This window comes from Maylandia zebra, linkage group LG5 (assembly GCF_041146795.1).
Source record: "Maylandia zebra isolate NMK-2024a linkage group LG5, Mzebra_GT3a, whole genome shotgun sequence".
Classification (NCBI taxonomy): domain Eukaryota; kingdom Metazoa; phylum Chordata; class Actinopteri; order Cichliformes; family Cichlidae; genus Maylandia; species Maylandia zebra.
Window position 1 is genome coordinate 12567741 of NC_135171.1, and position 144179 is coordinate 12711919.

The 144179-nt window shown below is 41.8% G+C and overlaps 5 protein-coding genes and 1 pseudogene across 19 annotated transcripts; 3 read left to right on the forward strand and 3 right to left on the reverse strand.

Annotated features, from left to right (window-relative positions):
- Positions 1–1615: 1615 nt before the first annotated feature.
- ncoa3 (nuclear receptor coactivator 3) lies at positions 1616–37128 on the reverse strand. The gene is made up of 23 exons (XM_004571872.5): positions 37000–37128; positions 16004–16071; positions 13981–14085; positions 13553–13713; positions 12198–12298; positions 11788–11962; positions 11446–11637; positions 10945–11031; positions 9313–9456; positions 8753–8900; positions 8107–8660; positions 6528–7495; positions 6289–6406; positions 5942–6178; positions 5518–5730; positions 5261–5378; positions 4957–5122; positions 4478–4834; positions 4229–4324; positions 3903–4125; positions 3621–3813; positions 3301–3496; positions 1616–3209 (listed from the first exon to the last, which is right to left on the reverse strand). The coding sequence occupies exons 3-23, from the start codon at positions 14064–14066 to the stop codon at positions 3198–3200; spliced, it is 4545 nt and encodes a 1514-aa protein (XP_004571929.2). The 5' UTR covers positions 14067–14085; positions 16004–16071; positions 37000–37128; the 3' UTR covers positions 1616–3197.
- Positions 37026–58885, forward strand: zmynd8 (zinc finger, MYND-type containing 8). 12 transcript variants are annotated; one of them, XM_076883784.1, is made up of 22 exons: positions 42519–42620; positions 43423–43543; positions 46668–46744; positions 47039–47190; positions 51951–52172; positions 52362–52475; positions 52868–52933; positions 53177–53269; positions 53364–53451; positions 53700–53755; positions 53857–53934; positions 54046–54161; positions 54257–54756; positions 55017–55151; positions 55309–55464; positions 55646–56179; positions 56312–56809; positions 57018–57214; positions 57427–57507; positions 57605–57683; positions 57787–58026; positions 58182–58885. In XM_076883784.1, exons 3-22 carry the CDS (start codon positions 46720–46722, stop codon positions 58358–58360), a joined length of 3609 nt encoding a protein of 1202 aa, XP_076739899.1. In that variant the 5' UTR covers positions 42519–42620; positions 43423–43543; positions 46668–46719; the 3' UTR covers positions 58361–58885. The 12 variants fall into 12 exon arrangements, with proteins under 12 accessions (XP_012780352.2, XP_012780353.2, XP_012780348.2 ...); XM_076883783.1 differs by having other exon boundaries at positions 42530–42620; positions 42713–43543; XM_012924898.4 differs by lacking the exons at positions 42519–42620; positions 43423–43543 and adding an exon at positions 37026–37145.
- A 521-nt stretch (positions 58886–59406) lies between these two features.
- On the forward strand, positions 59407–79128 carry dido1 (death inducer-obliterator 1). Of its 4 annotated transcripts, none has more exons than XM_004571867.5 (17): positions 59407–59563; positions 61018–61110; positions 61984–62098; positions 62349–63438; positions 63597–64023; positions 64927–65298; positions 67724–67943; positions 70622–71198; positions 71325–71484; positions 71621–71737; positions 71886–72047; positions 72303–72465; positions 72566–73067; positions 73316–73463; positions 73771–73860; positions 73951–74146; positions 75057–79128. In XM_004571867.5, exons 3-17 carry the CDS (start codon positions 62017–62019, stop codon positions 78488–78490), a joined length of 7740 nt encoding a protein of 2579 aa, XP_004571924.3. In that variant the 5' UTR covers positions 59407–59563; positions 61018–61110; positions 61984–62016; the 3' UTR covers positions 78491–79128. The 4 variants fall into 4 exon arrangements, with proteins under 4 accessions (XP_004571924.3, XP_004571928.3, XP_004571927.3 ...); XM_004571871.5 differs by having other exon boundaries at positions 71886–71999; XM_004571870.5 differs by having other exon boundaries at positions 64930–65298.
- Positions 79129–79764: 636 nt separating this feature from the next.
- On the reverse strand, positions 79765–83538 carry LOC106676238 (uncharacterized). Its single transcript, XM_023154733.3, has 9 exons — positions 82785–83538; positions 82387–82605; positions 81771–81833; positions 81646–81684; positions 81510–81564; positions 81111–81189; positions 80971–81037; positions 80740–80888; positions 79765–80643 (listed from the first exon to the last, which is right to left on the reverse strand). Exons 1-9 carry the CDS (start codon positions 83301–83303, stop codon positions 80193–80195), a joined length of 1641 nt encoding a protein of 546 aa, XP_023010501.3. The 5' UTR covers positions 83304–83538; the 3' UTR covers positions 79765–80192.
- Positions 83539–85827: 2289 nt separating this feature from the next.
- LOC101469061 (uncharacterized) lies at positions 85828–89191 on the reverse strand. The gene is made up of 9 exons (XM_014412459.4): positions 88801–89191; positions 88402–88626; positions 87787–87849; positions 87660–87698; positions 87524–87578; positions 87103–87181; positions 86963–87029; positions 86732–86880; positions 85828–86635 (listed from the first exon to the last, which is right to left on the reverse strand). The coding sequence occupies exons 1-9, from the start codon at positions 89155–89157 to the stop codon at positions 86185–86187; spliced, it is 1485 nt and encodes a 494-aa protein (XP_014267945.4). The 5' UTR covers positions 89158–89191; the 3' UTR covers positions 85828–86184.
- Positions 89192–93236: 4045 nt separating this feature from the next.
- On the forward strand, positions 93237–96416 carry LOC101474388 (potassium channel subfamily K member 3-like; annotated as a pseudogene).
- Positions 96417–144179: the final 47763 nt, after the last annotated feature.

Sequence of the window (144179 nt, forward strand, 5' to 3'; positions counted from 1 at the left end):
GAGTGGCCTAGCCAGTCTCCAGACCTCAACCCCATAGAAAATCTGTGGCGGGAGTTGAAAGTCCATGTTGCTCGGCGACAGCCCCAAAACATCACTGCTCTCGAGAAGATCTGCATGGAGGAATGGGCCAAAATACCAGCTACTGTGTGTGCAAACCTGGTAAAGACCTATAGTAAACGTTTGACCTCTGTTATTGCCAACAAAGGTTATGTTACAAAGTACTGAGTTGTATTTTTGTTATTGACCAAATACTTATTTTCCACCCTGATTTACGAATAAATTCTTTACAAATCCTACCATGTGGATTCATGGATTTTTTTTTTTCACATTCTGTCTCTCACAGTTGAAGTGTACCTCTGGTGCAAATTACTGACCTCTGTCATCATTTTAGGTGGGGGAACTTGCACAATCGGTGGCTGACTAAATACTTTTTTGCCCCAGTGTATGTATGTATGTGTGTATATATATATATATATATATATATATATATATATATATATATATAAAAATAAAGGCATGTGCACACTTTACAAACTCCGTATGCACTTCTGCAGCAGAGCTTTGTTGTTTCTTCTTGTCAGACTGATCAGTGTCAATCATTTGTGTACTTATTTTACTTTCTTTGTTTGGATTTTGATTTCAGATTAGTTTTGACCCCATTAACTCCTTTCTTTGGTCACATTTCTCTTTGTTTTGTCGAGTTACACATGATTGTACTTATTTACACCCTTTGATAAACAAAATTTAATTTAACTTGCTGTAACAAAGGAACTTTGGGATGCATTATTTTAAACAGCAGAATTCAGCGAGCAAAGCAGGGAGTGCGATTTCATATGTAAATATCACTCTGTTTCCACACTTCCTGTCCGGTCAGAAGTACTTGACAAAGTTGTGATGACCTACTCGACCATCCAGAGATCGATCAGCTCCTTCAACCAAAACCATTCTCTTTTACACCAAAGCATTTCACAGAAACTACAAACCGATACTTTGTTATAAACATTAAGTATTTTTGCTTTATGCAGATTGCACATTAATAACTGAATGTTGATAAATTTGCAAAGAGTCAGTCTATACGAGTCACGAGTTTAACATTTTGCGTTAGAACTATGTTAAACTGCATCGTTCTTTTAAAAAGATTGATTTTCTTTACAGAAGCCCTCTCAGTGTAAAATATTTTGCTGTGCAATGCAATACTTATTCAGGAATCCATTTACTTTCATTGTCTCATTTCTAAAATATGGTATTGTTTTGTAATTGGAAGTTTTCTTTTATCATTATTGTTCTTCTTTATGTCACATAGCTTAAGTATTTAAGAAAGAAAATAAGCCCACAAACTTTATTTCTTTATGCCCTGAAAGTGGAAACCGTTTCCAGGTTGACTAGAGTGTGATACTGAAAATACAAGAAAAGCCTAACAGAACACCAAAACCTTCACGTCTTATTTTCAGTAACTTGACAGCAGAAGCGCCCCTCCTCCTCGCATCCATTTTGTACGATCAAACTAATCATTCTGACAACGCAGCGCACCCGCTGATATTTACTGACGTGTAGAGAACTGCACACAGGCATCACAGCTTATGAACAGTAAATAATTGGAGAGCCAGAGCCAGGAGTGTTTAAATAGAAATTTGTATTTTATATCAATATCAACATCAGAGAAAAAAAAAAAAAAAATCTGTAATATACATCCTGTAAAATAACAGCTTATCTTACCTCCAAAGAAAGAAAAACAAACCAAATGATCTCCTGCCTCTTTTTTGCACTTCATTCAAACTTCAAGATATTTTTTTATTTTTTTATTTCTTTTTCTCCTGAAGTAACAAAGTCTGGACATAAGATGAAGTTGTTTCCTGAAAAATAGATGAGATATTGATATGTCTTAAAGTGGATGTTTTTTTTTGTTTTGTTTTTTTCTACATCACAACAAAACATGCGTGTTTTTTTTTTCCAGTCCTCTCCCCACTGCACCTCACTTTCCCACTGTGGAACAATCCATCTCATGTCCATAACCACCCAAAGCTTTTACAGATCCAATGATATGTACCCATTTACCATCAGAATAATATAACACAATGTAAAAAATGTACACCAGAAACCTCAGAAACTATACATGTGGAAAAACATCTTTGGATTGCGCATGTTGAAAAGGTAGATTCAGCAAGCTGATAACAGTCGAAACAGAACATCGTGTGAATAATAATAATAATAATAAAAAAAAAAAAAAAAAAGCTGGACTGACAGAGCTGCTGCTGCTCCTGGGAGGGGGGAACACTGCTGATGACGTCAAAGCTCAAACCTTCAACGCATCAGATACTCGTCGCAAGTTAAAAAGTGCCTAAAAAACGTAATACATAACCTTATTGTTTTGTTTCCAAAATTAAAAAGCATTCTGTAAATGAAAAAAAAAACAAAAAAACAAAAAAAAGGAAATCAGATCAGCATTGACCTATGGGACACAAAAATACAACCAGGTCTCATACTTTGTGCAAGAACGGGCCTTTAAAAAGCATGTTTGATAATATATTGTAGAATATTTACAATTCATATTCACAGAGAACATTTGAGACATCTAATACTGCAGTACCATTTGTTTGCTTATAACAGGGATTATGATGCTCAGGTACAGTCTAAAGCATAAAGGCAAGAGTTATTGCTCCAATCTGCATAACATAGTAAACTGTGTGCTTATAGCTTCCAATGACTTTAGAATGAGGCGCATCCAAAGGATAAGGAAGAAAAAAAAAACAAAACATTGTTGTGAAGGCATTGAATCTCTAGTAAGGCTGTAATGAAGAAATATTGCATCAATCTCTCACCCCCCGAAACAGAAGCCTTGTGGTAAAGTGCAGCCACAGCCAGTTGTACCGTAGTCCTGTTCTGCAGTCTGGCTGTGACGCTGAATACTGCCTGACAGCTTCAGGTCACACACAAACGCACGTGCAAACACACAGCCGTATCGGATTTCTGTATACATGTGTGCGGATGAAACCTAGCACAAATCATTTGTCCTTTCAGCCCACACCCTCTAGGGCGAGCAGCATGTTGTGCTGAGTTCTTTGTGTCAAAATTTATGCTGGGGGAACTCTACTGTGTGTGTGGTGAATATGTGTGTGCGTCTGCGTCCAGTTCCTCTCCTTGTTCAGCTAAATCTGCCACAGCTGAAAGGTCCAGATTCTGTCATGAGCCACAGGTCCTCAGCAATACTTCTGCAAAAAACACACAAAGCAGACAGACAGTTACAAACGGAAATCCTCCGAGCAGCAGCTGAAACACATGTAAGACCCTAAAATTATCCACCTGGTCAGGTCCCATTGGCATTCGGCCCATCCCCATGGAGTTCATTCCCATTTGACCCTGCATCTGTCCTGGCATTTGAGCCATCTGTCCTGCACCAGCCCCGCTGACCGGCCCGGGTCCCCCCATAGAGTTGTTCATCATCATGGGTCCAAACTGGCCCTGATTGCCCTGCTGGGGGAACTGTTGAGGATAGGACCTAGACAAGGAGAAAAATGAAAAGTAAATTACCTCTGTAACTTGATTTTGAGAAGTGCTTAGGAACGTTTCTGTTAAGTAACACTTAAACAACTGATGACTAAAGGAAGCATGATGCAGCATACATGTTACGTGGCATTCCACCCTGCGGCCATCCTTTCAAGTCTCCAGATGGGTACGAGTGCCCTCCCTGTGGATTTCCCTGCATTCCTGGCATCATTGCATTCTGTGGTGGGCCTCCCATTCTTCCTGGCATTATATTTCCTGGTGGGCTGCAACCTGGAGTCATGAAGGCTGGGTCCCCCTGCTGGTTCATCCCTGCAAATAGTGCAACAGTTGTTGAGTGTGAAACTTCAGGAGGATATGACAAAGGATACTGACAGCTGGCTCCATCTCAGCCAACTCACCGTAGTTGCCTCCATAGTTGAAAGCCTGCTGTCCAGGCTGGTTCATGGGGGGGGGGCCCATTGGATTATCCATGCCTGTTGGTGCTGTGACATTAGGAGGAGGGCTGAAGGTACCTGCTGCCCCCTGACCTTGCTGCTGCTGCTGCATCATCATCATCATCCGCTGCCTTCTTAACTGCAACTCTCTGCGCTGAGCTAACACCTGGGCACTCAGGAAACCCGGCTGCAGAGAACAACCATGCTCAGTGTTAAATAGGTAAGTTGGAGCTTTGCTGCCGTGTCGAGTGAACGCACGCTACATTACAGATGAAGTACTGTCTACATACCTGTCCACCCATGCCAGGTTGCATGCCTGTGCGTATGACAGGGTTTCCTCCAGGGGTACTTTCCATCTTTACAGCTTGTCGTGCCTGGTTCATAAACTGCCGGGTGAGATGAGATAAATACACCTTGTTATTCCTTTATACTATTTTTTCACATCCATATTTAACAAACATACAAGAAGACAGATTTCAAAGAAACAAGTTGGAAGCCTGGAAGACTACCTTTAAAAAAGTGTGTCATAGAGAGATTACCTGTTGTCCTTGTAGTCTCTGCTGTAGTTGAAGTCTCAGAGGCTTGTTGGCAGTCATCATGCGAGGTCTTGGCATGTTTGCGCGGGGGTTGCCTATACCCCCCATGCCAGGAAAACCCCCTGGCTGCCCCATCTGATTCATCATGGGACTGAAGGTTCCAGGAGACTGGCCTTGCATTGCATTGCCACCATATCCAGGCTGCATGCCCATCGAGGGGGGGCCTGGGTAGCCTTGGCCATACATGGGTTTTTGGTCCATGCCTAAGGAGGTATCAGGCCCTGGGAATGGCCCCGATGGTGGTGGGCATGGACCCTGGCTTTGATCTTGGCTGTGCTGAAGGCCATCAGGTCCCTGGGCCTGGCGTACAGAGATGTTGGTTTGTTAGTGGACTAAACTTTACTAGAATTCCTGTGCATGTTAAGCCAAAAGTGGTTCTAACAATGGCACTAGTGAAGTTATGACTTAAGTGTGTCTCCTACCTGGCCTACGATTTCAGGGATGCCTAGAGCTCGGTCTATCTCCTGAAGAGTACTGACATCAGCAGCCTTGAGCAGAGAGTCCAACTGGTCTACAAGTTCATCACTTGGCCCTTCACTATTGGGCAGAGGCCCCAACAGTTCTTCCAGGGGGTGTGCAAATGGGTCCCTAAACACCAAACCAAAAAAACCATAACGAACAAGTTTTCAAAATGTCACCTTCAGAGTCTAATAATGTTAGCTGCTGAGTTCAGCTCGACATCTAATACAAGAGAAGATAAATGTGGGATTGGTGCTGAAGGTTCACCTGTTTATGTTATTCTGTGGTCTCTCCATTCCCATGGCAGAGTCAGGCCAGGAGGGCGACTGAGGTGGGGGACCGTGTCCAGAAAAAGGTCTCATGCCTACATTAGCATCACTGTTACCTAGAGACATGATAGAAATGCATGTATGGTTCACAATGCACTTAACAGAAAGCTTTTAAATAGTCATGTTAGTATGTTGCACACAAATTAAGGGCATTTTTTTTTTAGGTTCAGTCTACAACAGAGACATGTGACATACCCATATCCATGAGCTGCTGCTGCAGCATAGATCTGGTGTTTCCCGGTGCACTGATGGAGCGGTTTATTAAGGGTCCTCCCAGTGGACCAGAGCGACCCATGCCAGGGTGTCCTGGTCCAGCTACAGGGCTGCCGCTGGATCTCTGCATCCCCCATTCCCCTGGCCCTGCCATGGGAGGGCGCTGAGGAATACCCATGCCTCTGCCCATGCCTCCTGAATAACAGGAAAATATACAGAGTGTTTCATTACTGGGTGTTGTCAGTCAAGGGAGTAGCTTCTGTGTGCTAAAGGTGGTGGCTGTAACTAAAAATGTTAAAGTAAGTAGAACTCAAAAAAAATTTCTCATGCAGTTTATTCTGTTGAACAGGTATAAAGAGAAAACTTGGAGATATTAGATATTTTAGGAAGTAAGTGCTTAAGTTACTTGTAGGATTGCCTCTTGGTGGACACACACTCATGCCTGCAGGATAGCCATTAGGCACAGCTCCTCGGATTGGAACGTCCATGTTCTCTTGTTTGACCACTGTGGAAGAGGAAATATTTCTTCTTGTAGCCAGACTGCCTCCCATCCCTCCCTCTCCACTCATGGGTTTGGAATCCAAGGACAAGGCTCTTTGATAGGCAACACGCGGACTTGGAAGAATGGGGGCTCTCTCTCCATCTGAAACAAATACAAAACCAGGTTTAAGGTCCCTTCACACTCTTCTGTGTATTACTGCTCAGCACTTGAGTCAAATCACATGATGCACTTGATTATACTGACTGACGTACCATGTAAACTGTCTGGAATATTTCCCTGTTTGTTTCCAGTTTCCTTCCCAGCTCTGGGATCTGAGTCAGGGAAGAAGCCGGGGTTGTTCCTGGGAACACCTAGAATGGTCTCCAGGGTCTGAACCATGAAAAAAAACAAAAAAACAAAACAAAACAAAACAAAACAGGAAGGATCAGAAACGATGTCTGAGAAGATGATGTATTTGAGAACATGCATGCAAGAGAGATTTTGAGCCTACCTCATCAGCTGGCTCTAACTTGACCTTGCTTTCTATGCTATGGTGATCAGAGCTGGTGACCCCTGGCCCCTGAGCACCTTTCCCATCCAGATCCTTTGGTTTTATCTCCCCCACTTCTTTAGAGTCATCCTTATTGAGGAGGTAGTGAAGGAGGGCATTGGGCTTCTCCTTCTTAGGGCTCTGCTGCTCCTGCTTTGATTCTGACCCCCTAACCACTCCACTGGTGGCAGGCCCTGGCTCTGGTGCCCCAGAATCCAAGCTGCTTTTTCCTGTGGCCTCAGCTGTGATGCGAGCCACTTCATCAGGAGTATTCCCATTCTGCAGGAGCTTGTGGAGAATCTTGTGTTTTTCCTGCAGTGACTGGTTATTTACATTTCCTGTGCTACCAGAGGAGGAAACAGCAGCATGATTGCCGCTTGTAGAGGATGACACTCCCGTAGAGGAGGAGGGACTGGTGACACCAGCTGTTGCATCTTTACTCTCAGGTGTGGAGCTGGGCCCGGAGCTTGCTGTGTGGAGCTCATCTGTAGGAGAGGTGAGGAGCTGCAAAAGCTTCTGGTGGCACTTTGTGTCGGGAACCCGTCTGTTGGTTTCTCCCACACCCAGACTTGCCTCTCTGCTGGCCTGACTGTCTGGCTTGTCAGGAGGGCCCTCACTGGTGGGGGTGTGTGGGTGCTGCTGAGATTGCTGCTCTCCACCAGTCCCCAGTGAGCTTCCTGGGCTCCTGGAGTCAGAGTAGGCTGGGAGGGAAGTTTTACAGGGTCCCCCTGCTGCTTGATTGGTAGAGTTGATGCTTGGGGAGCTGTCGGGCTTGTGAGGAGGAGGAGAAGTGAGTGGGGAAGGCATTGGATTGCCCACTCCCTCACTAATGGCTTGAAGGGCATTCAATGAGTTGCTGGAGAAGGTGGTAGCTCCTCCTCCACCTCCTGAGTTACCGGCATGAGTGGAGCTCATGGGAGAGTTCATACCTACAAAGGACACAACCAGAGTAAATCTACTGAACACACACCAAATAAAAAAGAAAGTTTTAACTATTTATAACTAAAGTACAGTTAACAAGCTGATTTCTTCTTTCCTGGCCCTATATGAAAAACGAAGTAAACCTAAAAACCGAAGCAAGTGAGGCCTACAGTTCATGGTGTGTTGCTTTTTGCAATCTTTTAGCCTGTTTCACTTTGTTAGGCACATTCTATATAAGCAACTTCTTGACTCAACAGGTCTGGCAGTAATCAGGCCTGGGTGTGGCTGGTGAAACTGAACACAGCTTTCCAAAAAATGTGGTTTATCGCCGTTAATTCATGATTTATGGAGAATATTACTTTTCACATGGGGCTAGGAAGGGTTGGGTCAATTTTACTGAATTTTAATGAATGAAATCATTATTTAAAAACTGCATTTTGTATTTAGTGTTGTTATCCTTGTCTGATTTTTCAATTTTACTTTTAAATAATTAATTTAAAACATGCAAGTGTGAGAAATATACAAAAAACAAAACAACAACAACAACAAAAATATTTTTTCATACCACTATATTCAATTTTGTTTTAAATTCGGCCGTTTCAGAATAGTTGGCTCATACCTCCGGGAGAGAAGGGGCTACCTCGGACTCTGGGGGAACCCACGACGTTGTGCGGAGGACAATTTATCCCTGGACTGGCTTGGGGAGGGCTTGTCATTCCCATCCCATACCCTGCACCTGCAGGTCCACCTCCAGGTCCATGGAACGGGGCCATCTGCTGATGCTGGTGCTGCTGTTGTTGCTGCTGATGCATACCATGATGGCCCATCTGATTCATGGACCCCATTTGGTTCATTGAGTTCATGGGGGAATTTATTGGATGTATGGAGTTCATCTGATTCATATGACCCATGTTGTTCATCTGATGCATGGAATTGATTTGATGCATAGAATGATGCATGGGACTCATTTGATTCATCGGATTCATCCGGTTGCCCCCAGCGTACGGCGGCACTCCTCTTTGTGGCACGTTGCCCTGCTCAGTCATACCGTAGCCCCTGTTCATGGCCATCCCACCTCCTGGACCCATGTTCATCTGTTGGTTGGGGTTGTTCATACCCATGGTCTGAGGCCTCATGCCACCACCACGGTTCCCCCGATAACCATTATGCTCCCTACAAAAATACAAATGAAAACAGAACAACGATTAAGCTGTAGAAAGGAATGAAACATGATGAAATCATATTGTTCATTAGACAATTTGCACCTTTGCAGCAGGTGTGTGGAGAGGAAAGAGTGTGGTTCATTTGTGCTGGGATTCCTGCAGAGGTCACTTCTTGTTTGAGCTGTGACAGGGGTTCCATCTGAGAGTGAGAACCGGTAAAGAGGTGTCTCCGCATGGCCATTATGGAAAGCTGGAGCAAGAAAAAAGAAGAGAGAAAATAATGTCACTCCTCCAAAATAGCTGACAAAAAAAACTAAACATACTACGAATATTAAAACATCCATAGGTAATAAACCAGCTGCCATACAGTCCCCTCTTCAGCAAGACCTTTAATATTATAAAGTCAGCATAGAGATCATTCACTGTTTACTATAACCAAGGCACCCTGCATGGTCAATAACTATACACCCCAGAAAGTTTAGCTACATAGCTCATGTCTTTTGCTAGAGTAAGATTGTTATTAGTGTTGTTACCCTCTTATGTATGTACAAGGAGCCTTAACCTACAAAACAAAGATTGTAATAAGATGACATGCCTAAGAGCAACCAAACAAAAGATGTTACTGCACACATATATAGTAATGGAGAATCAGAAATGCATACCATCTTGGTAGTGGCGTTTGAAGGACCACGGCTGTCCCTCACTTCGATGGATGAACATCTGCAAGCAGCGTCTAACCAGGTCTTCCCACCCTGGGCGCATGGTCGTGTGAAGAGAGTTCTGCTGTTCAATTTCAATCAGTTTACCTACAACAGAAAATCCCAAGTGAGCTGGTGGTGTTGAGGAGAAAGAAGCTTTCGGTTTAGTCCATGTGTATATAATACAGACATTTCTAAATAACACTGCCTAACTGTTCATATTTGTGACATGGGTGGATTTATTCTGTAGCACCACCTACATAATTTATAATATTCATTAAATTTAAAATAATTGTGTTATGCACAGCTGCTGTGCTTAACAAAACACGGACACTGTATTGTACAGCTAAACAGCCAGTCACAATGAACTCATTGCATTGTCCATGTAAACTCGTTAGACATTTGGATATGGTCAAAACAACTTGCTGAAGTTCAAACCAAGCATCAGAATGGAGAAGAAAGGTCGATTGAGTGACTCTGAATGCAACATGGTTGTGGGTGCTAGATGGCCTGGTCTGAGTAATTTAGAAACTGATGTTTTACTGGGATTTTCCCACACAACTATCTCTAGAGTTTACAGAGAATGGCCTGAAATAGTCTATCCTTTTATGACCACAGCGTACCCGTATTCTGATGGCTGCTTCCAGCATGTGCCATGTCACAAAGTTCAAATCATCCTAAAGTGGTTTCTTGAACATGACAAGAAGGTCACTGTACTCATATGACCTTCACAGTCCCCAGATCTCAGCCCAACGGAGCATCTTTGGGATGTGGTGAAACAGGAGAGTCACAACATTGATGTGCAGCTGACACATCTGCAGCAACTGTTTGTTGCTATCAAATCCAAGGAAATCCAAATCCATGGATGTTTCTAGCACCGTAAAGCTTGAACTGACCAATTCTTCACGTGCCTTATATTGCCAGAAATCATGAAAGAATAGTGCATGACACACACACACAAAAACTTTTGTAATTCCTGTTTGCTGTAGAGCTTCAATATACTTCTATTTTAAAAAAATGAAACAACACAAAAGCAACAAAAAAAACAGAACCCAAACCAAAAAACATTAAATAAGATGTCATCAGATCACAATCACTTTGATGTCAACTAACTGAAGCAGTAGAGTGTGTGTCTGTTTTACGGCTGTGACAGTCTCCTGTTGACTAAATCTGTCCACAGACAGGCATATTCAGAGATTGTGGTAATTCCTGCTGCAGTCTGGGTCTCCGAAGCCAAATTTAGCCAAAATTACACTCGCACAGAGACAGACTCACTATGTGAAAAACAATAACAACTATGCTTTATTTTTAGCTACACACAAGCTTTGCGAGTATACCGTGCGTGACTGCAATGCTATTGCACAAACAAGAGCTGCAAAAGTGTCCGAGCGGGCTTTGTGTTACGTCTTGCTCCAGTATGTGTTCCACCATGACACACAGACAAACACAGAGAAACTCACAGTATGAAAAATAATATAAGCCTTGTCGCTGTAGCTGGTTAAAATGCATTTTTCCCCCAAATGTACTTAATTTTTATTATTATTATTTTTTAAATTCTCAGGTGTCTCCATTACATGTCATACAGCAAACACTTACCAGACAGTTCATGACGAGTGCTAAACCTCTCTGTCCGCTCTACTGCAGTGATGCGTCGTGCCACACATATCATACATGACTGCAAATCTGAGGAAAGAGACAGCGCCATGTTAAATCCTCATGTAACTACAGTGGAGGCAGAACGGGACAGTTACTATTTTGTTTATAACCCACACAAACTTGACATGTCTGGCAGTAGACAGATGGAAAGATACCGATGGTTACACCCTTGTGCAATAAGACACAATAAGAGAGCTGATCAAATAGTTTCACTAACTCATCTACACAATGCAATTTGTAGAGAGTATAGGAGCTGTGGCAATTGTTTGGCTTGAAATAACAACTGTACTCTTCAAATTTCGACTTTTTACCAAAATGATAATTCGAGTATAAGCTCGAAATTTTGACTTTAGTCTAAAAATGGACACTAATTATTATTTATTTTCTTAATGTGGCTCTAACACTAAAAAAAACAAAACAAGCTTATAAACAATGACTTGCCATCTCCCTCCTCCATCATGGCCCGGGGCTGGGTGAGAGCAAAACACTGCATAGTCTCATAGCGTTGGCCTCCCGCTCTTTCTTCTGGCAGTCCATGAGTCTGACTGTGAACATAGCTGACCAGCATGCGACAGTTGAACGTGTGGCTCTTCTGACGAGGTGCCTCTCCACCCCACGATGCTCCATTGGGTGCTGTGATGCAAAAAAAAAAAAAGAAAAAAAGAAAAAAAGATGCAGACTCTTTAACCACGTGTGCAAGTGATCCACCATTTATGTGTGTGTTGTTATGTTTTATGCATCTTAAATGTGTTTGCACAAACATAATAAACACTCGTGTCTCACCATTAGACTTGGGGAGATTCTTGTGAAACTCCTCTCGGTCCTCGTCATGGATGATATTGTACACGCTGGTGTTGATCAGCTCCTCCTGCTTGTACTGCAGGTACTGGGTCACATTGTCCGATACAAATACAATGCTGCCCTCCCGGTTAACCACAAAGAGAAAGCCGTCCAAGGCCTAAAAGAGCAAGGGCAGAAGAAAGGAGAGCCAAATGGAGTGAAGGCCCGTCAATGCAAATAGCATTAGTTTTTTTTTTTAAAATTATTACTGCTTTGTCCGTCTAAAAAGAAACCAGCTGAGACATTTTTATCAGCTACATGTCAGCAATGTCACCAAAACACAGATCCAACATATGGAGGGGGAGCTAATTGGTGTTACTCTTTTGCCCCCGAGTGATTGTCCCCAAACTGACCTGTAGGAGCAGTGGCCCCAGATGGTCCTTGTCAATGACCCCTTGACCAGTGGAGGAAACATCCGCCTTCTGAACATCGTCATCACTGCAAGAACTCTTTCCTGAAAACAAATGAGGCACACTGCACTGTTGGTAACGATAATAATGATAATAATGTTACAGTTCTGTTGAAAATAACTTCCACTGTGTAAATCAACAAGATTAGTTTGAATTCTTGGGACAACTTGGTGCATGACCTGTATATTTTCCCCAACTTTTACTTTGTTTTTGTACATAATACTGAGGCATAATCTAAAATTACAAAAGACAAAACAACAACAACAACAAAACAAACCCCAACTTAAAACATATCAGTCTGTATAATTACCCACAGTATAATAAATATGTTTTCTGGCCACCAGATGGCAGCACAAGTCATGACTGCATGGTTGGCATGCCTTTCTATTTTTAAAATCAGCATGTGTCTGAGGCTTTGTTAGATACCACTCTATATAGCTGGGTCACTTGGAACACAAGCAAGATGTGAAACTGTATGCCACTGGATTTAATGCTATTTCAAACTTTCAGTAGCTGTACAAGAAGAGATGAGACAGCAGTTGCTGACCTAAATGAAAAAGAAAACATAACAAAACAAGGAAACTGACCCTAAAGACGAAGACATGTAAACAAGGGTTGGGGTGGGGAAAGGTGTGTTAAATAAACAACAGTCAGAAAAGAGAAGAAAAACGGAGAGGCCCCTCCATCATTCTTATCCTGTATCTATGGTAACCTGGCTGCACAACGCCAGGACCCACAGTAGCCAGCTGTGACCCTCTGGGTACATTCCAATATGATTGCTCGCTTTCTTCTTTACCCACTTATCCTAACAGATGTAATCGCAACCAGGCTAAAAACATTTGGAGGAAGTTATTCACTTCTGTGTATTTAATTGTGTAAAATCTGCAAAAATGGTTAAAAAAAAAAAAAAAAAAAAAAAAAAGCTTTGAGATAGGAGTGGCTCTCTATAAGGTCTGATTTCTGAGTCTCCAGTAGCATTAGTCTCCCAGAGAGAAACAGGGTTTGGCACTAACAGATACACACTGTCACTTACAGCCTTGAGCCATGACCACCAAGGATTGGTCTCAATTACTGGTGCTCATTTACCCCCAGCGATACAAACAGCCAAACTGGCTGTCAGTCTGAAGTGGCCTGGCCATGAACCAAACACACTACTTTATCACTGGCATCATCTGTCCTGCAGCAGCGTACTTGACAATCCTTACTTTCTCCACGGTTTACTTTCCATACACAAATTCAAAAATAAAATGATCCTTTGTTTTAATCACAAAGATGTAATCTGAACATGGAGGTGGTACCTTGCTCCTTGATTTGTCTGATCTGCCTCACTGTCTCCTTCAGGATGGCACATTTGTCAGGCTTGACGTTGAAGCTGTCAATGTTGGAGAGGTTGGCAGAGATGAGCTCAGCCAGCTCCTCGATGTACTTGCTCTCCTGTTCCCTCCGACGCTTGTCACACCTGCTGAGGCACCAAAGGGATTAGATATGTTGCCATGACAACCTCACCTCCCCATGCCCCAGCCGTATGCAGGCCATACGGCCATACAGGGCTCAGATGCTTCAGATATTCAGTTAGCAGCAACATATGCTTGAACCAGGGATGTGGTCAGGAGGAAGACAGCGACATCACACACACTCATGCATCATGCTGGCATTTAAATAAAAACAGCGACGGACAAAGTGGACTGATGCATTAAATATACTCAGCACAAGTTAGAGCACTTACCCTAAGCTTGGAGTGTCACAGGTGGACAGTTTACGCTTACGGTCGGAGCACAGGGGATCCAACGAGTTGTCTCCGACGCCACTCATCTTCAGCACACATCAGCACCTGAAAGCGCAAATCGGTGCATTGCATATATACATAACGTGGTATGATCAGACAGAATGACCTGAGAGTGGTATGTGTTGCAATCTAAAAGACCATTAAAATGTTTTTTTGTGTTTTTTTGCAAAGTCCACTCAGAAGTGAGTGCAGATGAAGAGACTTCTGGGGGAACAGAAGAATTTAGATCAGTATAGATTTATAAGGGCAGACTATCCAGTTATCTGAGCAGCCTTGGTTTCTGCACTGTGTTTGATGGGAGTGAAATCTCATCTGTTCCACTGCAAGGAGCAACTGATGATGATGTAGTGATTTGGAGCCTCAGGGGAGATGGGTCATCCCGCGTTCAGCCAGCCTGCCCGCTAGAATGATACCCTTCTGCTAGCAGCGGCAACACAAGTATACTATACAAACCATTTCCAGTGCACTTGCATGCTCAGGCATGTCGGGGCACAGTGTTTAAGAGTGCTAGAAGCTACTGTCCCAGAAAGGCGCATATTCACCAGCTCGTCTATTTGTTTAACTGCCTGGGGCTGCACAAGCCAAAAAAAGAAAAAAGAAAAATATTGCACACTGTTCAGGCTTGTGGAGCCTTGAAACAATCCAGGCGAGGCTCTGCAACTTTTAGTCATTTGAATACGCTGTATTCTCTTTACTGTGCACGGTTAATGCTAAGCTATATCCGTTCTTTCTTCCAATAGATTTTACGTTCAGTCCCCCCTGTATCATCCTAAGACAACACCTCCCTTGTATTTTTCCCTTTCGGTAGTTGTGCCGAGCAAGGGATCGTGTCCTTGTTTTCTTGCTCTGGCACTAGCCTCTGTCTGACCTCTCAGAGTTCATGAGAGGAAACCCCTGTAGCCAACATCTAAGGTCACTGCTCCTTCCTATTCCCACCCAAAAACTTCTGAGCTGCACTACCAGACTGTTCGACTACAACCCTATCCTGGACTTTGTGTCTGCTTCTGTGCGCACGCACACGCACACACACAAACTCATTCCAAAGAAGAAAAGTGTAAAACGGATGGGAGTCATTATGCAACTCCTGCTCTGCAACTGCAGGCTAGGACATGCAGCCCAGTCACCCACCAACACTATTACTACTAGAAGAGCACCAGGTCTCAGACACACACTTTGTGCAGTAAATCTGCATCGCATGCTTCTTGTCTGTCTACCTTTCAGCACCCCTCTCTAAATCTGCCTGTCGTGCTCCGGCTGTGACTCTTGCTCCCCTCCCTCCTCTCTTTCTTCCTTCCTTTCTGATTTCTGTCCTAAGGCTCACCTCTGCAGCAGCATAGAAAGATGACATCAGCCCTCAGTCAGCCTCACATCCTGACCGGACAAACAGCAGAGCTGTAGGCTGCTGGAAGTCTTTTGGAGGACAGGGTATGAATACCAGGACTGTACTACAGGGAAACCTTACTGAAAACCAGAGTAAACGTAAACACGTTCCAACATGGTAATGCAAAAAAAAGAAAAGAAAGAAGAAAAAAAAAAAAAAAGAAAGGTAATATGATCTTACACAAAACAAGAATGCTCTCATTTGATTTTGACAACTGTAACTCAAATTTACTGTTGTTTTTAAGTTTGTGTGTTTTTGACATTTAAACCAGCTAAACGTTTAACATGACTGAAAACAGACACAAGTTGAGTAGATGGCAGCAGAGCAGTAAAAGAGAAACTTTTAGCAGCAGCCCACCAAAACCACAGATGTCTCTCAACAGGCCTGGCAGTGTGCCACTGACCTGAATCAGCTTCATCTAACAGTGTGAAAGTTGCTCAGGAACAAGATGAGATGTTGCACCTACCATCAGGTACATGGGCACAGTAAATAATAAAAACATTTTATATTTCAAAGTAAAATGGTCCTAATTGTTATTTGATGGAGTGAATGCATTTCTGTGTTTTGTTACTGCATGCTCACCTTAGCCAGTACAAGCCCCAGTCAAAATCCATTCAGGGTCTAGTGTCACTTTAATGTCTCAACATCTCCTGAAAACAGAAAGAGAAAGGTCATGAACTACAGCGCTCTATAAATGTCTGGAAGTCTCAACATGACTAGTACTTTTGTGCACGCTAAAACATGTGCTTTATATATGTTTTTCGTTCATAGAATTTCATGGGAAAGACTCAATTCTAAAAATGCACAGGAAGTCACAGCAGTTTGCATCCTGTTTGCCCCCTCCCCCTCGGCCTGTTCCACTGCGTCATCACTTCCCTTTCCAGGAAACGTGGCCACTTATCCACCATATTTACATATTCTGTTCGTCAGTTCCCTGTCGTCCTGGTTTTTACTCACATTTTGTCTGATTGTTGTCTGGCATCCGAGGGTTTCCAAAACTAATCTAATTGAGCATTAGGAGAAAACACAGCATGGAAATCCTTCTTCTATATCTGACAAAAGGTCAGAAAATTCCAGCTGCATTTACTAAAATGCTTAAAGACCTTTACCATCTATGGCAGCCAGTAAAGTTATCTCAGTCAGTGTGGTGTTTTTTTGGTTTTCTTATTAAGGAAACTCTGCAGAAATGAATCTCGTGATCTTTCTAGTCACTAACTTAATAGTTTTTCCCATAGAGCAATTACAATATCAGATTCAGATATGTTATCTTTTTATTTTCTTTTTTTGCTAATCAAGTATCCTTCTGGTCACAAGGGATCTGTCAGATTCCCAATCCTAATATTTAGAGTGCCTTGTGTTCAGCAAGTGTACAAGCTCCTGCCTAAATCACTGCATCATCCTCTGTCAAAGAAAAGCCTGTGAGATAGTGTTTTTCCCATGCTGAAATCTAAGAATAGCCACACAGAGTAAACAAATTCTTCCTGTGATAAAGTTTGATATAAAAAAAAATCTAAGGTCAAAATAAAAATAAATCCATTTTATTAGTTACCATGTTCAACTGCTCATTTATACAAAGTTATACTGAGCCAATCACTTGTAAGTGTGTGCATGCATGGGCAAGAAGACCTGCTGTAGCTCAAACTCAGCATGATGGCAAACAAAGGCGATTTAACAGATTTTGAACGTGGTGTTGTTGCTGCCAGATGGGTTGGTCTGAATATTTCAGAAACTCCTAATATACTGGGATATTTTTTTCCTTTCACAACCATCTCTAAAGCTTACAGAGAAAATCTGAAACAAACACTATGAGTGAGTGGCAGAGAAAATGCCTTGTTGACACCAGAGGTAAGAGGGGAATAGTCAGACAGCTTCAAATGGACAAGAAGGCACGGTAACAAAGGTAACCAATTCTTGTAATCAAGGTAATCAGAAGAGCATCTCCGAACAAACAAAACACTGAACCTGGAAGCAGATGGACTACAGCAGAAGAAGAGCACATCGGGTGACACTCTTAGCAGCTAAGGACAAGAAACTGGTTCAACAGCTCAGGTTGGTAGTAGGGCTGCTCGATTATGGCAAAAATGATAATCACGATTATTTTCACTGAAATTGAGATCGCGATTATTTGACGATATTTATTTAACCCTTTAAGACCTACCATAGAACCAAGTCCGCCAGAGCTTATATTATTTTTTTACATGTTGTAGTGCCATTTGTGGGAGCATTTCAAGTTGCTAAATAACTGTTATAGCCCATATTTTAATAATATGTATGCATTAAGTCCATAGTAACTACATTAATTGCAAAAAAGTACAATAAACTACAAAAAAATTGAAAATCGCTTTTGTTTTGTTACATATATTTCTACTTGGAGAAATTTAAGAGGTTTATCCCTCAAAACTTTAAATACAAAAAAAGTTGCAAAAAATAGTTTACAACAACAGGAAATTTATTTTGAGTGTCTCCATAGTTTTATTTTGGAGATACAGCAATTTTTATATACTGCAGGAAAAAAAAAAAAAAAAAAAACCCACAATCCTATGATGCAAATTTGCAAAGAAAACAGCATGTGCATCAAAATAAACTATTTCCAGCAGTGCAAGCATCCCAGAAACTATTCAGAAAAGTCAAACATGACCAGTAGAGGTTTTTAAGGCCTACAAGTAAAAAAAAACTACATTTCCGCAAAAATGACGTCACTTCCGGTTTCGGCCTGGAAATGGCGGACATGCGAATGTTCGCGCTGACGTCTGTTTCACTGTGGGAAGTGTTATGAACAGCTGATCGGATCGGCAAAGCGTGTTTCTGGAATATTATGTTTTTGTTCCTGCAAGGCTTTATGTGGAAGGAAACCGTGACCGAGGACAAGCTGATGGCATAAGATGTAAGTACAACTCCTCTGGTTTCATATGCAAAACAAATTATTGCGCTAGCTTACGCGGTTCAGATTCTACAGGGATTTAAAAATAGTTACACAAAACGGAGCGTGCCGCTCTGACCGGATCTAAAGGGTTAACAATGACTTTAAAAAATAATATAAAATAGTGTGCAACACCACTGAAGTTTTTTTTACCTCTCTTTTCAACCAACGGCAGTCACTCTCCTCTCCAAATAACTTCTGCTTAGCTTTCAGAGCTTCCCTCGGGTCCTCTTAATCAGCGGTCTCCAACCTTTTTTGCGCCACGGACCGGTTTATGCCCGACAATATTTTCACGGACCGGCCTTTAAGGTGTCGCGGATAAATGAGGGAGGGGCCAATAATCGGCTCAGTCATTTTTAATGATCGTTGAAAGCCCAGATCGTAATCGTGATTAAAATTCGATTAATTGAGCAGCCCTAGTTGGTAGTGATGTAATGTAAACGTATTATTGTTTAAAAGCAACAGCCTAAATTAGTATTGTTCCCAACCATGAGGATTGGTCCATAAACACAGACGAGCACCATGTTAAAAAGTGAAAAATTAATTCAGTTAAAAAGTCAAAAGGTTTGTGTAACAGCAAGGTGCACCTAACGAAATGGCAGGTGAGAGTATATTAAAAACACACATAAAACATTAAACATGCTAATAAAAATATATCATTACACAGTTGTCCAACTCATAATCATCACTGCCACACACAGGAAGTGTGTGAACTATGACTCTGAGTCCAGAGTGTGTGCCTATGAGATACTCCAACACAGGACACTGATTACATTAGTCCCAAAAACAGAGCTGCAACTCATCTAATGCTGCAGCTCAATAATTTAAACACAGACAAAGAGATAAAACCAGCCCTCTTTTCTCTGTCTGTCAACTGTCCAAATACAGGTTAATTATTATGAGGAACCTGTTTACACACACAACCAACAGAACAACAATGTAGAGACATAATGAACCCGTTTAGTTTTAACACTACACACTTCATCACACACAAGTCTTTGCTAAGCATTAATCCCTTTGTTTTTGCTCTAGTTCATTGACGGTACAATTGTAGACCTGATCCTTAGGGAGGACGAGTAACAAAAGGTAACAGAAAAAAGTTTATTTAAAAAAAAAAAAAAAAAAAAAAAAAAAAAAAAAAAAAAAAAAAAGCACTGAAAAGTAGGGCTGGGCCATATTATACCATTCACGGTAATGCCGGTATAATGTTAGGCAACGATAGGAAAATGAAATATCGCGATAGAATATGAGTAAAACGCGCATGCGCAGTGCCTTTGTTTTCATACGCACATGGCCGATTGTTGAGTGAAACAGATAAACCAGAATTGGTTTGTAAAAATGGTGCAACTTCAGTGATGTGGAACTGGTTTGGTGTTGGTCCGTCAGATACACGACAAAGCACATTTTTTTGCAGAACATGCAAGCGGCCGTCGTTATTGTCGTATTTGTCGAACTAAGATGCTCTTAAATCTGGGAGTAATCTGGGTCCTAAACTCCATAATCTTCAGGTCAAACGAACACTGCAGCATCACGGAGAGTTAAAAAACTGTCTCAATTCTTTCATCTTTAATAAAACGATCAGCATTGCTGCTTTACCAGGTGTAACTATGAAGTTTAACTTCCAGGCATCCATGAAAACAAAATTTATTACATTTAATGGAGTTAGAAGTTAGCAGGAAGCTAGCGGAAGTTAGCTCGCTAGTTACCTAAGCATGATATTGCATGTTCTGACTGAGATTTCTGAAAAGATTCAAAACGTACAGCTCTGCTATCACGTCCAACATAAATGAAGACGGGAAACTAAACAGCAGTGACGTTTGTAGGGTTACTGAAGTTGGGCTAGCTGGTATATAATGATGTGCTACCTGATCGCTAGCGACACAGCTATGTTAGCATAACATAAACAGTGAAGCTGGAGGACGAACACTAACACTTTTCCATTTATAAAAGTTAACGTTAAAGTTCCTGATAGTTAGAGACAAATGCAATCGCATGGCAGGATGCTGTAAACGGACCAAACTTCAGTCAGGAGAACAACTGAGAAAATCCATCCACAATACAAGGTTAGTCATTAATATACTGCAACAACATGGGAATAGAGCAGCTGCCAGAGAATTCAACACTAATGAATCAATGGTACAGAAGTGGAGGAAGCAAGAAGAATGAGTTTAATAAAGTTTGATTTATCTGACTGCTTTGTTTCGCTTAATGTGCCTTATAATCCCGTGCACCTTATGGTCCGAAAAATGCGTACTGCACACTGCAGTTTAATGTTGCAAAGCACCTCTTTTTAACTTCAGTGGATATTATACATGGTTATGCTCAGGATATGTCAGCCCATTTCTACTGGAAATGCCTTTTGGTTAAACTTTCAGCAAGGAATTTGCATTTGCACTGTTACATTTTTATAAAGCTTTAATGTACATAAAAACCAGCTTCTTGTTTACGTGAAAATAAATGGAAGGTTGTCTTTTTGCGCTAGTAATGTTGTGGAGTTGTATTTTGTCTCGCATCAATTATATCGTTATCGCAAATTTTCAAATATATATCGTGATAAATATTTTTGGCCATATCGCCCTGCTCTACTGAGAAGTCTTAAGTTAATGCCAAAATTACACCGAAGTGGTACAAAACAGCAAGTTACGCAAGTCTCATACTGGAACCAGTATGTAAGGAAGGCTGCAGATAGCCATTTTCTACCAGGGTGTTTTTGGAGAAGCAACCAGAGAGAGTTGCGAGATGACTGGTGCAAGACTGAATCAACAAGTGGGATGCAAGAGTTTGGGCCCAACAAATTCTACTTTCTAAACTAAAACTAGCAGAATGACTCAACTACTAAACCTAACTATACCATTTCTACTTGAGGAACATCCAACTTTTTCTGTTGAGACTTGCATGTAGATGACTCCACCACAAATAGATTAGGTAAACATGATACAGATGACAGTTGAATGTCCAAATCAATAACAGGTACCAGCTCCATGAGCAGAATTTTGCATCCTCACATCTTCTAAACTACACAGCACCATTGCAAACACTCCCTGTTATGTGCTATAAAACAATTATTCAAACATCCTCTGTGTCATATTTTACCTGGCTAAAACTCTGGTACTGAGGTAAATACACATGATGAGAAGTCAGAATTGCTCCTGACCTTTGTGTGCTGGTCTTACAAACAAGTATCAGTTAAGTAACTTTAGCAACCTCAGTTACTAGAGTTATTGAAAAGTTACACAACTGTGCAGTCTAGCTAATGTTAAGAGGTGAGTTTATCAGGAACTTTATTGTTTTGTTGAAAGTGAATGGATTTTCTCACTTAGTTGTCTTTCATAAATCTGAAAGGGTATTGTGGTCCTAGAATGTTCATGTTTCTCTTCAGATTTAATGTTTAAATGAACTTTCTATGCAAATACTGCTTCACTAGCTGGTGGATATGTACAAGAGAGCCAAGAAAACTTCTATAAGAACATGTTTATCATTTTACAGGCTTAATGCCAATGACATTGTTTAGGTACACTTGGTGAATAACTTTACATTTTCAGGATTCTGCACATCACTTCAGTTACATCCATGATTTTGATTTACTGACATTTGGCTCAAGGCCAGAGCTGCAGCAGCGTCAGTCAGTCAGAACCAGAATAGTGAGAAGGACATTCCTGCTCAGCCTAAAATAAAGCCTGAAATCTGAGCTCCCCTAGACAAAGAGCGGCAGGCCCAACAATAACCACAGACCCACCCTAAACAAAGATGACACATACTGGGGTACACATGCACAAAATTAAAGACCCCTGAAAAATGGATCTAAGTGTTTTAAGTGTAGCAGGAAGTATTTGTTTTAAACCAAAAACAAAACAAAACACTGTAGTCAGTACATTTTAAAGCATGATAGATCTGGGCTACAAGAACCGTTTAGCCTCATTACTTCATCTCACACACACACACACACACACACACACAGTAAGGTAATAAAGTAACAAAAGGTGTCCACTAGAGTCTGGGGAATCAAGTGCAAAAAGGAAACAAAAGGACACAATGACTTCCTGTTTTTACTTCAAGGAATTTCTCCACCTCCTGCTGGCCATAAAAGCACCTATATACTGGGTTAAGTGCAACTGGACCTTGCACCAACACAAGCTCCCACACAGTTTCATTAATCCTGAAGCCTTATGTTGAATTTTAATATAAACCAAAACAAATTATATTCCAACTCGTAAAATTACACAGAAACAATCTTAGAAGTAGCCTGAATGTTTAAAGATATATTTTTATTTAATAGTCCTTGTGAGTTAGATAGATTGTTGTAAGGAGTGCAGAAGGTAAGCTCTCTGATGAAAACAAAAGTCATGGTTATGTTTCACATGCTCGTCCCCACCCACACGAAGTGCATTGTTGAAACAGCCCTGGGACTAATTTATACTGATACTTGCAAGGTGCTCAGTTTCCTGTGGTGTACTCCTAAAAATAAATTAACGAATAAGAAAAATTTTATAAAAGGAAAAAAAATAGAGTTAAGATTGAAAAAGAAGACATTAAAACAGCAAACTAAGAGCTACCTCATCAGGCCAGGACTCTGCAGTCTATTTACACCTACAGGCCAGTGGACACTCTTTCAATGATGAGGATGTACACATCCTGGACAGGGAGGAACGCTGGTTTGAGCGCAGAGTCAAGGAGGCCATTTACGTGAAAAGAGAAAGACCATCTATGAATCGATGAGGGGGCCTAAGGGTACATCTTTCACCATCTTACAGTGCTGTGATTGCAGCCATTCCAACTCTCTGTGAATGGTACTCATGGCCATTGATTAGTGGGTTTTGGTCAGTGGTGGTTGATCAATGGTCATGAGAATTTGCATAATTACGATTAAGGAACTGACCTCCCAGCCCATTGTTCCTTAAGTGGGCTGGTTTCAGTCATTATGCAAATGTACTGTTTATAAGATTGGGGAAACCTGCAGTCAGCTGAGACTGAAGAAGTCACTTGGATGAGTGACGAAACGTTTTTCCCACAAAACGCTACATCCAGATGAACAGAATCAACTTTTGGAGATTTACTTTCCTGGATGATTGAGAATGCATCAAGACGAAGCAAACTAAGTAATTTTTTTTTCCTTTTTGAACTGTTGCTGCAATCTCCCTCTGTACAGTCAGGAATGTCTATGCCCCTGAGTTGATATATCATAGCAAAGGATGCAGAAAGCAATCCAGTCACTCAGCGGGGTCACTAGTCTGCAGGTGCAGGACACAAGAGGGGTAATATCATTTCTTGACACTTCCTACCAATTGTAAGGACAACAACATATAACATTGTGCATATAAAATAAACTCTGGCATCCACCAAAGAGGTTTAGACTTCTCACCAAAGACAAATTACCATGACCTTTTGTCCCGTTTTTTTTTTTTTTTTAAACAACAAAAGAGGTCAATTAAATGAGGCCAATCATAAGATACATTTTGCCTAGAAAATGTTAGGCCACCTTTGTGTGCTGGTCTTGCAAATATGATCAGATATCAATAAGAGGAAAATGTACAGTCTTCTGTTAAGATCACTGCCTGCGTGAACTTTATGTAGACCAATCATGGTTACGTGTGTATTCATAACTAAAAGCCTGTTCTGAGTCAACAAAAACATTGCCAAGAGCAAGGACAAATGGCCTGTGAAGGGGGAGCTACCTTCAGTGTCGTTTGGTGTGTAAATTGATGAGGAATTATCTTCTTAATCACCTCATAGTAACATTTGTAACTGAATAAATCGAAATAATTCACCATCTTATTATGATGGTTTAATTATTCCATATTATAATAAATTACAGTTAAGAGAAACATAAAGTAGTGCATTCTTTTGCTTTGAAAACAGAACTGTAGGCTATGAGGTGCCACAACCCAACTCTAATGAAATGACAACGGAATCAAATAATTCCTAGATATTCATTGTTACCTACAGTATTAGCAGCTTGGTGTACAGCTGACAAAAGTTGCTGTCAAACATATAATTTAACCCTAACTGTAACCCTATGGAGGTACATGTGGGAAGAAAAATGTCAAATGCAGTCAGAGCAGACGTCAAATGGATTTTAATCTGCCAAGCACACAGTATAAAGTTCATGTGAAATCCAGTTTAATCAACATGAGAATAGTGCAGGCAACAGACTGATAAATTTGCAGCTGGCAAGTGGCCACCCTGTTTCCTTCTACCTGCATGAACTACCCAAGAGTATAATGGAACCAATGGAACCAGACAGCAAATGCCTTATGGGTTTAAAAGAAACAGAAGGGGGGGGAAAAAACCCAAAACAACCAACTATTAACAGAGCAGTTTTACACTGCAATGGAAGAAAAATAAGACAAGGACAACAGATTACATGTTTGGGCTACACATTCTGAAGTTTCAATGTTAGCATGTCACCGTCACCATGTTGTTTTTTTGGATCACACGCTACCTTATAGGAATGAAAGGTTGAAGTGCAGATTTATCAGCAAAGACTAACAAGCTTTGTTAACTTGTTGCTTTCATAAACTGTACGGGTTTAACAACTGTTAAAAACTGAAGCAAACATTTCGACAGTCTGCACCAAACAGAAAGGCATAATATTAAACAGCTGGGGAAAAATAAATAAAATCACATCAGGTCTAGCAGACCCCAATATGCTCCAGTTTCCATTATTGAGACACTTGCTTAGCCTTCTTGACCCCTAGCTCAATTATACAGATTGATGAGTTGTTAAAAATAAATAAATAAAAATGAATCCCACACAGAATAGTTATAAAGGAGGGAAATGACCCCAGAACCAAAAGCCTTTTGTTGCATTAGGCTGTAAATATTCTTTTTAATGGTGCAAATTTAGGCATTTCAACATGGGAATCTAAATCCCTCTTGGATTCACAGACAGTATAATATATGCCCCTTGATCAGGAAAGAAAGTCAAACCTATGTCTGTGTTGTCTGTGATGCTTTTTACACGACTAAATTTCACTTTGTTTAGTAGCCATCTCTCATGTTGACATTTTAGGAATTTCCCTCTTAATTGTATTGGAAAATGACATCCAGAAATATTTGTCAGAGTTGAATGCACTTGTGAATTTTCCTTATTAGCCATTTCCCTGCCAACATTTTCATTCCACTATTACACATGATTTCAATGAAACCTGAGCTAATGGGGCTTAACTGGAGCCAAAGGTTTTGATGGCAAAAGAGGAGAGTGTTGCCATGCAATGAGATTTGAGAAAGGGGACGAGAAAGACATATGTGAAGCATATGTGAAGTGAGGATTTATTAAAAAACAAAGCTGTAAATTGCTAAGAGAAAAAGGGGAAAAAAAGGAAAAAAAGAAACGCAGATGAAAACAACGCAAAAAAAAGACTGGTTGGCTGGGGAGTGTCTAGAGGTGTGATTCAACACTGCCAATAATTTAACAAAACACATTTCTGCTTTACTAAATTAAAAAAAAAAAAGAAGAAAAAAAAGAAGAAAGAAGCCTTTGTCTTTAAGGTAAAAACAATGTCACAAATGCCAAATTCGATTTTATTGACAAGCGAAGAAATAAAATGTGTGAAAAAGTCAAGTGTCAAACACATTTTGCACATATGACGGATATTGTAAAACCCATTCTAACCATCTGCACTCTTTTCAATAAAGAAATACAAGATGTCCATAGATGAATGTGGTGAGTAAGACTGTAGCTCATAGCAGAGGGAAAACTGTGTTCATAGGATTGCCTATTTCTCTAGAAGAAAAAAAGAAAAAGAAAACATCCCCCACCCTTTTCCAATGCACACAACACACATGAGAGCTTGGACAGGCTGTGTGTGCATCTCCCCATTTTTTCCCACACAAACTGCAACGTGGAGAAAAACCAGGGAAAATAAATGAAGGTGAAAACAAAGACATGGCAGATTCCACTGTGTGTGTGCGTCACACTTGCATCTCCTGCAACTATCCATCATCAACAGGAACAAAGAATAGAAAGGAAGAGGATAGGACATACGCCGGCATAGATTCAAGCAACTAACTTGTCACATTGCACAACTGTTAATTCTACGTCCCCAATAACCCCTTCATTTTCAATAGGCTTCATGTGCTGGTGCAAAAACTGAGGTGATAAGCGCAGCATCGTCCAGAGGAGACCACAGACCAAACAGAATGCAGTCAGCTGTGATCACACAAGGCTAATATTATGGAAATGAGTTCATTAATCAATAGCTAAACAGCCTTTTATCTGGGGAGCCAGAACACCAGTGCCTGATCAACCTCGATGCTGCCCAGCCTGATAACACATATCCACTTGCAACTGATGCAATGAGCGGGCAAATCTCCTGTAGAAGTTAAATCAGTGAGACGATATCTTAACCACTGTAATTATTGTTTGTGATATTTGTAAATTTGGCGATGTCAACAGAAAACACTGAGTTTGATTTGGCAGTTTTGATTTTCGCTTTGCTGTTGAGACAGAGGGTCTTTCTGTTTTTAACGTTTCAACTGTGTCTCTCTCTCAGCTTTCGCTTTTTCCTTTCTCCCTCGTTCTTGCTCGTGTCTTTCCCTCCTCCCTATCTGCTCCCTCCCTGCCCCCTCCTCTTTCCTCCTCTTCTCCCCACCGTCACTGTTGGATTGGTGGAGTAAACACAGGAAGAGAGCGGGCTCTGTTCCACTACGCCAGAGCTGAGCCTGGGCGTTCCTGCAGCGCTCCTGCGCCGGGGTCAAAAGTTTACTGTGGTTTTCATTTCACCTTTCCACAGCCAATCAGAGCACCACACTGCAGTCTCTGAACTCTGACCCCTGCAAAGAATTCCAGTCAAAAGACGGTCTGACGCCAGTTTCCCAACTTTGAACCCTCCTCTATCCTAGTATTCCTCTTACTACTTCTTTCTTTTAAATGGTCAGCTTCATGTGGTGACGGAGCCTAGGTATAAGAAAGAAAAAAAAAAAAAAAAAAAAAAAAAAAAAAAGGATTTTACTAACAGGAGTAACAGCAGAAGGAACTATCAATACGTGCCTTGTTTGATCTCCCAGGGTGATGCTGACCTTGGTTAAGAATACATGAGGATTTTACAGCCCGTCAGTAAAGTTTCTTTTAGTTTGCTTTTCACCCAGTGCAAAAAAAAAAAAAAAAAAAAAAAAAAAAAATTAAAACAGAAGAGATAACAGACTTTATCATCTCAAGCTATATAACATGCCCTGTTTTATAGTTTTTAATTCATTGTGTTATTTCATGCTTTAGACAAAATAACTGATAAGGACAGCAACGACCAATTGTTTAACGGGAGAGACAAAAAGAAACATGGCTCTCTGCTGGGATTCAGCACAACACCTGGGAGTGTGTTTAGGAGTCAAGTCAAAGCTGCTCAGTCCAAGAGGACAGAGACACACAGCCAGCCATAATCCAACTGTGGGTTTGTTTTTGCCTTGGTGACACTGCACTCTGTCCCATCTGCTGAGTGATTAAGCCTGCACTGCTAATCAAGTCTTTCGCTCTTCAAGGGGGCAAGCAAAGGACAACACAGGCTGACTGAGCGGACACACACCACTATGCATATTTACAGTCTGGTTTATGTTTATTTGAAGTATAAAGCAACAAAAGTTGCATTTGCTGTTTCTGCTGGTAGAAAAATGAAATATTGTTGATTTTTCCTCAAGGCAAAAAAAAAATGCTTATGAAGTATGAGTACAATGCATCATTTCAGGGTTTTTGTTTTGTTTGTTTTACTTGAAGCAAAGTGTGAAAATAAAGCTGTCTCTTAAAGAAGTCTCCTTTTCCCACAAATTACAAGTCCTCTTAAAGCCCAAATAATTCATTCTGTACCAATACTAGGACTGTACCTCATAGTCAATAACTATAATGTTGGGTTTTTAAGACTATTGATATTTGTTTTATTTTTGTTTGTTTTTCTTAGAATATAGTAATGTACGCTACCTCAGCTCCTCCATCTCACTCACAGGTTTGATATCACCACCGTTCAGATCATTCAGATTAACACTTTGCATAGCCCTTTGGTAACTTTTAAAATAAAGAACACAGACATAATATCTACAGACAGTACTGCTTCACGGAGAAGGAGAAAAAAAAAAAAAAAAAAAAAAGGTCTTTCTTCTCCTGCTGCAAGCACACCTCTCACTCTCTCCCCTCCTACTCAGTTACGTGAGTGAGAGAGCAACGCAGCTTCACTGAATGACAAAGAAGAGCAGTACAACAAGTGAAAGGAGGAAAAAACGAAGACATGATGCCGCTTCCAATTTCCTCCCTCAGTGTTTATTTTACTTGAACAGTGTGATTGCGTTAGGCCTGAAACACTGAAACAAACCTAGAGATCAGTCAGTGACCTCCTTGCAACCTTCGGCCACTTGGGAAAAACCTGCATTCCCTAAGTATTTGGAGACTGACTGCTGGTTGTTGGTAGGTGAAATCTATCCCAAAGTGGGTGCTGCACCCAAAACCTCCTTGTGATTGCTTTGGTCACTAGCAGATTACTGCAGTTGCCTCTAGTCTGAAAAAAAAAGGTCGACATGTCTGCAAACTAGTCTTGCTAACTAACCACCAAGTGGCAGTGAAACTAGGTGTGACGCAAACCAGAATCAGAAACTTTTAAAACTCTTACTTCAAAGTGAAGGCCTTACTCATTTCTACTGCACATCCTACAGTTATCTGTTGATGTCTTTAGGCCTTGTCTTTAGGGCTGTGTAAATGGGGGCTCAGATTATGTCATTATTAAAATCTAAAACCACTCCCATTTGGATATTAAAAATGAATTTCTTGATTATAGATGAAGCTTGTGCCCACACTAAGTTTGGTTTTGACCTTCACATTGCCTTAAAACCAAAGTCATTAAGTGCTTTAAATAATATTGGAATTCTATTTCAAGGGTGGCCACCATGTCCAGAGGATTTGACTAGGACACATTGGTGGAGCTAATTGAACAGGGACCTTTATTTCCATTTTTAATCATACCATAGTCACACATAACCAATTCTCCCAATATGGCAAGAGCAATATATATCTATCTATATAAAACAGGGCAAATAGAAACATAGTAATTACTTGCAAAAGTAAAGCCACTTCTATATAAAATAAAGAATCAAATTTCAGCTCAACTTTTTCGAAGCGTTGCTTGATATTTAAACCAAGACTTCACTGCACAGCTTGATGTGATGTGGCAACATCAGGAGGCAAGTGTTAGCTCTGCTATTCTAGGGACAGCAGTAAGCTTCAGAGCAACCTTTTGATTAGAGTGTTGCCTTAACGACAAGCCACGTAAACAGGACTGACGTCAGTAGGCAGAAAAGAACAGTAATAGTGAAAAGAACACTTTTCTCTTCCCGTGAGGAGAAGAGGAGGAAAAAGAAGAAAAAAAAAAAAAAAGGGAAAGAGCACATATAAGAAACAAGTGTAGTAAATTATCTGACACATGCCTTGCCAGTGTTGACATGCTGTAGTAAGTCTGGAGCCTTTAACGATGGCGTGGAAGTAAGTCATTCATGACTTTTCTTTGAACTCAGGGCTATAATAAAATAACATTTATTACAGGCCAATGGAAAAATGAAAAAAAAAAATGTTAAGCTCAGTGCTGTGTGCAAAAAAATGCACACACTCATTGCAATCTGTGCTAATTTACTAAATGAAAGAAGATTTTGAATTTCAGATGAACTACAGAGACAGTACCCGTACAGTCCCTGCTTGCATGGTCAGATATCCTCTTACAACTTGGGACTGCAGTGCCATGCATGCCAACAGCTGGTTCCCAGTTCAGACAGACCTAGAAACTAGGGCTGGGCAATATGAACCAAAAACCATCTCTCGGTGTTTTTAGACTCTGTGGTAATAGAAAATCTCTCTCACACATTGTTTTTTTATTAATACAATCAAAGCAAACTGAATGTTAAATTGGTGTAAGCTGAAAACACATTTTTATTAAAACACACTGAAAAAAGTAAAGTGCAAAAGGAGTGATTGTCAATTTACAGTAAATGTTTAATTTTGATGCTAAAAAAAATGCCAGTTTCACTGGGTAAACTGATTTTACTCAGTTTAGAGATCATTTGGCTTCTTTGAAGTGGGTTTGTCTGAGGTACTTATTCATTGCCAGTGTGTTTTAAGTCAGTGGCCAATGGTATACCACCAAGTAGACAGGGGAATTGACACTGAAGGTGAGCAATGTACAAACAGAAACAAAATGTCTTTTAGCCACCTAAAAAAAATGCTAACCTTAAAATAAAACACATTAAAAAATAGCAAGGAACTCAATTTAATTAGTCAGGATATTGTGGGGGCACCACAATCAGTTGTTTTGCATTAAAGAACACACGAGTAGCTGTCTACTAGCACCTTAATTAACATGTTACCGTATGCTTTAGAAGCAATTTCCATGTAAAATGACTGTTCTGTTCACTTATGCCAGAGGACAAATGGACAAATACTGTCTCAAGCTGTTTTCACACACAAACAGCTTATACTCACTGACTGTGTTGACTACAGACTTTTGCAACCAAGTGCAACACAGCTAGGCTGGTAGCACGAGTGTGTCTCCTCGGGCATTTCTATGATATTTCAATGAGTAGTACAGGGATGTGCAATTGGAGACTAGCACAAAAAATTTGAAACAATGTTTCACATATAAATCTGGGAAAAAAAAAAATCTTAGCAGTCACTCTGTTTCCTGTCTGAACTCCCTGTATTCCCATTTCAGCAGTGATTTGGGACACATATCATTCAGGATATGACTATAGCGATTGAAGCATGCCTCAAGTGTGAGTATAAATTGTTATGGGGCCGTGTTGACATTACAGTTCAGGCGAGCGATGACTAATGTGACCTTATAACCAAGGCTATGAACTCCTGAAAATGTCAGGAGAATTAGGTGGAGACCTTCTCTAAAGCTGCCCTTTATCATATAGACTGCAGTTAAGGTGTGTGTGGAGAAGGCAGGACACCTGCTAGCTGCCACTGTAAGGTGAAAACACAAGAAGGAAGGGAGGGCCCGGTGCTAGGTGGTTAGCAGCAACTGAACTCTAAATAAGAATGAGAGGATTGTCCAATCAAAGATGCCATCATTTTCTCAGAGAAAGAAAATAAATTTAGTCACCTGTTTTCACCAAATACACCTGGGCAGCCCACTTGAGTAAAGTGTTTGTGTGGGGAAACGCTGACATAACTTGTAGACACTCCCCAGGCCTCCTAGAAACCACAACCCACTGCCACAGAAAGTCAACATAAAACTGTTTCATTTTCGATGTGTACACAAAACAATCTTTAAAAAACCAAAAACAACAACAAAAACAACTATAACCCCCCCCCCCCCAAAAAACAAACAAACACTAAACTACTAATATTAAGGCCAGTAAAGACAAGCTTTGTGAAAAGTTAGGCCAGAGAACCTTGAAAACTCTGCAGAGAACAAAGCCCTTTGTTGTTTTGATAGCAAACCAATTCCACAACACTCAAGCATTTGACCCAAATTGGAGCTATTCCTGAGACTCTCACTAATGACTAGGGCTGCCACAAACGATTATTTTGATAGTCGACTAGTCACCGATTATTTTTGCGATTAGTCGACTAATCAGATCATCATCCATTGGACATACAGCTTATTGCACCAGCAGCATCTGCTCTTATATAACTATCATTAGCTTACAGCTTTAAGTGTTTAAGGTATGTGCTAACTAAAAATAAAGACAAGATGATAGTTTATTAAATTTTAATGAAATCTGCAGATTGTTGTGGTTTAATAAACTCCTTGCTATCTAAAATATAACAGGACACCGGAGTAAATTCTTGAGCATCTCACACTTCTGATAATCAGCTGTCTGCTTGACGTTTATTCAGCTGTGTAAAAACTTTAATCTCAGCCAAACCGATTTACTCAGGAACAAATAAAATACTAAAAAAAGCCAAACAATAACATTTTGAAGTTATCTAAGTGACTTATATATATATTTAACCTGAGTAGCGAAAGACGGCGGTCGGTTTGAAAACGATTTGCCGGGAGTCCGGTGTTCTCACGGCTCTAGTTAGCCTAGCCTAGCCTCCGGCTAGCTATCGAGCTAGTGGGTAACAGACGTCTCTGAAAACGTCGGAGCACTTTTGAAAATATGTGGTGTCTTGATAAACTGAGCAGATATTTGAGGTTTACACAGCTACATTCTCGCCTGAAAATATGTTAAACATTTATTTTGTGACCCAGAAAGAATAATAAGAGTAAAACCAACTAGCTGCCACCATTGTTGGAAACTGAGCTGGGCCGCGCTATGAATTCTGGGACACAGCTTCTTCTTCTTCGGGGTTTAACGGCAGTTGGCATCCTTGTACATGCAGTGCTGCCATCTTCTGTTTCAGTCTGTTATTACACTCTTAAATCCTGCTACTTATTCCTGCGTCTTTCAGGATCTTACAAAGCTTCAAACGACACGTCGACTATTAAATCAGTCGTCGACGATTTTGATAGTCGACGTAATCGTGACTAGTCGACTAATCGTGGCAGCCCTACTAATGACATAAACATAACACATATTTACACAGAATAGATTTCTCAAAAAAAAGTTACATTAGAGCCTTTATGGGTTTAATGGTCACTATGTGTAGAAGTTGTACCACTTTTAAAAATGATTTTGTCTTTAATAAAAGGGGGGAGGGGTACTGATGGGAAAAGAAAAGTGAGGACTGAATTAAGACTGTTGCATGGATAGTTCATTTAAAGTTCATTCAGAAATGACACTCTCCTATTCTCTTCTGCAGCCTTTCTTTCTAATTCTTCTTATGCTGAATAAAAAGACAGAGAGAGCATCTGGTAGCAGTTATCTCACAAACCAAACTTTTTTTCACCCGTGCTGCTTCTCCCCAGAGCAGTTTTATAAAAGGGGGCCCTAAACAAAACACAAACAACGTCTTGCTAACTTTTTACAATAGTAACAAAACTAGAGCAGGGTCCTACCCTCCCCACTGGCTTGTTCAGGTGAACTCTTTTTACGAGCATTCTTGAGCTCGGGGAGCGAAAGTTAAAGGGGGAGTTGAAGTTAAAGAGGAAGGGCAAGGAGGGGAGGGGGACAAAGCTCTTGGCACACCCTTCCCTAATAAACTCTATCCTCCATCCAATCAATGAGGACTAGAGCGAGAGCTGTTCCAAATCCACGCTGGTTATAAACTAGAATTGGGTGCAATGATTGCTTCAGGCTGCCTGTATGGCTTTTAGAAGTGTGCATGGCTCACATATGGCTCAGCTAACCTAACACTTGGGTCTTACCTCAGAGATGAAGAAGAGGACAACGAGGGCATGAATGACATGTGACTTCAAACAGAATGAAAGTGCAAACTGCACCATTTGACTTGGGTCTCAGTGAGGTGGCGATCTGGCCTTCCCTGGTTGATCTGGTTTCGGCAGCTCTCATTTCATACTCTCGCTCTCACTTGTTTGAGCAAAGTAACTAAATATTTCAGCAGTGGAAACATGACTGTCTTGTTTAACAGATTTCTATATTTAGCTCTACAGAGGTAGGCAGAAAAAGCAAACCTACCTGTTGAGTTCTGCCAGTGTGTATGTGCCCTTTTAACAAACAAATCCAGATCACTGTCACTGCATGAGTGACCTTGAGATGTGGGAATTAAACAGGATGTTATGCACAGCTTGAGCTGACCGCAGGAAGCTTCTGAATTCTTAAACTTGGTTGTAAAACAGCCTTGAACGACCAGTCAAAGTGAGGGAAACAAATACTCAAACTTGACTTGAAAACAGACCTGGGTAAAGATAACGTCAAATACAAAAACAGTTGCTAAAAATATAAAGATCCTCCTTTTCTCTAAATGATAAGAACTGGTTACAAGTTACATATGAAGGAACAACCGCTTTCCTTGACTAACCCTGCACTCCCCATACAGCTGTAAGAAGACCAAGGAGTCATATTTCAATTAGGGGAAACAATCAGGCTGTTCTTTCAGCTCTGTGTCATCAAGAGTACTCTCAAAGCTACTGCTCATCCACACAACTATTAATCATAAAATAAACACATACCTCATGACCGATTGGCAGTTTCTCGAAACTAAGCTTATTATCTCTGTCTCTCTGTCTCTCTTAAGGCAGGGAGACTGACGAAACAGTCAAAGAATGCCATCTATTCAGACATTAATGACACAAAAATGCCGCTCAACAAAGACAGATTAGGCAGTCAGAGTTGCAAGCTCACCACCACTGTATTTAGAAGTCTTAGACAACTCAAATATGGCAGTCCTATGCAAAATGCAGCATTGCATAACGAGGTGAAAGCAGTAAAAATATTTTTAAAATCTTGCACTTTTTGATATTATTTAAAAATTAGGTTTTTAACCATTTCATTCATAAATACGTTTGTTTTGAATGCGCTGTGCTTACCCCGAGAATTGCAGTTTGAACTTGTTGTGGTCAATATATTTCAGGCTTCAAGCAGGAAGCAGGCACTCATGTGTTCCCCAATTTACTCATGTCACTAAATAAGTTTGTAGCCATAGCCGCCATAGCCACTCCTCAGAAATTCACATTTTTATTATTTTAGGGACAGGATACAATACTTTGTTTCACAAGTAACCTCTATAAGAATGACCCAAATATCAGCAATGCCTCCAAATGTTATGCTCATTTTAATAGGGTGAGCGTTAGGGTGCTGAATCCATGGGACATGTGACCGATTAGCCTTCTCCCATGCCCATGAGAAAAAGTGATAAGTTAATGAATTATTGAGAGCCCATGCGGGGGCCAACAGACAAAGAGCGAAAGCCATGCAATGCAGTCACTTCTGCACCCCATCTGCAGTCAAAGAATCCCCCCAAAGATTGATTCATTGTTAACACAGCCTGACACCCTGTGTGAGGGAGAAAGAGAGTGGTAGATAAAGGGACAGAGAATGGGGGGAAACAGGGGGCTCCGTTTGCCAAGAATATGAGCAGAAGTAGCTCATTGGACAGGTTCCCACAGTGGTCATTCTGCCCACTTAGAAAAATACCACATACATGGACTTGAGTAATGGCATTCTATGAGACAAGTTAGCCCACCTGACAGCTAAAGACTGCTAGTAGAACCATCCTTACTCATTCTTTCCCAGCTACCAACCATCTAATGTCCACATTACTGAGATATCACAGTCTACTTAATCCCATGTGTGAAATCGCTGAAAGTGAGAAAACTCCACAGTAGGCAACAACAACAAAAAAGAAAGAAAAAAATATATATATATACCTGAATGATCCCAGAAACTCTTGCATTGAGATGTAAATGCCTGCAAGTATCGGCAGGGATGGCCCCGGGCAAACAGAGCGACAGCACACCTAGTCCTCAAGCATTTCAGAGAAATGACTAACCTACCCCCTCACTGTTGCCTACACTTGAGCACGCTCTCCAAGAATTTCCTCTTACAACCTTAAAAAACAAAAAAAAACCAAACAAAAAAAACCCGAGTGCTCAGCATACACCTTGTCAAGCACAAGCACAGGGAGGCGAACCCAAACCGGAACCCTGCGAGTGTTTATCATCCTCTGCACTGAAACACATCCATCTGCCTCCACAACCAGTCCGTCTGTCTCTCACGCTCACGTATGCACCTACATGTGATTTACCAGCAGTGAACGCCAACATTTAATCACGTAGAGAGATAGTCCCAGTTATACCAACCACTACAAACACGCGAGCGCTATTTCGCTACAGTCATGCAAATAAATACCACATGCTGGGGATTGTTCAGAGCAGCCACGCTGAGCCAGTCAGTTCAAGTTGGGTTGCAAGCAGCAAGCGAGCAGCATAGTGTAGGCTACTGGAAAATACTGCGTGGTTGCCCACGACCCTGCAGCTGGCCAACTTTACTAATGTAACAACCACTTAGAGAAAACCCGTCCCATTTTAAAATGAAAAAACATTTTGTCATTTTTCCTACACTGTTTTTTTTTAATGGGTGTTACTTAGATGCTCCAAGTCTCTATGTCAAAGTATAAGGAGGGAGTTCTGTTTAACAAAACCCAAGTAGATACACCGTAATTAAGAGTGCTAATCTCCACCACATTCACCGTGGAAGCTAGTCACTAGTCCAGAAGGTCATTCAATATTGTTATTTAGATTTCCCCACTAATGAAAACTTCCGCGGTGTACCGTCACACATTAGCTGTGAACACAGACGACTCCAGCAGCATATGAACCGAAACTGTAAAGCAAGGCGGGCTGTCAGGTAGAAAATATAGTCCCCAAAGCAATTCAGCTGTGTGTGTTGACAATGAACACATGCTAACAGCGGCACAAACTTCACGTAAACGTTTCCAAACACAAAAGAGTTCACTCGTGAGCAGAGCTGAGTGTTAACAGCTAGGGTATTGCACCCCAGCGAATCAGAGCCTTGGTCTCGTAAACTTTGTAGCTAGTGGATAAAGGAAACGCCAAAAAATACAAAAACCAACAAGAATGGATAGTTATCAAGCCAAGCTCGACGTTCATTGTGATACAACTTATAGGTTAGGAGCTAATAATATTACAGCAAATATCCCATAAACAGACACTGGTAAGGTGGTTCGTTTTATCACGGTAGCGTAAAAAAGCACAGCCTGCTCGGAAAGCGAAGCTACACCAACTGCCTCTGTAACGGCCGTGTGCTTTCAAACAAACACCAGAGCCAGTGTTCAAAACTTGCGTATAACTGAATCATAAACCAACTGCAGAAAACTCACCGGCTTCGACGCTTTCATTGAGTACACCAGTTTGTTTTACGCCTCTAGAAACTCTCCGCCATCTTCGGCAAGACCGTGTTTGTTTAAATGGGAAGCACTCCCAGATCGGAGGGAGCCAGCTTGTAGCAGGTCGACTGGACTTCTGGGTAATGTAGTTTTCCCCATTTATAGGTCGCATCAAAGTGTTTGGCGCGTCCTGAAAATGAACTACACGTTCCTTTAATACCCTTAGGTAATATGAGCAGCAGACACAGATATTATTAGTGGATGTAAATTTTCAATTATACACTACATGTAGTGTTAATGGCATAAAGCAGCTTCATACAAACTACTTAGCCCTCCATATCTATAGAGTATCCGTTTTTAATGTTGCTCATTTCTTATTCCTCTTAATTAATCAACATAACACTGATAGCCATTTTGAATTTATTTAAGTTAGGAATTATATATTACTAATAATACAATGTCAGTAAAATTCAGCATAATTGCATGCAATAGGGCCTGAATTATAAACATCAACTAACTAACTGTAAATATTAATCTGAGTTTTTATATACTATGTACTGTGAAATCTTATCTAACACCATTCATTGCAGCACACATCTAGTATCTTGTAGTTATATCAGTTGCAAAGTGACTGTCAGTCATATCGATAGCATGTACAGCCTGGTATCACACAGACTAATGGCATACTGTCATTTTTTTTTTAAAATAACCATGGAATCTCTGTGGCCCTTAAGCTGTACCACAGATGATAAAAAATTAAATAAATAATCTCCTCAGTGTTCTCTCCGGCACACCAGTTCAGAATTTTTACAAGTTAAGAAGGGGCGTGGGTAAAAGATGGAGAGAAAACAGCAGGATGAGGGCGAGGGGAGCGAACAAGCAAAAGTATTAAATATGCAGTTAGATCCTTACTTGATCTTTCCTGTCGGAACACTTTACTTTTGGATGTAACAAAAAAAAAGTGAAAGGCTGGTCACATATTATCTTTACAGCTAATTGCTTAGATGACACAAACTGCTGCAGCACTTGCAGCCACCCCTGCACTCTGATTTATCTATTTGCTGTGAAGACGGTAAGTATTGCCTGAGGGGTGTCATACATGATCATGAGGCCATTTTGACCCATGATGCACCACAGAGTGCCACAGGAAGTCATTCCTGTCTGTCAGACTTTACAACTCCTGCTCATGTCTCCAGGACTTTTTTCACAAGTAATATCTTGTTTATCTTGTACACATGTACAGTATATTTTTATATATACTATATACTATAATATAGAGAGTTTACATTTTATTTGTTACATATTTATATTTTAATTGAGTGTCTGCAACATTTTAATGTCCCCCCTGGGATGAATAAAGTATCATTGTAACATGAGCATATAAAGACTTATGGATTGAACCACACCCATGAGTGCTTTTCATGGAGAGAAAAAAAGTGCCTTTTTGTTGTTCGTTTCTTTTGGTTTGTTTGTTGGCCTATAGAGAGCCTCAGTTGCATTCCATGAAGAGCCAAAGAGGGGCCCAGTGGCCCTCTGTCTGTACCCCTTCCCCCACTAAACATGGAAAACTGACCGCTGCCCCCAGTACAAGACACTTTATCCCCTCCCCCTCCCCTTACCACTTTGAAAGGACAGGAGATAGCAGTTTGAAAGGACAGGAGATAGCCCCACAATCATTAATGTATTCAGACCGGTTTACCTGCAAACAGCTAACCACATGCCTTTCTTTGCCCCGCACCCATTCCCATCCCCCCATTCTCAACACTGCGTATGACCACAAAGGACAAAAACACGATCACTGCACATTCCACGTTTCTGTGTTTGAAAGAACGATTTTAAGTTATACCGTTTATTAAAGCTGTAGTGTGATTTTTAGTGCAAAGATGCAGGGGAAAAAAGAGACTTTACTTTTGGTTTGCTGCATTTCAGCCATTAGACAAATCAAATTATCAGTTAAACGTGAAAACATCTACATTTAGACACATGAATAAGATATTAATAAAATTAAATATATTTAAGTCACCCGGGCATTGTCAGGAATTTTTCTGAGGTAGGCTAATCACTTCTTTGGGTAAGCAGTGGGTAAAGCAAAATTATTAGAAGGGCAATTCACGTAAATGTCTTCCTGAAAAACAAGAAATGAACCTGGTAAAACAAAACAAAACATGCGCAGTGACAGGGAGATTTATTTTACCCGCAGAACTGATGTGCTGAGAGAGGAAAATAAATCTAAATCAGGAGCACCGGAAAAATCTAACTAGGGCGCCATCTTGGGGCCTGCCAGGCTAGTTACTAGCTCTCCAGCTCCACTCAAATACGAAGGTCACAGGGCGGAGTCTACAGTGTGGACACCTAACCGTACGGCTTGAATAGACAAGTATGGCACAAGTATATTAAAGTTTATATGTCAGACTTTTCCGACTTCTTTTCCGACCATAAAATGGTTGGAAATGAGTTATGCGGTAACAACTATAGCTAACTATCAAGCTAATCATTGAGCTGTTTTTATTTGGCTAGAGAGGTGTCGTGGGAACAGTTCCCTTATCATTTGATATTAGGAAACATGATATTTATTTTTCTTCATATACCCGACACACAGTTTTTTATTAACATGAATTAGAAACGTTTGGTAGGTAGCAACCAACAGGCTACATACACGAAAGGAGTCTTAATTTTCAATTTTCTCATTATCATACCTAAAACCTTTATTATATGTTGAGACAGTTTCGCAGAAGGACCTCTAAAGTCTGATTCTACACAGTTATATGTGTAGTCATAGTTTATTTTACAGGTTTCTATGTCAACTTCCTATTTAATCATGTATCATAGATTACATACACCCGGTACTTTTCTAGCTAGCAGTTACTGGTTTAAGGGGTATTTAGTGATTTGAGATACAGACGAAGAGAAGAATTTGGGCAGTTTTTTTTCCTTGTTTTTCTTCTTTTGACCCCCAGAGTCTTTAGCACGCTCTTCTGGCAATGTTTAACTTTTTTCAGTAAGTTTACATCGTTATTTTCCGAGTTCATCTCGCGAAGGTAATAAATAACAACTACAATATCATTGCCATTATTATACACCGTGCACCATCTAACATTCATTTCCTTCATTTGGCAGCATATGTGTCTGAATCAACAGAAAAAAGCTATCATTTGGACTAGAAGATTAATTCAGATAAATTTGTTAATTTTTGACGTCCAGTGAATTTATGGGCTACTGAGTGGCATGCTGTGATAACGTTTTACCACTAGAGGTCAGTGTTGTCTTACTTCCTGTAGAAGAGAGGCCACAAACGTCTGAGGAAATGAGCCAGGTGGTGCTCAAAAGACAAACCTTTTACGTTTTCAGAAATATACAACAGTAATTGCACTCTGGCTTTTTTGAATAATCATTTCCTCACAGAGGAACAATAATGAGCTTTCCTTTCTTTAGCATATTACTCCATGCCAAGATGTATGCCTGGAATTTAGAATAGAAAACAGGAGCGGTGGGTAGTTTATTATCTGCAGTTTATTGTTCTGTAGATGGCTTTGCGTCACCAATGCCAATTTTATTTTGGCAGTGAGCACTGAGCTATGAGTCTATATATCTTTGCTAAACAAGCCAGCTCCGTGGGCTCTTTGTTTGAAGAATATTAATGACTCAGTTATAAAGAGTAAAGTGTTTTCATGAATGAGAAAGTTAAGGGTGTAAATTTCAGATAATACCTCTGTGGTCCATCGCACTGCATTTTATTTATTTTCAAAGAGACAAACACGTAGTTTTCACAGGAAGAGGTACTCCCTTGCTCTTTCTATAGGAATTAAGAGGATAAGTAGCCGTCACATACTGCTAATCAAATGGACTTGATTAACTGATGAGGTGTGACTACCTCTGTGAAAGTTGGTTTTTTTTTTGCAGTTTGCTGGTCTGGGGCATTCAGGTGTGTGTTAACACAGTGCTAAGGAAGAAAGACATCAGCAGTGATCTTAGAGAAGTAATTGCTGCTCCTCATTTCCATTTCCGAACAACATGAAGTCAGTCATTCTACAGTGAGACAGATTATTCAACAGTGGAAAACATTAAAGACAGCTGCCAATCTTCCCAGCAAGCTCACCCCAAGGTCAGCCTATACAATGCTCAGAGAAACTGCAAAAAAGCCAGGAGCTACAATTTGGACTACAGACATGTAGGGTAGCTTTACAGTTAGCATGTTAAATGTTTATAACGTCAAATTTTCATAACACTACAATTAGAGAAAGAAAATAGAAAACGACAAGTATGGCTTATTTGGAAGAGTTGCCAGGAGAAAACCTCTTCACTCAAAAAGAACATTTACAGGGCCGCTTAGCTTTGCAAAGCAGCATCAGAGTAAATTACAAGACCTCTGGAACAATGTCCTTTGAACAGATGAGATCAAAGTGGAGATGTTTGACCAAAACCAAACACAGGATATCAGCACAAACACCCCCATACCAACTGTCAAGCATGGTCGTGGAGGGGTAATTATTTGAGCTTGCTTTGCCATAGTGAAAGCTTTCATGAAACTGCATCATGCAGCTGAACAATGATCCTAAACACACAAATCCACAACAGAATGCCTGAAAAAGAAAAGAATTGAGGTGTTCTTGTGGTTCAACCAGACATCAGCCTGACTGAAACACTGTGCCAGGGCCTAAGAGAGCTGTGCATAAAGAAATACTCGCAAACCTCAATGAACTTATGCAGGATTATAAAGAAGAGTGGTTCAAAATCGCTCCTCAGTGACAGGAAAGACTGAAAAAAGGTTATACAGAAAATTGGTCAAAATTAGGCAACTTTAAATTTTTGCTTTATAGGTTTCACTTAATGCTAGAAGTGAAAATAAAGCTTAATGTAAAAAAGAAACACGTGTGAACCCTTTACAATGAAATATAAAGTAACATACAGATTCTTATACTCTTATTGAATTATACTGCATGGTTGAAAGTGATAACAGAAACTGAACCACTGCAACCACATTGTTAACAACAAACAACAGCAGTTCAAAGGCCCAGGTATGACTGAAACACATGACTGTAATTTGGTGTTCAGACTGAACCTTTACAGGTCAAACACACAGAGTGCATTTCATGTCGTGTCTGCCTACCCACTGGCTTTTATTTACATAGCAGTTTCTTTATCTTTCCCATGATGTCAGCTTACTTTGAGGGTGGAAACTTGTGAGACAAATTCCTTTCTAACACCACACGGGCCTGTTTATTATGCATGTGACTGCTGACTGCTGTTCGTAGCTGTACTGAAGAGCTCCTTTATAGCAAGTTGTCTGCAGGCTTCTTGTTATGTGTGGGTTGTCAGTGGCTGATTATTTTGATCTGGGCCTAGAGATTCCTGCTAGCTCTGAGTACTGCGTTTCAGCTTGCCTGTGCTAAACAAAAGACAAGCAGCCAGGAAATACACCAGCCAATCAGCAGCTGCCTTATATGCTGACAGCACATGGAGCCAGTCCTAGCGTAGCTTTTATCTGAACAGTTGAGTCGGACAGCTTGGAGAGCCGTGGCTGTGCTCTGAGCAGGGTGAGGGCTGACAGGGCTGTCCTCCATGTTTTAATAAGCATTGACATATCACACAGAGTATTTAGCCATGCATCCACAGAGGTAAGCCTTATTTTCATCTTTTTCCACATATACTACTTTGTCTATGAGGCACCAGATCTGTGCCTGAGTAATAATATAGGTTTGTCTGACAGAATGGGGGAGGGGAAGCATATTTGTCACTCACAGCACAGGAGTGGAGCCTGGAAGGAGAGCAATGCATGGTATAGTATAACAGACAGCCTCTGCTAGCTGGTTGGCTCTGTGAATATGCATAGTAGAGGGCCATAGGTCACATCCAAGGTCATTGTATGGTCTGACTAAGAAAACCTGCTTCCTTTTGTAAAGTTCAAAAGAGAAGTGACGTTCTGTGACTGTCCCTGGCCTTTGACAGGCCCAGTGAGAGAAACCAGGCAGGATGGGAGAGCAGTTCAGAGAGGAGATCCCAGAGGAATTAACAGATGGTAAACTGACAGCACAGCAAGTTTAATTTAGACCTCGAACAAGAATGAGAGCAAGGCAGCAGGGTACTCTTGTTAATTGTTTGCCAGACTAACACGGCAGGGAAGAACAGACTGTAAATGATAAAACTGTATTTTCATCCGGAACCCAGTTCACCCCAGAAAGGGGAATGCAACCTCCCCCAAAAAACAAACAAACATGCTGTTAAAAAGCCTGTGAGCTGATCATCATTATTATAAAAATACAAATTATTTATTGAGTAAATATGCTGTAGCTGCTTATTTATCACGAGCTTGGAAAAACTGCCTGAGCTTAATGGTGTGCACTGCCTCCCAGTGTTGTTCTCTGCTGCTGAGTGTCAGCCATTTTAGAGAGCTTCCCCTTTCTGTCCCTCTGCTCCAAGCACACTGAGTATTTGTATGTAAGACAGAAGGAAAGAAGGGAAGGACTTCCTCTCAAAAGGCTCTGCACAGAAACCTCATCTCATCCAGAGAAGCTTTTGCAGCCTTTTTGAAGTCGACCAGGTTAGATTGAATTCTGTTTATGCATAATGGTGTTGGTGTTTTGTGTGCATGGAGAAGATACACATTTTAAATTCAGTCAATGATTGTGTCATTTTTCTGTCGGTTTAGCAACATTATTTATATACCATGTAATATTATTGACAATGATTATAATGGACAGAGCAAGTCAAATGTAACCAGTGGGGTTATGGCCTGGATATAATATGGTGTTTATAAATGTGCTTGACCAGGGTTCAGGAACGATTTGTAAGGACTGAAACAACAAAGTCAACACTCAGTTTGCTGTGAATGGTGTCTGGTAATGTGTTTAATCCCCCCCAATTCCACTACGCTTTTTTTCAGGATTTGTACAGATACACTCACACCTACACATACAGCCTTTTTAGTTTGGTTTGTGCCTTTACAGAGTCCGTCCTCGCATGTTTAAATAGATATAACATGTTTTAAGGTATGGTTTTCCCACAGAAAACTGGTCATTTGCTTAGTAATTCTTAGTGACTTCTGTGCCTCGCTCATCACGCTTTCCTTTTTTACCAGGAGTATCCAAGAACGGTTTCCTAGTGTCAAACGTTTAATTGTGTATCTGTTTTATCTCGTAGTCTGTATTTATGTTTTATGAGAACTGTGTTTGAATTGTGTATGCTATTTGTATCCATGTCTTTGAGGTACTTGATGTAAGGAAATAAATATATTTGGCTTAAAAAAATGAATACCTCTGCTTTAACGGTCAGCTTACGTCACACTGTGTGCTCAGATTTTCAGGCTGACAGTAGATGGAGGAAGGAGGCTATGCAGTCCATAGTGTGTAAAAGGCCTGTGACATTTTTCAGCCTCATCTTTGTGTCCACCTTTAGGGCCCTTGCTATATATCAGCATGCCGGGGCACATCATAAGCTGCATGTGGTCCTGTGCAGCAGATCTGACTGGTGCTGTGTGTACGTGCTATGTGTGCAGTGTGCACATTGGCCAAAGAGAGAGAGCGTGAGGAAAAAAGAGAGAGAGAGAGAGAGAGTCTTCAAAATGGACGCCATACACATATACTGGCTGAGAGCACAGAGAGAAGGAATCTGATCCCCTCCTTGTCAAGCCCGTAGGGCTGCATCTTACATGTCTGATAAAAGGAACAGAGCCAGAGTATGACTGGATGGAGTTTTAAGGCAGTGAGGGACTTGGTTTTCACGACTGTTTTTGTGACAGCGAGGATCAGTCCTCTCTGCATTGCAGCATTGTGGTTGAGGAGAGCGGGGAGAAGAGAGCCTGTGTGGCACACCGAGCTGAGCACCCAATCAGGCACCTCCGTGTGGTGCTTGAGCCAATCGGCAGCTCGCAGCCGAGGTTAAAGATTGTCAATTGCAGGAGAGAGCAGCAGGGAGAGAAGGCCTTCTGGGAAACCTGGACCCATCTTTTCCCTCATCCCCCAACGTCCTCAATTGATAAAGATAAAGATTAAAGAATAGGCTGAAGAATCTGTATGTGAGTAAGGAAAAAAGGTATGCCGTTCATTTCCTACATTGAGGCATGATTGTTATGGCAGTGGTGGGTGTGGAAGGGGATGTGTCAGAAGGTTACAGGGTTACAATGTGCTGAACTGAACGTGCTGTGGTCTCTGATTTATAAAGGGATTTTGTCAGGATAGACAGCAGTGAGTTCCCTCCTGTCTCTCTTTCCCTTTGTGTGTTGTTGTATTTCCTGGCCTGGACAGGACATGATGGTGCAGGGGTAAACTGTCTAAGGCTGTCCAGAAAGGCTGGATGAGGAGGCCAGTAAAGCAGTTTCACTGCACTCTTATTTTTGTCTGTAGATGTGCTGTATTTCTGGATGTCATTTCATCTTACTGTAGGGATTGAGGAGGTTGAAGGGTGTGGGGGTTGGGGAACAAGATAATCGAAATGGAAGCAGTATTCTAGATGGATGAAAACAATACATTTAAAAGGTGTTTTTGTGAAGTGTAAGGGAAATAAATATGGAAAAAACCTGGTTCATCTGAGCACAGAGGCCACTGCATCTGCTGTGGCGTCAGAGAAAACCGTAATAACAAAAGAAACGACAACAGAGCACCTGTAAACCAAGGTGACTCAGATGAGAAAAAACCTGTTGGTTTGAGAGCACATTTTGGATTGCATTTGAATGTTCTTTTTCTCCAACAGAACTGTGGATGTGATTGTGCTTTCCACTACGATGCGCTGGCTGGTATTGGCTCGATTAATGAATATGACTTTTTGTTTAGACTATTTACATGCTGTTAACTTGTTGGATGTCAGAAAACGCAGACATTTCTTTCCTGTGTTTTCATATTTACTATTTATTAGGTCAGTAGAGAAAAGTGTCTAATACTAATAAATGGAGAATGGCAGCACACATTGTACTCATGTTGTCTCAGTATTGGTTAATTTTAACTTTCCTTGAGATCAAGATGTGGCCTTTGTTCTGAGCTGCTGGTATATTGGTTTGCTCTCTCATTTTGAGTCTTCTAGCTGCAAAACATTCACATAAATTGTTAGGACTATTACCAGTGGAGCATTTGTTTTCAGGTTTTGTAGTGTTGTGCTGTTGAAGTTTTGCTTACTCTGTCTTTTAAAGTCAATCTCACCTTTTTTACCTTTGAAAATCAAAGGAATTATTTCTTGACATGACATAGACTTACTGCTGGATATCATTCACATCAAGTCTTTGAAACCTGCAATACTTTAGCTCAGCTCCTTTCTTGAAATACTGAGACACTTCTTCTCGCCTATGTGACCCAACTCTCACCAGAAACCTGTTGTCATTTTTTCTCTAAAAGAACTTTTCTTCACATGATAGGAGGTGATCCAGAAAGTTATAGAATAAGGTTAAGAAAACCTGACCACTTGCATACCTACTAATGAACCTCACAACTGGAAGTCATTAATAAGAGAGGTTATTTTGTATTCAGCAGTGAGCTTTATTAATTCTGGTCCTTTTTCTTACGTGCAATTTGGTTCAATCGTAATTACACTAAGAAAGTAACGTTCCTCATACACCATGCGGTGTCTTTTCCCCTTTTCCGAAACATTTAGAAAAATAACAATATGACACATTTTCAGCTGACTGTTACATTTGACTGCACTACACATTTGAATACCTGTGGCAATGTTATTTTCAGTTTGGAAGAAGAAGAAGAGGGAAAAACAGAAGAACAGGCTGTAACAGAAGAAATGGAGATCTCAACACGGTCCAAAGGTAAAAATAAAGTATGCAAGGTATTCAGATGGTAAGGCTCTCTTTCTCCACCTGCAGCGTTTCTAAACTTTTTATGTGTAAAGTGATTTTGGTTTGGTTTATTACTATGAATTAGACGAGCTAACTCACAGTTCACCTGTGGCAACCCCTTGCAAGTAAGATTACATCTGAAAGAAGCTATTTTAGTGGCGCCACTCAGTTGTGTGAGTTCAAGAAAAGATGGTTGTCATTTCTGATACTTTTTCCTGCTTTTAGAATCAATATGTCTGTTTGATCTCTGATTATTGTCTGCAGTTTCAGAGGCTGGTTCAACAGAAAGGGTGGCACCAAAAAGAAAGATGCCCAGTCCTTCTCAGTCATCCAACGGTCACTCCTCTGCTGAGACCTCACCGTGCCCAGTGAAAAAGAAGAAGAAACCAGGTGCTGTTAGCAGCAGCAAAGACCAGGTACCAGTCAGTTCACAGCTGAGGATTTTTTTTTTTTTATATAAATAAACTATATTTATAATAATAACACAGCAACAACTAGTTGATCATATTTTATGGCTGCACGATTTTGCATAAAATGAGAATCACGATTTTTTGGCTTAGAATTGAGATCACGATTCTCTCACGATTTTCTTTTCCAGTATAAATATTTATTGCACTTATTAACTGCACATCAACTTCGTAACAGTTGAGACTGAACATAAAAACAATAAATAAACATAAAAACAACAAATGTCTCACGTTTTGTTGTTGCCGCAAAATGTTGTACTGCTTGAAATTCCGTCTCCACCGTTGCTCGACGCTGCGTGTATAGAGCAGGTAGTGCAACAATAGAAAAATAGTTGCGGGACGGCACTGTGTAGCGTTTGTCTAGGGTGTTGATCATTTTCCTAAATCCCTCGTTTTGCACAGTGTTGATGGGAGCCATATCTTTGGTCAGGTGATAAGTGATAGCCTCCGTAATTTCTTTGTGCCTGCGAGAGTTCGACGGGTCTAGGGAAGCGCTGTATAAGGTTCCCGTTATTGATGTTTGGGTGGTTGACCGGAACGGATTTTCTCCTGTCACTTTCTCGTCATCCCTGTCGTGCTCTCCGTTGTTTTTTCCCTGCCAATTTTAGCTTCACACGGCACAGCTTCTGTATCACGTGGTATAAGGCTCCGCCCTTGTCATATGTTGAGCAGGAAAAGTGAGCGCTTGTTTTCATGCAGAGTACGTCCCGGATCAAAATGCGGTACAATCGTCGTCTTTTTTTTTTTTTTTTTTAAATCGTTGCCATTTGGAAATGAGATCGCACATAAGTATGAATCGAGATCGCGATTTTCTAACGATTAATCGTGCAGCCCTAAGTAAAATTGATAAAAAATATCAACAGTCCAAACTTTTTAAAGATACATTTATATAGTTAAAAGAAAATATATTTTGCTCTTATGTATTATCTTAATTAAAGGCTCATTTTTCACAGATAATTACAAAAATATTTTGTTTCTTATCTAGTGGCACTGATAATGTAAAAGGGTTTTAGGGGGTTTTGTTCAAATTTGTAATAATAGATGATCCAAAATATTTAGGAGAGAATCACATGTTACTAGAAAATATCAGCACTTCACTCTTTTGAATTTTTGCTTTTCAATATATGGGATTAAATATCCTGCACTAGCCTATATAGATATTGTATCATTACCAATCACTGGTGATTTTGCCAAAAGGTGTATTCAAGATGCCAGATTTATTTACTGCAAAGAGCAGTGGATATTGTCCCTTCTGAATGTGAAAGGCATGGACAAATCAGGCTACAGTATTCATGAAGTTTAAGTCAACTCAGACTTCAATAAGTTACACAATTTTAATAGCACAAGATAATTCTTTTGTGATGTATTGTATCGTTGGGAAGTTTCTGATAGGGCTTATATAAGATTTAGAGGCCATGTCCAATATTTTTTATGTTTGTCTGTTAGTTTTGACCTGATTAATACTGTTAATGCCTGAGTATTATGTGAAAATGAAGTCTGTGCAGCTGTAATTTTAACAAATGCTTTTATAGTTGCCAGTATTTCAGTAAAATTCCCTACAATCTGTACTATAATAATTACATGATTACTTGTGGCTTATGATTTAGCTTGCATTGCCATGTGAACGCTTTGCTTGCTTTCTGCTCAAAGCAAATCACAAATTTACATTAAGATAAGATAAGATAAGATAAGATAAGACTTTATTGATCCCACAACGGGGAAGTTTTTGTGTCACCTCAGCTCAGGTACAGATATCAGAAGGAAATACAAAAATACAAATAAGTACAATCAGTGAAAAAAAGTAAGATAATACACTATATACAATGGCAGCATACACAGTATGTGATTATGGATATGGTTGGAAATATGGAAGACATAAACTATATAGCTTGACATAACTATTGTACCACTACTATTCCTATTTATAGACATGTACACACACACATGTACACACTAAATATACATATGTATACATATATACCTGCACATGTCCATACACATGGAAGGTCCATTATGCATGAAGTGGTGACCGTGGATGTTCACAGTGTCCAGTGACTTATGACATCGTGATTGAGGAGTTATAGAGTCTAACTGCTGTTGGGATGAATGATCTGCGAAAGCGCTCCTTCCTGCAGTGAGGGTGTTTCAATCTCTGACTAAAGGAGCTGCTCAACCCACTCACATACTCATGCAGTGGGTGATGTGGGTTGTTCATGATGGATGTCAGCTTTACTAACATCCTCCTCTCGCCAACCACCTCTACAGACTCCAGGAGACATCCCAGCACGGAGCTAGACCTCCGCACCAGTTTGTCAATCCTGTTCCTGTCCCTGTCCGTGCATCCACTCCCCCAGCAGGCCACTGCATAGGAAAGGGCAGATGCTACCACAGTGTCATAGAATGTCCTTAACAGAGTCCTGCAGACTCCGAAGGACCTCAGTCTCCTCAGCAGGTGGAGTCGACTCTGACCCTTCTTATACAGGACGTCTGTATTTGTAGTCCAGTCCAGTTTATTGTTGAGGTGAACACCCAGGTACTTATAAGAGTCCACTATCTCAATGTCTTTCCCTTGGATGTTCACCGGTGTTGTAGGGGGTGACTTCCTCCTGAAGTCTATGATCATCTCCTTTGTCTTGCCGGTGTTGATTTGGAGTACATTGGTCTCAGACCAGCCAACAAAGTCACTGACGACCCCCCTGTATTCCTGATCATTCCCGTCTGATACGCATCCAATGATGGCTGTATCATCTGAGAACTTCTGTATATGGCAATCGTCCGAATTATAACAGAAGTCTGAAGTGTAAAGGCTGAACAGGAAAGGTGAGAGAACCGTGCCCTGTGGTGCCCCCGTGCTGCAGATTACCACCTCGGACACACAGTCATGGAGCCTCACATACTGTTGTCTGTTGGTAAGGTAGTCGATGGTCCATGTAGTCAGCTGTTTGCCTACTCCGGCTCCCTCCAGCTTTCCTCTCAGTAGTGCAGGTTGGATGGTGTTGAAAGCACTGGAGAAGTCAAAAAACATGATCCTCACAGTGCTCCCCGCCTGCTCTAGGTGAGAGAGGGATCGGTGTAACAGGTAGATGACAGCGTTATCCACCCCAATTCCAGAACGGTAGGCGAACATCACTGAGCCCACCAGTGGCCGAAGGTGGTGCAGGATGAGCCTTTCCATGGTCTTCATCAGATGAGAAGTCAAGGCAACAGGCCTGAAGTGGTTGGGCTCCCTGGGTTGTGCGATTTTTGGCACAGGAACCACACAGGAAGTCTTTCACAGTTCAGGAACCCTCTCCAAGCTCAGGCTCAGGTTGAAGATGTACAGGGCCACCTGACAGAGCTGGTCTGCACAGTCCCTGAGCAGTCTGGAGCAGATTCCATCCGGACCTGCTGCCTTCCTTGCCTTCATCCTCTTGAGCTGATTTCTCAGCTGTGAAGTAGATGTGAGGCTGGGCTGGAATGGAGGGTGGGGCTGGCTCTGTTGTGGGTAGATGTGTGGATAGGGTTGAAGCAGGGTTGTGGTGAGAGGAGAGCTCAGGTGACAATGGCATTGCACCCGGGGGGCGGCAACTGGAGGAGGGTTAATGGAACCTGGGGGGTGGGAGAGGTGATAAGTGGGCCATTGTCAAATCTGTTAAAAACAGATTCAAGTTGTTAGCCCACCCCCGGCCAGCAGACACTGTGGCTCCTCCATTGTCCTGGAAGTGGCCAGAGATTTGTTTCATGTTCCTCCAGACTTCTCTGATGTTTTTCTGTTGGAGTTGGTTTTCCGTCTTCCTCCTGAAGCACTCCTTGCCTTCTCGGATCTTGTATTTAAGATCCTTTTGGACTTTCTTAAGTCCCTCCTTGTCTCCCGACCAGAAAGCCCTCTTCTTCTTGTTCAGCAGGGCCTTCAGTTGTGGGGAGACCCACGGTTTATTGTTTGAGAAACACTGTATTTTCTTGGTAAGGCACAGTGTTCTCAACACAGAAATTAAAGTAGTCCGTGATGCAGTGGGTGAGGGCGTCGATGTCCTCACCGTGAGGCTTGCAGAGTTCCTGCCAGTCTGTGCATTCAAAACAGTCTCTTAGGGCCTCAGTGCGTTCCTCAGACCACACCCTTATCACTTTCTTCGTGGGGGAGTTCCTCTTCACCATAGGAGTGTAAGTGGGGTGGAGAAGGACCAGGTTGTGGTCTGAGTGGCCAAGCAGGATGAGGGGTGATGCACTGTTAGCCTGCTTTGTGTTGGCAAACAATAGATCCAGGGTTTTGCTGTCCCTTGTATGGCAGTCAACATACTGGGAGAAGTTAGGGAGACTGACAGATAGTGAGGCATGATTGAAGTCCCCAGAGTGCCCAGAGATAATATGATTGCATTAGATAAATGATTGGTGGTAAATCACATTGCCCATTATGTTGTCCTTTGTAAATAATTAGTTATCCCCTCAACCTTGATTCCCATCAAGATTGTCCACACTGTTTTCCCCTTTTATGTTATAAAACACAGACTGAAATCATGGAATGAAGCTACATTACCTAGAATAACTGGACTTGTAATTCTTTTATGGTAGATTCATAAAACAGCAGTCAGTGTGTAAGAGAGTCAGTCTGTGTTTTGGATGGTAACTTCTGTGTGCTTTTTGTCAATGCTTTGCATGTCTGCTTGGCTTCTCTAATCTCTGGCCTGATTTTGATCTCCCCCAACTTTGTGTTTCTTTTGCCTGCATTCCAGTCAGAACTAAGACATGGTCCCTTTTACTATGTGAAGCAGCCAGCACTCACCACAGACCCTGTTGATGTTGTACCGCAGGACGGCAGGAATGACTTCTACTGCTGGTTGTGCCACCGCGAGGGCCAGGTGCTCTGCTGTGAGCTCTGCCCCAGGGTGTACCACGCCAAGTGTCTCAAACTACCAGCCGAGCCCGAGGGCGACTGGTTCTGTCCGGAGTGTGAGGTACTCACTCAGGAATGTGAAAAATATATTAGTGTTGTAAAGCGTAGGTTAATCCTGTACTTATATTGGCTTAATAAAATAAGACCAACCAGTAAGTATGGATTGTAGATGACAAAGATAGGTTGTCAGGCTTTCGTATGCTCAGTGCAGATATAACAAAAGTGTTTGTTTTCTCCTGGTGTCTTTTAGAAAATAACAGTTGCCGAGTGTATAGAGACTCAAAGCAAAGCCATGATGATGCTTACTATAGATCAGCTGTCTTACCTGCTAAAGTTTGCCCTGCAGAAGATGAAACAACCAGGTGTAAGTATTCTGTTACCCCTGTGTTTCCAGAAATTCGTGCTGCTAAAAAGTTTGAAGGCACAAATTTCTTTTTCATGTGTATGTTCACATGCAGTATATCACTGGGATTTTGGCATCTCCTCTTTGCTGACCAGTGGTGATTTTTAGACACCTTTTGCAGCCAAACGATAACTGTACTACCATCTGTCATATCAGATAATCTGCACATCCTGAGGTGCAACCTCCTCACAAACAGTCCAGCATGGTATAATATTGATTTGCATGTGCTAATAATTTCTAATAACACAACTAACAATCATTTGATAATGATGGACCTGACATGGCTGGAAACCATGAAAGTAAATATCCTAGCTGGTGGTGAGGATACAGCTGCCCCTCTCACTCTCTTTCAGGATCATCCCCGCTTGTCATCTCGCTCCCCCCATGCAGCTTCCACGCAGAGAAAGACTTATAATTGGGTAATCAATTACACCACTAACAAGACCCCGTCATGATTTCTTCCTCCACTAGTATTCCTCCTTCTGTTTGAAGCGGCTTTTAGAACTTTTAGTAGTAGCATGGTGGTAGCATGTTGGTTTGTGGCAGAGGGGACAGGTGTTGAAAAATAAGATTTAGGTTAAGGTGTAATAAATATTGAAAAAAAGCTAAGGTTTAGTTGAGTTTATTTAGCTTCACTCTCTTCTCTGTTTACATAATCCTAGACTGAACCATTCCAGAAACCCGTGTCTCTTGAACAGCATCCTGATTATGCAGAGTATATATTTCATCCTATGGATCTCTGCACACTTGAGAAGGTAATACGTTGAGCAGTCGCGACGATTGGATAGTGTAAATGTGGAAAAGTTGAATCATTTGACATTTGAACATCATTTCTTTTTGTCACCACAGAATGTCAAAAAGAAAATGTATGGCTGCACAGAGGCCTTTTTGGCGGATGCAAAATGGATCTTGCACAATTGTATTATATACAACGGAGGTATGCTCCTCGATGTGTGAGCTGTATTACACTTATCTACAGTTATGGTATAATGAGTATAGTAATGCACACGATGCATGACTGTGTTAATAGCAGATAATTACACTTTCCTCAGATTAGCTGATATTAATGTGTTATTAGAGTGCATTTCCAGATGAGGACAATTAACAGTAATTCTGTCTTATATAAAATAACCGTATAACTAAAAGATTTAAAAGTTTTTACCTAATTGCATGTCCTTATTTCAGGCAACCACAAACTTACAACTACAGCTAAGGTGATAGTAAAAATCTGTGAACATGAGGTAAATATTACTTTACTTTTCATTATGGGTAACACTATGACATCTGAAACTTAATTTAGCCATCTTTAAATGCACATTTATTTGTTTCATTTTGTTTTCAGATGAATGAGATTGAAGTTTGCCCTGAGTGTTATTTATCTGCGTGCCAAAAGAGAGACAACTGGTTCTGTGAGCCTTGTGTAAGCTGAGTTACCTGAAGTTTCTGCTGATCATGCTATCAGAACCTTCTCAAATGTACAAATCTTTAGAGTACAACTCTGTAGTTCCAGTGTTTTACTGTATGTCTGCAGAGTAACCCGCACCCTCTAGTGTGGGCCAAACTGAAAGGGTTTCCATTCTGGCCTGCTAAAGCTCTGCGGGACAAAGATGGGCAGGTGGATGCTCGCTTCTTTGGGCAGCACGACAGGTATCAGTGCTTTGCTCTTCAGTTTCTTGGGCTTGGTGGCATATTACAGTCTTTGTGTTAAAACGAGAGACATATTATTGATCTTCTTCTTTCAGGGCCTGGGTTCCTTTAAACAATTGTTACCTCATGTCCAAGGAAATTCCTTTTTCTGTAAAGAAGACCAAAAGCATTTTCAACAGTGCCATGCAAGAGATGGAGGTCTATGTGGAGAATATGAGAAAGAAGTTTGGAGTGTTTAATTACGCCCCCTTCAGGACGCCGTACACGCCGGACAATAATTTTCAGATGCTCCTGGATCCTTCTAACCCCTCGTCAGGTCCCATCAAACCTGAGAAGCAAGAAAAGATCAAGCTGAGTTTTGATATGACCGCATCGCCTAAAATTGCATTGACCAGGACCTTGTTACCTGGGGCTGGGGTGGGAGGAAGCGCAGCAGGACGCCGGCTCCCTCTCACTGACATGCCTCGCTCACCCATGAGCACCAACTCCTCTGCTCATACAGGTTCAGATGGGGAACAAGAAACAACCGACAAGTCCCAGACAAAAGCATCAAACAGCCAGTTCAGTACAGGAGAGGAGTCCATGGACTGCACAGGTGTGTGAGTGCCACTCCAAGTCCTCCCCTGTATCAACTATGAGCAGTATGTTGCTAGCAGATGTGGTTATTCATATATTTATCAACTACTAAACCTGTAGTCACCTTTAAAATGAAATCAGTATATCTGCTGATATAAAGCAACTGTGATAACATCATTTAAAAACATATATATGTAATAAGCATTGCATATATCTGTCTGCTTATATCTGCATTGTGTAGACAGTAGACCTTGTTTCAAAACAAATATCTATCGACAGTCTCACCAGCTCATCCTCGACCTGGTGGTGCAGGTGGTTCCTTGGACAGCCCCAAATCATTACCCTCTCAAGCTCCTGGCATCCCCAAGCAGGAGAAGACACCACAGACAGGAAGTATTCTGAACCTTAATCTAGGTGAATCCTTTATGTCTTTGTAACAAAAACTACAACACACAATAATGTGTTTAAAAATGTCTCCCTCTATTTTAAAAGCCACTTCTACTGCACACACTATGACTGTCAAATCATAAAACCTTTCCTTATTGCTCATGTACATATGCACATTCTCTAGATCGAAGTAAAGCAGATATGGACCTAAAGGAGCTGAGTGAAACAGTTCAGCAGAAACAAGGAGCCACACCTGTCCTCACATCTCCAAAAAGACAAATCAAGAGCCGTTTCCAGCTGAACTTAGACAAAACCATTGAGAGTTGCAAGGCTCAGTTGGGTTAGTAGAGATACTACTGAGGCCAGTTTTGTAATTCCTTTGTGTTGATAATTTGTTACCAGTGCCATAATTGAAATATTAATTGGGTTTTGTTTGTTTTTGTCATTTTGGGACCTTCTTCATAGATATGTCCCAGGACACAGTTTATTGTGATGTGACAGCCTCTTTCATTGCTTTGTAGGTATTGGTGAGATCTCTGTGGATGTGTACAAAGGTGTTGAACACAGTGACTCAGAAGAGACTGATAAATCTGACTCCAGTGACAGTGAGTATGGCAGCGATGAGGAGCAGAAGACCAAGAATGAACAAGACACAGCACCCAGTGAGGAGCCCCAGAAGGAACCCACCAAAACTAATGTCAAAGACCAACCTTCCCCCAGCAATGAAGAGGAGGGTAGAGCTGATTTACTTGTAGCAACTGAATCAGCAGCTGGCGAAGCCAGTGTGACGGTGTCTGACGCTCAAACTAAAGAGAAAACGAGCAGTGAAGTAGAAAAAGAGAGCCCAGAGAAAAGCAAAGCACCTCAAGAATCACCTGTTCCCAGAGAAAAGTCTCAGGTGAAACAAGAGACAAAGCAGACTGTGCCAGTGGAGGACTCTGACTCAGAGAGGGAACTGGTTATTGATCTTGGAGAGGAGCAAGGTGGCAAGGAAAGGAAAAGGAGAAGAAAAGACAGCGCTACTGTTAAAGATTCAACTACTGGTAAAGTTGAAGGTGACAGTTATACTTTCTCTGTGTGTCTGACTAGAAATCGTCTAACACTTCATGTTATAGTCCTTATTTTGTTTAAACCTTATCAACTTTGTATGGGCAAAATTGGCAAATAAGATATGATTTTTCCTGTAGGTAAAGCTTCTGTAACGTCAACGCCCCCATCTCAAAACAGCACGGCACCTTCCACACCCTCTAGTGTTTCCATGCAGTCCCCTGTGGCCATTCCTGTCACTGTGGTCTCCTTCACTGCTCCTTCTCCTGCAACCATCAGCCTCGCGTCTGCATCCAGTGCCACTGCAACACCCCCCCCTTCCACTTCCACCTCGACCACACCGGCTTTGAAGAAACAGCGCCCTCTGCTGCCTAGAGAGACAGTGCCAGTGGTACAGAGGGCTGTAGTGTGGAATCCCACAGCTAAATTTCAGACCTCCTCTCAGAAATGGCACATGCAGAAGGTGCAACGTCAGCAGCAAAACCAGCAACCTGTGGCAACCACACAAATGCAGGCGTCATCTCCCAGGCAAGGCCAGACGCAAGTGCTAACCCAGACCCAGGCAGCTGCAAACGGCTCTACAGCAGTCTCCTCCTCTTCACAAAGCACACGCTATCAGACCAGACAGGCGGTGAAAGGTAAAAAACAAGCTTCACGGTATGCTAAACTAAGTATGACCTAAAACTGTGTGACTCAATACAAGTCAAGATTCCTTCATGTAAGAGTGGTTAGACAACGTACAGACCTAAAGAGCAAAATGAATTAGAATACTACAATTTCATGGCTACAGTGAAAATGTTCTACTTGCATGTTTCACCATGTGAATAATAGTGTTTCTTATTCCAGCTGTTCAACAAAAAGACACCCTACTCAGCACGTCCACTTCAGCTGTCACGCTGGTTTCCAGTAGCCCAGCTTCCGTTGCCATGATGGCAGCGTCGAGTTTAGGCACGGCTGCTGCACCTTCACCAGTGGCAACAGACCTGTATATCCCAACTGCCTCGGCAGATGTGGCGGCAGACATTGCCAAGTACACAAATAAAGTTAGTGCATATTTTCTTAGACAAGCAATTTGTTTTATGTTTTCACTGGAAACACTGCTGGTGTAGTAAAAATACACAAGATACATTAGCACTGGGTAACTTTAAAACTACATATTAGTGACAGAACAACCTTTGTGTTATTAGTCTGGGTGAGAGGCAAAGTATATCATTTTTAATGACACATCCTCATAAAATTGTCTTCTTTCTTTCAGATAATGGATGCAATTAAAGGTACAATGAGTGAAATCTACAACGACCTTTCAAAAAATCCTTCAGGGAATACAGTAGCAGAGGTAGGTGGTTGCTCTCGGTTGCATATAGACTGAAAACGATTCAGCTCATTTCCTTATCCTCGTATGCCTTTATCTTTTTCTTTTTTTTTTTTTACAGATAAGAAGACTGAGGATTGAAATAGAGAAATTACAGTGGTTGCATCAGCAAGAGTTGTCCGAAATGAAGCACAATCTTGGTGTGAACTTTATCAGTCAACGTAACCGTGCAGTCTTTTTTTCCCCTCACACTGTACAATTAGTTCTACCCGTGTTTGGTCACGCTTGTGTTCTTCAATGTAGAGCTTACGATGGCAGAGATGCGGCAAAGTCTGGAGCAGGAGAGGGAGAGGTTGGTGAGCGAGGTGAAGAAACAGATGGAGCTGGAGAAGCAGCAGGCAGTGGATGAGACAAAGAAGAAACAGTGGTGTGCTAACTGCAGGAAAGAGGCAATCTTCTACTGCTGCTGGAATACCAGCTACTGTGATTACCCCTGTCAGCAAGCCCACTGGCCAGAACACATGAAGTCTTGCACTCAGTCAGGTAACAGCGCATGTCGTCACTAACATGCTGAGGATCATATTGACAAAAACAAAGACTGTATTTTCTTATGCTCTCCATTTGCATGCCTGTATAACCACCATTCATTTCTTACGGTAGTTGTAATTAGTTTGGGCTGTTTTTTGTTTTATTTGTAGCCACGGCTCCACAGCAGGAACCTGAGGCCGAGCCTACAGCAGACCTCCCAAATAAAGGTTTAGGGCAGACTAGCGGTGGCCCAAACCCTCTCAGAGACACACCAGCCTCTGCGTCATCCTCGGACAAAGACTGTGACATGGAAAAGAGCACTGACAGTGTTGCCGTCACTTTGTCATAACCACGCTTACCATACTTGAAAATGTAAATGTAAATTTTTTTCCTCCCACTACAATAATATGTCCATGTAATTCTGTTCAACAGCCTTTTCCAAATTGAAAGTGAAAAAAAAATCAATTTATTTTTTATTTATATTATTTGTTTGCCTTTCGGGCGTCACATGGTTCCCCCACTGCAGAGTGGTGTAAAACACGACTGGCAGCAGAGTGCGGCAGTTTAAAAAATAGCTTACAGTGTATGTTCTTGCACTCTCTTGCTGGTCTTTATAGGCAGCTGCCAGTATAAAGAGCTTAAGAGCATGCTTGAGTGTCATAAAACATATCAGTGGTATATTGGACAACAGTTAAACCATTTATGACTACAGAAATGTAACCCGTGTTAATGAACCACCTCAGTTGTAGATTAGAGGACTGCTGACAGAAGTGTCTGTAAATGACTTATTTTGTATTTTGTGTTAATTTATTTGTTATTCTATTGTTGTCTGTTGTATACTGCAAAGAAAGTAACAAATACACATTTTAAACAAGCTGTTTTATATGATTACAAAAACAGTCTTACATTTGATCTTTTAGTTGTCTCTAAAGTTGAGGGGAACCTTAGGGTTTGGTTGAATGTAAATGTTATAAGACTGTACTAACAATGAAACAGCTGCGGCACATTTTAAGATTTGAACATTTCCATAATCTGCATCAAATGCCCCCAAGTAGACGTTTATGGGCCTATCAAAAACAGATTTTTGAGAGGTCGGAATTGTACATTTCTGTGTAAATTGTGACAAAAACAGTAAAGTAAAAAAGTAACATAGAAAGAGTTGTGACTGAAGTAAATTTTAAATATCAGCTCATAATAATAAGAGCTCATTTGGCAAACATTCACATGTTGGGACAAATATCAAGTAAATAGCTGAATTAGACTTATTTAAATCCACTAAGTTTAGGACAAATCACATTTTGTTAAAAAAAAAACAACAACCCCAAAACAATTACACCCTTTCCCGCCGTTTGAAAGTGATTACGTATTGACGGAACGTCGACCTCTGCTTCTACTTAGTTTCCCTCCTGGCCAATGGGGGCGCTGTAGACACAAAGCGTTTTGTGTAAACCGTCAGCCATCTGCTGCAGTCAGTTAGCTCCAAAGGGAATGGAAAATGGAGGACTGACCCACGAAAGAGCGAGGGGACATTATCCGTATTTATAACGCATGGGTGGGTAAAATACAGCAACTTAATTTATTTTAGTTCCGTTATATTTATTTTTGGAGTGTGTTCGTGCTTTTGTGTTTTGTTGCTACCAAACATGTCTAGGGCGAAGGTATCGGATGCGAGGACGTTGAACACGATTCGCTTGACGATAGCTTGAGTACAGTTACGCTTTTAAATTCGACTTCAGTTGTATACATTGGTTAAAATTTGAGTTTGCTACAAAATACTTGTCCCACGTAGTTTGTTTGTACTATATGTTGGCTTTTTAACGGTTACCTAAATGCTAATGATTTTAAGTTGAATTTGCCGCTAGCTTACCCACGCTCGCTGTGGCCAACAGCGCTAGCTAAGCTTACTGGCTACAAGTGCACGTTTTGCAACACGCAGTTTCGCATTGTGAAACAAAACAAAAACGACTAGAATAACCTAATAATACAAATGTAGTTTCAGTGTTATAGAAAGGGTTGCGTACCGTTTCCCACTGAATATTTCTTCGCCGCTTGTGGCACCCCGTTTGTAGTTTACATGAGCTAATGGTAAATAGCTAAGCGGTTGGCGGAATGTTGAATGTTTTGCGGCCGTCACTGGAGATGTAGGAGTGAAGAACGGGTCTGCTCTTATAGTATGCGGATTTTCCAATATCGTTTTGCTAGCTTGATTGTCTGCACATTGGGTTTTTTTGTTCTGTTTTTAAATAGTATCATGTGACAGTGTGGTATGCCGTATTGCAATGAAGAAATTAGATTATATCATGCGTCCTAAGGCCGTGTGCAGTCTACCTTTTAAATGTCGCGCAGCAAGTACTGGACACGAGTATGTCTCTTCCGATGACTGCCGTCAGGCAGCATCCTGATGTAAACCTTTAGCAAATGTGTTAAAGTTGTTTTTTTCTGTATAAGTATATACACAATATTATATAATATGAAATTTTATTTTCGTCATGGCCCCTCCCACCTTCCTCTGTTATAGCGGTCCTCCCATTCACGTGGCGAGTTGTCGTGACCACAGACATACCATTGGACAAAATCCCGTTCAGTCACACTCGCAGTCTTTGGGTGGATACCCCCCTCCAATCCATCGATGGCGGTGCAGTATGCAAGGCTTTATAAAAACGCTAATTTCAGGAAACTCAGGCGTCCATTGCGTAAGAATATTCATGCTAGAAGGCTTTACACAATTGCCAAAGGTTTCTGACTTGGTCTAACTTGTCTGAAAATGGCAAACTTGAACTTGCGTATTTGTAAAGTGATGGGTTGGCCTACTTATGCTTTCAGATTAGATTATTTCATCCATTTGCCCATGCTCTTAAAATGCAGCAGTCACTTTTTAAAAATATAAAAATATAATTTAAAAATTATAATTTGTTATTTTTGTCATCATACCATTGTGCTGCATGTCTGTTTTCTGTGAAGCCTGAAATAAATGTGTCCTAACTTGTGCTTCCTTGTGTCTTTCAGGTTCTCTAACCTCATACCAATTCTGATGATTTGGGATTTATGGAAGCTTTTTTGTTTGAAGAACTGCTTTGTTAGACATCTGCTGAACTGCAGGTATGGATATTGGTTTTCCCTGTCATTATTTTTCCTTAAATTAGAACAGCAGTTCTGGCTTTAGAGAATATAAAGGAAACATCATCTTAATTCTTGTAACTCAAACTGCCAAGAAGAACAGAAAAACAAAACTGGAATTTTATCAGACCACCAGGAACTTTGTCTAGGCTTGTGAATAGCTATAGTTAATTATGAGTGTTAAGTCTAAGATTATAAAGTGTTGTCATATTCTTAAAGTCATAATTTATTAACCTTTAGTTAAAGTGTATTTAAAAGTAAAGTATGTGGTTACGGTTTAAAAAAAAAAAAAGGTTATTTCAACCATGGCAACATTAGAGTTTTAGAGGATGTGCATCACTGCCTTTAAACAGCGGGATGGTTACTGATTTTTATTTATTTTTTGTAGTATTTTGTGGTTTTGCCCTTTAAAAAAGGGTTTGTGATTTTTGTCTGTATTAAATATGGCATAACAGTACTGGAAAGATCGCAAAGCACAGACTCTGTAGAATGATTCTCTTTATCCTGTTTGCCTAAATGATATTAAGATGTTTGTGCTATCGCGCCCATTTCCATGGGTGCTGTACATGGTGCTCTACACCCACAGGGTTCCCTATGCATGATAGCATTAGTGTCATAACATACCCTCTGAAGAGCTGCACTTAAAAAAAAGAAAAAAAAGAAGGAAAAATATTTTTTTAGTATTATTATTTGCGAGTGTAAGTACAAAAGAATATAACGAGTATGTCTAAGAATGATGACGTTATTAAGCATTCTTAGTGCTACCTTAAAGCTGGCACCCCTCAGTAATTTTCATTTTGTAAAGTGAAAAGAGTGACTCATAGTCGGTCTCTTGTTCTTTTCTCTGAACTGTAGACGTTAATTTTGAAAATAGTGACTCCATCATCTATGGATGGGAATGTGAGCCCTGAGCTCTCTCTAGCCCCTGAGCCAGAGCAGAGCTGGGACCGCATGGATAGCTGCTCTCAAGGTATCTTGAATGAGCTTTTTTTTTCCCCCCTTCACAATGCCTTGTCTTAAAAAGTAAAAGTGGGTACAATTATGGTGTCAGGGACTTTTATTTTAAATGTGGTTAGACATACGGTAAGTATGGGCGATATAAGAATTGAGCAGTAATTTTTGTGTTTTGGTTTGTTTTGCCTTACATATGCATGCTTGCAAAACATTCTCCCTTTCTTCCAATGTTATGCTGATTTGATATCAATAATGGTTGTTCACAGGCGTTGGAGAAGGACGGAGTGAGAAGGAGGAACAGTTTCACCTTGAAAGTGAGAATGTGCCAAAACAGTTGGTAGGGGAGCAAGATAAATCTTCAAAGGCCAAGAGTGAGCTAAAGAAGACTTGGGGTTTCCGTCGGTCCACCATTGCAAAGAGAGAGATGCCAGTGGAAGCGGTAACCGACAGCCCTGAAACCCGCTGTCCTGTGCGCCGTAGTGGCCGACAGCCTAAACGTACTGACAAACTAGAGGAATTCCTCTTGAATGCCAAAAGAGCGTCAAGAAAGAGCGCACCTCCCAGTGTGGAAAGTGGAGATCCTCCTTCACAAACCCCAACTGATGCAGAGACGGCCTCAGAGGCCAGCTTTGATGGTAATGCTGATTCCAAGGCCGTTGAGGAAAAAGCAGAGACTCCTGAGAGAAGGACAAGGAGTGGTGCAAGGAAGCAGACTCAAAAGAAAGGTCGAGGTAGTGGCAGGCAGACCCGAGGTGGTGGAGCGACGGTGAAAGATGAGGGAAGCTCTGAGAATGAAGAAGACAGTAAAGATGCTGTCAAGAATACACAGGATGACAGTGAGGAGAAAAAAGAAGAAAAGAGTGATCTCACTTCTGAAGCTGTAGGGAGTGTCAGTGCAGCACAGACTCAGCCAGAGGAGGACTCTGAGAAGAAGGAGTTTGCTGAGGAGAAGAATGACGATAAAAATGATGAACTTGAGAAGACTGGCGAGGATGAGGCAGACAAGGCTGCAGCAGTGCAGGGAAAACGTGGACCAATACGGACATATGTCAATAAAAAGAAGGCAGCTAATCAGAACATTACACCTGTTAAAGCTTCTGACAACAAGAACAATGCTCTTGTAAAGAAGGAAGCAAAGCCTAAAGCTACCCAGAGTGGTGTAAAAACACGGAAACCCCAGACACAGGAGGAGGAGGAAGAGGGGGAGGAGGAGGAAGAAGAAGAAGAAGAAGAAGATGATGAAGATGATGAGGATGAGAATGACTTATCCACATCGTCATCTTCAGTGGAGTCTGATGATGGAGGCTATGACCCCAATGCACTTTACTGCATCTGTCGTCAAAAACATAACAAAAGGTTTGTTTTGGCCTCTCTTTATCCTGTAGTGCATAAACTTGTTTTTGTTTCTCTCTACTGTCTCTTAGTTGCCTTTTGTAGGAATCATTTCATACACAAGTAAAAAAATGTTTTAATTACTATTATTTGAGAATGTCTTGATATTCACTGCTCACCAGGTTTATGATCTGCTGTGACCGCTGTGAAGAGTGGTTTCATGGGGACTGTGTGGGAATCACTGAGGCCCGTGGACGGCTGATGGAGAGAAATGGGGAAGACTACATCTGCCCAAACTGCACCGCTAAGAAAAACCAGGTGGTCAGGCCTGCAACTTCTATTCTTTCTACAAATATGGAAATTGGGAAGCCCAAAACTGATTTTGCTTCGCCGACCAATGCTTCCACTCCTCCTGTTACCTCGTCTACAAGTGCTGTTAAAGGTAATAATGCCGGAGGGGACTCCAGTCCGTCAGCTGTTCGAGCAGCAGCTTCATCTGCACAAACTACTGGTACTGATGAGAAAGCAACAGAGGACCTGGGTATCAAAGGAAGGATAGAGAAGGCTACTAATCCAACGGGAAAAAAGAAGATAAAAATCTTTCAGCCGGTAGGTCTTTGCAGCTGATATGAACGTAAAAAATGTTTTAGCCTCCAAATTATTTTTTGCACATCTTATTATTAAATATTTAACAGTGGGTTTTAAGTGCGGTCCTTAATTTGATGCCATGCTTAATGACTTAATTTCTCATTTGATGCCATATACCAGTTACATTACTACTGCTTTTTGAGTGCATAAATGTTGGGTTTTTTTAAAGGGAAAATTATGTGCTTTTTATTTTTTTGTCATATACTACCATGGTGCATGCTGTGATTTTTAAAATAATAAGGCCAGTATATGTAGATGTAATATCTGTGTGCTAAAAGTTCAAGCTTCAGACTGCTGTAAATGCTCTGTGTGTGTTTTTTCTACTGTTGGATCTGTCTGATGTCATAAAGAGGGCATATTCTCAGGGTCCATTGTGGTTTAGTTGCAGGCCTGCCCTTTTCAGACCTTCCATTTACAAATTCCAGCCAGCTAGAAGGGGGAGGGCTGCACCAAGTGTCAATTTAGGATAAATTTTAAATGTTAATATATAAATCACACAAAGCTGCACTAAATCCTAATAGAGCTCAGGAATCAAATATATATAGCTTAATTATGTAGCTGAAAATGAGCACAGTAATCATTATTTTCAAGAATGTCAGTTAGGTTGTAATAATTGGTGGCAGGTAGGGCTCTCTGCCCAGTTTTCTGCTGAGAGATGTAGGTGTTTTTCACATGTAAGTTTACAGATAAAAATTGAAAGCATGGCAAAAAGAAGCCTACCTAAAGCAGCTTGAAGCTCAAAATTCTTTAAATGCTATTATGATCACAATTAATAAGATGATTCTTAAATTGTTTGAACTGACAATCGTACAGCGAAATGCAGAATATCAGTAGCTGTTAATTTTATTTTGTACTGGCTTGAAGCAGGCAGTACAGCAACCAGCTGAACCAAAGGCAGAGAAGGCCACACCACCTGTTGAGAAGAAGGCAACAGAAGGCACACCAGAAGTCAAAGCCCCACCAGACACAGTACAGAAAGTCGCATCACACGTGGAGGTGAAAACGACCCCAACATTGGCGGTTCCCGAGGACAAGGCTGAGCGAAAGGCTGATGAGGAGTCTTCCCTCTCGAGATGTATTGGACCTGGCTGTGAAAATGATGCCCAACCTGATTCTGTGTACTGTGGAAACGACTGTATCCTGAGACATGCTGCTGCTGCCATGAAGTCCATCACTGATGTCAAAGAGCCCAAGCAAAAGGATAAGGCCAAGGCTCAGAAAAAGTCCACACTAAAGGTAACTTGGATGGCCTAAAATGATGACGTTTGCCTGGTTTTAAAGCAGGAATGTTAATTCCCTTTGACAATTAAAAAGTTATTAGGTAGTCACCAACACTTGAGTCTGTTGTTTCACAGACTGAACTATCTAAACTGAATCACTCCTTATATTTCATAGTCATTCATTGAGTTTTCATCATGTCTTGACACATTTGAGATATTATATCAGCATTGTTTGCTGAAGTTAATATAGTCAGATGTCATTACTGTCTTGTTTGGGAAGAAAAATTCACCAATTTAGTTTCATCATTTGTCTTGGCAATATCAAGTTTCCTTGTTTTTGATTACACTCTGCATGTCAGTGTCAGTACACAAGGCATAAATATAATTGAATGGTCTACTCTTAATTCTAACATTTAAACAAATGGGAACTGCTAAACTCTGATTTCAGCATAATTTGTTGTTTAAGTGCTGGCCTAAATAAGCAAACTTATTGGGTCGGCACACAAACCTAGTCTTAAAAGGCTTTTTCCAGTATGAAACGTGCATTTATTTCATGTGAAGTGGCAGAAACATGCATACTACTGGCCAATCGGGGCATAAAATGGATGTATTTGTAATAGTGTAATTTGCAGAAAATGGATCAACACAGACAGTTAATCCATTGTCAGATAGATGATGCTATCTGATCTTTGAACACTCTTTGAGTTCTCAAAGAGAATAATTCCTCAGCATTCTACTGTGTCATGACACAAAGAAATGTGCTGCATACAGATTAGGGTTTTTAAGACAACCAGCATGTATTAACTTTACAAGCCAATATAAATGATCCATTATAATTTTCAGTTCATAAAGACTACTGATGTTCCCTCGCCCTGGTGAATATGGGGTGACTTTATGCAGGAACAATGATGAAGCACTGACAGTCATGGCTGTAGTTTGTATACACTATCACAGGTTACATTTTTAATATATTGGGCAAAATCTAAAGACTTAAAAAGTGCAGACTCGTTTGTCTTATAAATGGTCTATATTCTTGTTTGTGCTCTTTTTTTTTTTTTTTTTTTTTTTTTTTTTTGTGTATAGATTAAAATTTGTGGTTACATTTGCTACGTGTGTTTTAGCTCAGTATTAATGTATTTTTTTCTCATTGACAAGAAAAGCAGTCAGTAGTCTCACATATGTTGCTTCTGAAGTGATTGTTTGCAAACTTTGTCTTGTGGGGAAAAAAAACTGGGGGAGAAAGGCCTTCTCCAGGAACTCAAAAGGACTTTCGTATTAAAGCTTCAGCAGCTTGGAGAGGAAGTGAGCAGTGATGCACACTAAAGTGGCTTAACTCAATCCCTGAGTTTAACAACTCCTTCAGACATTGGGTGTCTTTATAAATGTAGGTCTTGTCCTGCTAACGTCTTTTAAAACTGGTCCAGAGGTTTAGGAAAGACCATGAACTCACCTGTATAGCAGATTATGTAATCATTTACTTGGTTTTGTGAAGTTTAAATCCATGGTCATAATTTAAACTGGAGAGCATATACAGGAAGCCTGACAATTTTGGTATGCTAGGCCCAAACACTAATGTTAATGTTCCGGATTTAGATAATTTTCAATTTCAAAAAAAGAAGTTCAGTACACAGTACAATAATCATAGAAATGTGTCCAGGTTTAGACTTGGATACATGCAAAGCAGTGTAAGAGACCTCCAGCTCCAGCATTGGAGTACACAGAAATGTCATTAATATGTTTTAAATTATTAACTGCACACTATTTGTATGCTTAAAGAGGAGAGTAGACTGAAAAGGCTATTGATTTTGTTTACCTGTTTTGTTTGGAGAGAGAAAAATCTGTTCTTAAAACAACACAAGTAAACACGTTTTAAACATCTTCATTTGTTGTTAAAGGAACAGTTCACCACCTCCTAAATAAAAGTGATGTGTGTTTCCTGCCCCGTTGTGCTGTTTTTTCCATCTTGATTTTGATGGTATCAGTTGACCAGTTAGAGATTTTGGCCGGGGAAATGTTCTTTATTAGAGTGGAGCGAGATGGTACTTGCCTTATTGTGCTCAGAGTGCCTATAAATGCATTTTTTAAAACTCAGCTTGAGTGTCTTTAAAACTACAAAATAAATAAATCCACAAACCTTGATCTGAGCAGGTTCATTTGAAACTATTTTCTTTCTACTCTATAAACAAATAAAACTTGTAGCTAGCAGTCCCTACAGCTCAGCTAAGGAGGGCTGCCATAGGTGTTTAAAAGCTGCACAGATCACAGTGGGTAGGTGGATGTTTTCTTTGCATAGTCATTTGATTCATGAGTATAGGCAATATGAATAAAAATGTACTGTAGGCCTGGATAAAAAGATTTGAATTTGGTTTTGGGCTGAACTGTCACTTTAAATCAATCTGAGTGGCTAAAACGTCTGAATGTGTTTCTTCTCGTCTATTCAGGGGACCGGTGCCGGTGGGAAGAAGGTGCAGAAGAAGACCCAGGAGGAGTCGGATAGCGAAGACCACAGTCCTGATCCAGATGATGATGACGACGAAGATGAGCATGCTGAGGAACACCCACCTCCGCCAGCCACTGCATCCTGGTCCAGCGACCATAATTACATTGCAGTAACACCAGAAAAGACTACACCCATATCACCAACAGTGTTAAACAAAAAGTGTATGTATCTCTTTGAAGGTCTTGATCTGTTGTTGAAACCATACTGTTGCTCTTCCATTATAAATGTGCTCCTGTCATGCTAACATCCTTTAAAACTGGTCCAAACGTTTGGGAAAGAACATGAACTCATCTGTATAGCAGACTACTTTATCATTTACAAGGTTTTGTGATGTTTAATGTAAGGATTTTGTTGTCTAATGAAAACTTGGCAGCTGTGAACAGGTAAGTGTCCCGTGTGATTTTGGTAAGTATTTCTGATCCAGCAGATAGTTATTTGGAAAGGGGTCCTTCACTCCATTGGTTGCACTCTTTTAAGATTACTTAATTAAGTTGGACAATGTGTTCCTTGGCTCTAGAGGAGCTTTCTGAAGCATGAAACAACTTGCATCGCTCTTATCTTGGCTTTGAATTGGAGCCTTTTAATTTCTTACAGAAAGCCTGTGCTGTAAATCAAAATCATCATTTTGGAAGTTGCAGACATTTACATTGAGGCCGATGTGTTATGAGAAAATTTTTTTTTTTTCAGAGCAATGCCTCTGCTGCATTGATTTTAATCCCTTAGTTTCAGGAATGCCTCCCGGGAGTCCCTGGTCTTTTGGAAATGCAGCACTGGTTTGTTGGAGTACCCCTTTTATAGGTTTCCCACATATGTGCCTGCAACCTAAGAGATTATAAAGGCCAGTGTGGTAGAAACAAAAAGGAGGGCAATATCTTAGTGATTGATTGATATGACGTGTGTGTGTTTTCAAATTACCTGGTTGGTTTGACCGTACATGTCTCTTCACATCCTGGGTTCATCTCCTCAGCTGTTGGTCTCAAATAAGGCCCTTCCCTCCCATCCTCCAGCAGGTAGGTGTCTGAGCTGTCCCCTGTGATAATGTCAGCCTATGAAGTTGGGTCATATTGAGCTGATTAAAAATCCAACCTTGTGTTTTTTGCCCTTCATTTTATGAGTAATGGGCTATTTTTTTCAAAGTTTTTCATGCATGTTGAATATGATTCATCACTGCTCGTGGGAAACTGGTTTTAAAATAAAAGGTGTTAAACTGATTTTTGGATGCCTCGATTGATTATGTGAGCGTTGTTGGCTTGCCGTAGGATATCCTGACCAGTTAAGCTTAATTAGACATGTGCAACTGTTTAAGTCTACACACACTATGAAGACTTTGAAGCTTGAGAGCCTCTCAGATGGTGAACAGCTGGATATGACAGAACCTCTATCAGACTGGAGCACCTGTGGAGATGCAGTGAAGTTCAGGAATGCTACACCTGAAGATGAAATCTGAAGACCTGGGCTGAGCACAAAGGGCTAAAAGAAGTGCCATCTTGATTTTTTTTAAACATATTTTTTGCACCTGATTTTAAATGTAATGAGGGAACAATATGAAATGTGGACAGTTTCATTTTCTGTCTGGCTGCCTCTACAAAAAGCCTGGAGAAATAGTGAGGATTTTACCTGATGGGACAGCAAAGAGTAATTGGGTATAAATGCATTCCTAATGTTCAAGAAGGCCATATAGCCACTGATGGTTCTTCAACAGGGGGAAGTTAGAGCTCAGTGATTTGATCATCCATATCCCTTTTGCTGAATGATGATTTTGGCTTGTTTGACAACTTATGATCTATAGAAAAGAGCTGATTTTAGTTGCTCTGGTTGTATATATTGTATCATTGCACAAAGGCATAGTGTAAACATTTGGTGGCTGTATAGTATGTCAAGTTAGCTCAAAGCTAATGCAGTTCTGCCGCACGTTTGAGATGACGGAAGGACAAACATCTGCACATGACAGTTTGAAAGTGTTTACCAGGTAGCAGATCTATTGGCTTACTGGTTGCCCCCCCCCCGCCCCCCATATCAAATTAGGAAATATTCTATGTGATATTTATTGCGACTGAAGCTTTTGATCAAATGGATTACTACTGTCTCCACAATTTGAAAGAGGAGAAGAATTTGGCTTTGGTGTTTCTGGGGTCAGAGTTCAACTATCAACTTGATGGTGCATATAGGTGATCTTGTCATATTAACTAATTATATTTACAGTGTTATGGTTAGACTAAATTACATTTTGATATTTAGGGTGTGTGACACCTATGGCACATGGTTATAACCAGTGGATACCTGGTTGTGGTTGCTTGGAGCTGGTAGTTGTAGATCTTTTTAGATTTAATGCTATTTAGTTCATTCTGCTTGGCTGGCACATGATTTATAGTACTTGAACCTGCTCATCTTCTATGTGAATATATCAAAATGATTGGAGAACAATACTAATTTTGTCGTTGAGGATCATCACTTGCATATTTCTATAATAGTTGGGAAGAAGGTATCGCCCCCACTACTGTGCTGTCACTACTACAAAATAAAAAGGGACTTCATCTGCTCTGTTGTCAACTTTGTTTTTTTGACAGTGTTCTCTCTCTCTCTCTCTCTCTCTCTCTCTCTCTCTCTCTCTCTCTCTCTCTCTCTCTCTCTCTCTAATATGATTTGCATTTTTACTAGTTTTTTGGGGGATTCAGTTTATTTGAAATACATTTTAAAACTGCTTAACTTCGACTTAGCAATATAGTCTGATTTGTGCAATTGACTGCCTGTAATTTAGCAAAATATGTTGCCACATTGCACATTACAACTGAACATTATCACATATTTTAAAATATTGGATCTTGTTCTTGTTTTCCAGCCCCAACTAAAGAAGAGAAGCACAGTGAGAAGGACCATAAGGAAAAGGAACCAGCCCCAGCTCCTGAGAAATCCTCTTCAGCATCTGCGGCAGCTGGAAAAGGAAACAAGAAGTCCACAGCAACAAAACCAACCAAGGTTTCCCCAAAGGGAAAGAAACCTCCAGTTCAAGCTGCCAGTTCAAAGGGATCCAAGAAGCCTGTAACACCCCCAGCTAAAACTGCAACAAAGTCCAAAAAGGCCGGCCAGCCACCCGTCCACTCCCCATCTCCCTTTCCTTCAGGCCCGATCCACGTCACAGGAGCACTGAGAGTCACCAAGTCTAACTTCACCATTCCCAAGAAGCAACCTCAGCAAAAGGACACTAGTCCCCACAGACAGTCGTCCTCATCCCCTAGAGTCCCATCATCTCCCGTTTCCTCCTCTCCCTCCAGCCACTCTTCATCCTCCAGACCTACACATTCAGCTGTTTCAGCACCACCTGTTTCAGCACCACCTGTTTCCCCTATGCCGCTTCCACCTAACAACCAGATGAGACAGAACATCCGGCGGTCTTTGACAGACATCCTTTATAAAAGGTGAGTGACCTGCAAGTCCCAGTTTGATTTTTTTTTTTTTTTCCAAATTCTTTCTTCTTTTGGTTCCAAAAACATTACCCGAGGTCTGCAGATTTAAACATACATTCTTTTGTTCATTTCCACCAGGGTGTGCGACAGTGATGATCTGAAAATGACAGAGAGCGAGGTGGGGCGACTGGCATTTGCTATTGAAAAGGAGATGTTTAACCTCTGTCTTAGCACCGACAGCAAATACAAAAACAAATACAGGTCCCTCATGTTCAATCTGAAGGACCCTAAAAACAAAGTGAGTCAACATTAACGTGCATGCTGTTTTCAGTAAAGTACATATCTTGTGTTTATGCAGCTGTGAATGGAAGGACACCAATTATAGCTTGAAAAACATATTCTCATGTTTGCGCTGTATGGCATGTTTGTCTCAGGGCTTGTTCTACCGAGTGGTGGGAGGTGAGGTCAGTCCCTTTAGACTGGTCAGACTAAGTGCTGAAGAGCTGCTTTCAAAGGAGATATCTGAGTGGAGGAAGCCTGAGGCTCCTGAGGTAAATGGCACTGCCTTTTAATTCAAACATCAGGTGTAGGGCAGCTTAAGACTCATAAATTTTCCTGTTAGGATTTGCAGTTTTGAAAAACCTGTCTGCATAAATTTACACCATTGTAAAGTTTTTTTCCCCTTTTCCTTTTCTTTAGCCTCAGTCTCCTAGTGCAAAAGCCCATTCAGGGCAGTCCAAACCAGGCAACAGGCATGATGGTGGCTCCCATAGCGCCGATGTGGAGGATGCTCCACCAACATCTGATGCAGATGTATGTATCTCTGCCACCACTTCATCTTCTCGCATGGCTTCTTCTACAGTAAGTGGTGGCAAGCTGCTGCTCTCACCCTCTTTTTTTCATGCATGAGGTTCTTGGCACACAGTGCAAACTATCAAAGAATGTTCACCAGCTTACAAGTTATCGCCTCTTGTCCTGTCAGTTTCTTTCCTAAGCTTTATCTGCCTCTCACAAAATGCATGGGTGTGTGAACCACTGAGAATTGTAGTTGTTACATGAGTGCCTGCGATTCCAGTTCATCTGAAGTTTGACTGATCTTCTTTGGTATATCCTCAGGATCAGGAGGAATCTGGTTCCACCCCTTCAGCTTCAGCTCAGGCATCTGCTGCTGAGGGGAACAGTGGCAGCAGCATGCCAGACATTTTTAGTAGCATGCTCAAAGACACTACTTCTGAACACAGGGCCCATCTGTTTGACCTCAACTGCAAAATATGTACAGGTAAATAAGAGGCTAAGAAGAAGTGCTATCATTTTTCAGCAGAATTGATTATTATATGGATGATTTATTTCTTTATTTTTGTAATAATCTTGCCTTGTAGGCCAAAAGACAGAAGATGAGCCTGCTGCTAAAAAAGCCAGACTCACCAAGAAGCCTGAAACAAAGCCACCTAGACAAGAGTCATTCTCATCCAGATCAGGGGATGTCTCACCTGTCAGCCAGCCACAGGCCGGCATGGCCACCTACCAAGATCCTTCATTGTACCAACACCCGGCCTCTTCATCCTACCAGTCCACCGTAGAGCCAGCAGTTCCAGAATCACAGCCACAGCTCTATCAGGAGGATATCACCACGATGGCACCTGTAGCACAGGCCCCTGTACCCATCTCCTCTGTCAGTATCACCCGCAGGGACCCTCGCATGGCCAGGCACAGCACCGGGGTGAGCGTCACTTACATGGCCCCAGAAAAGCCTGCCAGCAATGCAGCAGACCCACTCCCAGCTCCTGTTACTGCTCCATTGGAGGTTTTACCTAAGGCACCACTACCGATGCCCCCTGCACCGCCACCTTCAGTTGCTGCGCCCAAACTGTCAAAAACAAGGTGCTACATCTCACCAAAGTTCTTAAAAATACCAGAGAGCTCTCTTTTTAATAAGCTTTAGTATTTTGCACAGATATTTTACGTTTTAGCTAAAAGTATACCAGAGTAAAGTAACAGCAGCTGTAGTGCTGGTGATACTGAGGGACTTTGTTGTTGATGAGATGCTTTGAGATACTGTTTTGTGTAGTATGTTATAGTAAGAGACTGCATGTAGCCTGTCTAAAAGGAAGATGCTTTTGTTTTTACAGTGGATCTGAGCCGCCTCCTGAGGGGGAAACTGCAATATTTCTCCATGGTCAAGAGAAGATTTGGAAAGGATTTATCAACATGCAGTCAGTAGCAAAGTTTGTAACCAAGGCTTACCTGGTCTCGGGATCATTTGAACACCTGAAAGAGGTACATTTTCTAAAGCAAGAATATTTTCGTTATCATTAATGATTCATAGAAATGACATTTATGGTATTAGTTTTCTTTGTAAATGCCTTATGCTTTTTCTTATTTAAACATTTTGGTCTTCAGTTAGAAGAAAGTAGAATGCAAAAAGGCCCTAAAATGAAAAAGGATAGTCCAAGAATAAAAAATATCTGGTTGTAAAGGAGTATAATAGGTCCACTTTAATATCAGACCCTGTAATCTTTGAATTTCAAACTGTTTGACATACATACAGGCCAAAAAAATAACTGGTTTTGTTGTTGTTGTGCAGGATTTGCCAGACACCATTCATGTTGGAGGTCGGATTTCTCCAACCACAGTTTGGGACTATGTTGGGAAACTAAAAACCTCCCTCTCCAAGGTTTGTTAGTACAAAAACTAACTTGTTAAAAGGCTGTTTTAACTTTAAAGCCTTGCATGAAACTGTACTGTTTTCTTTTTCAAATCACAGGAGCTGTGCCTGATCCGTTTCCATCCAGCCACAGAGGAGGAAGAGGTGGCATACGTCTCTCTTTTCTCTTACTTTAGCAGCAGAAAAAGATTTGGTGTGGTAGCTAACAACAACCGCCGCATCAAAGACCTCTATCTCATCCCCCTGGGCTCAAAGGACCCATTACCCTCCAAACTGTTGCCATTTGACGGGCCAGGTAAGCATGTAAAGAGATAGATGTATACATCTTTGTGGGTATTTGTGTGTAAATTTGTAAATATTATTGTTTTTATGGTAAAACTTTCTTTCTATTCCTTGTGTGTTTGGAGTATGTTAAATCCATTTTTTCCTGAGGTTGGAAAAGAGAGTTGGTTTAATTGATGGGTTTGTACTGTAGAGGGTGCTCACGCTCCTTGTTGATACCCTGTAAATATCTCTGCATGTAACAGTTACTGTGTCTCTTCTGTGTATTTGACTTAATAAAGAAAGTTTGCATCGCAGGTTGTCATGTTAGTCTCAGCTTGTTGTTTCTTCTGAGCTGGATCAGTGAAAACAATATTGGATAGATGTTACCAGTACACTTCTATGAGCTATGTTTTCAGTCACATTACAAATAGGTTTTGCTCATTCTTTCACATGCTGCACCACTGAAACAAAGTCACTGTTTTTATTGCATTTAGTCTTAAACAACAGCTGAGAAGTTACGGCAACATAAAGTCAGCTGTCCATTTGGGAATCTCAGGGCTATTTTTTTCTGCATATTTTGCAACTATTAGCTGTTGATGATTCTTTTTATATTAAAGGAGTGAAATGAAATGTCAGTGTGGAAATCATTGGCCCTGACTGTAGGGTACTGATGATAACAAAGCATCAAAGTTATTATATTCACACAGTTTTATTGGGTTTTGTTTTTTTGTTTTTGCCACTGTCAGTAGATTATCTGGAAATTCATCATCAGCACATATCACAACTGACAGATATCAGCAAATTTAACAATTAGTCTTCTATGAATTTTGGTTTTATGTCTTTTAAAACCAAGTACAGTACATTTTGTTTCAGTTTGGACCATGAAAACATTTCTTTAGCTTTGCACGTTCAGCTTATTTTTTGGTCTTTTTATTTCACAGGTCTTGAACCAGCTCGTCCCAACCTGCTCCTTGGCCTGCTGATCTGCCAGAAGGATAGAAAACGTCCTGGTGCTCCGTTAGAAAGTGAAGAGAAACGGTCCAAGACTCAAACCAAAGATGCAGAGGAAACCAGCCTTCCAAAGCCACCTCCTGCAGTCAAAGCAGAAAAGAACACACGGCAAAGTCTTGAAATCCCCTTCAGCACAACTCCTCCAGGATCACCTCCATCTAGCTCCTCCGAGGCTTCCACCACCTCTGTTCTGTCCCTGTTATCTTCCATCAAGGCTCCATCCACATCCGCTACCACTGACAAGGACTCCGTTTCTTCATCCAACTCTGTTTCTTCATCCGCAGCAGCTGCCACTCCTCTTGAGACCATTCTCAAGACTCTTTTTGGCAAGAAAAAACATGACTCTGAAGCTTCCAACTCACCGTCTGATCAGGGTGGGGAATTTGCTGCCCCAACAGGTACAATGTTAGATCCTATAGTTCAGAAGTTTGCACAGATTTCTAAAGAAAAAACAGTAGAGGAGGATGAAGATGACCGACCTTATGACCCAGAAGAAGAATATGACCCCAGTAGATCCTACAATGTGCCGAAGAAGCCTATGGAGGTGGTAAGCAAACCTGAAGTCACTAAGCAACCTAAGGTGGAAACAAGTGAAGCTGATGATGTTGCATATGACCCAGAGGATGACTCTATTTTCGAAGAGGTTAAAACTTTAGTTCCAGGTCAAGCTAAGCCTGCAACTGAGTCTGCAGCCGATCCCCAAAAGATTCTTGAGAGCCTTAAACACATTGGTGATCAAGCATTGCAGAAACAAGGAGAACAGCAAATGTCCTCTACAAGCACTCCTATTGCCTCAGTGACACTTGCAAGCACACTCTTAACTCAACCTGCAAAATCTCTTTTGGCCAATTGTCAGTTGCTACAGCTTGGCAAAAAGGTTGAGGAGCTTGTGAAATCTTCATCTGTTGCTCCTTTAATCAATCAGAGGAGAGATCCCAGACAAAGCAGGGATCCTCGCCAGTCTACAGGCAGCAGAAAACTGTCTGATGAACCCGAGGACAAAGAGGAGACACCTGCTCCAGTGACCGATCCTGTTCCTCCAGCCTCACAGCCTGAGGTGCAAGAGCTGCAGTCGCCTAAAACAGGCGAACCTGCAGACTCGTCACAAGATTCAGACCCCTCACTGCATCAAGAGGAAGTGAAAAGTGAGGCGCTAGTTTTCATGGAATCGGACAAGGCAGAGGTTTCAATTCCTTTATTAGGCGAAAAGGTGGACCCTGATATGGAAGTCAGCTACACAGATGAGAAAGAAGAGAAAAAAGAGGAAAGCGAGCCAGTTAAGTCTGAAACAAAGATGGACAAGTTCAGTATGTGGCCAAATGCAGCCAGTATTTTAAAAGCTGAGGATTCAGAGTATGAGGAGAATAGCCAAGAGACATCTACAGCAAGATATTACAGTGAGCCTGCAAAAACATCCAAAATAACTTCAACAATCCCAGTACTCACTCAGAGCACAGCAGCAGCTGACACTCAGTCACATCACATGCTGCATCACATGACAGGGTCAGACTTCGACAGTGAGTACAAACCTCCAGCTGACATTCCTCCACAACCCAACTTCTCCCTTCCCCGTTCCATGCAGGGCCAAAATCTAATAATGAGGCCGCCTCCAGTGCCTGTGCTACCACCCATGCAGGCCATGCAAGGTCCTCCAATGTCAGCCCCCCCTCCTATTCAGGGACCCCCTCCTCCAATCCATGTTCCTCCCCCTGTGCACAGTCATCCCCCAATGCAAGGTGACAGCAGTCAGCAGTATGGCCCACCACCATCTTCATACCCTCCCTATCAAAACCAGTGGTCAAGCACGCAGCCACCACCTCAACAGCCACCACCTGGCCCACCACCTCAGAATATCATGCCACCCAGAGGCCCACCACTACCACCATTCCCTCCAGTAACCCAGAGGGGCCCACCTCCTCAGATATTTGATCCCTCCATTCCCCCTCAGCACATTGGACAACCAGGTCCCCCTCCAGGACTTCCCCTTCCCCCCACCTTCGATGGACAGAACAGCTTAGCTCCGCCCAGATTCACTAGTCCTCCCCCACCACCTTTTAATTTCCCTGGAAACAGAGGTCCTCCTCTGCCTTTCACCGCTCTGCCACCTGGTCACTTTGATAACAGGCTTCCTCTTCCAAATCTCTTTCCAGGGCATAGGGGTCCCCCACCACCTCAGTATGGTGACCATGGGGCTCAACCAACAATAGTAGACCAGGCTCGAGGATCTGCAGAACAGTATAACAAAGATGCTGTTAATAATCCCAATCAGGGCCCTCCACCAGGTCCAAGCTACCGGGGACCTCCACATAACCAGTATGAGGACAGACGAGGTCAGCCTCCCAGTGGAGAGCACTTCAATCCACAAATCCAGTATGGGGGCTCCAGACCTCCATCTTCACCACCACACCGAGGATTTTTTGATGAGCACAGAGGTCCTCCATCTCAGGAGACCAGACCTCCGCCTTTTGCAGGCTCTGACCGGTACCGCTTTGACAGGTACTCTGATGAGGCGAGACCTGTTCGCCACAGCGGGCCACTGCTGCCAACTCCTCCGGAGGCTCCACTAGGTCCGCCAGACCTACACCGGGACGATCACTGGCGCCGCCATTCTCCTGAAATGAGGAGGAGGAGCAGCACCACCCGTGAGGACTCAGAGCCTCGCAGTGGAGATCGCTTCAGCCGCTTTGAAGGACATAGAGAACTCATTCATGGTTCCTCACAGGCCCCTGATGAGAGGCCGAGGGATCTGTCTGAGGACCGCCGGAGAGAGAAAGAGAGAGATGTCCCTCATGCTGGCAGGCCCTCATGGGACAAGGGGCAGGGAAAGCGGTGGAGCCGAGAAAGAGAGTGGGACAGAGGCAGAGAAAGGGACCGGGATAACGAGCGTAGCCGAGAAAGAGACCGCAGCAGAGGGAGGGAGGGTGAGAGGCACAGGGATGCAGAGGGAGAACGACACAGGGATCAAGATTCAGACAAGAGGCGAGACCGAGATAGGGACAGGGAAAGAGACAGAGACAGAGTTAGGGAATCTGACAGGAAAGACTTGGACCGAGATAGGGGAAGAAACCGTGACAGAGAGCGAGAACGAGAGCGTGAGAGAGACAGGAAGCGGGACCGATCCAGAAGCAGAGAGAGAGACCGTGACAGGGATCGTGGGAAAGATCGGGGTAGAGACAGGGACAGAGATCGAGATAGGGACAGAGAGAGGGAGAGAGAGAGAGAAAAGGAGAGGGACCGTGACAGAGGCAGAGATCGTCGGGAAAGAAGCAGAAGCCGAGATAAGAAAGAAGAGAAAAAGGACAGTAAACACGATACGTCCAAGGACAGTGATAAAACCACAGAAAATAGCAAGAACGTTTCCTAGTCTCTGTTTTATGGACATTACGGTTCCAAGACTTTTACATCTTTAATCACTGTAAAAACAGAAGAGCAGTATTTCATCAGATTTCCACGGTTGTGTTCCTACCAGACAAAAACATTTAAATATGTTTGTATTCTCTTTGTCACCTAAAGGTTTCTAAGTTTGTTTTATTACATTTGAAAAGCAAAAAACTGAATGCAAGCTAAACTGCTTGTGGTACAAGACGTATTAATGTAGGCTGCACAGTCCTATTACATGTACCTTTTTTTGTCAAAGCATTTTTCTTTTTAGAAAACAATAATGTAACTGATTCACACCATTTGCAATATGTAAATATGAATGTATTTGTGTATATAAGGATGTTTTTAATCATACTTTTCTAAGTAGAGAAAATAAAAGCCATATATCTGAGATGGACAATGTGAAGGCTAAAGATACACTGAGACATAAATGTGTTAATATGTTCAACAGATTTGAAATAAAATGACATCAGCCTTACAGTATACACCACAAAAATGGTTGTTTATGAACTGTCACTTTTTTTTGTTTCAGCTCTACTAATAAACCTGTTTGATGGCATTTGTTTTGGATGTAAACAGTTTTTCTTTCAAATATAAATGAAACGATTATTCATCTTAAAAGTGGTGTGGGGTTTTTTGTGTTCACACTGTTGTTTTAGCTACACATACTGATTATTAGCTTATTGAGTCAGATGATAAAGTGAGCAGTTTCAGTTGTTAAAGATCAGAAATCAAAGCTTTTCTTTTTCAGTAATAAAACGCGTATTAATCTCGATAATTAACTTTCAATTTAGGAGCTTATTTTTTCAGTCCATATAGAACCACCATATAATATTTTGGCCATGGCCTGTACTAATATGAATATATATATATAATTGTGAAGAAATTCAAGCTTCAGCAACACCGACTACAATACAGAACCTCTTTAATGTTTGACCCATGCTGCAGTAGAAAAACAAAGCAAACAAAAAACCACACATCCACATCTCCTGATGAGGCGCCGACTAGACAGTCCAATAGAAAACTTTTACGCCACCATAAGCCAGATAGATCCACCTGTGGGGGTGGTTAAGTGTTATCCCACCCAGCGTCAAGCAATTTAAAACAGTTTAAAATGAAACTGAAAAATAACCCGAAAGCTTACAAGAAAAAAAAATTCCTTCGAATTGTTTTGGGTTGTTTTTTTTTTTTTGTTTTTTTTACATCTGCAAGGAAAATAAAAAGCAATGAAAAAATAACGATATGAGGTGATGAACAATTTTGTAGTTATGTTTAAGTAGTGTTTCATAAATTTTGTCCACATGGTATAGTGGTTTAGACAATCACCTAACATTTAACATCAATCTTCAATACCAGAAGGAGACGCATATCCCTCTGAGGTTGTGTCAGGAAGGAGAGCAGCATAAAAATCACTGTTAAGATTCAGAGTCTCCTTCTGTGCTTGGGCATCCCTGACCACAACGTTTTGGATTTTCCTTTGGAACCACACAAACCCATCGTTACGTTTATAGTTCAAATATGCAAAGCTGATGAATACTGAAGTAAGCAAACATTTCCATAAAGAATCAGGCCTTTTGACTAACTACACTGCTGAACTAAATCACTGGATCTGCATACACTCCATACACAGTATAATTTATCAGTATTATTCAGCATAAGATGAATAAGCTTTTCATTGTCATCAATCAATCTTCATTATGGCTGAAAGTTTCTTCACCCTCATGAGACTCATACTCTGCATTGTTACACGACTCATCTTCAGACAGGTTTTCCTCTTCTTGTGCTTCACTGTCAGAAATCACAGTGTCCTCCTGCGACTCCAGAGAGTCAGCGGCCTCTTCCTTTGCTGCCTTGGGCTGCATTGACCACAATTTTTGGATTTTCTTTGGGCACCACACAAACTCATCTTTAGGCTCATAGTTCAAATATGCATACTTGATGAGACGTCTGCGCTTTTTCTTATCAAGTACAGCAAACATAAAGTAGCTGAGGACGCTGTCCCTGATGTTTGGAAGTTGTCCGTTGACCAGAGTCTCCTCCAGGAAGAAGTGGACCAGAGGGGCTTGGTAGTGACGGTAACCCAGGTTTCCCAGACACTTCAGGATGCGAGTGATGCGCAGGCTGTTGTGTGTGTGACTGTCAGACAGTGATCAGTCCCAAAATTAGATCATTTACAGCTTTTTGTCACTTTTACTGCACACAGATTTTTTTTAAATTCAGAGGTAGTTTTACCTGTTAAGGTTGTCAAATCTTTCTTCCCAGTGCTTTGCTCTCCTGACTTCTCCAGTTTTTTCATCACACAACACGATACCATAAAAGTCCAACATGAGCTTGTACGACTTCAGCAGGTTTTGCTTTGCAATGCTGTGATTAAGAAAATCCTGAAGGAAACATCGAAGCTCTATCAGTGTATAAGACATGTTTTCTTTTTAAATCATAACTTGGTAACTTTCACAGGTTTACCGTAATTTCTTCCTTTGTCAGTGTACTGGCCTCATAGTTCACTCCTGGTTCTTGCAGTGGGAACAACCTTTGAGAGAAAATGTCGTTACAAACTGGAACTGAACTTTTTACATCATATTTGTGACTATAGAGTAACTTACCACTGATTATAGGTTTGCACGTGCTCAAGGCTTTCATAGTCTCCATACCATTGTTCATGGAACTCAGTTATGCTGACACCTGGTAACAAATGCAAGTCACAGCAAATAAATCTGTTTGCAAATGAAGCTGCACAGATTACGATTTATCCAGTGATCACTGAGGTGGTTCAAACTGATATTTCTGTACTATAAAATATCTTTTTCTGACTCCATGTCCTTGTGTGAAATGGTATTCTTCTTCAGGTCTCTGAAGTTATTCCAATGTCATGAAGATATTTTGAATACTTGAAAAAGATGAGATGAATAACAAAACAGATCTACTAAACTCTTCTTCTTGAATGAAAACACATGTATGTTATGTTCAGTTTAAGGACATTTGGGTGCTGGTAAAAGGCCTACCGTCTGGCACCGATCGTTTCTTTCCAAGGTAGAAATTCAGATTAGACTTGTCGTCCTACACAAGAGAAAAGAATTTGATTCAAACCATTTATTTTGTTCTTCTTTGAAATAAATCTAAAAACAAACGTTTACATACATTTGTGTTCTTCTTCCTGTGCTGTGTCTTGATTTGGCTCTGCAGGGACACATAAAAGAACAACATGTGCTTGGCTTGTGCTTAAACATGAGAGTGTGTGTTTACAGTGTGTGTGTGAGACTTACAGGGTAGTCATGTCTGTAGTTCTGCATGTCTCTCGCAGCACGTTCAAATCTGCTGAAGTTGTACTGGAACACAGAAGACAAATGGAGTTCAGGGGTAACACTGCACAGCTAAAGGAGACATTCAGTAACCCAAAGATCATCCTTGGAGATCCTCCATCTTTATTTACAATAAATGGGTTTCTGTCTTTGTGCATATGTCATTCTGTGGCTCTTTGTATTCATTTGTTGATCTCATATTGATTATTTCAGAGATATATTTCACAACACAAAATGTAGTCACCACTCTAAAAATGTTTCTGGTTATCTACTTCTTTGTTCACCATTGTTATTTATGTCCATTTTATCTTTCCCACTGATTTTAATCTCTTTTGGAAAATTTTAAATGTCTTTCTTTGGCTTTTTGTTGTTTTTTTGAGCCATCTTTGTGATTTTTTTCTTGCAGGAAAAATCAAGAAATGTGAACAGAGCTATCACCTCAATAAAGTTCTCTGGAGGGGCCATCTAACACCTTGGGCCTGTGGGCCTGTGACAGGTGGCTCCTTTTATGCCTGCAGTAAATGATTTGTGAGCAGACGTGGAAAATCAAAGTACTTGTGACAGGCACTGGCTTACTTACATAGTTTGTTGTCTGTCTGATCCTGCTGGGTGGGCTCTCCTCATTCGGGTCGGTCTCCCAGGTTGAATCATAGTCGCAGTAGAATTCATCCGTAGTGTGAACTCGATACTCTGTGCTGTCAAACTCTTCCTCTTCTTCTTCCGGCCCTGTCAGCTTCTTCCCTTCGTCAACTGCATTTTCCGTGCGCATTTCAGACTCATTTGGGTGTACCATAGAAACCTAAAAGGAATAAAGTAAAGAGCAAACCACGGCATTGTGCCATGTTTGTATCTCCAAGTTGCCTGTTATACAGTCGATCAATTCTTTTTCACGTTTTACATTCACAGAATACGAACTTAAAACGTTTGGTGAGAAACCTGCATGATCACCTTACTGTAAATGTTCATTTCTTTACTCACATTTTCATCAACGGTCTCAACTCGATCATTTTGAAAGTTATCTTGGTTAGACCTTGTCCACTTGGTCTCGGGCTCCTCACCATTATCTGAGGACCTCTTTAGTTCGGGACTAATAACCCTCTCTGCATCGTCAGGTGAATTCTTGAGTGCACGTGTGTTGTCATCGCTTGTTTCAGACTCATTTCTGTCTTTCTTTGAAAAAGTTAAAGGTCCAAACACCATCTGTGTGCGGCGCACTATCCAATCCCGAAGCGAGCGAAACCCACTGTATCCAACCGTGGTGCCAGCTCCATGCTCTCTGCTGTCAAACTCTTCTTCTTCTGGCCCTGGCAGCTTCCTCCCGGACTCCCGGCCTTCGTCAGCCTCATGTTGACCCTCACTGACATCCCCCTCTGCGTCTTCAGATAAACTTCTGAATGAATCTTCGTTTTCTGTGCTTGTTTTAGACTCATTTCTGTCTACTTTCCTGTCCAAAGTTGAGTACGGTGAAGCAGAGCTCTTGTTTCTAAACCACGCCATTATGTTTATATCTCATAGTCTGTTTCACTTTCACTTTTCCCGTCCAAAGACAACTTTGCAGACAGAATACAGATATCATGTTCCCTTATAATTATATAAAAGGAGCACAGAAAAGAACATGCTAACTTTCTTTCTTCTTCTTCTTCTTCTGCTTATATAGGCAGGATATACATGATTAATATTATAGCGTAACTATTATGTATTTGTCTGCAGATCAAAGGGAGACTAGTGTTTAGCACCGCCCACTGATGCAGGTCAGGGGCGTTTCCAGGATTTGTAAAATAAGGTGACACAGGGGTGAACAGAGCAGGGTGGCCACTGGCAGTGTTGGGGAGTAACGGAATACATGTACCGCCGTTACGTATTTAAAATACAAAATATGAGTGACTGTATTCTGTTACAGTTACCGTTTAAAAAGGTGGTATTCAGAATACAGTTACTTTGTTGAAATGAATGGATTACACGGGGGTCTTTTCCTGTTTCATATGTTAGGCTGTCCCCTCTCTCTTGTTGGTAATTCCACGCCGGTGGAAACCCAAACAAAGCACGCATTAAGAGCCTCTAATGCCTGTGTCTCAATCTAGCGGCCCATGTCACCCCTACTTGTGGCCACATAATGACGTGAAGAAATATTTTTAAAAAATGATTCTTCAAAAAATGTTTTAATATGAAAGCAATAGTCAAAGTGTTACAAGCATTGCCCTAAAGAATGTAGCCTCACGGGCAGTGTAGCCCAGTTGTAAGTAAGCTATTAAGACTCGACTGTACACTGTGTTCGTGTTTTCAATAATTTCCATTGGAGAAGCCTTTCAATGCCTCTCTCTGTCTCTCGCTAGCAAAGTTGACCCGGACAACAAAGTAAAGCTAGTTTTCGGCTACGACCCGACATGGAACCCGACATATTAGCCAGAGGTCCCTTTATGGTTTTACGCCTTTACAGTTCGGAGCCACAGACCTGTTTTATATACACGCGGTATAGTTTTATATACGAGATTGCTGCAAAAAGTGCAGCCTTATCTAATGTCCACCTACTGTTACTCACTTTATATTAAGATTTAAAAATCTAGTTGGTATTGGTATGGCGAGTAACCTGCAGTAACAGTAATAAATCACACAACAATAGTACATTCATGTAGTTGTAAAAAACCATGATAATATATTAAGTAATCCAAAGTATTCAGAATACGTTACTCTCACTGAGTAATGTAATGGAATATGTTACAAAATACATTTTGGGGCATGTATTCTGTAATCTGTAGTGGAATACATTTTAAAAGTAACCTTCCCAACACTGAATACAGGATATCAGAATATGTAATCTAAGTAACTATATGTGTTATCTTGTGTTATCTTTGTCTAATATTTAAATTTGTTTGATGATCTGAAACATTTAAGTGTGACAAAATAGCAAAAAAAAAAAACCCAAACACTTTTCCCACACCAGTGTATATGGCTGGGTAACTTGATATATAGGAATGCAATTTATCTGCAAAATAATAAAAGCAAGAAATCAGAGCTTTAAAATCATTCACATCATCATCATCATCATCATCGTTTATTTGTATAGCACTTTAAAAACACACCAGGCAGACCAAAGTGCTGAACAACACAGATCAAAACAACTAGCAAAATTAAAAATACAATAAAATTATTAAAAATACAATAAAATTAATAAGAAAGGTGTCAGTTTCCTGCAAAGTTACAAGCCAGGGAATAAAAATAGGTCTTCAATCTGGACTTAAAGACCTGCACTGATAACGCTTGTCTAATATGGAGGGGAAGGTTATTCCAAAGCATCAGACCTGCAATTGAGAACGCTCGCTCTCCTCTGCCTTTCAGCATGGAGTACAAAGTCTAATCTTTGCATTATAAACACAGTGGAGTAAAAGCAGAAAGTGGCATAGAAATACCTAAATAAGGTAAAAGTACATTAAAGCTTTACTTCAGCAATATTCTCAGTTACATTCCTGCTGTTCCCATCCATGCTGTCGATTTAGGTGATTTTTCTTTTTTAAAAAAGAAAGAAATCTAAATGCTCTCCCTTTGTCTCTGTGGAGCCTGCAAAAGATGGTGCTCACAGTCTGGTGGGAACACAAGCTATTTTTGTTTCAGCTCAACTGTTTGAACCCATTTGATGAAATTTGCCTCAGTTTTAAAAACCCTTTTCTTTCAAATATTAACGGAGCAAGTATTCAACTTTAAAGTTGTGTGTAATTTCTTTGCCTTCACATTGTTGTTTAGCTGTGATGATTGCTGGTGTAAGGAGTCAGGTGACAGAATTAGAAAGTGAACAGTTGAGGCTGTTAACCTTTGATGGGCAGCAATATTTGGGAGTCTGTCAGAGATTTTTATGTCCTTTTGTAAAGTGACCAACTGTAGTAATACATGAATTGGCTTTGTAACTGACTGTAACATTTTTTATCTTGCCACCCTCTAATTTTATTTTGGCCACAACCTTTACTAACCTGCGATTTGAATATGCAACTCTGAAAGGAAATTAAGACAGATATAAAACAACAAGATGTGAACTTTCTGAATGAGAATGTTTTAATTCTAGACACAAGAACGCAAAAACATTTAGTAATTGATCCCACATAGTCACACAATAACATTAACCCTTGAATTTTGTGTAAAACATGCATCCATTTCAGAACGCTTCATTATTTATGTTCAGAAAAAGAATTAATTGCGAATAAAAATCCAAACTTTAAGTTGTAAATATTGAAGTAAACAAAGATTTCTATAAAGAATCAAGCCCTTTGACTCAGTGTGTAAAGCACAATAACCTGCTCGTAATCTAAGATCTACAGTGTTGAACTAAATCACTCCATACTTCAGTGCAATTTATCAGTATTATTCATAAGCTTTCCATTGTCATCAATCAATCTTCATTATGGCTGAAAGTTTCTTCACCCTCATGAGACTCATACTCTGCATTGTTACACGACTCATCTTCAGACAGGTTTTCCTCTTCTTGTGCTTCACTGTCAGAAATCACAGTGTCCTCCTGTGACTCCAGAGAGTCAGCGGCCTCTTCCTTTGCTGCCTTGGGCTGCTTTGACCACAATTTTTGGATTTTCTTTGGGCACCACACAAACTCATCTTTAGGCTCATAGTGCAAATATGCATACTTGATGAGACGTCTGCGCTTTTTCTTATCAAGTACAGCAAACATAAAGTAGCTGAGGACGCTGTCCCTGATGTTTGGAAGTTGTCCGTTGACCAGAGTCTCCTCCAGGAAGAAGTGGACCAGAGGGGCTTGGTAGTGACGGTAACCCAGGTTTCCCAGACACTTCAGGATGCGAGTGATGCGCAGGCTGTTGTGTGTGTGACTGTCAGACAGTGATCAGTCCCAAAATTAGATCATTTACAGCTTTTTGTCACTTTTACTGCACACAGATTTTTTTTAAATTCAGAGGTAGTTTTACCTGTTAAGGTTGTCAAATCTTTCTTCCCAGTGCTTTGCTCTCCTGACTTCTCCAGTTTTTTCATCACACAACACGATACCATAAAAGTCCAACATGAGCTTGTACGACTTCAGCAGGTTTTCCTGTGCAAGGCTGTGATTAAGAAAATCCTGAAGGAAACATCGAACCTCTATCAGTGTATAAGACATGTTTTCTTTTTAAATCATAACTTGGTAACTTTCACAGGTTTACCGTAATTTCTTCCTTTGTCAGTGTACTGGCCTCATAGTTCACTCCTGGTTCTTGCAGTGGGAACAACCTTTGAGAGAAAATGTCGTTACAAACTGGAACTGAACTTTTTACATCATATTTGTGACTATAGAGTAACTTACCACTGAATATATGTGTGCACGTACTCAAGGCTTTCATAGTCTCCATACCATTGTTCATGGAACTCAGTTATGCTGACACCTGGTAACAAATACAAGTCACAGCAAATAAATCTGTTTGTAAAAGAAGCTGCACAGATTACGATTTATCCAGTGATCACTGAGGTGGCTCAAACTGATGTCAGTATCAAAAAATATCTTTTTTTTTGACATCTCATGATTATAGCATTCTTGTGTAATATCAGTAACGTTTAAGGCCACTTAAGGTTCTGATGACATGGAAATATTGAGAGGATTAGTTGAATAAAATAATGAATTTTATAAGCTCTCATTCTTGAACAAATAAATTACAGAAAAACATTTATTTCACTTCCACTTTATGGACATACTTGACTCTATACTTTGTTCTACTAAAAAGGCCTACCATCTGGCACCGATCGTTTCTTTCCAAGGTAGAAATTCAGATTAGACTTGTCGTTCTACACAAGAGAAAAGAATTTGATTCAAACCATTTATTTTGTTCTTCTTTGAAATAAATCTAAAAACAAACGTTTACATACATTTGTGTTCTTCTTCCTGTGCTGTGTCTTGATTTGGCTCTGCAGGGACACATAAAAGAACAACATGTGCTTGGCTCGTGCTTAAACATGAGAGTGTGTGTTTACAGTGTGTGTGTGTGAGACTTACAGGGTAGTCATGTCTGTAGTTCTGCATGTCTCTCGCAGCACGTTCAAATCTGCTGAAGTTGTACTGGAACACAGAAGACAAATGAAGTTCAGGGGTAACACTGCACAGCTAAAGGAGACATTCAGTAACCCAAAGATCATCCTTGGAGATCCTCCATCTTTATTTACAATAAATGGGTTTCTGTCTTTGTGCATATGTCATTCTGTGGCTCTTTGTATTCATTTGTTGATCTCATATTGATTATTTCAGAGATATATTTCACAACACAAAATGTAGTCACCACTCTAAAAATGTTTCTGGTTATCTACTTCTTTGTTCACCATTGTTATTTATGTCCATTTTATCTTTCCCACTGATTTTAATCTCTTTTGGGAAATTTTAAATGTCTTTCTTTGGCTTTTTGTTGTTTTTCTTTGTGATCTTTGTGATTTTTTCTTGCAGGAAAAATCAAGAAATGTGAACAGAGCTATCACCTCAATAAAGTTCTCTGGAGGGGCCATCTAACACCTTGGGCCTGTGGGCCTGTGACAGGTGGCTCCTTTTATGCCTGCAGTAAATGATTTGTGAGCAGACGTGGAAAATCAAAGCACTTGTGACAGGCACTGGCTTACTTACATAGTTGGAGTTTGTTGACCGTCTGATCCTGCTGGGTGGGCTCTCCTCATTCGGGTCGGTCTCCCAGGTTGAATCATAGTCGCAGTAGAATTCATCCGTAGTGTGAACTCGATACTCTGTGCTGTCAAACTCTTCCTCTTCTTCTTCCGGCCCTGTCAGCTTCTTCCCTTCGTCAACTGCATTTTCCGTGCGCATTTCAGACTCATTTGGGTGTACCATAGAAACCTAAAAGGAATAAAGTAAAGAGCAAATCACGGTATTATGCCATGTTTGTATCTCCAAGTTGCCTGTTATACAGTTGATCAATTCTGGTTTTTACATTCACAGAATACGAACTTAAAACGTTTGGTGAGAAACCTGCATGATCACCTTACTGTAAATGTTTATTTCTTTACTCACATTTTTATCAGCGGTCTCAACTCGATCATTTTGAAAGTTATCTTGGTTAGACTTTGCTCGCTTGCTCACGGGCACCCCATCTTCGTCTGAAGTCCTCTTCTGTCCGTCACTAATAGCCTTCTCTTCATCGTCAAGTGAATTCCTGAGTAGACGTGTGTTGTCGTCGCTTGTTTCAGGCTCATTTCCGTCTTTCTTTGAATAAGTTAAAAATCTAAACAGTGGAACCAGTGGAAAAAGCAAGAACAGTAAAGGATTCCTGTGGCGCACTATCCAGTGCCAAAGCGAGCGAATCCCATTGTATCCAAACCAATGCATTATTACTTTACAGCAGCGACACAGCACCGACATAACCCTCATGCGTGAAGATAATCGGTCAGTCTGTTTCGCTTTCCCTTACGCACTTCACAGAAAACCGAAACTAAACTTTGCGGCGACAAACAACATGTTACCGACCGCCGGCATCATGTTACCGACTATTTACACGCTGCTGCAAATCAAAAGTAGACTAGACTTTAGTTTGGGAAAACTTAGTTGACGTGTAAAAGTTAATTTTCTTTTAAAAGTAAACCATGTCAGAAATCCAAATACCTTCACTTGGGCTAGTGTTATTTCACTGTTATGATATTGTAATGTGACTTGGCTGTATATCTAATTAATAAACCAATTTTTTAAATATATTTCTATATTTATTCATCTTATTAATGATCACGGTTTAAGTGTATGGGACACATCCCTTAAATTAAACCTAAACATTGCACCAGTGAAGGGGCTCAACACCTTAGATTTCCAGGACTTGGTTTAAAACCCTATTTTTAGCTTAAAAAGCTACAAAGTTTACCTGTAATTGCATAAACAGTCAGGAATCCCCTTTGCACAGATAACCCATAATTTAGTCACACCTTCACCCCAATAGTGAGGTACACTCAGTAAATATTATTCCCTCCCAGGGCAGCCAAAGCTCGAGTAAAACCTGCCTTTTTTATATATGAAATCACAGAAGTTTTCCAACTTCCCTTTGCGCTTGAGTCACATTAAATTCATCATTTCAATATGATTAATAGTAAATATTACAATTTGCAGGTGTTTAAAAATGAGATTTTTTCTGCATTTGATAAATTAGAATAAATTCAAGTTAAATTAGAAGAGTACTTTCTCTAGTCAGAGTCATCTTCACTGCAGGTGTTTTGATTAGGAGCCCTTTCTGACGTACATGACTTACAGACCATGTCCATGCCCTTTTGGCTAAAAGGCTCAAAGGACTGTTGAGATTAGCTGCAAAGTTCAAGCCTGTTTCCCTCTGTGACACTGTAGCCTTGTCACTAAAGACATGTTTGTCTGCAAATATGTGTGAAGCCTCTACTTATTTTTTTTAAAAAGAGTTAGAATTTTTATATTTATGATAAAAATGCTCCGGATTTTTATACTATATTATCATCGTATCCACTGCCCGTATTCCCACTGTGGCTGTTATCAATGCAAAGATAGCATCATGTTTGCAGTATATTTCCATGGCTCATTTTCTACGAGAATGGCACTTGGACAGATGAGTGTCTGGACCTGAGTCGGTGGACATCCTGCTCTTAATGTCTTCCCATGAGAGATAACAGGTTGTATGAATTGTCCTGCTGAACAGAGAGATATGGGATGAGTACATCAGATAATGTAGTGCCATTATTTCATGAATGGAGTTTTCAAACCAGCACAGACGCCCTTATTATAAACTCAGTTGCTTTTTGGGTTTATGGCACGCTACAATGAGCTATATATTTATGACTATATAACACTGCTTTGGTAATATTTGTTTCCTATGACGTGAAGTTTGCAAAAGGAATTGATCTGTACTTGTTTAAGCACTGTGTGCATTCACTTAGTGCTCCATGATGAGGCTGTTATCTCTCATACTCATTTCAACAGGACTGTTCTTTCTGCCATTAGAGGAAATAAAGACTTGTCAGAATGCTACATCGCTAACCTCTGCATGGCAGTCGATTCATTCGTGCTTACCAGAGCAGCTAAGGTCCTGTATTGGCTGTAGAAGATGAAAACACAGCATAGTGATAGTCATATGTTCTGCGGGGAATGGAGGCAGTAACTGTGGATTTTAATGACAGATCTTAGGCTCTTTATGGCTCACTTCAGTGCAAGAATAGTTTCCACAAATTGGATTGCCCTCCTAAAATAGATGGGAACTTTGTGAAAGTGAAATAAGTTGCAGCATGGAGCTAAGGCAGTTGGCCTGTTTTCTGATCGCGCTGCCGTGAACCCGATTAGCACGTGCGAAAATCCAACAGATGCCACAGGAAATCTCAGTGAAGGCCCCTCAGACGAGGGCCCTGCACAGTTGCACTGATACGTACACACAAACCACCTCTACAGACGGCCTCACTCGGCAAGCGCGCAGAATGTAGTTAATGACCACAGCTAGGGTGGTAGTTGGCTCAGCAGCTATGTACGCTTGATAAAGGTCAACGCTGCCACCAGCTAATGCCTCACTGCTGAGAGTAATACTATAGTTGCGGGTAGTGTGATTACTCCAGACAGGAGTATTTCATAGGGCAAAATAACACATGGACGAGAGTCCAGAAAGGGTAGCTGGTGATGCTGGGTTTCTTTAAAAGGCTGCCACGTATGTGAGGTACAGAATACACAACTTTACATTTAATTAGTGTGGATGCTGATTAAGCTTCCGTATTTGTTTGTAGCAAATACTACTTGAACGTACAGGTGGTACGTGTATAAATGGTCTGGCATGTATAAATCCTGGCAATCCTCCTGGCACTTAACAGCGTACACTATGTTACTCTGTTTGTGTCTGGTGACACGATCCTTGGGGTGGACCAATTTTTGGCTCAGTGTGTTTTGGGGTTTAAAAGCCATAGAGACACGGTGTTTAGAAAAACTTCGTCTCAACTGTTCCCATACTCCTGACACATACGGGATCACTACAGGTTTTCCCAGCTTTGACAAAAGTCCAGCTGGGACTTTTTTCAGGTGCCAAAAGAAAGCTCCAGCTGATCCAGGAGAGAAGGACAACCGCTGCCTAAGCAGAAAACCTGTTTGTTTTGAGGCATCTCTCAAAACAAACAGATACAAACTTTTAATATTCATTCAGAAGTTTCCTGACTTTAAATTTTCTTTTGTCATTACTCAGCTTTTTCAAATGCACATTTTAAACATGCTCAGCTACTTTTCAACCTCTTCTTCTGTGTGAACTTCAGCTTTCAACATTTCTGCACTTTTTTTCAGATGAAAAATTCTGTATTTTTCAGCTCATTTAACATTTTTAGCTTAACTTTAGCAATCATTTCAATTCTGCTCAAAACATTCAGCGATCAGCATTCACACTGCAGTTTCTTCAAAAAATGCATTTTCTACTTGTTACTTGCTATTAATCTCTCGTTCTCTTCCACAGTGCATCCTTCATCCTGTCTCTGCCCTCTCCCGCAACCAGTCGTTGCAGATGATTTCCACTCCCTGAGCTTGGGTCTACCAGATGTTTCCTTCCTGTCAAAATGGACTTTTTCCTTCCAACTGTTGCCAAGTGCTTGCTCATAGGGAGTCATGTGATTGTTGGGGTTTACTCTGTATTATTGTAGGGTCTTTACCTTAAAATATAAAGGACCTCAAGGTGTCTATTGTTTAATTTTAGGTCTTCTTTGATACAGTGTGATAACCATTTTCACAAATCAGTCAAATGCAGTTTAAGTAAAATGGAGGTTAAAGCAGGATGTGCTTTAAGACATCACTGACATGGAGCTTCTGCAGGAATATTCAGAACCATCCCTCCTGATGACCACCGGTTTAAGGAAAAAAAGACGAAAGATAGCCAATATGCTCAAATTCGCTAGAGAAAAGGTGTTAGCAACTACAGTCATATTTTATATACAGTGATGCACATGTATTACATTAGTAGAACATTTAATGATTTTTATTGTGCTTTTCCCATAGAAAAGGTTTAATATAGTCCTGCTCTAATTTAGACATATTGTATCATGCGTGAGTTTCTAACTTCCAGTCTGTCTTATAACTGAATTTAAAGTAAGAAATGAAATGTATACTCTAGCACAAAACGTGAAACAAACTAAACACCCTATGCTGAAATCTTGCAACATCAAAGCGAATATAACTGTAACTGTTTCAAGAAACCGAACTGAGCACATTAGCACTTGTTAAAAGTCCTCATAGTCCTCTTAAAGTTCAGTAAACGAGGTTATGTGAGCATGCTTCACCTGACCACACGCTAATACTATAGGCTACACTTTCAAGCCATTTAGACCTATGCTGTACTCCTAACAGGCCCATGGCCTCTTTACACCGTGAAGACCAGCGAAACCCATGTGCAGGATGGCTCTGATCCTGTGCATCTGTGCCTCTGAGCAGCAGCAGCAGGAGCAGCAGCACCCTCCCCGCCTCCTCCGGGCACTCTGGATTTGAGGATGAGGACGCAGAACATCAGGACCCTCTCTCTCATCCTCTCAATTATTTTCTACCTGCTTGTAGGAGCCGCAGTTTTTGACGCACTAGAGTCAGAAAGCGAGAGTTCAAGAAAAAAAGGCGCTGGAGCAGAAGCTGAGCGAGCTGAAGAAAAAGTACGAGGATGATTTCAACGAGATCTAGTGAGTGGTCCATCAGACAGAGCCGCATCGCGCTGGGAGGCAGTGGAAGTTCGTCGGCTCTTTTTACTTTGGCATCACCGTTATCACTACAATTGGCAAGTATATAATGTTGTGGCCTGACTTCACGGTATTGTGTGATTTTTGCAGTAATTTTTTTGACAGTTTTTCTTTTTTTGGACCCTGAACAGCAACTCATTGAAGATAGACACATAAACTAGGCCTACCTAAATGATTTTTTGATTGTGAATTATTACTCCTTGTAATGCTGGGATGTAGCTAAAGTTTTGTTTTGTTTTAAATTAGCCCATTTACAGAAAGCAAAGCTGTCCAGAAACACCTGCTGTTGTTGTTCTAGGTCCAAATTCTTGGAATAAGATAGATGTAGTTTGGCCTTTTCAGCAAAATATCAGTAAAGTGATTATGTAGGCAGCTGCATATGTAGTAAAGAAGTGTGCAAAGTTTTTGAAAGTTTTTATTTTTTATTTTTTAATGGTAAAAAACCCCCCAACCCTTTCTTAAAATACCTAAACCACCTCTATGTGACAAAGAAAGTACAGATCAGAAGCCTTAATCTCTTATAGCCACCTTGGGGCCTATCCCAGTTGGCAGTAGGCAAGAGGTGAGTACACACTGGATAGGTGAGCAGTCAAAGGTTGGCCTGAACAGACCTAAAGCAATGAAACAATAACACTTTTCAGTTACAATTTCTCACGTGCTGTCTTGTTGGTCTGATATAAGCTCCAGCCTTCCTGTCCAACCTCAGACTGCGGAACAAAGGACTGAGTGAAACCACCTTTGTAAGAGTGCACGCCCTGTAATGTTAAGAAGCTAAAGTGTCACTATGTTTTCTTACAGCTTGGTAGCTTCATATATTATGTAGAAACAGTTGCCTTTTGTTAATCACCTATGTCCTTACCATTTCCCAAAAAGCTGAACTAATTGCAGAAATATAAACAGGTTAAAAAGCTGATCAGGCTTAAAGTGAGAAAACCTGCTGTTAATGTCCAGTAAACACTTTTTATCTTACGTTGTGGTGTGCAGGATTGAAAAATATTGGTATCGAAAAATATTGGTATCAAGCCAATACCATGTAAATACAGGGCCAGTATTGGTGATACCAATACTGATACAGATACTTTTAACGATAAAGATGGCTTATGTCGGAGAGGGCAGTGAGAAGAATGAGATTAATCATCAGTTTGCAAAGTCTGAACACATTTTCCAGCTTTTTGTGGGGTTTTTTTTTGGAGACCTGGAATGTAAATGTGCTTATCACTAAAGGACTTTCAGTCAGCTTCTGTTGTTTCAATGTGCCAGAGGCTATAAATAAAATTATGTGACAGTCAACATAAAAAAAGTTCCGATATTTTTCATAGCCCGTGTTTGACTTGTATTTTTTCATTTCTATTATACTTATTTATTTAACACAATTCCATGGACTACATACTGAACATAGAGGATAGAAACAAAGTATCGATACTGAGGCGCTAGTACTGATCTGATACCAATACCAGCATTGGTATCGATATTTAGATCAATCCGCTGCCTCTAGTGTTAAGTATTCCCAAATAAACAGTGTTCACTTATCACTGTGTGTTCAGCCTGCTCTGTCACCAACCTTCTCTTTAGTTGCACCTCCCAAGTTTCTCAGTTTGCTATTAAGTGCTGTGGAGGTGGCGGATACTGGTATTAACAGAGCTTTTACACATGTACACCGCTAGCAGCTGCTTCTGGAAATGAGGTTAACGAGGACAGCATGATTGGACCAAACCAGTTAAGCTGCAGTTATAGAGAGATAGCCAAATGTTTCCTGGCACAGCATCAGCAAGCAGTTTTAGTGAGACTTATCTGTGGTTTAACCATGTTTGCTCACATTAGTTTAAAGACTTGACTTTAACCTGCACTGAGTTATGTGTGAGTATCCCTGCCTTGCAGTGTTTACAGCAGCAATATACTAGTTTGATGTCTATGGAGCTTGATGACTATGAAACAGTAGTACTCAACCTTTGACCTGTATTATTCTTTGACTTTGCAGGTTATGGCCATGCTGTTCCGTGCACCAATGCTGGAAAGGCCTTCTGTATGTTTTATGCGCTCTTGGACATCCCTCTGACGCTGGTCATGTTCCAGTGCCTGGGCGAGAGGATCAACACTTTTGTGAGATACCTCCTGAGCAGAGTCAAGCAGGGCCTGGGCTTACAGAAGACAGAGGTGTCAATGGGAAACATGGTCCTGGTGGGTTTACTGTCTTGGGTAAGCACTTTGTTTGTAGGAGCTGCAGCCTTTTCCTATTTTGAGGGCTGGAGCTTTTTAATGCCTCTTACTACTGCTTTGTCACACTTACTACCATTGGGTTTGGAGATTTTGTAGCCTTGCAGACAAAAGATGCCCTCTAGAAGCAACCTACCTACGTGGTATTTAGCTTCATGTACATTCTAGTTGGGCTGACGGTCATCGGAGCATTTCTTAACCTGGTGGTGTTGAGGTTTCTCACTGTAAGCTCAGGTGAGCTTGATGGGAGCTCCACAGCAGGGGAAGAAGAGCAGGAGTACAGGAAGATCGTGGACACTGGAGAAGGAACTGCTGAGGACCTATGTAAGGATGATGAAGATGAACTTTGCAGGCTTACCTTTCCCATGGAGGGTTGCAACAGCTTTGTCAGCCTCCTCTCTTCTCCTGCAGAGGAGCACAGACCTATTATACCCAAGAATGCAAACCTGCCTGAACCCAGCAGACTCCAGGCTTTGTTCCTTTGCATGTGCTGTTGCATGGACGTTTACAACAGCGCCTCTCAGTCCCACTGTGACCAGACAAGCGGCCATAGCAACCCTGTCTTTTACAGTACCATCTCCTACAGAGGGGACCAGGCCCCTTGCAGCTTCTACACCATGTCATCACAAGCCTCCCCCAGCAGCGTGGCACTCTGTCTGGGCAAGAACAATTCTCACAGCAGGTGGAAATCACTCTGACTGAGATCTTTGAAAACTTGAAGTTGAAATAGCCTTTGTTTTGTTTTGGATCTTTGTACGCACAGAGCCCATAAAACCATCTGATTTTCTGTTTGGTGGAATAAACTGCCTCATGCTTTCTTTGTTATGAAGCTTGTCTGATAAAATGTAACATATTAAAACTAAATATGCAGTTTATATTGTATTTACACTGAACATTACCAATGATCTAACATTTGAGGTATATCAATAAAGTATAGTTTATGCAACTTTATGGTTTTCCTTCACTATATCACCTGCAAAAAACAAACCAGCAAATTAAAAAACAAAAGAAACAAACAAAAATAAAGCACCCACACAACTTGAGTATGAATACGTTGTCTTCTCGCTGCAGCACTGTCTCATGTGACCTTTTTTCTGACCGTTATTTCCAGTCAGTAAACTTTGCAGTTTCCTGTCAGTAGTGTTCACTTCATTGCTCTGGCTAGTTCCCCAGGTAAAAATGTTCATCTTTATTGCTCAGTTTTGGGGGACCTGGAGACGGACACATGGTAAAAGATGACTGAATGACGGCAGTAGCCAGGTAAAAACCAATCATATCATCTCTGTCAAAGAACAGAAAATGAGCCGTGGCACAGAAGTGGCCTCCAAGTACAAGCTATTGTCTCAGATGTGTGGTTGAATGACACATTGCAGATTAGATTTTTAATACAAACCACCGATACCTACATACTATGTTATGTAATGTCTTCAGTGGATCTGAATGAGCTTTCCACCCTGAGAAAAACCCACTGATGTCAGGCTGTGATGGAGGTGGACAAAGGTGGGCATGTATCTTAAAGAAGGGGTTAAGCAACACGGTGCTATTAGTTGGATTATAGGTAGGGGTAGAATACACAGGTACATTTAATGAAATACTGTACAAATAAAGAATATATGTATATGTACAGGGAGTGCAGAATTATTAGGCAAGCTGTATTTTTGAGGAATAATTTTATTATTGAACAACAACCATGTTCTCAATGAACCCACAAAACTCATTAATATCAAAGCTGAATGTTTTTGGAAGTAGTTTTTAGTTTGGTTTTTAGTTTCAGCTATTTTAGGGGGATATCTGTGTGTGCAGGTGACTATTACTGTGCATAATTATTAGGCAACTTAACAAAAAACAAATATATACCCATTTCAATTATTTATTTTTACCAGTGAAACCAATATAACATCTCCACATTCACAAATATACATTTCTGACATTCAAAAACAAAACAAAAACAAATCAGCGACCAATATAGCCACCTTTCTTTGCAAGGACACTCAAAAGCCTGCCATCCATGGATTCTGTCAGTGTTTTGATCTGTTCACCATCAACATTGCGTGCAGCAGCAACCACAGCCTCCCAGACACTGTTCAGAGAGGTGTACTGTTTTCCCTCCTTGTAAATCTCACATTTGATGATGGACCACAGGTTCTCAATGGGGTTCAGATCAGGTGAACAAGGAGGCCATGTCATTAGTTTTTCTTCTTTTATACCCTTTCTTGCCAGCCACGCTGTGGAGTACTTGGGCGCGTGTGATGGAGCATTGTCCTGCATGAAAATCATGTTTTTCTTGAAGGATGCAGACTTCTTCCTGTACCACTGCTTGAAGAAGGTGTCTTCCAGAAACTGGCAGTAGGACTGGGAGTTGAGCTTGACTCCATCCTCAACCCGAAAAGGCCCCACAAGCTCATCTTTGATGATACCAGCCCAAACCAGTACTCCACCTCCACCTTGCTGGCGTCTGAGTGGGACTGGAGCTCTCTGCCCTTTACCAATCCAGCCACGGGCCCATCCATCTGGCCCATCAAGACTCACTCTCATTTCATCAGTCCATAAAACCTTAGAAAAACCAGTCTTGAGATATTTCTTGGCCCAGTCTTGACGTTTCAGCTTGTGTGTCTTGTTCAGTGGTGGTCGTCTTTCAGCCTTTCTTACCTTGGCCATGTCTCTGAGTATTGCACACCTTGTGCTTTTGGGCACTCCAGTGATGTTGCAGCTCTGAAATATGGCCAAACTGGTGGCAAGTGGCATCTTGGCAGCTGCACGCTTGACTTTTCTCAGTTCATGGGCAGTTATTTTGCGCATTGGTTTTTCCACACGCTTCTTGCGACCCTGTTGACTGTCTTGAATGAAACGCTTGATTGGTCGATGATCACGCTTCAGAAGCTTTGCAATTTTGAGACTGCTGCATCCCTCTGCAAGATATCTCACTATTTTTGACTTTTCTGAGCCTGTCAAGTCCTTCTTTTGACCCATTTTGCCAAAGGAAAGGACGTTGCCTAATAATTATGCACACCTGATATAGGGTGTTGATGTCATTAGACCACACCCCTTCTCATTACAGAGATGCACATCCCCTAATATGCTTAATTGGTAGTAGGCTTTCGAGCCTATACAGCTTGGAGTAAGACAACATGCATGAAGAGGATGATGTGGACAAAATACTCATTTGCCTAATAATTCTGCACTCCCTCTATATGTATATATATATGTATATATATATATGTATATATATACATATATATATATATACATAAAGGAACAGAGCCTTGTTACTGGAAAGTCAGAGGTGTCGGAGATTAATTTCAGTAGTTTATGTAACAAATAGAAGAACTGTTAACCAACATAAAGTCCATAGAATTAGATAAATTAGTTTATTATAATAATATTTCTGTTACCACGGTATTGCCACTAAACTTACAAATCATTGCAACTAACTTTGGCCACTTGGAGAGGCAATCTACGCTAAAGAGCACCTCCAACTACTCACTAAGTGTGTCTCATTGCAACAAAATCAAAAATAAAACAAAAACTTATTAATAACTCTAAAGAGTTTTTATTAAAATAAAAAAACAACAACACATGGTTAATACATTAGATTAGACAATCAAGCTGAAATACAATGAAAAGACATAAATAAAACAGCAGCAGGAGAAATTTATAAAGAGAGAAAAATGTTTATCATCCAGTGTTCATACTACTGTAGTCCAGTCTAGAGACTTCATGCTGTGATCCAACTCACCACTGCCAGGGCAGCCAGACGCATTCACCAAAGGAAAAAACCAATTCAGACTACATCCGAAAGACAGCCAGTAAATGTGTTCGAACAGTTAGTAGAAACATGTTAAATCCATTTTCCACATACCCGTAACCACAATCTGCAAAACAGAAGCTCTGATTGGAGAGCTGGGCGTTTCCTGAACACGACAGTGAGCTCACTGTACTAAAATGGCCTCAGCAGTCACATGATCTCAATCCAGCAGAGCATATTTGGATATGAAAAATCTCTGAGGAGTGTTTCCAACGCCTTGTTGAACCCATGGTAAGGTGTACCTAACTGAGTGGCTGGTGAACATGTGGGATCCATACCAATGATGGCAAACATCTGTCTTGTTAAATAAGCCTGAAAAAAGACACTGAGGCCCACATGCTGCCTTGTAGCTGATTTTTGAATCAGTACGGTGTCATTTTAAATCACTAATCTGTAACTGCCCTGTGCTCTGACCTCCATGTGGATCCCTCAAGTCTGGCACTGCATAATTTCAGGAAATTGAAATAGACTAGCATTTATATCACACCTTTGTAGGCTTACTGACCACTGATATTGCTTCAGACTACAAGGCACATTTTAAGCATGTAATTTAGAACAAATAAATCAGTCTAAAGTGCCCGTGTTTGGCCTGTGGCACCCACTAAGGCATAGGGAAACCTTGTCAACTCCTTACAGACTTTTAGGCTGCCTGACAAGAGCCCATTCACAAGGGCCCACCAGCAGTAACTTGCATTTAATCCACACACGGCATATTTCTTTTCCTTGTTGCCATTACCTACACTAGAGAGCAGCATTGGTCTACGTATAACAAAGGCTGAGTCCTCACAGCTCTCCAACACTGATAGTTCTGTTTGCTCAGATGGTTACATATAAACATTTTATTTTATAAATTGTGAGTCCAACAACGACACTGCTTGCTGTTAAAACCATCTTGTCTGTGTTACACCTTCCAGCGAGTAAAACAGCTCAGAAACAAAACACTACTTCTGCGTGCTATCACCATTTTATAGGGAATTAAAGCATGACAGCAGAGATTTGTTTTCATCTGCCAGCATGAACTATGACACAGATTGCTGTTGTGGGAATAGACGCTCGGGCTCTTGATAAGTGAGCACAGGCTTTTCGGTCAAGCGGGCAGACATGTATCAGCAGCCAGCAGTATCACCTCAGATTTAGAAAGATATTTGTGAACCAGCAGAAAGGAGAAGCCTGAACAACGGGCTTTGTGGCAGAAAGCTCACCATGTCGTGAGGGATGAAAACTGGTATCTAATTTGCATAATTAGTCCATTAATGTCGCAAATGGTGTTTCACTTTATTCCTGTTACGATGCATCTATGGCTGGCCCAACAATTAGAACCTGAAAGTGCTCAAAAGTGTCCACGCAGACAAGAGAAAAAAGAAAAAAAAGAGGCAAATGACGGCGCGCAATGACTCAGACACACAGAATAAGAAGCTTCTTTCAAAAACAGCAGTATGACGATTTCCGGCTTTTATGTTACCTCGTGCGTGACTGCATAACAACACAATAGAGTTGTGGGTAGAGTTAGATTTTTTTCCTAGTCTCCTTTTGTGGTTCAGTTGAGCTGTTTGTATATGGCACTGCTAAGAAATATGATGTTGCTCCTTATGTATGCATAATGGGTTTTACAAATAGTGAGCTGAAGGTGGTGGTAGTGATCCTTTTAAAAGACCCTTTTTTTTGTGAGTCCAGTTTCAATGTACATTCAAGCATGCTTGCCCATATGCTGTTTACATTTATAATGGAGTTCTGTAGGAAGTCCAGTCATTTGGGTTTTATGCTTTGTGTAATGACAGCGATTCTCCTATGAGCTCTGCCTATATCTGAAGTGTTTGCACAGTAATACTAAAGTTTATTAAAAAAAAACTTCTGTCACAAAAGGGTATTAACTTCCTATTAACATCACCATTGATTAACTACAGTTTTGAATTCCACCATCAAAGCTGTACTCGGTCGTACTGTTTTGGCTCGGGCCTGATCGAGTGGGTGAATTATTCATTAGATTGTTAGATATTTAAGTCATTTCTGTATCATGCTGTAAGGTCTTTCATGTGTAGTTGCATGGTAGGAGATACAAGATTAAATCAGAAACGAGCCGTCGGTTCAAGCAGAGTGCAAGCCGACCTTTTCGAAAGGGTAAATATGGCTTTAATATGGCAGAAATATTGGCTGTAGGTTCATAATAGAAGCAATATGCAAATAAAGTATTTATGAATATACAAATAGACCGAACCAATAGTGGCTGCTGCGCCCCACATTCACAGTCTTTCAGGAGGAGCTGGGAGATTATGAGTTATTTTCTCGGATGTGCATCTGAATGGAAAATGTATTCTCTCTGCATTCTCACAGTGAGCACAATGAAAGATTAAGGAAGTAAAGACAAGTGTCATATTTATTCAGATTAATTAAATAAGTAGAAATTGGGATTCAGTTGGAGAGCGCTGAGAAAACAGACATAATAGAAGTTCATTGGTAGGGTAATTGCTCATTAGTTTTAATTTCCAGCCAATTTACTGCTTGTGTCGAACAGGGTGAAAAGGCTGTTTTTACTCAGTGGTTGTCTCCTCCAATCAGATGCTATGTTTGACACACTGTGTCTCTTTGACATTTTGTGTCAAAGGGATCACACTGCTTGATTAATTGCAGTTTAATTTAGGCCTTAAAGGAGAGTTTGAGTCACCCCTTAATTATCAGGGATGAATATCTGCAATAATGGGATCTAAATTCATGAATTCATAGGAAGGAAGTTGAATTGAAGAGCATCAGTCTGTGTTTGCCGTGCGAAGGCTAAACGGCCATTATAAGTAGCCACATTGTTGCATTGTGAGTGTTTCACTTGTGAGGCAACAAGCTGTCAAGCTCTTCTTCCTGCTTTGACGTAAAGTGGGCCCCGTCCTTGTGTGCCACTGCAAGAGAAACCATAACATTGTCACAGATACAGTGGGGCAAAAAAGTATTTAGTCAGCTACCGATTGTGCAAGTTCCCCCACCTAAAATGATGACAGAGGTCAGTAATTTGCACCAGAGGTACACTTCAACTGTGAGAGACAGAATGTGAAAAAAAAATCCATGAATCCACATGGTAGGATTTGTAAAGAATTTATTCGTAAATCAGGGTGGAAAATAAGTATTTGGTCAATAACAAAAATACAACTCAATACTTTGTAACATAACCTTTGTTGGCAATAACAGAGGTCAAACGTTTACTATAGGTCTTTACCAGGTTTGCACACACAGTAGCTGGTATTTTGGCCCATTCCTCCATGCAGATCTTCTCGAGAGCAGTGATGTTTTGGGGCTGTCGCCGAGCAACACGGACTTTCAACTCCCGCCACAGATTTTCTATGGGGTTGAGGTCTGGAGACTGGCTAGGCCACTCCAGGACTTTCAAATGCTTCTTACGGAGCCACTCCTTTGTTTCCCGGGCGGTGTGTTTTGGATCATTGTCATGTTGGAAGACCCAGCCTCGTTTCATCTTCAAAGTTCTCACTGATGGAAGGAGGTTTTGGCTCAAAATCTCACGATACATGGCCCCATTCATTCTGTCCTTAACACGGATCAGTCGTCCTGTCCCCTTGGCAGAAAAACAGCCCCATAGCATGATGTTTCCACCCCCATGCTTCACAGTAGGTATGGTGTTCTTGGGATGCAACTCAGTATTCTTCTTCCTCCAAACACGACGAGTTGAGTTTATACCAAAAAGTTCTACTTTGGTTTTATCTGACCACATGACATTCTCCCAATCCTCTGCTGTATCATCCATGTGCTCTCTGGCAAACTTCAGACGGGCCTGGACATGCACTGGCTTCAGCAGCGGAACACGTCTGGCACTGCGGGATTTGATTCTCTGCCGTTGTAGTGTGTTACTGATGGTGACCTTTGTTACTTTGGTCCCAGCTCTCTGCAGGTCATTCACCAGGTCCCCCCGTGTGGTTCTGGGATCTTTGCTCACCGTTCTCATCATCATTTTGACCCCACGGGATGAGATCTTGCGTGGAGCCCCAGATCGAGGGAGATTATCAGTGGTCTTGTATGTCTTCCATTTTCTGATGATTGCTCCCACAGTTGATTTTTTCACACCAAGCTGCTTGCCTATTGTAGATTCACTCTTCCCAGTCTGGTGCAGGTCTACAATACTTTTCCTGGTGTCCTTCGAAAGCTCTTTGGTCTTGGCCATGGCGGCGTTTGGAGTCTGACTGTTTGAGGCTGTGGACAGGTGTCTTTGATACAGATGATGAGTTCAAACAGGTGCCATTCATACAGGTAACGAGTGGGGGACAGAAAAGCTTCTTACAGAAGACGTTACAGGTCTGTGAGAGCCAGAGATTTTCCTTGTTTGAGGTGACCAAATACTTATTTTCCACCCTGATTTACGAATAAATTCTTTACAAATCCTACCATGTGGATTCATGGATTTTTTTTTCACATTCTGTCTCTCACAGTTGAAGTGTACCTCTGGTGCAAATTACTGACCTCTGTCATCATTTTAAGTGGGGGAACTTGCACAATCGGTGGCTGACTAAATACTTTTTTGCCCCACTGTACGTGTGTCAAACCTTGGTGAGTCAAAAGCAGTGACCACTCTCGCTAACCTCTTATGATAATCCAGTCATTGTGGTATATGAGCAGGCCTGAAACATGACAGCTCAGAAAAGAGATTCGAAGGTTACTTTCAAGTGGTAAAGAGTTAAGGTTCCAAGACTTTGATTATCCAACTTTAAGTCCTGTGCCATGACCATCATCGGCCTTCATCAGCAAATACCTAGCATTTAGCTCAAAGCACCATCAGGGCTTTAGAGCACATCTGTAGACTCTGAGGTTTGTTTCTAACATAACTTGTGTAATGGTTATTGTATAAGAGGCCTGACAACAGAAAATGAGACTTGCTCATTCTGTGTTGGCAGTAAAAGAAAATTCCAGTGATTCACTCTTTTGTTTGAAGAACAGGATGTAAAATTATCAAGGTTGGCCGTTATCCATTTCCTGCTCACTCGTACCATTTAACAAGACAACATCTTCTCTGAGCACGAGGCTTCCTGCCTAAACAGTGGCTTGGAGAGAGATGGGAGATAGAGAAAGTAATAGATGGTAAAGAGGAGCTCTTATTCTTCTTGGACAATACGTCTGCAGCCATGAAACAAGGCTCTGGCCACTGGCAGATTAATGCCTACATATAAGCATCTTAACTATGTTTGAGTGCTCTTCTGCTGGAGGACGGCTTATAGAAGTGAATACGTCAGACGTGAATTCAAAAGCATCTCATAAAGGGAGTGAGAGATTCTCAGCAGTTTATAACAACATAGCTGCTCTGGTACAAGGACGTTTGTCTGTTCTACGAAAATCTATGGATGGTGGTCTCTCTGTATTGTGCGGGTCACACTTATCTCCTGTCCAGCAGGGCTGTGTTATTCTCATTACGTGCAGCTCTACATAAAACTTGCACAAATGTGCTCCCTCCTGTAACTAAGACTGATTCAGAAGTTGCAGTCGGAGCAGAATTTGAATGAACGAGATAAGGCAACAGAGGAAAATGCAACACAATGGCCCTCAGTGCCGTTAGATAACAAATGTATCCCTTTTTATTTTTTTTTTATTTTTAGTCACACTGTGGAGGGAGAGGAAGGAAAAGAGGTCCCTCATAAAGAATAGTTCCCAGTGGAGATATGAAAGCCAATTTATTCATAGTTCTTTAGTTCAGCAGATTGACAACAGAGTGATTTGCCACATCTGTTAATCTTCCTAAATGAGCAAGTTGTCAGATCTTTGCTACGGCCCCTGCACTAAATAATTTACAACACTGCACTTCAGCTTTATTCCATTTTCCTCTTCTTTTCCTACTGTCAGCTGTGAGAAGCCCATATCACTGTTACTGTATCAGGAGACACTTCTGTATTTTCCATCATATAGAGAAATGCTCATTAAAAAAGTGGCAGTTTGGGGGGGGACGAAGAAAACAAAACAAAACAGCAAAACAAATAGAAACAATAAGAAAAAGGAAGTTTTGTTTTGCCATTTAGGCCATTGTCTAAATGGTGCATTAAAAGTAATGCATTTAGCAGTAATAGCAACCAGTGCAGTATAGCACACATTCATCCTTCTTTTAAGACCTTTTTTGAGCCTCTTAGCCAATTAAAGTCATCATCTAACTCTGCGGGCCATTTCATTGTCCATCATACAGGCAGTTTACCTGCTCTGGGAATGTGAGTGATGACGACAGCAGCAGCCATCAGGTGAAATGGTTTCTTTTGAACTATCGCTGCTGTTTATCGCAACACTATTTCCTGCTTCCAATGCTCGCATTTTTTTTCCATTCTCAGATATAATGATTTTAATATTCCATTGATTGTGTCTTTGCTGGTCTGCTGAGCAGGAAGCAGACGTTTCCATCAGCAGAGCTGCGCCTGGCATTCATCATCAAAGGTCTGCCCAGGAAAAAGACAGCTCTATACTCATCTGCATCTGCTTGGTATGCCAACCGGGTGAACATCCACATCATCCTACCCACACTGTTATTTCTGATTAGCATATAATGCATCAATTACTTCACTTTCACTAAACAGAAAGGCTACGACAAGTTTTGTTTCCAAGGCAACTATGAAAAGTGCTGGCGGCAGGAGTAAATTAGTTTGGCAGCAGAAGTTGTATTGCGACGGCACGAGCCGAATATGGGCCAGCAATTGTTATCCGTCACAGCTGATCCAAACATATGGAATGTGATAAGGGCGTGCACTCAGGACAGAGCAGTTTAGCTTAACAAAATAAGGCAGGCAAACGCACATAAAGACAAACACAGGGGGATTTCACTGCTTCACCAGCTATCGAGGAAATAACATAATGTCTTCAATAAACATCCCCACTTACTTACATCCGTACTTAAGACGGATTATATGACTTTACAGCATCCTGCTATAACAGCTTAACACTTGACACTAAACGGCTTTTTACTGCAGTTGTCTTCACATATGGACATGTTGTGTTCATAGAATAAAATCTAGCTTCTGAGGCAGACAAACAGAGGTGGAAGTGATTTAAACCTGCAGTCTATCCGAAGGCCACCAGATGGCGATAGCTGAGGTTGCATAAAGACTTCCGGTTGTTGAAAAGCGTATGGGAAAATGACTTTCTGTCTTCACCCCTGTAATCACTTTCATGATGAGTTCATGTCACTCATTTAGGGTCATGTTGAAAAAATATAGGGTTCATTTTTAAAACCTCCGTCATACCATGTTTTAAATGGAGCATGGTCTGTGTTATGAAACCACACACTCATTGGGCAATGGCTTATGACTGATAAGTTTATGTCTAATGAAAGTGCTTTTTAATTGGCTAACAGCCCTTCCCTTTATTGTCACATCTGTTTTTTTTTCTTTCTTGTTTTGTTTTGCAACCATGATGGTGACAGCTAAAACTCTCACTAGGCTTCAAAATGAGACTTCAGACACCAGTGGGTGATGCCACGATAGCTGTGTCCATCTGTTTATTGTGTGTAATTACTGTGCGTATCATATGAAAGTCAGAGAGCGGTGTATAAAGTGTATAAGAAATGTAAGGTTTTTCCACAGAATACAAATACAAGAATAGAGAAGGGTTGATATGGAGACTGCACAAAGAAAAGAGCACTAAAAAAAGAGAATTACATTTAATCAAAAGCCTTTCGCAATATCAGTGATAACCAAGCTGTCTGTGGGGAAAGTAGAGTGCAAGAAAATACCAATCAGCCGCAAACAGCAATTAAGGCAGGTAGGCTGGTGTTTCTAAAATCCTAAAATCCATTTCCAAAATATTTTACTATTGATTTGCTTGCAAATTGCTTGCAGGTGATTGCCAATGCTGAAATAGATATGATTTGTAATCTGATGAAACCAGAAATGCAACAGGCGAGCACATCAGTACTAAATGACACTGATTTAGTACTGACATGTGTTGCAAATGCTCTTCCTTTGCCTTTGATTCTCAGAGGTGAGCTCTCTCTGGGGTAGCATGGCTACTGCTGCGCGTTCAGTTAATTCAAGCACCTGTAGTCTCATTCTCTTCATACCGCTCCTTACTCTTCCCTCTATCCTCTCCGGGATGCAGTCGTTCTCACTGTTTATATAAGGGGGGAATACCAGATGACAGCCTTACTTGTTTGTAACTTCTCAAAAACTGTCCTTGAGCAAGACATTGAATTTCTATGAGCTACAGAGGCGGCGCTCATGGCATGAAAAAATGCAAGAAAACAAAGCTTATAGTTGCAGCCCTGTACTGCTTTATCCTAACAGCATTTATAATGATTACAATGTAAATATAAAGGTTTTTCTTAAAGGCCTGCACACATTCAGTAATGGGAATAATGCTCTGTTAGCAGGATATTTCTAATAAATGTTCAAAGTACTCGGGAGATGATTTTTTTGTGGGTTAAATAACCCCTTTTTTTCTCAAGCACCAATAATTCAATATCATTCATGTTTGTCCCTGCAGTACAAGGACAAGCATGTGTTTCCCTGACCTTTATATTGTACCGAGGGCAGCAGCAAGTTTTAATAATACGTGCATTACTCTCTAAGTTGTTATTTTACCCTAAAAGCTCTCCTGAGACACATGCTTGCTTTGTTTTATGGAGGTGTTAAGAGGAGGGTAAGAGCTTAATGTCAGGTGCCTAAAAATTCCTTCATATTAATACCACTAACTTCTACCCTTCATTACACACCTCTTTAACCATGGATGCTATTTTTATACAGGTATGATGCTGTGCTTTGGCTGATTGATTTTATTTGCACATTTTCAACTAAGTAGAGTGTCGTGTAAAATCAAGGTGGGCTTTTATCAGGATATGAGCGCTGTACTTAAAAAAAGACACTTTTTGTTACATTTTCTCAAGCTGACAGGAAAAAAATGCATTTCCACCAAAGAAGTACTGGCTGTCTCATCAGAAGCTCTAATATGATGTGTTAACTATAGTTTTTTTGGCCAACTCTTTAAAGGTGATAGAGTGCACTGAAGAAGAGTGTTAGCCAGGGCCCACAGTTCATTATCACCCTTGGCCCCAACGTGGAACTTTCCTGCTATGTTTGAATCAATATTGAATACATCCTTCAAACTATTTTTAAATATTGATTTCAGACGCAATATCTGTAAATATCTCAGCAATAATTCAGTGCATAAAATGACAGCAATGGCTATGATTAATGTGTAAAATGAGGCAGTCCAATCAATAGATATGTCATGACATATGAACTGCAAATCTACTGCTTGTTTTCTTGCATCACGTCTGAGGCGTGTGACTCACGCTGGCTGTGCACGCCTCCCACTCGAGCATCAATCTCAAATCCGAAGTCTCTTGTTTTCTCTCGATCGGAGAAGAATGAGGCATCTGAATTAAAGATGGGCTTAAGACACACCATCTCTCATCATCCTTAAACAGCTTTGCCACCTGCAGAGACACTCTAACTCGTTCACTCTACCTGACAAAAATATGGACGAACACACAGGAAGCGCAAGACAGGAGTTCTGGCAATTGCAGCAGAGGAGTGCTGACTTGGTGTTTTTTTTTTTTTTTTTTTAAAGATTTGTGGTTATGTGACTAGAATTTAATAGTTAATCATGCAGTCTACTGTAGAAGGTCAGAGTTAGAATAAAAACTTGATCTTGAGCACAGTGGTGAGAGCGCACATGTCAGGGGAACACAGTAAACAAACCTTGACAGGGATGGGAAAATCCCAATTATAAAATTCCTCCTTTGACATAATAACTGTTTTAATTGTTCACCAGGAGCAGCTTATTAGTGATATCCCATGTTGTACGCATAGTTTCTTATAAGACTGTGGACTCATGAGAAAACATACCTATGAGCCATGCAAATCTTTTCAGCCTTATACGTCCACTTTATTAGGTATGCCTTGCTAGTATCGAGTGGGCCTCCTTTTGCCTTTGGAGCTGAATGTATCATGCAATGTTTTTTCTCCAAATTCTAACCTACCATCTGTATATCATCAGGCCAGATATCATTTTTGCATTATTCCATTATCCAATATTGGTGAGCCCGTGTGAACTGTAGGCACAGTTTCCTGTTCTTGACAGGACAGGCTGACAGGAGTGGCATCCAGTGTGGTCTTCTGCTCCTCAGTGTTTGGCGTGTTGTGCTTTCAGTGATTCCTTGGCGGTAATGAGTGATTATTTGTGTTAATTCCCATCAGTTTAAAGAAGTCTGCTCATTCTTTTCTGACCTCTGGCATCACAAAGGCATTTCTGAAAAATAGTCTTGCCAGACTAATTTTGTTGTTTTTGTTGTCACTGATCAGCATTTTCTGAAATCCTCAGACCAGTCCATCTGGCACCAACAACTATGCCATGTTCAAAGTCACTTTTTTTTTATCAGTTCTGATGGTTGGTTGTATATTGATTTCTACACTTGGAAACAACAACTACAAAAAGTTAATTTTGGGAGTGTAACAGTACAGTCAATTGTATTGTTGACCACTGTGTCATTTCTTTAACATGTTTCCTTCTACATATCGAGATGACATCAGCCGTGTATAGCTGCTAGTGTACCAAAGCTCCTGTGGAATCACAGCTGTGCGTTAATAGGGAGCATTACAAGTATTGGCTATGTGACTTTTATTAGCCTCCCATAGTAATGTGACATCAGTAGAGGCTTGGCATACATTTTACAGTAAACGTAAATGGACAGAGATAAATCATATTTACAGTGAGTAATCGGTCTCCAATGTTACCGCCTCAACTTGGGATCAAATTATATTGTGATGGCTTTTGTTCAGCCAATAAACACATAACTGTTTAAAACTCTAGCACTGGGTTAAACAACATTTTGCGTTGCCAGTACGTTTGGTTTATCATGCAGTAGTCTTATAAGACTTTCACTATAATTTGTAGTAATCAATTCCACAATTACAGAAAGGCACTTGGAACATAGCACAGGTACACCAAATCTGTGAAAGACAACGTACAAATCAAAGGTAAACTGAGTTTGTTTCTGCAGTTGCTTTGTTTGTGTGAGTGTGTGTGCATGTGTGTGATGTCAGTAGCCAACCTGACTCAGAGCAGTGTATCCCTTGGAGAGGTGATTAAACAAAGAGCTGAGAGCCAGAGGTCTCCCTCTTTTAGAATCCACCAGAATACGTATGTCACTGTTGTGATTAATATCAGCCACACGTCCTACATGCAGGCTCACTTTGTGTGCTAAAATACCATGTTCATTAGCAGCAGCACAAATATAATTGGCTCCATCTCAGAAGAGGGCCGCTCGTACTTATATTCCATTCTGCTTAGAGCAGGGGTCTGCAACCTTTAACACCCAAAGAGCCACTTGGACCCGGTTTCCACGCAAAAGAAAACACTGGGAGCCGCAAATACTTTTTGAAATCTAAAATGAAGATAACACTGTATATATTGTTTTTTTTTACCTTTATGCTTTGTGTGAACAACTAAAGTAAGTAAGTAAAGTTTATTTATTAAGCGCTTTTCACAGACAGGCAGTCACAAAGCGCTGTACACAAATATTAAAATAAATAATACAATCAATAGGCATTATACACAATGTAAAAGATCAAATGTAAATAATGTAAAGAATATAAAATACGTAGATCAACAAAAGGCTTGTTTGAACAGAAAAGTTTTTAACTGCTTTTTAAAAGAATCCACAGAGCAACTAAGGTGTGTTGCTTATGAAATCCATGAAGTGCTACAGAGAAAATTACATTTTATTTATGTAATTAACACATTTTGAACTCTTAAAGAAGTATAACAAAAGGAAAGACACCCAGCTGAACTAAAAGGATCCATGTAGCAAACAAAAACTGTTGTGAGCCGCCAACCTTATATTGCCTTTGGGCTTTTGGAGCCTTGACCTGACTTTTAAAAAACAACTGGGAAAAAAAGCACTATGCTGCTAAAAAAATAGATATTTGCAAAATTCTGCCTAAATATGTATTTTACCTGGTTAATGTGTGTTGTGTTTACATACACTGCTAAGATGGTGAAGGGTTGCTTACAAGGGGGACTGAATATGAACATATACTCAGTTACCAGTAGGGGGCTCTGTGACTAAGAATGATGGAAGGAGAGAAGAAGTGAAGTGTATGGTGAGATGTAAAATGGCGAGCTACTGCTGAATATATACGTTCCATTACAAACCAAGCCGTCTCCGTTCTTCTGTCGAAACACCTCAAATTGGCGACGAGGATGAGTGCATCAGTTCCGAGTCCACCATCTTTTCTTCCACATGTGGGTGAGCCGCCGATTCCATTTACTACATGGCGGAAAATATTCGACAATTACATGCTAGTAATCAATGCCACGGGAGACGCATGGCCGGATGCTAGGAAACGCGCTGTTTTGCTACACTGCTTGGGCCCGGAGGGACAGCGGTTATTCTACACGTTACCGGAGCAAGGTGATACATATGCTGACGCCATGAGCGCACTGGAGAAGCACTTTGTGCCGAAAGTGAATGTCGTGGCGTGCCGTCATACATTCAGACAGCGTATTCAACGAGCGGATGAGACTGTTTCTCAGTATGTGGTGGCTCTGAGAGCGTTAGCTTCATCTTGTAACTTTGGACAAATGGAAAGTGAAATGATAAGAGATCAGTTGATCTCCAATGCTCATCTCAGCGTTGTGAAAGACAAACTGTTACTGGAGGATGAACTCACACTGGATAAGGCTCTAACTATTGCGAGCCAGGTAGAAGCAGCAGTCAAAAACGCTACTCTACTCTCCACACCCGGCTCGTGTCCGACCGCGCCTGTTCAGACAGTCGACGCGGCAAATTCCCACTCTCACCAGAGGAGAGGACCTCGCCCCGCTAAAGGCTGCACTCCAGACCAACGCAAACGGGGAGGTTCAAAGCAGCAGCAGCGGAAGTGCTTCAGGTGTGGTTCTCACAAGCACTTAGCTAATGATAAAAACTGCCCGGCTGCTTCTTCAAAATGCAATAACTGCGGGAAAAAGGGACATTTTGCCAAGGTATGTAAGTCGTCAGTCAGTGAAGTGAGAGAAGTAGTGGTTCCAGAATTGGCAGTACTGTGCGTGCAAGATGCTAAAATGATGGCAGCTATTCAAGATAAGCTTACCTGCACTGTCGACATTGAAACTGTACAAGGTGGCTCTAAGACAGTAGAGCTGATAGTAGACACTGGAGCTTCTGTGTCTATTCTGCCAGAAACTATCTACAGACAGTATTTTGCAGACTGTTCACTGGTGCGACCTAAAGTCAAACTAGTTACTTATGCTAAAGATGAGTTGGCTGTGATGGGTTGTCTGCCTGCATCAGTTGCACTGCATGCACAGAATGAAAAAGTTCCTGCTTCCTTCTACATTGTCAAAGCTGGTTCCCCGCTATTAGGCCTCGACCTCATTAGAGCACTGAACGTCTGCATCGTCGGAGGCAAAGTGGACCGCATTCAGGATGAAACTGCAGATGATCCGGATTCGTCTAACCAGAAGTCTGCTGTGTACAATGTTGATCCTATTCCACCAGCTCAACTTGGATGTGTTAAAGGGTTCATCCATAAAGTACAGGTAAACAACAATGTGCGGCCTGTACGCCAAAAGCTGAGACGCCTGCCATTAAGTGTACGTACAGAGGTGTCAGCAGAACTCTCTCGCTTACTCAAAGCTGGCATAATTGAAAGGATCGATGCAGCTGAGTGGGTGAGTCCTTTGGTCGTGGCCAGAAAGCGAAAAAAGGAGTTGAGACTGTGTGTTGACCTTCGTGAACCCAATAAGAGCATTATTGCTGACTGCCATCCTCTTCCTCATATGGAGGATCTGTTTTCTGACTTGGCAGGTGCCACTCACTACAGCCAGATTGACCTCAGCTCAGCATACCACCAATTACCTTTGCATCCGGAGAGCCGCAAGCTGACTGCTTTCATCACTCATGAGGGACTGTTCCAGTTCACACGTGTCCCATTTGGCCTAGCATCAGCACCTTCGGCGTTCCAGAAAATGATGCAAACGGTCCTGAAAGATCTGCCTGGTGTTCGCAACTACTTGGATGACATCATCGTCTACGGAACATCAAAGGAGGTGCATGATACACGCCTGCAAGCTGTTCTCCAACGTCTCAGAGATGTCGGCCTGCAGATTAATGCTGGGAAAAGTTCCTTCTGCCAGTCACACATCACATTCCTGGGCCATGTAATCTCAAAGGAAGGCCTACGTCCAAGCCAACATCAACTTACTGCTATTGCCGAGGCTCCTGCTCCAAAGGATATGGCTGCATTGCGCTCGTTCCTGGGTTTGTCATCCTGGTTCAGTAAATTTATTCCAGATTATGCTACACTGGTGGAACCACTGCGACAGTTGCTGAAAACAGACATGAAAGTTGAACTCCAGTGGAACGAGGCAGCGCGTGAGAGCTTCAGTGACCTGAAAAAACTCCTTCTGGAAAGTCCCGCACTTGCCGTCTATGACCCTGACTTACCTGCTTTTATCACCACAGACGCATCAGACTATGGGCTAGGCGCTGTGTTGACACAGTTACACCCAGATCAAGTGGAGCGGGTTGTGGCGTTCGCCTCCCGAACACTGTCTCCTGCTGAAAGAAAGTACTCCACCACAGAAAAGGAGGCGTTAGCCTGTGTCTGGGCGGTGGAAAGGTAGCGTACATATGTATGGGGCCGCAGATTCACGCTTCGTACTGACCACCAAGCTCTTACTACCCTTCTCAGCACCAAAGGTATGAACAGAGCGGGCATGAGAATCGCACGATGGTCTGCAAGGCTGATGTGTTTTCAGTATGATGTGCAGTACCGTCCTGGTGTTCAGAATGTCATCACAGACTGCCTCTCACGGGTTCCCCTGACGTACTCCAGCACTGACATTGATGCTGAAAAAGACCTTCTCTTGGAGATAGCTGAAGTTTCTCCTCTCTTGACAGCGACACCGTTGACGGATTTTAAAGCTGAATGTGAGGACTGCCCTGACCTTTCTCTGCTGCGACAGGTTATCCGCTCAGGCTGGCCTAAGGTGAAAAGGTCTCTCCCACCTGAGATACAGCCGTATTTCCTGGTGCGACATGAACTTGCTGTGGAATCACCGTTGGTTTTCCGGGGGACACGTCTGGTGGTCCCAAGGTCCCTGCGGGAAAAGGTGATATGTCTTGCACACGAAGGTCACCAGGGCATAGTTCGCACAAAGCAGCGGCTCAGAGAGCTTTACTGGTGGCCATGCATGGATACTCAAGTCCATGCGATTCTGTCATCGTGCTCAGTCTGTCAATTGTGTGACAAAACGGCCAAAACTGCTCCTACTCCCTTACAGCCGGTTCAGTTTCCAGATGGTCCCTTTCAGCATGTGGCCGTTGACATTGTTGGACCTTTTGACCGCGGGTCGCAGGACTGCAGGTTTGCCATCACACTGGTCGATTACTTCAGCAAATGGCCAGAAGTAGCCTTTACTTCATCAGCTACTACAGACACTGTGATTAGGTTCTTGTCTTCAGTTTTTGAACGGGAGGGAAACCCTTGTGAGCTTACCACAGATAATGGACCACAATTCACTTCATCTGCCTTTGCTGATTTCCTGAAGGAAAGGGGCATCAAGCACATCAGAACAAGTGTGTATCACCCTCAAGCGAACGGGTGTGTTGAAAGATTCAACAGAGTGCTGAAGGACTGTGTTCAGGCTGCACAGGTGTCCCAGAAGCTGTGGAAGCCCGCCGTGACAGAGATGCTACAGAATTACCGTGCTACAGCTCATGCAACGACTGGAGCAGCTCCGTTCCAGCTTCTCAGAGGGAGACCCATGAGAACAAAGCTAAATGTCCTGCCGTTTCCCAAAGACACAGGACAGTATGACCGATGCAGGGCCAGAGTCTCTCACCAGCAACGTAAGAGTAAACGCTACACTGATGCAAAGAGGGGGGCAAAACCTCCCCAGCTTGTGGTCGGTGACAGGGTGCGGATACGTAAACCTTTCCGAGTGGGGAAGGCAGAGAGACAGTTCACTGATCCACTGTCAGTGCAGCAACAGACTGGACTGAGCACCTTCATCTTGAGTGATGGAAAGAGATGGAATGCAGCCCGTCTCTCACTCTGCCGCGCAGAGAATGCTGAGCCGTTGCAGGCTGGTGACGAGGTTGAAAATAACACAAGAGAAACTCCTAAAAGACCTTCTGTTCCTAACAGACCGAGACAGTTACCAGCTTGGACCAAGGATTATGTTATGAAATGAGTTTAAAAAAAAAAAAAAATGAAAAGAAAAAAAAGTGGAAAAAAAAACACGCTTGAGCTGTTGGGTGCTAATGTTAAGTTCCATACTGCTAGTTCTGAGGTCCAAGTATAATAGAGGATTGATTTACTGTGATTTATTTGTGAGTTTTGTGACTTAAGGTTGTTAAGTTACTACAGTAACCTTAACGGTACAAGTATTCATTATAAAGGACGATTTAGGCACCATAACAAGATTGTATGTTAAGATCACGGGTATAGTTCAAACAGTAATGTTATAAGTGAAATAAGTATTGAAAATGCTGTCTGGTTGCAAAGTTTACTACTGATAATGTTCTGTGCAAATAGTAATGTTGCCATGCTAAGTAAGTAATACTGAGGTAGTAGAATTCTGTGAGAATGAGGAGAGATGTTGTGTTTACATACACTGCTAAGATGGTGAAGGGTTGCTTACAAGGGGGACTGAATATGAACATATACTCAGTTACCAGTAGGGGGCTCTGTGACTAAGAATGATGGAAGGAGAGAAGAAGTGAAGTGAGATGTAAAATGGCGAGCTACTGCTGAATATATACGTTCCATTACAAACCAAGCCGTCTCCGTTCTTCTGTCGAAACACCACAATGTGTGTGGCAGGGCGTGGCCTGCAGTGCCGCTGCAGGGGAGTCGGATGCACCTGAGCGGCACCCGCAATCACCGCCTTAAAGTCTGTGCACTCTATGCTGTTGTGTTGTCGGGCTGTGAGCTGAAAAGCTACACCAGGCTGTATGCGTACAGCAACCGTGTGTGAAAAGTGGTCAATAAAGAGATGCTGAAAAGCGTGATCATGCAAACATTGTCGGGTCTGCCGTGATATGTTTACAATAAGACTTATGGTCCCGAACCTCTGCGCACAGCGTCTGCAAATCGGGGCTGTACGAAGTCACTTTCATCTTTACGACTGTAAGCTGTCATCTGTGAGGCGTGAGCAGTGTTTTTTTTTTAACATAGTTCACGGTGGAGAACAGCTGCCGACATAATGTGGATGCGAATATCCATAACTGGCCCACCTGGGGTCGAAAGTCTCGATAAATGCACGGTGTTTCGGCGGGTTTACCGGCTTCCGCGAGTGTGACGCTTATTTTGAGCGATGAAAAAATAATAAGATATAATTTTATTTTTATATTTCAAAATCACAATAATCTTCCAATTTAGAACTACAAGTTAAAAAAAGAACTAAACACAAATAAAATACACTTCAGCTAAATACTTCTAATTTATTTTCCCAAACCACCCGGAGCCGCAGTACAAGGACAAAAGAGCCGCAGGTTGCCGACCCCTGGCTTAGACTGTCGTACCATTTCACCTAGCTGTAAATTGGTTGATTTTTCGCATGCATTTGGGCCATTGGATGCCTTCGAACAGGACTTACAAATAAAAAAAGCCAATGTTCATAATAACAAAAATGCACAATGTTACAAAAAAACATTCCTAAAAAGTTTGTACGATGTGGGAAATGTAAATAAGACAGAATATAAAGATTTGCAAATCTCATAAACCCATGTTTTATTTACAGCTGAACATGTATCAAATGTTTAAAGAAAAAATTGTCCAAGAAAAGAAAATATTAACTCATTTTGAATTTGATGGCAGCAACACACCTCAAAAAAGTTGGGACAAGGTCAACCAAAGGCTGGAAAAGCGAGTAAGTAAAACTAAGACTAATAGCTGGAGGAACATTTTGCAACTAATTAGGTTAACTGGCAGCATCATGTCAGTTACTTCATTGGGTATATTAAGATCATGTTAGAGTTTCTCAGAAGTAAAGATGAGCAGAAGCTTTCATGACAAGCTTCTTCAAATATGCCACTATGACTTAATGAAGATGAAACGTGAAACACGGTGAAACAGCTTCAAAAAATTAAAGAAGAAACTCGAAGAAGTCTAGATGCTTTTTTCCCAAGCTCCTTAGACTACTGTGAACAAAAGACTCAGAAAATAAACCATAAATAATCCATACAAAACTGAAGATAAACAACACCTAAGAACACAAAGGAATAACAACAGCTACTATAGAATGGGCAAAATGATGTACTGACTGACACAGAAATCAATCAAAGACACAGAAATCCAAAGAAAACCTCAAATATAAGTAGACCACTGGAAAGCTTTAATAAATGCAAGTTATGAAGTTAATGTGAAAATTCAATAAGGAAGATTTGTCATCTGCCTGTTTTTCTGGGTGTTTGCTTGCTTTTCTGTTTTCATGTCTTCCGCTTTTCCATGATGTCAATCTCAATACTGACATCATTTCTCTTGTCCAATCAGTTTCTTGGTCGACTTCTTTAAGGTCCTGGTTATCATTTTAAAATCGGTACACATGTGACTCCTCCTTACATTATTGGCTTACTGCAATGCTTTACCTTACCAATACAGCACACACACACACACACACACACACACACACACACACACACACACACACACACACACTGCTAAGAGAGGCTTAAGTTCAGACTTAGGCTTATTCATAGCTTATTTCATTTGTGGTTGTTATAAGACTCACAGTTCTGTTACTTTATTTGTAATTTACCTTATACACTAATTGCTCATTCATTTACTCTGGTGAGGTGCTATATAAATATTTGTACATTTTAGAAAATGCTTGTCACAAGCACACAACTAGTTCCTGCTTGTGTTTTTGAGAGGCACTGTTCTGTGTAATTTAAGGGGACGTGGAGTGTCTGTATTTTCTTGTTTTTTTGGACAGCTGTCCGATGCTGGCCCTTTGAGTACTTGAACTTCTGACTAGATGTAATCAAATTTGAAGCTGTAGTAAATGAAATGCCATATGAAATGAAATTTTAAATGAAAATATGTTATAAAAGTTTTATCTGCAGCTCTTCACTACAGTTTGTCATTAAAATTGAATGTTAAGACATACAACCACTGATTACTTCTACTTATATGCATGTATTTATATATTAAGGGGAATTTCTTCTCTGGATTGCAGAAGAAAAAAACATTAATTTCAAGTAAATTATGGATATGTAAACATGGTACCAAATGATAGGCTACTGAATGGCCAAAAAATGACCTTTGAGACCTTGAGCTGGAATACCGTCCCTATCTGCAAGACTCCAGCTTTACCAGCACATTTATAACAATGTATTGCATACTTTTTATATTTTGGGTTAAATAAAACCAATGGCTTTCTTAAAATTAGACAGATAACTTGCATAAAAAGTTTTTTTTAAAGGGGGTTTAATGGCTCTTCTCCATTCTGGCTGTTTTTCATTAGGGATATATATCTGTGGGTTTTTTTCTGGACATCTGGATAAAAGGAGCCCTTTTAATGGAAAGAGATGCTAAAATCCACTTATGGCTTCTGATCAAATGTTTCCTGTGCGCCAGTGCCAGCTGAGCCCCGAGCTGAAGCCTTTAGAAAAACTGTCATTGGATTTTTTCTTATAGGTTTAGCAAAAGCAGGACAAAAGCAGGACAATTATTAATGCACATAATTATCTAAGCTATGACAACCATCAGTGCACTATTTGAGGTAATTAGAAAATTTTCATTTTCCACACAACATTTGGTCTTGTATGTAAAAATACGTATTGTATTATCTATTGAATATTAAAGAGTATCTCATGTCATGGCATGATACTTTTCTTTCTTTTACTTTATTCTGTTCATGCATGATCTGGCATATATAAAAGCTGAATGATGGACAAAGGAACAGAGTTCAAAAGATTTATTTACAAGAACAGAAGGAAACGTGAAATGATTTGTAAGAGAGCAATGATCAAGGAGGATTGTGGGGGATATGGGGGGAACTGGGGAGCGGAGCAGGCAGGTAAGCAGTTCAGCAATCGTTTAATATGCTGTACACTGATTCTACCACTATGACTGTCTTTTTTACAGAAACAAAGCCTGTACTCACACCAGCTGAAATGTGGACTAATTGTCCAGAGGAATCCAGGCAGAACTGCATTTGAGGAAAAGTGGCGAAAGGAACTCGGTTGTAACACAGGAAATCACGACAAAACCTGAAACTAGAAGGAAATTTGAAAGTTTCTACCACAACAAGATCATACGGGCTGGTGACAAGATAATCAAGCTCACATGTGACAGTCAGATATCCACTGGAGACATGCGAATAGCCACACAAGAATATAGACACAGACAGTCACAGTCAGGTACATAGCAGGTCCTGGGTTTGAACCAGAGTCCTTCTGTCTAGAGTTTGCCTGTGTAGGCTTTCTCTCCAAACTGTGCATTATCTCATCAAAGATGAACGACATAAATGACTCTGTAGGAAATGGCTGGATGGATCTGGAAGTTTATTGCAAACTGTACTTTTACGAGATTGTATGAGACATAGGACCAGGATTTTTGGAATAACGTGTTCTGTTTGCTGCAGAAAAACCTCAAACTATCTGTCATGTAAAAAATGTAATCGCTTGGGGTTGCCATTCTGTGCCTTAGCAGCTGAGCAGCTTGTAGTCACTGATTCAACTTCTTCAACAAAGAGTTCTTGAAGATAATATCTGTCGGAAAATTAAGGATAAACTTTAGTGGCCCTTTCAGTAGGAAAATGATCATAAATACTCAAGAAAGAAGATTGTAGATGTTTCTAGTTAAGAAAATGTTCTAGTTATCATCTGTCCGCCCGGGCTTGGAACCTATTCCAGCTGTCATGGCGCAAAAGGCGGGGTACTCCCCAGTTGAAAAGGTCGTCAGGCCAATTGAGATGTTGTTGGGTGAACAACTTGCCAAAATGTCACAAAGAAATTATAACAAAAAAGTATCTCTTCTTCTTCTTCTTCTTCTTCTTCTTCTTCTTCTTCTTCTTCTTCTTCTTCTTCTTCTTCTTCTTCTTCTTCTTCTTCTTCTTCTTCTTCTCCTCCTCCTCCTCCTCCTCCTCCTCCTCCTCCTCCTTCTCTTGGCTGTTCCCATCAGAGGTTACCACAACAGATCACCTCCCATCTCACCCAGTCTCCAAATCTCCTCTATCCAGAGGACTAGCTTCTGAGACCTGGGGTGCACTAATGCTTTCCATAGATAAATGTTTATATTTATCAATAAGAGTAAATCAGTTAAAAGCTATTTTTATGGTTATGTATGACGAATATATGGTTGTTTCTCCATGACTTATTCTTTAAGAACAACTTAATAAAGAAGTGACACAACATATGTTACAGCAAAATCCATGAAATATTTTAGTGGCAGCAAATGGTGGTGGCAAATTTGTGTATGTGTGTGTGTGTGTGTGTGTGTGTGTCAAACAATTGAAAATCACACCACTTGTAATGTGCTGACACACCTCAAATATGTGAAATTGTAGCCACTTAATAGACAATATCAGCAAAGAGTAGCAGACGCAATACTGCATAGCTCAGCAAAAATACACAATTGAATGTTGTTCAATCAATGAAGAAGGTTCCACTAATTTAAATTTGACATGACGGCAGTATCAACAATTTAAATTTTTCAACTATACATTAAATTTTGCTAGAGGCCCCAACTTGATCTCATTGTCCGAGTTATGTCTTCTGTATTATAACATACTATTACACATACTAACGGCCCCTCTCTGCTTTCTTTCAAAAGCTGTAGCTGTGTATACACAGCAGGTAGAAACTTCCAGTACAGCTGAAGTACTCTGGAAGCACTTCAAGTTGAGTCCATTAAATTCAGAGACAATAACACTGTGGTGAAAAGTCACTTAAAAATGTTTTCAGAAATCAGAGTTCAGAGAAATGCTGAGCTTAGCTTTGCCCTTTACCCGGTGGGCAAGGTTTCTCAGAGGCAGCAGATCCAGAGTCAGCCTTAAATTAACTGCTAACAACAGTTTGCTCCCTGTGCCTACCGTTTCCTCCCCAGCATACACACACAGCCGCAGCCTGAAGAGTTGACAGCTGTGGATTTTAGATGTGCTGCAGAAAAAAGGGGAGCTGCAAAGTTAAGCACAAACAAAATGACTCAAACTGGCTAACAGCAGGTGCTAATAGGAAGGAAACCTTTTTAATTTGCTAATCTGAAATTGGATCGTACACATCTGCGTGTTATTTGGCATATATTCTTATGACTGTGAAAAGACTGCAACAACATAAAAACAGCAAGATGCTGTGAGCGATCTTTAAGTCCCAGTTTTTGTGCGGATGATACATTGCTGTTTCACTGTTTTCCCCCCTCAAGAGAAACGTCTGCAGTGAATCTTTTAATGCACAATAGATGTGGGGTGGCAGTACTTCTAAAATAGATTCTAAAATAACTGCTACACTGTGCCTCAGTCATTTCAGATGTATGTGAAATGCTATCTCAGTGGCCCAGTGTAAAGCGCAGCGTCGTGAGGTTGCAGACAGCAATTCTCCCTGTAACCCCATTGTGACTGGCAAACATGGGGACGCTGCCGCTCCCCACTGGCAGTGCGGCGGATGATGAATGATGCCATGCTGAACTAGTTTAAGAGGAGCATCACACAATCGTTCATTTCTAAAGGCACTGGTTCACACGGCGGCCTGGGGAACGGCATGGAAAGTAATATCCATCAACAGCCAGCCAAGCAGTAGCGCTATCAGCAAACACAATTTAGAGCTCAGAAACATTATTGTTTTTCTCCCCCCTCCCGCACCTCTGTTCGTCTCAACACAATGGTGAACTGGCTGAGTGATGCTCATTTGATGAATATGATACTGCTGTCATGATAATAGAAACTTAGTCATTAGTGAGGAGGAATTGAGTTTGAATGAAAAGACTTTCTGTAAAAACAGAAAAGTTCATGTTGGTGTAACCCTCGCAGACAATAATTTGTCTGACTCAAACTTACGTTGGAAGTTGTTGCGATGTTATTATGGCCTGAAAAACTTAAAAAATAAAATAAAATAAAACTCTCAGTGTGTATCAAATAAATTAAAGAACATATTCATAAAAGACATTGCCATTTCCAAATCACTGCACAGAACAGAAATCACAAAGTAAGTGAACAAAATACAAGCAATCCAATTTTTCAGAGAAAAAGTAATTATGTAATGGAATTGAAAGAACAGATCATATATATATAAAGACGCTTGCACACATGGTTGCAACATAAGAGAGGAATCAGCAGTTTATATTTATATTATATTTAGTTTATATGTGTTCATTAATAGTTAATGCTGATTGTTCCCACTGTGGAAGAGCTTGAATCTGAGCAAATGTTCTCTCTTTGCTCTCTCGGATCTGTGACTCTTTTTGCATCCGTTGCCCAGGCTGGCCCTCGCAAATGTTGCAGTTTGTAGTCGGGGGAAAAAAAGAAAAAGGGAGACATAACTCTTTGTGTGACTTTACTTTCTGTTTTGGACGGAGACAAGAAAGTCTTTTAGAAGCCATTTGGTTCAACTAGCACAAAGATTTTGTGCTATATGAAACATGTATACTTACTGCATTTGCTGTATTTTAACCATATATATTGCATATTACAGGCTGTAACACCAGCATGTGTAAAAACAATTTTCCTTTAAGCTCTGGGTCACTCATATCCTTTTTATCTTCTCCCAAATGCTTCCTTTTAAGCTGTAATTTAATTGGAAATGTCTGAGCATTTTTACAGGGACTGGGCCTGATGACGTTGGGGCTGCTTCTCTGAGCTGAAGGGGGAGGACCATTTTGGCCGTGGGGTTAGGGTTTTTCTCTCCACTGCAGGGAGAGGGAAGTTCTGTTCAGCAGGTTGTCTGGTGTCAGAGGTGGGCTGGTGCAGAGAGCCACGCACTTCTGTCCCACTATCTGACGTCCCTGTCTTTGTTTTAAAGCTGTGTTGGTGGACCATTGAACAAATCCAGGGTGGAGGGCTGCAATGTGGATCTTGCGCCCACACTCTGAGCAGGAGATGTCATCTTCACAATTCCTCGCCAAATGTGTGGCTCAGCTGCACCTGTAACATATTCCGTGCCTTTTTAAGAGTGCTTTCCTTTCTTCTATTGGCTTCTCTCTAAACCCACGACACCTGGGTAAGGGGTGGGGTTTATTGTGTAGCGGGCAGTGCTCTGCTGGATCATCTCTAGTGGATGACTCGCTTCCAGATTGGGTGCCAAATGATGCAGTCCTTGTACCGTTGGAAGGGGGCAGAGGATCCAGAGAGACCCTCGTTTTAAAAACTGCCACAGCTTTGTGACCTTCGTCTTTAGACGATCGCTTAGTGCCTGATAACTCACTGCTGAATGCTGTCTGTGTGAGGCCAGTGTCCCAGCCTGTGTCCCTGCAGGTTTTAGATCTCACCCTGGGTCAACCAGTGTTGGGAAGGTTACTTTTAAAATGTATTCCATTATAGATTACAGAATACATTCACTAAAATGTATTCTGTAACGTATTCCGTTACGTTACTCAATGTAACGTATTCTGAATACTTTGGATTACTTAATATATTATCATGCTTTTTACAACTATGTGAATGTACTATTGCTGTGTGATTTATTACTATTACTGAAGGTCCGCGGCTCCGAACCGTAGTAAAGGGACCTCTGACTAATACGGGGTCCGTGTCGGGCTCGTAGCCGAAAAATAGCTTTACTTTGTTGTCTGGGTCAAGTTTGAGACAGAGAGAGGCGTTGAAAGGCTTCTCCAACGGAACTTATTGTTTCGGTGGAAAACACGAACACAGCATACAGTCAAGTCTTAATAGCTTAATTACAACGGGGCTCATCAGGCACTGTTCTTGGCTGCAGTGGTTATTATTATATTTACATGCTTCCAGCTCCCATTTTTGCTCGATGACAACTCGTACTTTTCGACTCTCCTTTTTCTCCCACCTCGTGCTCACAGGCACATAACGAGTATGGCAGTCCATTCTCCCTGCAGCACGGACTACACTGCCCATGATGCTACATTCTGCCTATTAGCTTAGCACAACAACAACAAAAAGGCGCTCTCTCACCCAGGAAACACGCAGAGCGAGAGCGTCACCCTGTAACCATGGCAACCGTAATGCTGCCGCCTGGAACTACAGAACGTAGCTGTCAAACAAAACCGAAACCGTCCTGACCCGCCACAATATGAAACAGGAAAATACCGCCGTGTAATCCATTTATTTCAACAAAGTAACTGTATTCTAAATACCACCTTTTTAAACGGTAACTGTAACGGAATACAGTTACTCATATTTTGTATTTTACATACGTAATGGCGGTACATGTATTCCGTTACTCCTCAACACTGGGGTCAACACACCTGGATCACATGATTATTTCATTACTAGGCCTCTGGAGAACTTCATTTTTTTTTTTTTTTTTTTTTTTTTTGCCTGTCCCGTTTGGCTCTTTTGCCATCAGAATTGTTGTCTAAAGGCAAAGAAAGATGCCCAACGGATTTACTTTACCAAATTGACCATCCCAGCCTTGCCGTAATGGTCCATTTGATTCACCTTTTATTGTTTATTTTATTTTCACTTACTGAATACGGGACAGACTTGACTGGGGGAAAGAAGGGGAGAAAGAAAGAGGGAAAGAGAAACAGCTGAGAAGAGGGACGGGGGAGAAGGGCAAAAGACAAAAACCAACAGAACGGGCAGAGAAAAAAAAATGCATATATCAATCACCTGGATCACCTGCTGAGAAAGAAAAAAGAAAACAAGCAGAAGAGAACAAGAGTAATAGAATAAACAGCATCACAATGATATATGGGAATATGACAGTAAATACTAAATATTAAACATTATTGTGCAGCACATAAGATCAACAGAACACAGTGTGCTTTGAGGTAGGAGCCAAAAAGGGTGTAGTTTGTGGGTGTGATCACCCGTGTGTACACCTGTGAGCATGGACGCGCTTGTTTTTTTAAAAGGTTCCTTCATGTAATGATCTGCTAGAGGGTGTGGGGGGGCCACAGCCCCGTCCTCCAGGGCATGAAGCAGGTAAGGAGGAGATCAAAACTCCAGACATCCAGAGGCCCCCAGAACACAAGAGACCAAGGAAGACCAACAGAGGGGCAGCCGCGCCACTGTCCCAGAAAGAGCTGACGAGAGTCCCAGATGAGGGCTCACTCTGCAGCCGCGGAGCAGAAGCCAGGGGGAGTTGCAGTGACGCGCCCGTGAGCTCCGCCGGCAGCCAGCCGTGCCTGAGTGACCGAGCCCCAGGCCGAGAGGCCGGGGACACCCCACCTCCGAAGTGGCCCGAGCGAGCCCCAGGCTCCAGGCCCCGATAAGCGGCCGCCAAGGAGTGAGCCGGTGTGTACCTGGACGCCCACCCCCAGACACAAAGAACCACCAACGCACCGATGTCTGAGGGAGTCCGCCACTGGCAGGGGAAGTGGTGGTAGGGGGAGATAGGCCTCCAAACCTTGGAGGGCCTGAGATGTCCCCAGAGAGGTGGCGCCTGACACCCAACCTGACATATAGACACAGAAATACAGGCACACACATATACAAACATCCATTCCCACCCTCATGCTCTCATATGCACTTACTCCACACTCAACCAACGTGGAGACAGACATAAAGAGACGCTGTACACACGATCACACTCCCCAAGCGTACTCTACAAACCGGGTCTAGGTACCCTTGCCCCTGGAGGGGGAACGGCACCCAGACCCAGGTGGTGTTACCCTTTTCCCTGCGGTGGGGGGAGGCAGACCGCCCCGACTCCGCAGCAGCAGGGAGGCCCCACACTCCAGACCGCAGTCGGACGGCCAACTCCTCCTCCTCCTAGCCCCCCCGCTCCAGCAGGTCGCAGAGAACGGGGGTGAGAGAAGACTCCAAACCTCCCTCCACCCGCTCATTGTAGTGTTGATGCATGTGTGTTCTAAGGTGCATTTAAAACCCAGGAGGGCATGGAGCTACCTGCCAGAGAGCAGCAGGTAAGCGCATGGTCCCTCCTGCTAGCCCTCAATGTCTACGTGTATTTAACCTTGAGAGGTGGGCAACGACGCCAGGGGTGGGGTGTACACCCTGATGGTACTTTGGATTCCGTGTATCGTGCCCACCCCCAAGATCCTATATGTATGTGTAATGAGAGTGTGAGTAATGTGAATGTCTAAGTTGTAGGATAAAATTGAGGCAGAGGCAGCCAGAAGGGGATGGGGGGGGGGGGGGGGGGGTAGCCTCCTCTGCACCCTGGTGACATACCCCTACTCCAAGGTCCTGCATGTGTGGGTGGTTGTGGTGGAGCGGGAAGAGGGAGGCAGCTGGAGATGGGGAGGGAAGGAAGGGAGGGGCAGGTGACCCCTCCCTGGGGCCAGCTCCCCCGCTGACCCCAGTAGGCATCCCCGCAAGGGAAAGGGGGCCCAGGCCCATCCAGACCGGGGCCCAGTGCAGCAGCGCCTCCCGGCCCCACAGAGCCCGGGACAGTCCACCCAACCCCACCACAGAGAAAACTGCACCCACCCCACCATCCACTCATCTTCCAGACTACATAAGACAATAAACACCCAGGCTGAGATCTTCCTCCACCTCTCCTGTATCTCCCCCTCCTGCAGAGGGAGCTCCCGAGGAGAGGAAAGCTCCTGCAAGATGTGACAATCTCCCCCACCAGTTGAAGAGCCCCCCAGGTGGCTCGATGCACCGGCGGCACCCTGCTCCAGGGGTGGGCCCCCATGCACCCACCCGCCCACAACCCCGGCAACACACCAACCAGGACCCAAGCCCCCGAGGCCCGGCCCGGGCCCCAGCCCAGAGACGGAGCGCCCCCAGAACCTCATGCCCATCCCGGACCCACCCAGGGGCAGCCAGGCTACCAGGTCAGTAACCCACGTCCGTCAGCACAGACCCTCCCCTAGCCCCGCTGCACGCAGCCGCGAGGAAACAGTCACCTGAGAGCCAACAGAGCCCCTAACCGGACATGACCGCTACCCCGGGTTGAGCCCCCCAAGGAAGATGCCTCCGGGGAACCCCCCGACGCCCTAAGCCTGTCCCTACCCCCACACCAATCACAACAGTGAAGGCGGGACCAAACTATGACCCCCCACCCCCACTAGGTGATGGAGCTGATCAAAGGAGCCCAGAGCAATTGATCTGATGTGGTGGCAGAGGCTGTATCAAGACTAATGTAATCTAATAGATAATTTCTATATTGGTTAGAATTAAGATTATTTTTATTTTTCCAGTTCATGAGGACTGTTTTCTTGGCTATGCATAGGGCAGTGAAAACCATATGGGCGATATTCTTTTCTGAAGTGACATTATCTAAGCTGCCCAACAAACACACTAAGGGGGAAGTTGGAATGTTACATTTCAGACACTTCGATAAGTCTTCACATATCTCGCGCCAAAACTTCTGAACTGGTGGACAGAACCAAAGAGCGTGGATATAATTGTCCGGTGAATTGGTTTGGCAGTGTGAGCAGTTGTTGGTAGACGTAAAGCCCATCTTGAACATCCGATGACCTGTATAGTGCACTCTATGTAATATTTTGTATTGAATTAATTGAAGACTGGGATTTCTAATTAGATGAAAGGTTTTTAAGCAAATCTGAGACCAGAAGTTTAGGTCTAAGTTAACTGATAAATCCGCTTCCCATTTTGCAATAGGAAGTGATATTGATTCCTCTGTTTTAGAAAGCATTCTGTATATTTTGGATAGTAATTTGGGGGGTTTTAAGAGTAAGAAATTGAACCACACTTGGTGGTGTTTGTAGTTTAACTTGACCTGGTTTAAATTTCTTTTTTACTATGGATTTAATTTGTTGATATTCTAAAAATCTTTTCTTGTTGATTCCATATTGTGTAACTAGTCCGTCAAATGAGATAAATTCTGTTCCTTCTAGTATATGTTCTAAATATTTGATTCCTTTACCACTCCAATCTGAAAAGTTTATCATATTATTGTTTTGTAATATGTCAGGGTTGTTCCAGATAGGTGTACGTTTGCATGGGATTAATGAAGACGCCGTCAATTTTAGAAACTCCCACCATGCTGTCAGAGAAGAGCTGATGTTGATGCTTTTAAAGCATTCATGTCGTTGGATGTTTGAGCTGATAAATGGTAGGTCTGAGATCTCTAGATTATTGCAAAGTGCTTCTTCTACATCTAGCCAAGGTTCATCTAAGAGGGTATGTTTTAGCCATCCTGAGATAAACTGAAGCCTGTTGGCTAAGAAGTAGTGCTGAAAGTTAGGCAGTTCTAGTCCTCCTTTATCCTTGGTCTTTTGTAGTGTTTTTAAGCTTATACGTGGGGGTTTATTTTTCCAAAGGAATTTGGACATACATGAATCTAGAGATCTGAACCAATCTTGTGGCGGTTTAGTTGGGATCATTGAGAATAAATAATTTATTTTTGGTAAGACCATCATTTTTATAGCGGCAACCCTTCCCATGAGTGATATGGGTAGACATTTCCATCTAGCCAGATCATCTTCTACCTTCTTTAAAAGTGGGATATGGTTTAATTTAGTTAGATCTGCAAGATTGGGAGAAACATTAATACCTAAATATTTTATATTTCCCGATTGCAGTGGTGTAGAAGAGGAATTATGGAGGGAGCAATTAATCGGTAGAACTGTAGATTTTGACCAGTTAATTGAGTAATCTGATATTCTTGCAAAAGAGTTTATCAATTCAATCACCCCAGAGATATTGGTTTGTGAATTTTGGAGAAAGAGTAACACATCATCCGCATAAAGGCTGATTTTATGTTCCACGTTCTTGCATTTTATGCCCTTAATTACTGAATTCTGTCTAATTGCTGCTGCTAGTGGTTCAATAAAAATTGCAAACAGTGAAGGGGAGAGTGGGCATCCCTGCCTGGTGCCCCTCAAGAGACAGAAGCTGGAGGATGTCTGGTCATTTGTTCTAACACAAGCTGTTGGGGAATTATATAATATTTTTAACCAGTTTATGAAAGAGGATCCAAAACCAAATTTGTGTAAAGTTGCAAATAGAAATTTCCAGTTAACTCTGTCAAATGCTTTTTCTGCGTCTAAAGAGAATATTGTAGTTTCTAGGTTTTTACTGTATGAGTAGTCTATCAAATTAAGTAATCTACGTGTATTTGTTGATGAGTGCCTACCTTTTATGAAACCAGTTTGGTCAGGATGAATTAAGAGGGGGGTTATTTTCTCTAGTCTCTTTGAGAGAGCTTTGCAGATTATTTTAAGGTCTACATTTATAAGGGATATTGGACGATAGCTTGAGGGATATACAGGGTCTTTGCCTGGTTTTAGCAGGAGATTAATGTTTGCAGAATTCATATTTGATGGAAGTCTGCCCTTTTCTTTAATTTCCAACAACGTTCTGTAGAAAACTGGTGCTAGAATCGACCAGAATTCTTTGTAGAATTCTGCAGGAAAGCCGTCTGGACCTGGACCCTTATTATTGGGCATACTTATCAGGGCTTCCTGGAGTTCACCTGGTGTCAGTGGTGAATTCAGTGCCATTGCTTGAGTGTCTAATAATTTTGGAAGAGTTATGTTGTCCAAAAACTGATCAGTTTCTTTTTTAGATGGGTTTATTTGTGGTGAATACAACGTTTTATAGAAATCCCTGAAAATGTTGTTTATTTGTATCGGATCATATATTGTGTTCCCAGATGAATCTTGAACAGCACATATAGTTGTTTTTTCTTTATTTATTTTTAGCTGGTTTGCTAGAAATTGACCGGATTTATTACCATGTTCATAATTTTGTAGGCGTAGTCTTTGTACTAAGAATTTTGTTTTTTTATCAATTATCTCATTTAATTCTCTGGAGAACTTCAAGACATGTTGGGAAGGTAATTTATCCATTTAAATCAGCTGTGATGGATCTAAAACCTGCAGGGACACCGGCCCTCGTGGACTGGGATTGGGACCCCTGATGCGTGGGTTCTCTCCGGGTACTCCGGCTTCCTCCCACCGTCCAAAGACATGCAGCTTGTGGGGATAGGTTAATTGAATAATCCAAATTGCCACTAGGTGTGAATGTGCGAGTGAATGTGAGTGTGAATGGTTGTCTGTCCCTATGTGTTAGCCCTGCGACAGACTGGCGACCTGTCCAGGGTGTACCCCGCCTTTCGCCCTATGACAGCTGGGATAGGCTCCAGTGCCCCCCGCGACCCTGAAAAGGATAAGCGGAAGCGAATGGATGGATGGATGGATATATTTCAATACATTTCATGTTTTACTTAACAATAGTATATTGTTAAGGATCACAACATGTGCATTAAGTGCTTACAGTTAACTGATTTTTGATAGCTGATTCACACATGAGGTGTTTAATGTATTTAAAGCTCTTATTTACCACATTTACAAGTTACAAGCTTCTTCATTATAACATGAGTATACTTTAATGTGATACGTGCCTGGTGTTCAAGTTTACATGTTTAATCCTGACCTGCGATGAATCTTTATTTTCTGCAAGCCAGAATCTAATGTAAATTATCACAGTATTACAAAACAAAGTACATAATAACTTCATTCATCTGTTTAAAAACAAATTGCATGACTATAGGAAGTGTTCCACTCAGTGCTGTCTCTTTGTGTTTTAATGAAGCCTTGTCTTCATTTTTGTCGATGAAGGTGACAGTAATCCAAGCTGAAAGTATTCATTAAGGTTTCATTTTTAGTTTGAAAAAGGAGTAGTTGTATGTACTCCTTATATGTACACATATATATAAATATCTTTTTAGGTTAGTATAATTATCTGTTATTTAAATTTGTGCACTAACTGTAAAATTGTTGTCATGACCCTGTGCCTTCTCGGCTGACTGTATGGCTACAAGTGTTTTTGTTGTGCTGCATCTCCCTCTCTCCCCTTCCGCGCACTGCGCTCTACCGGGGTGGAGTCATGACGGCTCCAGCCCCTGGCTCGGACACCTGCAGACAATCATCTCACTCACTTCTTAAGGCGGCTGCTGAGAGTGCTTCCTCGCTGGATTATTGTGTAACACTCGTCAGTGTCATCACCTATCTGAGCCTTTTTCCGAGTTTCTGTCGTGCTACTACTTACCTGCCTTTCCTCTCCGTGCCAGATTTCTCGCCAGCCTGAGGACCGCCGTTTGGTGACCTAAAGACCGGAGCCCGAGCTGCCTGAGCTTCAGTGGATTGTGTATATAGCCGTTCCCTTCCCGTGCCTGTGTTCCCCGGAGACCCTCTTCCTGTGCCCCCTCACTTGTATATACCCGCACCTGGTGTCTACGTGTAAATAAAATTGTGAACCTTAGTGACGGTCTGCCTCCGAGTCTCTCCTGAGCCTGACAGAATAATCCAGCCACCGCTATGGACTCAGCAGGCCCAGCCTCGGCAGCGACAGCCCCCATGTCTCTGGAGGAGCTTCTGCACTGACACGAACAAATGCTAGTGAAGCTCAGCGGAGACGTGTTCTCTAACGCAGGCCTTCGCCCAACGGATTCCGCTGGCCGAGGACCAGCCTCCTGCGGCCCCTCCCCAGGTAACACACGCTCCTGCCATCACTACAACAGCCACAGCTACCCAGGCTGCTAGCGGGAAAATGGGAAAATGTGCGGGATTTTTGTTGCAGTGTTCTATGCACTTTCAATTACTGCCCCATGTGTTTGTTTCTGACGGGGTTAAGATCGCTTACGTCACCCAGCTACTACGTGATCGAGCCCTGGCCTGGGCCCAGGCCCAGCTGCAGGCTTGCCCCGGAATGTCTTATGACGACTTCTTGTCGCGCTTCAAGTCGGTGTTTGATAAAGGCTCTAGTATGGAGGCAGCTGGCTATCGTTTGATTAATCTGAAGCAAGGTAGGCGACGCATGGCTGACTTTTCTGTTGATTTCTGGACCCTAGCTGCACAGACCAAATGGGGACCTGAGGCTCTGAAGACCACTCTGTTAAATAATATCCGCGAAGAGCTCAAGGATGAGATAATGATGCGGGAGCTTCCTGCCTCTCTGAATGCTTTAATGTCCCTGTGTATTCAGGTGGATGATCGCCTGCGGGCGCGCCAGAGCTCACGAAGGCAGTAGTTTCGCGAGCCTCTGGCGTCTCGGGAGCCCCAACCCGACGCACGGGAGGCTAGAGCGTTTGGAACTGAGGAGGAGGTACCCATGCAGCTGGGACGTTTTCGACTCACTCCTGCGGAACGACAACGCCGGTTTTCCGCGGGTGAGTGTTTGTATTGTGGTCGCAAGGGGCATTTCATCTCTGCCTGCCCGGCGCTGGCAAAAGGAGGCGCCCGCCAGTAATTGAGAGGGTACTGGTGGACGACCTGTCCAGCAACAAGCCTCTTCCCCGTCTCTTGCTGCCTGCAAAACTCACCCTCCGGTCGTTGTCCCATTCTCTCTCTGTGTTAATTGACTCTGGTGCAGAACAGAATTTCATTGATGCGTCCCTAGTCTCCAAGCTCAACATTGGCACACGGCCACTGCCTCATCCTCTCCACGTGTCCGCCCTGTCCGGTCACCGGTTGCCTGACATAACGCACATCACCCTACCTGTCACACTCACTCTCTCCGGTAACCACGTTGAGAACGTTTGTTTCTGTGTGTTTAAGGCACCAGTGACCCCGCTTGTACTAGGTTATCCATGGCTTTCACAACACAACCCACACATCGACTGGAAGAAAGAGCAAGTTATGGGGTGGGGTATGGGCTGCCACATGACCTGCCTTCGGGCCGCCACGCCGTCTGCTCCCTCTTCCCCACCCGGGAAGCCTTCAAAGTCGCCAGAGCTATCTTCGGTTCCTTCCGTCTATCATGACCTCGCAGCAGTTTTTAGTAAGGATGAGGCAGGCTCGCTTCCCCCACACCGGCCCTATGACTGTGCCATTGATCTTCTCCCTGGGGCGCCTCTCCCCTCTGGCCGCCTCTACAGCCTCACACAGCCTCACACAGCCCGAAAGGGAAACCATGGAGAGATATGTCAACGACTCTCTGGCTGCTGGGTTAATTCGCCCGTCATCCTCCCCCGTGGGGGCAGGATTCTTCTTTGTTGCAAAAAAAGACAAGACGCTCCGGCCATGTATTGATTACCGCGGCCTCAACAAGATCACTGTAAAGAACAAGTACCCTCTCCCCCTCCTGAATTCTGCTTTCGAGCTACTCCAGGGGGCCACGGTGTTCAGCAAACTAGACCTGCGAAACGCTTACCACCTGGTGAGAATCCGGGAAGGAGATGAGTGGAAGACCGCTTTCAACACGCATATTGGACACTATGAGTATCTCGTTATGCCCTTTGGCTTAACCAATGCGCCCGCGGTCTTCCAGGCCCTAGTTAATGATGTTCTGAGGGATTTTATTAATCGATGTGCTTTTGTGTACCTAGATGACATTCTCATTTTCTCTAAGTCCCAGGCGGAGCACGAGAGCCACGTGAGGCAGGTCCTGCAGCGCCTCCTGGAGAACCGGTTGTTCGTGAAAGCGGAGAAATGTGAATTTCACGTCGACACGGTGGCCTTCCTGGGTTATATCATCTCACGGGGGGATCTCAAACCTGACCCCGAGAAGGTCCGGGCCGTGGTGGACTGGCCTCAACCGCCGAACCGCCAGCAACTCCAACGGTTCCTAGGATTCGCCAACATCCACCGACGCTTCATAAAGGACTACAGTAAGATTGCCTCACCTCTCACTGCACTTACCTCCCCCAAAGTTCCTTTTCAGTGGGACCTCTCTGCTCAGGAGGCTTTTTCCCTGCTAAAGGAGAAGTTCACTACCGCCCCCATCCTCCGTCAGCCCAACCTCAGGCAACCGTTCGTGGTGGAAGTGGATGCTTCGGACTCTGGAGTGGGAGCAGTTCTGTCGCAGCGATTTGAAGGTACGCTCCATCCCTGTGCATTCTTTTCTCATCGTCTCTCACCCGCAGAACAGAACTACGGCATCGGTGATCGGGAGTTGCTAGCAGTCAAACTGGCCCTGGAGGAGTGGAGGCACTGGCTTGAGGGCGCGGAACACCCGTTCATCGTCTGGACCGACCATAAGAACCTTGAGTACATCCGGTCCGCCAAACGCCTAAATTCACGACAAGCCAGGTGGGCCCTCTTCTTCACAAGATTCAACTTCTCCATCACTTACAGACCAGGGTCGCGCAACGTGAAGCCCGATGCACTCTCCCGTCAGTTTTCCAGTACGGAGGGAGACTCCGATCCAGAACCGATTCTTCCAGCTACCTGTGTTATTGGCACTGTCACATGGGAGATCGAAGCTCTCGTGCGCGAGGCCCAGGATACTGACCCCGACCCGGGCACGGGCCCCCCCGGTCGGTTGTTTGTCCCTAGTGCTGTCCGACCTCAGGTGCTCCACTGGGGCCACACTGCCCGGTTCACCTGTCATCCAGGAGCCCGCCGCACCATCACCTTCCTCCAGCGATTTTTCTGGTGGCCCTCCTTGGACAAGGACGCCAGGGAGTACGTTATGGCGTGCACCACATGTGCCCGGAACAAACGTCCCAACCAACCACCCGCCGGGCTTTTTCAACCGCTCCCCACGCCAGGACGGCCCTGGTCCCACATAGCGCTGGACTTCATTACGGGGCTCCCACCATCATCAGGTAACACCACCATCCTCACTATCGTTGATCGTTTTTCCAAGGCAGCTCATTTCATCGCCCTCCCGAAGCTCCCTACAGCCCTGGAGACCGCCCAGCTGCTCACCACCCACGTCTTCCGGCTTCATGGCATTCCGATGGACATCGTTTCAGACCGGGGACCCCAATTTACCTCTCGGGTTTGGAAGGAGTTCTGCATGCAGATCGGCGCCGCGGTCAGTCTCTCTTCGGGCTTCCACCCTCAGAGCAATGGACAGGCCGAGCGTACCAACCAAGAGCTCGAAGCGGCACTCCGCTGTGTCGTCTCTCTCAACCAGACCACTTGGAGCGAGCAGCTCCCCTGGATTGAGTACGCCCACAACTGCCTGACCTCTTCAGCCACTGGACTGTCGCCGTTCGAAGCCTCACTGGGCTACCAACCACCCCTGTTCCCGGCCGTGGAAGGTGAGCATACCGTCCCGTCAGTACAACATCATTTCTGCAGGTGCCGCCGGGCCTGGCGGTCCACCCGAGCCGCTCTGCTGCGGACGGCGGAGCGCAATAAGGTGCTCGCCGACCGCCGCCGGGTCCCTGCACCTGCCTATACAGTTGGGCAACAGGTATGGCTCTCCTCACGCTTTGTTCCCATTCGTGCCGAGTCAAAGAAACTTTCCCCGGCATTCATCGGTCCGTTCGAGATTGAGGCCCTGGTCAATCCAGTATCCGTCCGTCTGAAGCTGCCTCGCAACATGCGTATCCATAATGTTTTCCATGTCTCCCAGGTCAAGCCCGTGCTCTCCAGCCCATTGTGCCCTCCTTCCAGGCCCCCTCCGCCCGCCCAGCTCGTGGATGGGTAGGAAGTGTTTAATATCACCCGCATTATGGACTCTCGGCGGCGGGGGAGGGGCGTTCAGTACCTGGTGGACTGGGAGGGCTACGGGCCGGGGGAACGTTCCTGGGTGCCCCGGTCGGCGGTTCTGGCTCCTGGTCTGCTCCGCGAGTTTCACCGGCGGCATCCGGGTAAGCCGGGTGGGTCGCCGAGGGGCTCCCGTTGAGGGGGGGGTACTGTCATGACCCTGTGCCTTCTCGGCTGACTCTGTATGGCTACAAGTGTTTTTGTTGTGCTGCATCTCCCTCTCTCCCCTTCCGCGCACTGCGCTCTACCGGGGCGGAGTCATGACGGCTCCAGCCCCTGGCTCGGACACCTGCAGACAATCATCTCACTCACTTCTTAAGGCGGCTGCTGAGAGTGCTTCCTCGCTGGATTATTGTGTAACACTCGTCAGTGTCATCACCTATCTGAGCCTTTTTCCGAGTTTCTGTCGTGCTACTACTTACCTGCCTTTCCTCTCTGTGCCAGATTTCTCGCCAGCCTGAGGACCGCCGTTCGGTGACCTAAAGACCGGAGCCCGAGCTGCCTGAGCTTCAGTGGATTGTGTATATAGCCGTTCCCTTCCCGTGCCTGTGTTCCCCGGAGACCCTCTTCCTGTGCCCCCTCACTTGTATATACCCGCACCTGGTGTCTACGTGTAAATAAAATTGTGAACCTTAGTGACGGTCTGCCTCCGAGTCGCTCCTGAGCCTGACAATTGTAACTGTAACTGTAATATTGCTATGGTTGCATAATGACAATAAAGAGTCTTAAGTGTTTTTTTTATTTAAATGCCAATATATTACATGACCTGATATAAATGTTTGTGTCCATGGTTATGTATCCATTAAAAAATGTGACTAACTGTAAATTTTCTCCAGTAGCAATAACAAGCCAACCCAGTTATTTGTAGATAGTTTGTGCAGCAGAAAATATCATATAAATAAATGATGTGCAGACCTATATCTGACATTCACTCACATTTTGTTGTTGTTTCTCCTGTGAGAAATATTTTGCTATAAGGATGCTATAACCAGTTATTTTAACACGTCCAGAGGCAAACTCAATTTTGCCTCTGGACGTGAGGCAGATGGCGAGCCAACCACTTTAAAGAAAATCACCACGATAGACACGTACACACTCATACATACGTTCACTTAGAAGGACCTTTGAAGTCAGATGTTACTGAACCAACTCTTAATTCTTTAAAGGGCCCTGACGAATACTTGTATTTCATTTAAGTGTGCACACTATTCATCCTATTTCTGACAATTAGGGTCATTTTTTCGATTTTTCTTATGCATTATAACAATATAAGAGCGGCTACTCAGAGTCATTATTACTGCTCAGCTCTTTGGCTCCTTACGAATTTGGTTTCTTCTGATTCCAGCCAGGTTCTTGTTACTAGTTATTGTGCTGTAATTCACTTTTACATCTCTAAAATTGGTTACAATAAAGTCAGCCCAGTGACGGCTGCACTAAACAATTAGGACATGTGATACTGCAAATTTTGGTATTGATCTGATATCAATACCAATACAGATCCTTTTAACCTATAAAAGCAGTAAATCATAATTTTTCAATTTCAATTTCAATTTCAATAATCGTTAAACCGCTATCATTTTAGTTTTCCACAATAATTAGATAACACAATACATTTTTTTCTGAATACTATCATCTCATTTAGTGCGGGATGAAATGGTATAAAATGTGTTTTCTAAGGAAAGTGCAAAAAAAAAAAATTTAAATTCCACCCATTTCTTATTGGTGCAAAAGTGTGCCATGTTGACCAATAAAAAATTATATGCCAACATGAGGGATTTGGTTATTTAGGAAGAGGGGAGAGTTTTGGGAATGACGGCGAGCTTTGAGATGTGAGAGATTTGTGATGTTTCGCATGTCCGGAGTTTGTAGTTTGGGTGTTGTGTTGTCTTGTGTGGTCGATGTGTAGTGTAGCTGTTTGTTTTGTTTAGTGCTTCATAACAAGGAGGGCAGTAGCGATTGTCACAGTTTCCGCTAAAAAGCCACCGAAGGCAGATTGTAATGTAAACACCGTCTCCAGGTGGAAAAACAGGAGGAGTGATGCACCTCCTGGCGTCAGGCCTGCAGGGTTTAGGCCTGTGGTGTTCTCACATGTTTAATGTAACTGAAATGTTTAATTATCTGGGCTAAAAAAATTAAGTTATAGACTATATTTATATGAAACGTGTATACTTACTGCATTTGATGTGTTTTAAGCATATATAATGCATATTACAGGATGTAACACCAGCATGTGTAAAAGCATGGCTTTCATTTTGTCACCCCATTTGATTTCCGTGCCACGCTAAGAAAATTTCTCTAAATCCGCCCCTGCATTTAACAACATTTCTCAGCATTCTATGGATGAACAAGATCCACCTATCTTTAAATGAGAAGATTTGGAGGTACTCCTCAGTATGTGGCTTCATGGCTTGGTAGGGTGATACATTTCCTCCACATGATGATCTCTGGTTTGAGACCAGGAGGAGACAGTATACCCAGGAGGATTGTGTCAGGAATGGCATTTGATTCAAATCAAAGGTGCAAATCTATCTGCTGTGTCAACCCCTTGTGAATAAAGGGGCAGCTGGTAGAAGTTTAAGATGTACTCCAAGGCAGGTTTAGTTACCTTTGGACAGAACGAGGTCAGCTGTTTGCACCACCAGTTTTTCCCCTTCAGCTAACTGGGTGCTGGCCTTATATTTAGATCACAGACAAAAACACGGCATTAATCTCTTCTATGTCGACTTATTCTTTTAACATCTGCGAAAACCAAACCATGTGTTTTCACCATGATATAATATAGGTATAATTTTTAAGTAAGCTCAGACCGTGTGGACCACTATAATAATATAGCTCAGTCTGCAGAGTGGTATTAAGCTCGGAACGAAGCGATAAAGATGTTCAATACTTCATATGTGTTGTGATAATCAGACACTTTACTATTCTACTTCACACAGAGATTCTGCACAAATGGGCCTCTTTAGACTTCACTTATTTCCATATTTCTGCTGAAAATTTGCATCTATATGCTCACTTTAATCAGGATGAGTCCATTTTGCACTACATCAGGACTTTGTTCTATTTCCCATCCACTTCTTGAGTAATGATGCGATCTGATGGATGACTAGTCGACCCTTTTGCTCTGAGACAAAAAAATAGGAAAAAAGGAGAGGAATGACCAGAGTCTCTGGCCCTGTCTCACAGGACATTGGTGCACTGTTTCTGTGGAAACCAGCAAAATGATAGCATATTTTACCCAAGGAAGGTCTAGAGCATATATATGTGCTCATATATGTTCTCAGGACGTAGCATAGTGGTGTCATGGCCTACAGGCAAAGATCGTGTTTCGTAAAGAGTCACCTCAAAAACTGACACTTGAAGCTGAGACTAATCTTAACAAAAGGTGAGCCGTTTATTTCAAGGCTTCACTAAAATACACGACAGAAACCAAAAGAAAAGTGAGACTCTTACTAACAGGAAACTAAACTGGGCAAATCTAAACACTGAGAACAAAGAACATGGAGTGTGAAATGTGGAACACGGAGGGAGAAGAAGTGATGTTCTTGCACAGGATAAGGGGAGACTGCTACACAACAGGAAGATTAGGGACGTGGAGGCAGCCAGAAAAGCAGGAGGAACGAATCAGGCATAACGAGACAGGGGAAGCGAAACTGAACACAATGCACTTGAGATGAGGGACTGACAAAATAAAACAGGAAGTATCACGCACACCAAGACTCAGACAAGGATACCCAAGCATGACACCAGCACAGTGAAAAACATAACCAAACATGGGAAGAAGAACATAGTAAAGGAGACAGAACATAGGGACATGAGAAGGAGAGGGGGAGGGCCAGGGAGCAGAGAGTGAGGGACACAGAGAGAGGGAGACAAACGGGGGAACGCTAAGGAACAAAACACAGAGATGAAGACTAAGGCTGATGTGGTAAAGGAGATACTGTCACCACTTTGAAGAACACTTACAGCAGAGTGTGTGACAACTACGAATGTTTGGTTACAACTTTATGTGAAAATGGAACCTTTTAGATACATCTCTGCACTGGGTTATATTTTATATTCAGAAAAATGCTGTTTTGTTGCTGCGATGATGACAAGTGTTGAGAGTGTGTTATGCTGGGAGATGTGAAAGAAGACTTCAGACTTTCCTAATCGGGATGAATTTGCATCAAAATATGGACTATTTTTGGTCTGTGAGCGACAGCAATTTAGCAAAATTTGTCACAGTTAAATTTGTGTAAGTAGACAAAACAAACTATTTTAAATGCCACAGGTTTCAGACCAACTATTTACTTGCAACTGAATATTTCAAAAGTTAGTTAAAGCAACGCTAACTGAATGTGAGTTGTAGACAGGCTGACAGATGAGGTCAGGCGGAGTCTCCATGGACTATGCTGTATGATGCACATGACACCGTGACCTATAGTGAGAGTAGGGAGCAGGTAGAAGAGAGCCTGGAGAGGTGGAGGGATGAAAAGATGTTCAAGTGAACTGTTGATCAGCGGTTAGGGAGAAAAGATGAACGAAAGTCAATAGAAGTTAGACAGAATGCAGGTGTGTGAATGAAAAGGATGCAGGTGAAATGGTGAAGTGGTAGTGAAGGTGGATGGGTTTAAATACCCGGGGCCAAACAACGGACAGTGCGCAAGAGGCATGAAGAAGAGAATGCAGACAGGCAGGGTGAAGCAGGTGAAGAGAGACGGGCAGGATGGCAGCAAGAGTGAAAAGGAGTTTTTACAAGATGTTATTGAGGCCTGCTATGGTGCATGGCACTAGCAAAAAAGATAGGAGGCAGAGCTCTCAGTGGCAGTGGCAGAGTTGAAGATGCTAAGATTTTCATTGGATTAGAAGTGGGTATATCAGAGAGACAGCTCAGGTCGAGTGCTTTGGAGACAAAGTTAGAGAGGCAAGGGTAAAATGGTTTGGACAATTGCAGAGGAGGGATAGTGGATACATTTGGAAAGGGAGCTGCCAGGCATGGGGAAAAAGAGGAAGACCACGGAGCAGACTCATGGATGCAGTGATAGAGGACATGCACAGGGCTGTTGTGACAGAAAAGGATGATAGGAATAGAGGGAGACGGAGGCAGTTGATCCTAACGTGAGCAGATGAAAAAAGAAAGACACATAAAGTAGCACTATTTGTTTGGGTAATTCATAATTATCAAATCAGTAATTTGTGATGAATAGTCAGCTCATGTAAATTAACAACTTAAATTCCTTGGTGGTTTAATAACTGAACCTCTCACGTGTGAATAACTAAATTGTGGTCTGTTTTACAGATTACTGTGGACATAGAAGGGTGAGACTCTCAGACACTTGAAAGAGAAAAGGAAATTAATCCTTTTTAACCCTTGTGATGTCCTCCCGATTTGCATACAATGTGAGCCATCAGGGGTCAAAAGTGTCCCCACTTCATTTGACTGTTTTTTAAAGTATAAAGTATAAATTGTCAATCAATTCAGTGTTACACCTTAGTTTTACTTAAGACCAACACATTAACACAAAATTTACTCAACATTTTACATTTTAGGGCCACCAGACCTTCTTTACAAAAAATAAACCCTGTTTTTTTAGCGAAAACAAATTGAGAAAATTAAATATTTAATTGTTTAGATAATTTTGACTATCTGAATAACTAGAGAGTGCTGTATGTTGAACTTTAGTGAGAATTTTTTTTTTCAAGCGTTTATAAATTTTTAATGGCAGCAAATAATCACACTGGTGGTCCTCAGGGGTCAAAAATGTCCCCACTTCATTTGACTGTTTTTTAAAGTAAAAAGTATAAATTGTCAATCAATTCAGTGTTACACCTTAGTTTTACTTAAGACCAACACATTAACACAAAATTTACTCAACATTTTACATTTTAGGGCCACCAGACCTTCTTTACAAAAAATAAACCCTGTTTTTTAGCGAAAACAAATTGAGAAAATTAAATATTTAATTGTTTAGATAATTTTGACTATCTGAATAACTAGAGAGTGCTGTATGTTGAACTTTAGTGAGAAAGTTTTTTTTCAAGCGTTTGAAAATTTTTAATGGCAGCAAATAATCACACTGGTGGTCCTCAGGGGTCAAAAATGTCCCCACTTCATTTGACTGTTTTTTTAAAGTAAAAAGTAGAAATTGTCAACCAATTCAGTGTTACACCTTAGTTTTACTTAAGACCAACACATTAACACATAATTTACCCAACATTTTACATTTTAGGGCCACCAGACCTTGTTTACAAAAAATACACCCTGTTTTTTAGCGAAAATAAAACAAGAAAATTAAATATTTAATAAAATTAAATATTTAAAAAAAATTTTTTTTTTTTAAATTCTCACTAAAGTTCAACATACAGAGTGCTGTATGTTGAACTTTAGTGAGAATTCTTTTTTTGAACCATTTATAAATTTTAAATGGCAGCACATAATCACACCTGTGGTCCTCAGGGCTCAAAAATGACCCCGTTTGCTTTGAAGCAACAAGTATAAAATATCATCCATCTCTGTGTTTCAAGGTTTTATTCAACTTTATTCCAACTCATTGCCTGACAGTTTTCTATATTTTGGCATGGTAGGAGGGCATGAGTCTGAGTGAAGGCAAACTTTCATGAGGACAAAGGCGTGTCCATATTTGACCCAAGTGCAGGAGGAAGCTCAGGTTTATTCCTCTGCACTGGTCCCATCATGGACAGCATTCTTTCTGCAGTTGCAGGCCAAGGGGCATATACAGTAAACAAGCTGTTACAGGTGATTGTTTTCTTTTGGAAACCTGCAATGTTAAGGACAACTCGTGTCCTGACTGCAGGACAGACGGTTTGCCATCGCACACGAGCATGTTCCATGTACAGCTGGACCTGCATCACATGCTGCCCATGTTTTTGTCTCAAAGTTCCCTGGTTTACTTGGATGTTCTGTTGGAGGGGACAGAGTCCTCTGAAGGGGACTTGGTGCTCATACAGTCACATCAGTACCAGGATCTTACATCACAGCAGGAGGAACACCCACTTGTGTTTCAAGTCAAGTCAACACCAACACACATCATACACCTCAAATGGGAGCACGTTTGTGTCATGAACGACGATCATCTATTGTGTCTTTATCAAGAAATTATGTCCTTTTTGTGCTTCTATGATTAATCTTGTGTCAGCATGAAAACTTCTCTACCAGACTCAGGATGTCATAAACTGGCCGTAGCGACTCTACTGGATGCACGGCAGTAAGAATCAACACACCCACATATGCCTACAGCTGCATTCGGTCCATTTTTCTTCCTCTCTTGTTGTCCCTCCTTGTTCATCATTGAGTTGGCTGTAGAGCAGGTCATCTGCTAATTGGATGGTTGTTGGTTCAATCTCTGTGTGCTCTAGTCTGGAGTTCTTACCAAGGTGTCCTTGGGCAAGTTACTGAACCCCAACTTGGTCTCTGATGCATCCATTGGCATGTGAACGTTAAAAAGCAGAATACAAGCAGAATACACTGTGTATAATGCTTTCAGTACTCGAGTAGAAAAGCCACTGAAGGAGTATGGGACCTGGCACATGTGCTTGGACTGTGGTAGATCATCTTTCTCTGAGGCACATGAGAGAGTCAGGCATCGTCTGTCACTGGGAAGGTTAGAAGACCAGGTCAGTGTTTCCTCACGTTACTGCAAATATTCCTCTGTCTCAGCTGATTCCTCTTTCCTGCTTGATTCTTTGTCTTCATCATAATTGAAATGGATGATGTGTAGTCCTCTGACACATCTTCTATTTCAGTTTCACATTCTGAAAATTCAAGAAACTTCAAGAAGCCCAGTCACTTTCTCTCCAAGCTCCTCAGACTACCATGTCCTGGATGCCTGAGAACCTACTTGAACATAGTTCAGATTCTTCATCACTTTTCTTCACTTCATAGCCTTCTTCCACTTCTGCAGGTGGCTGATGTGCTTTTTCAGAGAAAGGGTAGCATGTGCTCTAAATATTGACAATATTTTCTATATCTTCTAACCCTGGATCTTCCTGAACATTGATTCTCCCTCCTCATTATACTAGAGGACAATATGTGCTTTGTCCTACTGGTCATTGCTTTGCACAACATGGTAAAAAAAAGTATGCTCATCAAAGTATGCAAATCTCCAGTGCAATGGAGGCTTTTGAGGATACTTTCTGTGTATGTATTATTGTAGAGTCTACCTTACAATACGAAACACTTTGATGCGGCTGTTGTTGTGATTTGGCGCTGTATAAATAAAATTTCATTGAATATAGAGCACCTGCCTCCTCATTGTGCTGCCTGTTGTGGTT

Coding starts and splice junctions, on each gene's coding strand:
- zmynd8 (XM_012924894.4), top strand. Junction 54,162..54,256: donor TTCTTTGGGCAGCACGACAG/GTATCAGTGCTT, acceptor TTCTTCTTTCAG/GGCCTGGGTTCCTTTAAACA. Junction 56,810..57,017: donor GACCAGACAGGCGGTGAAAG/GTAAAAAACAAG, acceptor TTCTTATTCCAG/CTGTTCAACAAAAAGACACC.
- LOC106676238 (XM_023154733.3), bottom strand. CDS start 83,303: ATGGCGTGGTTTAGAAACAAGAGCTCTGCTTCACCGTACTCAACTTTG. Junction 82,606..82,784: donor TTGAGACCGTTGATGAAAAT/GTGAGTAAAGAA, acceptor TATTCCTTTTAG/GTTTCTATGGTACACCCAAA. Junction 81,565..81,645: donor ACAGGAAGAAGAACACAAAT/GTATGTAAACGT, acceptor TCTCTTGTGTAG/GACGACAAGTCTAATCTGAA.
- dido1 (XM_004571867.5), top strand. CDS start 62,017: ATGGATGGGAATGTGAGCCCTGAGCTCTCTCTAGCCCCTGAGCCAGAG. Junction 64,024..64,926: donor AGATAAAAATCTTTCAGCCG/GTAGGTCTTTGC, acceptor ACTGGCTTGAAG/CAGGCAGTACAGCAACCAGC. Junction 71,199..71,324: donor ACAGACATCCTTTATAAAAG/GTGAGTGACCTG, acceptor CATTTCCACCAG/GGTGTGCGACAGTGATGATC.
- LOC101469061 (XM_014412459.4), bottom strand. CDS start 89,157: ATGAGGGTTATGTCGGTGCTGTGTCGCTGCTGTAAAGTAATAATGCAT. Junction 87,850..88,401: donor GGTCAACAAACTCCAACTAT/GTAAGTAAGCCA, acceptor TCTGTGTTCCAG/TACAACTTCAGCAGATTTGA. Junction 87,579..87,659: donor ACAGGAAGAAGAACACAAAT/GTATGTAAACGT, acceptor TCTCTTGTGTAG/AACGACAAGTCTAATCTGAA.
- ncoa3 (XM_004571872.5), bottom strand. CDS start 14,066: ATGAGTGGCGTCGGAGACAACTCGTTGGATCCCCTGTGCTCCGACCGT. Junction 8,661..8,752: donor TCCACACACCTGCTGCAAAG/GTGCAAATTGTC, acceptor GTATTTTTGTAG/GGAGCATAATGGTTATCGGG. Junction 4,126..4,228: donor AACCTGGCATGGGTGGACAG/GTATGTAGACAG, acceptor TGTTCTCTGCAG/CCGGGTTTCCTGAGTGCCCA.